This window comes from Berghia stephanieae, chromosome 3 (assembly GCF_034508935.2).
Source record: "Berghia stephanieae isolate SIO BIC M18660-M18661 chromosome 3, UCSD_Bste_1.3, whole genome shotgun sequence".
Lineage (NCBI taxonomy): Eukaryota > Metazoa > Mollusca > Gastropoda > Nudibranchia > Aeolidiidae > Berghia > Berghia stephanieae.
Genome location: NC_088362.1, coordinates 84174782 through 84294661, shown reverse-complemented (window position 1 = coordinate 84294661; position 119880 = coordinate 84174782). Strand labels below are relative to the sequence as shown.

Below are 119880 nucleotides of genomic sequence, written 5' to 3'. Positions count from 1 at the left end.
CCAAGAGCAAATTGTTTGTTTGTTTTTAAGGCTTTTACAGCGCTTGCAACATATTTAGGTCATATCAGCCCTAGTAAAATGAGGAATATGGGAAAGTAAAAGAATTCTAGACTTACAATTAAAGCACCCAAGAACAAGCATGACAAAGGGGAAATGGCTCAAATGGAGAACAGATGTGGGTTCAAAGAGAATACCATCAATGTACTTAATTTGAGATCATCTAAACGTCTCATCCAAACACCAACACAGGATCCCACTAAGTGAATCCACTCAAATGTTAACAAGATATGATCCAAAAAAAAAAAATGCGACTATCATCATATAACAGAGAGATGATTGACAAGCAAAAAACAAAATCTCCCAAAACTACCACCATACATTTGGCTGTTTCCCTCTCAACCAAGGACCAGCCAGGACCAGGACTAGCCAAGTAATCTCATTCCAAGACGAAGACAGAGGAACTCGGAAAATAGATAAAGGGGGATAGAAGACACAGCAAGTGACCCCCTGCCCAGCATGGGAGGTCAAAAGACCCCGACCAGCAAAAGCAAACTATAAATTTAAATGTGCTTTGTTAAGTATCATCCAGTGTCTCATCCAGACACAAGCTCAAGACCCCACTGAAAGGAATACAATCAGATGTAGAGAGATGATTTGCAAGGGAAAAAAATATCTCGCAAAACTTTATTATAACTACACATTTGACTGTTTCCCTTTCAGCAAAGGACTCCAGTCAGGGCCAGGACAAAACCAAGTAATCTTATTTCAAAACAAAGACATAAAGCAACCCTGAAAAAAGATATAGGGGGATAGAAGACAAAGCAAGTAACTTCCCTACCCACTATGGGAGGTAATCTCTCACCATTTGGAGAATTCGCTACCAATTTGTTCTTAGAGGTTTTACAGCATGTGTCTCACTGTGAGGTCATTTAAGCACTAGTAAAAAAGATGATGAAAGGGGGATGGTACCAGATCTGGTTTGTTTGTTTTTGTTTTTAAGGGTTTTACGGCGCTTGCAGCACATTTAGGTTATATCAGCGCCAGTAAAAAGGAAGAAAATGGGATAGTAAAAAGTTCTAGAATTACAATTAAAGCACCCAAGAAAAAGTAAGACAAAGGGGAACTAGGAACAAATAGGGATCAGATGTAGATTCCAAGAGCTTACCACCAATGTACTTAGTTTGAGATCACCTATAAGTCTCATCCAGACACAAGCACAAAACCCAACAAAGAGGAATACACTCAAATGCTTACATAATACATTCAAAATTACAAATATAATAATACATAACAGAGAGATGATTTACAAGGAAAAAAAATATCATCTCCCAAAACAATAACTATGCATTTGACTGTTTCCCTCCCAGCCAAGACTCCGGCCAGGGCCAGGACAAAACCAAGTAATCTCATTCAAAGACAAAGACAGAAAGCATGCTGGAAACAGATATAAGGGGAAAGAAGACACAGTAAGTACCTCCCTGCCCACTAGAGGTCAGGATCCCCACCGCTTTTTTTGTTTGTTTGTTGCTTTAGGTCTCTTCCAACACAATTGGGGTTATATGAGAGACCGCTGAAACAAAAAAACAAGCAATCTAACAAAAATAGTACAAATGTAAATCAAAATCATAACCTAAAGATATCATAAGCTAAATTATAAATAACCAAGAACAAACAGGCAGAAGTTTTACAGAAAAAAAAATATCCCCTGTCAAAAATACAATCACAAACCAAAGAAGCAGGATAGGCTAGTAAAGAGAAGAAGAAACGACATCACTATCGGATCGTACACCCATGCGAACATCATAGGTATATGATTCAAGGGTGATGCTCCCATCCAACCACCCGCAGATCCCCACCGAGATCTGGTTTAAAGCACCAAACGCAAAGTAAGACAAAAGGACTGGTCAATATGCCTATTTTGATTAAGTCCTACCCAGGCACAAGCAAAGAATCTCGCTGTGAAAGATACACCCAAACGCTTACAAAATACAATATATTCAAAACTTTAAACTATAAAAATACATAACACAGAGATGATTTACAAGGGGGAAAAATCGTTCAAAAAAAAATAACTATACATTTAACTGCCTCACTTTCAAATAAGGATCCCTGTTGGGACCAGGAAAAAACTCATACGAGAGCAACATGGAAAGAGAAAACAGACATGTGGGATAGAAGATGAAGCAGAGTGACCACCATGGGAGATCAAAATACCCCATCCAATTTCATCCACCAACCGTTAATAATTCTTAGCATGAGACTCGTAATATTTTAAAAGAAAGGCAAAGAAATTAATTTGCTAATGTCTTTATTGGGAATGTTGCCAAAACGTAATGATAAATGTAAGCTGATATTGATAAATACTGAAGGCTGCGAGAGCTGACTAGGATAAAAGATTAAATAAAAAAGCTTTTAAAAACGGAATACAAAGAAATAAAATTCTTAATACATAAATGGTAAAATAAGCCTGGCTTAGTGAGAAAAACCACAGAAACAAACATTTAAAAAATCAATATAACGTCAAACTGCAATACTTGTCATAATACTAATGATTTCAGTTACCATCAAATGAGTTACTTTGCCTTGTACTGGAAACTTTGCCTCTTTAATTCTGTACCAATCAAGAGTATATTTGACTTAGTGGAAATTATTTCCTTTATAAAGTCAATTCTTTCAACCGGGAAAATAATACTGTACATACTGCATTCTAGCAAAGCAGAATTGCGAGCTAGAATCCAAGCGTGCTGAAATCTGATGATCATGGGAGGTGACCAATAGATTTGGTCACCTAGCTCCTTCTTGTATTGCAGAGTATGCTAGAATCCAGCTAGTACTGTAACTGTAACTACAGCAAAGCTGAGATTATTCAAAATGCTCCAAATTCACAGAGGTAAAGTTTCCCCTTGAGACAAAATGACCCCTGTTAATCTGAGTGTACCTTTAATTACATTAACGGAAAACTGCAATGCATTAATTCCGTAAACTGTAGTGTAAAACTTGGGCGTTCTAGAATTAGGATTTTTTTTAAATGAAATGAGGACATGTTGGATTACAAAAATCCATTGACTCAAAACATTGAATAATTTACCTGAATGAATGAAACAAATGCATATGTTACCCATCTCCACAAAACGGTATTATGGACGGGTAATTTAGATATTGAAAATATGAAATTTGGGTAAGTCAATGGAAATAGATTCTTAGAGGGGACAAAACTAAAATATCACAATTTTTGGTCATTTTAAAATTAAAATCCAGTTTGTTTTTATTTTTAGCATCTTTTAGGTCATATAAGCTCAGAAAATTATGAAAGCTGATACCTAATATAAAAAAAAAACAAGTTCAGCGCCTGCAATTCTCTCGGGTTAAAGGCGACTAAGAAAAAAGGCAGCAATAATGTGCACTGCCTTAGAGTCACTCCACTCACATGGTGCAGACACAGGATGCCCATCAAAACATATTATGCACGAAGTGATACAATTCACGATAAATAAATTAGTCTGAAAGAAAAAAATAATATGCCAACAACGGACTGTCTCCCAAATGGAAAAGGATCCCAGCCAGAGCCTGGGAAAAAAACAAATTTCATTCCCGGACAAGAACATAAAGCCACTTAGAAAAGTTGGCAACAGATGTAAGAGGGCCAGGGATAAAAGATCCTGTCAGTGAATTATTCCATCAGCAGCCCAATAAATATTATGTATTTTGATATTTCAGTAAAATTATCTTATACATTGCAGCACAATTTTTTGAATATATGGGATAATTTTAGTACAGCTAACAGAGCAATAGCGCTCATGAATATGTATGAATTCTGCCAGGAAAATAAAACTTACATCAAATCACTATGTCTTCTTATGCTTGATAAAAAAAAAAAGCTTTCATAGTTAGCATTAGGCATACAGTGCACCCATTATATTAATATACTCTATGATATTATGTCACTAACAACTTGAATTAACAAAAAATACTGGAGGGGGGCTTATGTAGGACTAACACCGTTTTACAAAGACTGATACAACATTGATGGCATGCAACGAGTATTGGGTCATAGGAGGGTGAGTGTCGTTTGGTTAACCCATACAATTACAGAGCTGAATGTCGTAAATTTATTGATTCCTTATTCTTTGAAAACATTTTTGGTATTTGTAACCTTCAGTGAATCATGCCAAACCAGTAGTAGCCAAGTAGAATTGTGTGTCCCAGTGCAAGAAGTAAAAAGAAAGTCACTCGGATTTAAGACATTCAGTACCCTACTCTAACTGATGGGTTGGGTATGTGTCAAGGTTAACCAAACGTAACTTTGCCCATAAAGAATCGTTTTTACTATAAGCCCTTTGAGGTCTCATCATTAAATACATGAGAATATTTTTTTTCATGGTAAGATGATTCAAATTCAACAATTCTTTAGTCCAATAATGACAATGAACAATTTAAGTAATCTTACCAGCAGTGGCAATGCACATATTAGGCCAAAGCTTTCTTACACACTTTTTCTCTTTATATTCTCCTAACATAGATAAGGAGACTATGCAAACATACAATTTTTAAAACTTCAAATTGCCTAATACTGCAGCAATTGTAGTTTTTACACAGTAAAAAAAAAAAAATGGGATAGTCAAAAAATTACTGATTTACAATCAAAAGCACCCGAGAAAAAAAATGTTAAAGGGACTGGTTCAAATAGTGAACAGAAGTAGATTTAAAGAGCATAATAATCTCAATGTACTTGCATTGAGATCATCTTAAAGTCTCATCCAGACACAGGATCCATCTGAGGGGAATACACACTCAAAATGTTAACAAAATATATTCACAAAAAAAACTACATCAGTGTACTGATAGAGCTTTTGTAATTCTATTCCAAGAGAAGGAAAGAAAGCAACCTGGAAAAGGAAAACATATATAGGGGGATAAAAGACACAGCAATTGTGGCCTCTACGCCCACCATGGGAGGTCAAAAGACCCTAATCAAGTTTTGACACAATTCAAATGATCAAAGATGATTGGCATTGATATTGTATGTTTGTTTTTAAAGGTTTTACGATAGATGACACAGCAAAAGTGGAGAATTAAAGCATCCTCTAGACCAGCAGGTCGAAATTCCCCCGCCCTTAGGAGAGTTCCACCCACTTCATACATTGAAATTAAATATAAAGAGTTTGGGACAAATTAAATTGCGTGTATTACAAAAGAGCATAAAACAACAAAATATTGTAAAACAATAATATACAGATTGAGTATGAGCATGATTGATTTGATGATCAGTGTTGTGTAGAACATGAATTCAAATGACAGCAATAATCAAGATGATAAATAAATAAACCAACAAATCATCACCATAACTCAAATGTATCTGACAGTGTACGTGTCTTACAGAAATATCAAAGGATAATAGCTACAACTACAAGACTTTAAGCACCATTTTTATGTAACCCATTGGCAGAAACTGGTATCATGTTGAGCTAATCTGGATTCTGAACATGTGAATATTTTATTTGATCAAAAATATCAAAGTAAGGTCCAATTTATTTGTTTAAAAAAATGGAATACAATTGCTTAAAGTGAAAAAAAAATCTAAAATTTTATATCTCCGAATATTTGAATTTAAAACAATTTTCAGCAGCTGTTTATTCCAATATAAAACCAGATTGAGTTAATGGGCCAAAAAATGTCGATAATCATCAAAGATTCCATATCATTTATTATTATTTATTTTTTTGTTTAAGAGACAACATAAAACGTTTGCGAAAAATGGATGTCTACAAAATGACAAGACATTTGGGTAAAAATTAACTGTCTAAAAATTAAGGCAGAGGTGGCTAAAATATGGAATGTTGATGAGAAAGAATAGAATAAAGTTATAGTAGTGTTTGGCCAAATAACTGAGTTGAATCTGTGTGTACATATTAGCAGGTCTGATCACCTAAAGCTATAATGGGTTGATTTAACATTGCCGTAATAGACAATATCTTGCCTTGGTTTGGGAGTAGTACAACGAGCCCATAACAACTTGTATTATCAGAGATGCAATAAGTACACGTTCAGTTCAGTTAGTCTTTAACAAAAACAGGAAACAGATTCAAATATCTTATTATCCCAATTAAGTGCTCTGTGCATTTAGACAAATGAGTCAAGGCTGCTCTTACTTGATACAGACACATTATAGAATGAAATTTGAATTTAAACTATGACCTTGACCCAATAAAGTTTAAAACAAAGGAAGGGAACACTGCGTATCTGGCATGTCTGGTGTGCACCAAATGGCAATCGGTGATACATACGTATTTTATATTTATTGAAGGATCCTAAATGTAATACTCTACAGTAAACATTGACATCAAATAATACTAATGGTGATAACTCATGGGTGTCATGGTCATAGTGTGTAGTTGTAATAATAATATAATAATACTGAAATCTAATATAGCAATGTAACTCCAAAAATATCAGACTTCAGCTCTTTCATTGCATTGGCTATTATTTTATTATTGTTATTATTATTATTATTATTATTATTATTATTATTATTATTATTATTATTATTATTATTATTATTATTATTATTATTATTATCATTATTAAACAAAAGTTTTAGAAATGTACAAGCTTTAATCATTTATCTCAATCGTTGTCTGTGTGAATTTGGACAGTTCAGGAAGTGGGTTTATTATTTCAATTTGCTTTGTTTTTTGTTTTTTAAAAGATGTTTACACAACTGAGGTCTAGGGTTGGGGGGTGTGGGGGGGGGGGGGGGCCCATAATTGGGTGAATGCAATTAACAGGGATAATAATACAATTGAAGCTCAAAGAATTTTTCTTAAAAACACAATAATAAAATGGAATAGAAGATACAATTTAATTTAAGAAGACCTAATGTGGATGTTTCGGGTTTCCCCTTTGTCAACAAAACAAGATGAATGAGACATTAAAGACACTTTTTTTTGCCTTAACAATGCCATCCTCTCACCTTTAGTTCATTTTTAGTATCTCATTCATCGTTTTTTTGTTGACAAAGAGGATGCCCAAAATCGTTTAGATCATCAGGTCACCTTTAATGAAATTGAGGCTTTTATTCCATTTTATTATTATCACTTAATACAGGAGATTCTGTAATAGTCACATAAAAACAACACATTTTGGTGCTGCAAAAGCAAGGCTTATTAAAACATCAATACGGAAAGCTTTTGGGAAAAAAACAAAATATAGAAGAAAGGAGAAACCCCAAAAAACAGAGAACACGAGCTACTCCTAAATAATTGGGGATGAGAGAAATGGATAATTTTTAAGTATAAAATATGAAAGTAAATATTTTGGGTGCAAGCACTGGTGAAAGATAAAAACCCCAAAAGGTGTTTATGATACATAGCCAGACAAAGCAGAAAGACAAATACAAGAAAAAATAATTTCAAAAATATTAACTGTAATTGAAACAAGCTGATGTTTTTTGGGTTGATTATTTCTTGTATTTTTCTTTCTGCTTTGTCTGGCACTGTTTCAATCACACATTTCTGAATTTGATCTGACCAGACTATACTTTGGTAAACATAAAAGCAGCATCAGACTTGATAACGTGTAATTTCTGGTAGATGAGTTAAAACATTTCAGTAGGTCAAGGATATGAATGAAAGGAAATGATTACCCTTATGGTTGAGTTAAATGATGAAAATGCATGATGGAGATCGTCTAACTTTGAAAAAGAAATATTAAAATATCATTTTGTTGGAAATAGTTCAATGATTCATTGTCAATGTGGAAAGTTGGCACTATGAAAGAATGAAATGTGACAAGCTGTCAAAAAATTACTCATAATATCTCTAAGAAGCATCAACAGCAACTTTTAGTTTTGACTGAGTCAGTTTAATAGTTGTAAAATAAGATGATACAATGATTTGAAGTGGCTGTTGGATTCTGGGTAAATAGGTAAGGTCAGCGAGTGGGTTTTGTTGTTTTGGTTTTTTTAATTGTATGTTTTGTTTTGTTTTGTTTTGTTTTTTGCGTTGAGTATGGAAAATAAACTATGTCAATTTTTAGAGTCTTTGCAGTTGTAAGCTTTGGATTAATCATTGCCTTGAATTAAAGTGTGAGGAAAGGTTTGCCAAAGCAAATATTAAAAGTATTATTGTCATTCGAAGCAGATTAGAGATGATAAATATAAAATTAGATTCCATATAGATGTGTTTTAATTGAAGTACTATAATCAGGGACTCTGAAGGATACTTATATGATTTTTAAAAGTGTAATAATATAATTGGCTTTTTGGCAATTATAGCTAAGTGACACGAAAGAAATGTGCTTTAACACAGAATTAATGTTAAGGGGAAGGGGGTAAAAGTTGTTTAAACAATTGCATGGTTTGGTTCGTGTGAATTCTTACTTGGCTTTAGGACAAAATGGAATATAGAAAAACAAAGTGCTCAATATTCATAGCCCATATGAGGTGTAATGACTGAAAGGTCATTTGTAACTTCTCGACACAAAAAGACTTCAATATCAAGTCATTGAAAGAATTATTGGAATTAAATAACCACAGGTAACCAAAATACGTAAAGGCTGGCACAGAAAAAATAACAGAAATGGCTTCTCAAAAGATATGAATAGAAGCATACCATGTCAACTTTGTCCACACTATTTCGACACTTTGAGAAACTTATTCTGTTTTGGGTTTTTTCCGGAGGGGAGATAGACATTCAAATTTTGGATTATATTTCATTCTTAAACCCAGAGAAAATGAGGAAAACTGAATCCTTCAAAACAATTTGATATTATTGTCAGTCTTTTTTGTGTCAAAGCATTACGAAATCCACCTTACGGTACAACCCAGTCATGTGTATGAACGTTTTCACATAAATAAATATACCAGTCAAGATGGAGGAATGTTTAATGTTACTGGCACAGAAAGGAAGAACCCGACATGAAAATGGAATGAAAAATCTTTGGAATGATCCAGTGACCTTTCACCTCAATATTATATGGTGGAATAAACCAAATGCAGAAATTCAGTCGTCTAAATGATGAAATTTAAGGCCAAAACATTACGCTTTAATGATGTTTGGATGGATGCAATTTCTCAAACTGTGAATAATTCTAATCACTTTGACTTTAAAATAAATTTTCTTTGTCTAGCTTACTCCGAAATAATGTCAGATACACATTGAGATTAAAGATCAAACACAATGAGATTAAAGGTCAGATGAACATTACGGCTAATGGTTAGACAAACATTGAGGCTACAGGTCAGACACACACTTAAGTTAAAGGTCACATTTCATTATTTAACTAACTTGACATGGAATGTTGGTGAAAAGAAGTGGAAGGACACAAAACAAATTAATAACAACAGGAACTTGATATCAATGCCATTCTAAAATGTTCAATGGTGACATGAATTAAAAACATTGAAAATTGTAACAATCAAGTTGCGATGCATTTCCTATTCAAGGGAGATAGGAGAATGGAAAAAGGCAAGAAAGTATTCATGTAACTAAAAGCATTCACAGCAAGGAATGTATAAAGGCTTGCTAAGGCATTACTAGAGTGACAACTAAGCTGCTAGACGCTGTGGACTGTTTTTAAAAAATTTAACAAAGATGAATATAGTAGTAGCTTCAAAAAGGAATGAAATAGGTACATAAAACAGAACAATTCGAGCTCAAAACTCTTCTTCAGCCATCAACAAAAACAATTAAAATGATCATACTTTACATAAAATCCACACAGATGGGAATTATCTGTTTATCCAAAGAGGAAATACAAGGAACTAGTCTCCTATCTGGTCGGGATTTTACATTAGTTATTACCTTTTTGACTGTTTTTGTTGTTGACTGAAGAAGGGTTTTGAGCCTGAGGCATTCATTGTCAAACATTTTGCTCATCTCTGAAGCTGTTTTATTCATTTTTGTTCATTACTCTCTGGGGAATTATTCTACTATACTTCCTGCATGGTGGAATATTGCCTTATTTATCATCTCAGCTGTCTTCTGCAAAATTTCATTTATCGATTTACAGATCTTGTCTAATTATAACATTTCAATTTTTGAAAAAAAATTATTTTTTGGCTACCCAATGAATGAAATCAAATGAAATGCATGAAAATATAAATAAAGCATAATTTATATAAATGAGTATAAATAAATATTGTGACTAGCTGAGCAAAAAGCAACAAGAGATATCAACATTGTTATGGATTAACATATTGTGGAAAGAAAAGAAAAAATTTAAAATTTAAGACTTGTGCAGTGGATTTGTTTGTTTATTTGTTTTTAAAGGTTTTACAGAAACTGAAACACATTTAGGACATTTCAGCGCTAGTAAAAAGAAAGAAGATGGGATAATAAAAAATAATTCTAGATTTTTCAATAAAAGAGCCCAGGAAAAAGTAAAACAAAGGAGGCTAGTTCAAATAGGGAACAGTGGTATATTCCAAGAGCCAACTATCAGTGGGAAATAAAATGTTCCCGTTGGCTGAGGTTATGATAGGCTTTAATTCTCTAAAAGGAGAAAGTTATTTTATTTTGTGCTGGCCCAATGTTCTAAAAAATCAAAATCAAATGTGATTGTTATACAATCAATTGTAAAACAACAAGGTTTTTAAATCCACAGACACAACAAAGACTTTTCTTTAAATCAGTTTTGAAGCTCATCTCCAAAGTACAATAAATCCATTCAAAGAAAAGAGACAGAAGGATTTTACAACACAAGAGTTAGCTGCTCTAGAAATGTGAAAAGAACAATAAGACATTGAAAGCAACTTGAAGTGAATGATAAGTTGTTAAAGGCTATGGACTGTGAAAAGTATTGAGTAATTGAAAATAACAGCTTCAAAAAAGAACAAAATTCTTCACACAGAACATTTCAAGTTCAAAACCCTTTTTTTTTTTTTTGTCAACTGCAAAAACACTTAAATTTAACTGTTTTAGTTTCTGGGTGAAGAAGGCTGTTAAATCCAAAACACTTTTCTTTGTTTTCTTGAAGTTTTGTTTGACTCTAAGAAACTTGAACTTATTTGTTATGTGGATTGATCAAGCTATTCAAACAATTTTTACATGTAAAACAATAATTGCAAATGGTTGCAATTGTGTTTGTGGTAGTCAATGGTGGTAACAACAAAGCAATTGAATATCATTAGATTAATATAGGATGGTGAGACATTACATATAACATTTTTTACAATGTCGATATGTCAATTCAAATCACCCGAGTTACATTCTGCTGTGCAGTTGGATTATTTTTGGCAGGGAGGCAGCATGGAGCAGTGCATGGTTTTTTTCATTGTACCCAGAAAGTACAGAGCTCGACTCTCAGCCAGGCTTTATGGCCTTGAGCAAGTCACCTCATCCTAGCTCACTTTATAGTCCTGCACTGATGCATGGGTTATTCCAGTCTTCCCTTGGAATAGACCCTAAAGACAAATGCTTCCTTGGGGATGAATAATGGGAATTTATTTCATTTACTTTATATCGAAATCTTATAATAAAAGGATTTTCAAGTAAATCCATTCAAGAATTTTTAAAGACACCTCAAAAACAGCATTATGTCTGGGGTCACATAATGGAAGGGATTGTGGGAAATCTATTGGATCCTATAATTCAAATTTGAATTGTTATAGCTCTGAGAACTGTTAGTCACTTAATTTGTAGGAATTTGTATGCTTCAACAATTATTCTGAGACAAATTCCATATTGTTTGGAATATTATTTTAGAAATAATAATAAAATTAGTGATGGTAATAGTCAAAGACAAAAGCAAAACCAAGCATTTTCAAAATAACTCAATAGTGATGTACTTTTGTGTCGCAGAAATTATCTTCTTCGCATAGCATTGCATCTCGGTTCATGGCCTTTTTTCCAATAAGAATCTTTAACTTGCCTGAATTTGGATTTACCTATAATAATAATAATAATAATAATAATAATAATAATAATAATAATAATAATAATAATAATAATAATAATAATAATGTACATTTATATTGTGCAGCTTATCTCTTTAGGAAGGAGTTCTGGACATGTTTGGGATAATCGGAGAGGGTACTCCCCAAGGCCGATTTCAGACAAAAATTTTGCAGAGAGTGCAAAAATCACGACTTAAAGAGGGACATAAACAGCAGTTCTCACTATGCGATCCTCCCAAGTCCTTTTTCGAAAACACAAAATATGATATTCGAGGATAAGAAAAGGAAGAGGAAGAATCCCACCACTGAATGTGTGTCTTAAAGTTTCTTTTAAGATGCTTATAGATGCTGAATTTTTAAGGCTGGATGGTAAACAGTTCCAGAGTATGATTAAATTTGCTTTGTTGTTTAGACAGAGAGTAAATAGAACACAAATTAAGCACCAGCAGTAGAATGGAATGATGTTACAGTTAGGCATACCAAAGTAAATAAAAACTTTAAAACACGAGACACAAGCAACAAGCTAAGGGACCACTACAGACCACTAATTTTTTTGTGAGTATTTTGGAAAAAAACAACAAATGATCAAATCATCAATATTTCATATACAAGTGAGTCGTGTGGCTGGGTAAATTATTTAAGCATATATATGTATTACCCAATTGGAAATGAGTTACAAGGTAACTGTGGTTATAATAAACTTGATAAATTATTTGACACAAATGATGGAATGATTAATACAATTGTGAGCAAAGCATATTAAATCAACAATTTAAAAAGTTGATATGAGTGTATAAATTATTGCACCAAAATGAATTTTCAGGGACATATTTATGAGGTACAGAATAATCAATTAGACAAAACAAGAGGAACCAGTATTGAACACTAAGCTGTTAGACGTTGAGGACTGTAGAAAGCATTAGACAAAAATGAATACAACAGCTTCAAAAAATAATTTAAAAAAAAAAAAAAGACAACACTGAATGTTTCAGGTCCAAACCCCGTCTACAGCCAAGGATAAAACGAATCAAAGCGGTAAAGCTTTACATGAATTCCATATAAACAGGATAAAAGGTCTCTGTACGTCCAGTCAGTGTCAGGATAAACAATGGTGGGCCCGAAACATTCTGTGTTGAGTATTTTGGGGTTTATTTTTTTGTTTTAAGCTGTAAAATTTATTTTAATTTAACACTTCTGAAACATTGCAATGAAGCTGAATTTGCAGAGTTGACAGGATTTTTTAGTTTGTATATCATATTGACTTATTTGAAAAAGCAGATATAAATAAATGAAAAGAATAATGCAAAGAGATTCCAATAGTTGTATGGTCCATATATAATTGATAAGACCCGATTCCATTTTCCTTCACGTCATTTTATCCAGACCTGCCAACCTTTTCAAATTGAAACCTCTATTCAAAACCTCGCCTCAATGATGACAAGTTATTTGGAATGTGTTAGAATACACTATAATAAAATTAATATTGGTGGCTGTGTACCAAAAAATGTTTTTAATTACAAAAAAAACAAAAAATCAACTTGAGCATTTGTATAACGCAATATCCACTTATCGTGCTGAAAGCGTTTTATTAGTTAAGTAATCAGTAAAGCTATTTCAACTATTCATCAACTCAATGCCCAAATACCATTTTTATGCTTTGACAATGTGTGGATTTCACATCCTAGTTAACCATCGACAAGAAAGCTATACAAGACTTTTGGGATGAAATGAGAGCAAATCTTGATGAAATAAAAGAGACAAAATAAAAATCGTCTCATTGCGGAATCTATGATTTTGTAATCAGCCATTGCATTTTAAATTTCTTCTCTTCTTTTAATTTTTAAAAACCTTTTACATTAGAGAAATGATCCCTCGATTAAGTGGAAATGAGGGACCAAAATATAAAACCCCAAGTTTAAATACGACTTTTACATCCCCAGTTTAAATACAACTTTTATAACATGCAAAATCTCCAAATAAAACTTTCTTCTCTAACAGTTATTTCTAATTCTTGTCATTACTGAGGCATCATCAATTAATTTCAAAATATGAATTGAATTGAAGTTATCATTGAGCAATACAGAATCAGCTGACATTTATATAATACAGCTGATTTTTCACCCCAACAAACAGATGAGATCTTTGAATAACTAAAGCACAAATGCTGAAAAACAACAAAGGAGTGTCAATTGTCAATGACAATTTCAAACAGACACCAAACATCATAAAAGTTATTTATGAACATTTTAAATGCACTGAGAGGGGGGGTGTGAGAGTGAGAGAGAATTTGGGCAGCTCATCTTTACTAGTTGAAAAGAAAACAGATGATAATATCATCATCATAAAATAACAATACAACAATCTCAAGAAATTGATAGCAACAACAAGAAGAAGAAATAGAAGCACCAGAACACGTACATTTTTGCTGACATGACAAGCATATCTTGATTGTTACAACAAAATTGAAATACGTTCATTATTAATGTCTGTAAATGCATTATTTGTTACGATTAAGACAATTGGATACAAAAAAACAAAACAAATGATTATAAAACAATGGAAGTATTTTCATAATCATAATCATACAAATGTACTTGAAGCAACAATAAAGAAATAGCTGTTTACATCAATGTATTTGAAAAGATTTCCTACAGAGCTGTTTGCGTTAATAAAATGAAATCTAATACTTTTTCGCTAAAATAAAAGGCCTGTCAAGAAACTTTTAAAAGAGATAATTGTGTTTGAATGGAAACAGCAATGAGTCAAATGTCTCTCAAAACTAAATCATCTCTTCCACTTTCAATATCGTGAGACTTTCCTCCTGTACAATACTGCATCATGACAATATCAAACAATTTGTATATTTTTGGCACACTCAGCAACTGTAAAATTTATGGAGCAGCAAGCTTAGCAACAAGTCATTCTGTAAAATGATGTCGACAGTCATTTTCTTTTCAGCCTACTTCCAACAACATTCATCTGACAACAGAAATACAGAAAGTATGTTTTAACTCTCTTGCATGCTAATTAGATCTTTTATTAAGTTTCTGGACTAACAATTCATTATCTATTTTATTACAAATATACTGTACTTTTGTGAGAATTTTTTTATTTCAAATATTTTCACACAGATCTTCGGAGTGTAAGAGAGGATGATGAGTTACTCCTCTTGAGCTCCTTCCTCTTGGTCCAGTGAGGCAGGGAGGCTTGAGACAATGTTTGTCCACTACGCTGATTGGTGCATTCAATGACTGGTATGACTGGAATTTTGAAATCTTCCATGGGTTCCATCTCCTCCAACTGCCACTGCCTGGCACTAAATCGACGTAGATGAGACACCTGGTGGGTGGAATCAACAACATCTTTATACATGTGAAATGTAACTGGATAGAGCACAGTTTGGGTAAAAGAGATGTATATGAGGAGGTCACTTTCAATATCCACAAAGGCACACCCAAATTAAAAACGAGTTAATACTCTCAAGGAATTTAGTGCATTCCATAGATTCACCGGGAAAAATCTTGTTTGATGAAAATACTCAAGGGCTTTTTTGTACGACACAAACAAGGCAGAATTGTTTGCAAGGTTTGCAGAGTTGCTATTAAGTAACTAAACAAATGACAAAGAATTGCATTTTTTTTTCTGATGATGAGGAGTCGACCCCTTCCTATAGCCTTGTAGAAATGCCATAAAACTGCGGAAGATGATCAAGCCATTATAGACTGGTGATTGCTCAGGATGAAGATTAAACTGTGAGAAGCTGTGGACTTTTTAAAAAAGAAAAAAGAAAAATATTTAACACAAAATGTTTCAGGATCAAAACCTTTCTTCAGATGACAAAAACAATTAAAATTGAAATTGTTTTCATAAAATCTGGACAGAAGGGAGAAAATGTCTCTCACATCCAGTCTTGATAAATGATTAAAGAGCAAGAGGCATCACCTTTATTTCAGACTGGTCGTGCAAAGATAAATTCTCACATCTCTCTAGCCTGAAACATTTTGAGTTGAATATTTATTTTGTTCTTTTTAAATAATTGTTTAACTCATTTTTGTTCAACACTTTTTACAGCTCACATTAGCAGTCATAAAAAATTTTGTGTGTCCCTTATGTAAATATAGCTTAAACATAATTTCTGATCCAAGAAAATTAAAGCAAGTGAGATCAAAGATGCTTTATTCAAATTTGATCTTATCATGAAAAAAAATATAAATAAAAAAGTGGAACGAAGAGAAAAACAGCCATTACCCCTCCCTGCTCCATATCATCGACACACTGTTTGGCTTTCTTAATCAACAAGAACAAATGGTCGAAAGAGACATCTCCACTGGGACCGTAGGCTGGTGGTAGTTCATTCTCTGGACTACTCAAGTCTTGGATGTTTTCACTATCACCATGGAGACGGTCCACCAACTCCTGCATTAGTCTACATGCTTCTCTCAGTTCCTGAAAATGACAGGTATAAAAATAAAAAATTTAAAAAATGAACAAAAATAGAAAGATGTTGACAATCTTAACCAAATCTTTTCTCACAGATTTTTTGCATTGTTAACAAAACAACCTTTTAATCTCCAGCTATGAAATACTTTTCAAATTTAGTGCATACGGCTTACAATTTTATTATTTTTCTCCTTTGGATATATAACAGAACAATACTTACTGAGTGAGTCACTAAAAGGCTGTTCCACAGAGGTGCCTATTTTGACATTACCTAAAAGTTCAAACAGGGCACAAGCAAAGTGTCCCTCTATGGAACACTCAAATTTTTACGAAGAACAATTTATTTAAAACTAATGACTATAATAGTACATATCAGAGAGATGATTTGCTAAGAAAAAAATATAATCTTTCAAAAAAAAGGTAATATACTTTTGACTGCCTCCCTCCAATAGAAGGATCCCCACAAAGACAAGGAGAAAAAAAAACCCCAACAATCTTAACCCAGAACAAAGACAGTAACATGAACATGAAAAGGGAAGACATATACATGTTATGGGGATAGAAGACACAGCAAGTGACCTCTCTGCCCACAGTGTGAGGCCAGAAGACCCCACCCAGGGTTTATTTGTAGAAAGTTAACAGACAGGAATTATTACAAAATCTTTATATTCTCAAGACAAAACCAGAAAGGTGTTTATTAAACATAGCCAAACAAAACCAGTAAGAAAAACACAAGAAAAAAAATCAACCTACCCCAACTGGGGAGCGAGCAAACTTCAGACCTCCTGATTACTGTTGAGTACACCAAAGTAGCATGTCTGACCAGTAATAATCAGAAGGGCAGAGGTTCAATCACAAGTCAAGGCTGATGTTTTTTTGTGAATGTTTTTTTCTGCTTTGTTTGGCACTGTTTCATATACACCTGTTTATATCTTATACAGATGCCAGCTCCCTAATTTGACACTTTGATATAAAGTTACCTGTTTATCTGTGACTTCAACGTCCATCCTTCCACTCCATGAATCAACTCTATGATATTCCAGAGACCGTCTTGTGATGACGTCTGATGGATCCGTCTTTCCAGAGAATGAATTCAACATGATTCCTTCAAGAATTGAAGAAAAAAAATCAATACATAAATAAATAAAATATGAAAATATATATTTCACATTTCCAGGGATGCTTCATGCTCAGTACGCTTTACAATGTTCCATTTATTTCCCCAGCATATCATTATTATTATGGAACCATATTTCCATTTCATACAGTACCAGTCACCTTGTTCTGTCACTGCCTATAGCCAAGTACTCATTCATGCCTGACTCAAGTGGGGTAATGTATGTAAAGCACCTTACCCAAGGACACAATGTCAGGACCAAAGATTTTCACGATTTGGTCGCCCATCCTCCAGCTGCTGACCACACTTAGCATTCCTTAACTTTTGGGACAAGACGAGACACCCACCTATACTTGTGAGACAGTGAGGCAATAGACTTTTTAATCATATCATAACAATATCTTTTCGATTTGTGAAAAAAAAAGAAATAATTTTTTATAAAACTAAAATGCAGTGACAAACTAGTGGTCCTATAAGGGCCATATAGCCAGAGTTAATTTCAGTTTCTTAATTGTTAAACAGACAAAAGCAAATGCCTGCTGACCTTTGAGCGATATCTAACCTATAACAAAGTACTTTCCACCATATCTAACAGACCCAGCTACCCAATCACTACTGAGTGGACAAAGGGGTCAGGAAAAGATCTAGTCTTCATCAGGGTTTGATCCCAGTCCCTTTGCCTGTGAACAAATGCTCTACCAACTGAGCTATCAGGACCCTCTAGACAAACTAGAGTCTAATAATATAGACTGTCCACAAGTATTAAAAACAGTGGTTTATATTGTCTTATGAGACAAGAACGAATTATCCATCAGTAAATTAAAATTGTTGAGTACAAAATAATAATAATAATAATAATAATAATAATAATAAATAATAATAATAATAATAATAATAATAATAATAATAATAATAATAATAATAATAATAATAACAATAATAATAACCCATATGAGAATTGTATAAATGTGATACTTTTATAAAATGGCACTTACATAATAAAAGATGAGATGATTTAAATCTTACACGCTCCTAAGATCAAAATAGTAATTTGGTAGCTAAAAAAATATAAAAATAATTTTGCAATCCAATCCATTGAAATGATTAAAATATGATATCAGTAAAATGTGACCTGCTGTCTCAAAATAGTATTGCCTTGAGATGACCTAGATGCCCAAAAAAAATTGAATTCATAGTTAAAAAATGAAACTTACACTAAGTTTATATATTTTATTATGGACTATCAAATATAGTTGCTTAACTCTTAACTCTCTCCTTTCCTTTTCAGGATTTTCCCCAAAACTTCACATACAACCAACACAAAAATTTTTTTTTTACATTCAAGCACAGAAGTAGCAAGTTCTTGCTACACATATTTTTCTTTAGCAAAACAAGCTCTACAACATAGTGTTAATTTTGTATAATTTAAACAAAAATTTTCTTCGAATATTGTGATGTACAAAAGAAATCAGAATGAGAAAAATGTTGGCTGTATCATGACAAATATGACGATTTTCCTGTGGTTGGTAAGAGGGTTAAGCAATAAAAACTAAAATGTCATATTTCTGGATATTGTAACTTTAAATCATTATTGGGCATCTGGTTCACCCAACATAATACCAGTTTGAGACAGAGGGTCAGAAATAAGATGACAACCCTACCGACACCAGAGTCTCCGATGGAAAGAGTTGAGCCAGCCACGTTGCCTATCAGGAAATCATCGTCATCGCATTCAAAGTCATCCCCATCTAGCATATCGGCTGACACTGATGTTAACAATGGCCATTCACACGTGTAACTCTGGATTGGTTAATGATAATTCAATTAAAGTACATTTCTGGAACAATAAAAAGCACATCATGTAAAAACACTGGAACTCAATCAATTTAAAAGATACATTAATGAAATTGAAAAGCAAATTCTGACTATGACAAAAGCCAAACTGGTTGGGTAAGAGAATGGTGGGAGAAAAATGAAAGCTATACATTTCAATAAAATTAATGAATGTGCATTAAAATTGGAATTTGTAATGTGGAAGTGAAAGGGTGCACAAGTTTCCAGCAAAATAAAAAGGAAATGATAGGTCTTGTTATTGCTCATCATGTCGGTAGTAATAAAGATACAAAAATCAAACTTGCACTGCAACTATGAACAGAAAGAAGACTGTGTACCCTCAAATTTCAATGACGTGGTGCAAAAATAAAGAGAACTATTGGAAAGTTTCACGATTCACTTTTTTTTTAGTGTGTGCCCGATAAAATAATTTTTTAAGTCATGTTAGCTACAACCAATCACAATGACAATAATAATAATAATAATAATAATAATAATAATAATAATAATAATAATAATAATAATAATAATAATAATTATAATGATGATGATGATAATAATAATAAGAATGGATGGCTTTTGTATAAAGCATTCTCAAAATCATATAATACTCAATGTGCTTTACATTGGTTTTAAAAAAGGCAATTCTTAAAGTCATTTAGCAACAACCAATAATAATAATAATAATAATAATAATAATAATAATAATAATAATAATAATAATAATAATAGTTAAGATTAGTTAATAAATTTAATTTGATTTTGACATTTTAAAAAACAACATAATTTCAGAGGAATAATGATTGTATTCATACCTTCTTTAATTTAATGATAGGCAAATTTCAAATCATATATATCCATTGCTTTATTTTAACGGTTTGTCAGAGATTTTAACGGTTTGTCAGAGATTTTAACAGAGGAGGAATAATTTTTTTAAAAAGGTAAAAGCTTACATTCTCGTCTTCTGAATGCCTGATCCCAGGACTATAACCATCGTGACCATCTGAATGGCTACCACTGTACAAGTCTGGATGTCCCAGTAAACAGGTGGATGGCACTTCAGTTTCCTGGTTGTGTTTCATTTCAGACGACAGTTCATCAAAAAGAGATTTCTCTGATGAATTGGAATTCTGACGGTCCAGATCTGTGAGTTTCAACGATAATTCTTCAAAGAGAGAAGCTCCCCGTGTCACTGGAGCATGGTGTCCCCTCTCTGATGAATCATTCGATTTGTGGGAGGTCTTTACAAGGTTATCAATGACGTCAATATCATCATCGTCATCCTCTGAGGGAGTGAGAGGATCTGATGACGGCAGGGAATGAGATGGTAACAAATCTAAGTGTGAGGAATCAACGTGTTCTGGTGGAGGAGTCAAGACGTTAGATCTACCTATGTCTGTGTTGTCTTCAAAATCCATTGAAGAGTTTAGTTGTGATGGATCTTGTTTGGAAGATAGCACACGACCGCCATTGCAGTCCTTCAACTCAGAGTAGAGAGTTTGTTTACATACAGAACCTTTGGAACTTTTATCACTGCTTTCTGCTTCATCATCACTTTCACCAGCAATCCTTTCATGGTGTCGTTTTCGTGACCCTTCTGAAAGCGACACAACACTGCAGTCACTTTTATTCCTGCGATGCCGGATGGTTGTGGAGAACTCAGAGAGTAGCAACGATTCGGGTAGGTGACTTTGTTGGAGATTCTCATTGCTGCCAAAGTCATCCTTAAACATCGATGGTGGAGACAACTCAGCAGTGCCCACCATGCCATGGTCTGTGATCAAAGAAGACAAAGGTGCAAGATGTGAAGAGCTGGAAATAGTCTCACTGTAACAATGAGGTTGCTCCAAATACTGGTGCCTACTACTGTTATTACTTCGACCTTTAGACCTGGTATTGTGGTGTAATGCTGCAGCAGAGGAATGACTCTTTAGACTTTGTTGTTTTATACTTTGGGATGCATTTTTCTTGGTCTTTGTTTGGATCTGAGTTTCCAGCTGTTTTATAAGACTTTCTTTGCTTTTGATCTGTGGATTGAAAATGACAACTGATATAATCATCACCAATGAAAGGGCTAAAAACTGTGGAAGATTTCCATTATTTATATTTAAGAGAAATATCAATCAGACCTGGAAACGGAATAGTTTTAACTTTTTTCAAAAGTAGACATAATCTTCATCAAAAAACCTATTTTAAAAAGTGCTTTTTCGTTATATGGATCACCATTTCATAGAAATGCATCATCTCAAGATTTTAATGAAAATATTAACTTTTTCCAATAATACTATATGAAGTATAATAGCTGTTTTTAAATAGTTTTTGCATTCCATTTAACTAAATTGCTTGATTTAACAATCAAATTTACTCTGCAACACACTTTTAGAGGTAATTATAAAGACTTTACAAATATGCACACATTTGAAATATAAATTAAATTAAAAAATCTGCTTTTTTGAGCCTATAAGGGTCCAAATGATCTTCATCTTGATTCATGAGTGCCAGCAGGAAGAAGTGCTGAAACCTGAAACTAAAATCTCGACACTTTGTCAAACCTGAAAATGTTCCTACTGAAAATGCGGCCTAAACTTTACTCTTATTTCATCACTGTTTTTATACCATTATTAAATGATTACACAGCAAATTCAAAACACTGAAACCGGAGGTATTTGACTTCCAGATATCGCAAAACCGGAAATCCGGCATGGACCGGAAAACTGGCACCCATGTCTTGATTAAACTCTAAATTAAAAGAAGAGTGTTGTCACTTCAATAGAGGGGTGATTGAAAAGAGTTGATCCACAAAACGAACCAAAACGTGATCCATATAACAGGCAATATTTGTGATTTTTCCTGTGTATGAAATGAGACAGTCAAATCATTTAAGTTTATGACGACTTGCACAAGTCAGCTATCATATAATTCAATTTCATTGTGTTCAGTTCAGAGAATTTCAGAAAATGAACTCCTTTGTTAAAAATCACTTGACAAACTGGTGTTCCACATAATACAATACAAACTTTGGCCCGTTATACCATTTTTCGAATGTACATCATTATTCTAAGATTTTGCCTCAATCATGTCGAACCATTTCTTCTTTAAATAAAACAAAATGTTGCTGCTTGAAGCTTGAAGAAAGAAATAATAACAAAAGAGAACAGAAGCTTCAAGCTAATTTACGAAAACAGATGATGTAGACGTTTCAGGTTTCAACTTTGTCAACAAACACAATGCATGGGACACTAAAGATGAAAGAGAGATGAGAGGATGGTGTTGTTAAGATGATTCATCTGTCTTCATAAGTTAAATTGAAGCTTCTGTTTCCTTCCATTATTGTTATCCAAAATCAGGGAATCATAATAATAATAGTATTAATAATAATAATAATAAGAAGAAGAAGAAGAAGAAGAAGAAGAAGAAGAAGAAGAAGAAGAAGAAGAAGAAGAAGAAGAAGAAGAAGAAGAAGAAGAAGAAGAAGAAGAAGAAGAAGAAGAAGAATTGCTTGAGGTTTTGGGGGGTTGGGAGGGGGATGGGAGTTTAAAGTTTAAACTGAAAAGGATTATCCTAGCTCACACAAGAATTATCTTCCTTGAAACACCTTCTTACCCTTTCATCTTGTGACTCCACTGTCTCTTCCAACGTTTTTAATTTTTCCACATTCTTTTCATTCATGGCAAGAAGTCTGTCCCTTTCATCTTGAACTGCCATCAAAACTTGATTCACCTCTTTCAGCTTTTCACTCAAGTATTCAACCTATAAAATATTTTGGAACATATTATTATAAAGCATATAGTGAGATCCTCAATAACTGAATATCTCGAAACTAACAGTATTTTTTGTGATGAACAGCATGGATTTAGGAAGCACTGCTCATGTCAAACTCAACTTATATCATTAACACATGATCTGTCAGCTGCTATTGATAAAGAAGGTCAAATTGATCTAGTACTACTGGACTTTGCCAAGGCCTTCGACAAGGTTCCTCACCATCGGTTAATCCAGAAATTGTATGACGTTGGTATCAGGAACAAAACCTTACAATGGATAGCAGCTTTTCTGAACAATCGCACCCAACAAGATCTTGTCGACGTCAGACTTCCACTATCGGGATAGTGACATCGGGCGTACCTCAGGGCTCAGTCCTTGGGCCCGTCCAATTTTTAGTGTACATAAAGAATCTTCCAAGAGGTATAAGGTCAAAAGTACGCCTCTTTGCTGATGACACAGCATTATATAATCAGATATGAACAACAGGCGACTGCAAAACACTAAATGACGATCTAGCTAAATTACAAGAATGGGAAACAATAAATCAAATGGAATTCAACATATCAAAGTGCAATGTTCTAACCATCACAAATAAGAAAACACCGATTACATTTGAATACCAACTTCATGGTCAAAACCTGGAACATGTAAAGAAACTAAATACCTTGGCATTGAGTTTGCTAAAAACCTCAAATGGAACGACCACATATGTCACTTGACTTCAAAGGCAAATCAAACAAGCGCTTACATCATCCGCAATTTTAAAAGATGCCCAATCTCAACTGAGTATCTCAACCCTTTCTTTTAATACTATTGTTAGACCAATGTTGGAGAATGGCAGCTCAATTTGGGACCCATATACAAAGAAAAACATTGACACCTTAGAACACATCCAAAGAAAAACAGCAAGACGCATCACAAACACATTCGATCCTTTCTCAAATGCGTCTGAAATAACACAACGGATTGGCCTTGAACCTCTGGAAAAGAGAAGAAAGATAGACAAACTTAAATTGTTCTACAAGATCTACTACAAAAATTTGTGCCTTAAACTTCCAAATGACATCAAAGATATCGGCACAAGAACTACAAGGGGACACACATCAAGAGTAACCATCCCAACATCAAAAGCAGACACCCACTTGTATTCGTTTTTCCCTTCCACTGCCCGACTATGGAATAGCCTCCCAGCTAAAGTGGCTGATAACGGTTGCCAACATGCCTTCCATGGAGGCAGAGTTTGGGACATCCAAAAAGTATTGAGGAAACATGTCTTGACATTTTACATATGTTGAGGGAAATAACTTTGTATTGCAAAAAAAATGTCATCAATTCCCATCTTCCTCGCTATTACTTTGGCTCATAAACGAATAATGAGTGCGGATAACGGTAAATTCAATGCATTCAATGTGTAAATCACAAAAACACCACCATAACTTATCCATTAGAAGTGGCTTCTTGGAAAGACTCTTTACTCACATTCCTGACTGTTAGCAGCGTTGTCTATGTAAAAAAAAAAAAATTGTAATTGCCTTACAGACATTGTGTCTTGTTCTACATGTTAAGTGTTGTTATTGGCTCGGAATCCTTTATAAAGCACTTTGAGCATGTTCAGTGGATATTGCACTATATAAATACTCAAATTTTTAAAAATATATATACAAGCATAGCTGTCCATTCACTGAATGGTGCCAGTTCTATGAACATGATAAGTCAATCAACTCAAAATTTATGATACACGTGTTGAATAAAATTTGAATTAAATTTCTATTGTCTTAATAGACAAAACATTTTTCGACTTCTGTTTATTTGGGGAAGGAGATATGTGGTGTATTGCAGATTGATAATGATAATTTGGTAAGTAGAAAACGTCGACAATAGTCAGCCATTTTGGAATCGAAGTGATTCTTTTTATTCTTGAAATAACGTAATCGAATACTGATATTTGGGTACTCAGGTATCCCACAATCTCCCCCTTAAAAAAAATTAGATGATGTAAAAAAAAAAATGAGCTATTATACTTTCGCTCGTTTTGGTTTACATAATGGTTCATTCATTCTTACATTTGTTTTATACAGCTTAAATGATTAATTAAGAGTAAATGAGAAAAAAAAAAAAATTATGTCATATATCAATGATGAGTAAGAAAAAGTGTTTCTTCTGTGTAGTACTAAACTAGTTGAAGTGGTCAACAGTTCATAATGATAAAAGAAAACACAGTAATGGACTCTAATAGTCTTAACTAGTGTCTACTTCATGCGGCTGTGTAGATGCAAAGTGTTTTTGTGTTTGTGGTCGTAACGTCACGAATATTTCTTCCAATATTATAGTCAAGCTTAAGGCTTATAAATGGCCATGCCTACAGTGTGAATTTGTTTGGTTTTCTCACGTTGCGACCACTTCTCGTAGTGTAAGGTGCACTTGTAGTGTTGTGATTGTTTTGAGATTGCGTTCTCTGTGACATGTTGTCAGAGAGAGTTAGAGAATTTGGGAATTCTCTATGTGGTGAGGGCGGGACCTCGACCTGTGACCGCGTAGAATTTGGATCTCGGTCATTCGCTGGGGTTGTTTGAACCATGGTTGGTATCTCTGTCATTCTGAAGTTTGGGACGATGTCCAATAGTGGTGCCGGTGCTGGTTTGCTTGTGATTGCAGGGGTGTTTGTGTGAACAATTTGGTCGGAGTGTCGTCTCCATATGGCTCCGGGAGCTGTTTTGACTTGAAAGGTGCGTGTTCCCGTTTGGGCATGAATTACGCCGTGTTGCCATCGTTGGTGTCCTCGGTAGTCTCGGACCAGGACGTTGTCTCCGTTGTCGAAGTTCCTGGTGTTGGCAGAAGAGTACGAAGCTGACGGTCTTGACATGAAGATACTCTTGTATGAATGCTTGGTCGAATGATGTCAAGGTGAGTTCGCAGATGTCTGCCAAACATAAGTGATGCTGGGCTCTCGTTTGTTGTGGTGTGTGGTGCATTCCTATAAGCAAACAGGAATCTTGCCAGTTTGGTATGGATGGTACCCTTCTCATCTTTTGAAGCTTTCATTGCTTGTTTGAAAGTTTGGACCATTCGCTCAGCCAGCCCGTTGGTTGCTGGGTGGTAGGGTGTGCTAAGGGTGTGCTTGATTCCATTGACCTTTGTGAAGGATTTGAATTCATTGGATGTGAACTGCACACCGTTGTCAGATACGAGCTGTTCAGGTAAACCAAATCTTGCAAAAAGATTGCTCAATATATTGATTGTTGAAATGGATGTGGCGTTGGATGTCGGTATTATTTCGGCCCATTTGGAATGGGCGTCGACGACCACTAGAAACATTAATCCCATGAATGGTCCCGCGAAGTCTATTTGAATTCTTTGCCATGGCTTATCGGGCCAGTGCCATGGGTGAAGAGGAGCTTTCGGTGGATTAGGTTGAACTGAAGCACAACCGGGGCACCCTTTTGTAGTTGCCTCGATTTGTTTGTCAATAGCAGGCCACCAGAAGTATCCCTAGCCAAGTTTTTCATTTTGACTATACCAATGTGTCCTTCATGAAGAACACTTAAGATTTTTGCATGCAGTTTTTGTGGAGGGATGAGTCTATATCCCCAAAAGAGACAGTTTTGTTGCACTGACAGTTCGTTTTGTTTGTTGAAGTAAGGTTTCAGTTCTTCGTTGACTGTGTTTGGCCATCTGTCAGTTTGGACGTAATGTATGACTTGTGACAGTGTTTTGTCGTGGCGTGATTCTTTGGCAACGTTTGCTGCGTTGACTGGTAAGGACTCTATTACTTCTGTATAGAATGGTTCATCTGCTGAATCGGCCTCTTGACTTGAGTTTGTGGTGGGTAAAGGCAATCGTGAAAATCCATCTGCATTAGCGTTTGAATTGGAGTTCCTGTATTCGATTGAGTAGTCGAAGGCTGAAAGGAAAATTGCATATCTCTGTTGTCTGGCTGCAGACATTGCAGGGACTGGTTTTGTGGGCGAGAAGATGTATTTGAGTGGCTGATAGTCTGTGATTAGTGTAAAGTGCCTGCCACATACATAATTGAAGAACTTTTTAACACCCCATGTGATATCTAGAGCTTCTCTGTCTAGTTGGGAGTAATTCTGTTCTGCCTTATTGAGGGTTCTTGAGGCGTATGCAATAGGTCTTTCGTCGCCTTCTGGTGTGATGTGCGAGAGAACGCAGCCGATGCCGTATGGTGAAGCGTCACAGGCGAGTCGCAATGGTCGATTGGGGTCGTAGCGCATGAGGACTTTGTCCGAAGCGATCATTGTTTTTATTTGAATGAAAGCATGATCAGCTTCAGTTGACCATTCAAATTTTGTGTTATCCTGTAGAAGATTGTACAGTGGCTTCGCAATTTGAGCTACATTTTCCAGCCACTTGTGGTAATAATTTACAAGCCCGAGGAATGATCTGAGTTGTGTTTTGTTTGTTGGCTGTGGTGCGTCGATGATGGCCTTGACCTTGTTTTCGGTTTTGTGCAAGCCATTTTTGGTTATTTTGACACCGCAAAAGATAACTTCGTTTTGGAAGAATTGGCATTTTTCAAGATTGACCTTCAGTCCATACTCTTGAAGTCTAGCTAGGACTAGTAGCAGATTTTGCCAGTGTTCATCGTTTGTTTTCCCTGTGACTATCATGTCATCTTGGTTGCATTGAACTCCGGGTGTTCCCTGGAGGATTGTGACTATTGTCTTCTGCCAAATTGCTGGTGACGAAGAAATACCAAACGCTGAACGGTTGAAGGAATACAGTCCTTTTGACGTGTTGATTGTTGTTACTTTTTGTGACGCACTGTCTAAAGGGAGCTGAAGGTATGCTTGTCTCAGATCAATTTTAGAGAATGTTTGACCTTGTTCCAAAGTAGCTAACATGTCTTCCATTTTTGGCATTGTGTATTGCTCTGTGTTAAGTGCTGGGTTGACTGTTACCTTGAAGTCACCACATATTCTCACTGTTCCATTGCTTTTCAATACGGGTACGATGGGTGTGGCCCAATCCGAGGTTGCAATTTTTGTGATTATCCCTTGTTCTTCTAAGTTGTCTAGTTCTTTCTCAACTTTTTGTTTTAAGGCGTACGGCACTGGTCTGGCTTTGTGGAATTTGGGAACGGCTCCCTCTTTTAGATGAAGTGTTGCCTCTATTCCTTTTATTTTTCCAATTCCATCTGAAAATATATCTTGAAACTGAGCTTTCAATTTTTCTGTATTGAATCTATCTTTAGGTGTCGTCATCTGATGTATACTCTGCCAGTTCAGTTTTATAGCGGCCAACCAGTCTCTTCCCAAAATAGGATTGCTGCCTTTGTCAAGTATAAGGAGTGGAAGTATTTTCTTCTGATTGTTGAGTTCTACATGAACTGAAATTTTTCCCAGTGGAATAATGGTTTCACCTGTGTATGTTTTCAGACGAACAGCTGTCTTTTCCAAATTTGGGAAGGTTTTGAATGTTTTTATGAAGTCTCTCTTCGTCATCACTGAAACAGCAGATCCTGTGTCAACTTCCATTTTTGTAGGAATATTATTGATTTGCAAGTCTACCTTTATTTTTGGAGTGCTTCCTTCCATGTGAAACATTTCCAGTGTAAAATTATCTTCGGAAACATTGTCTTCATCTAGCTCGTGAACTTGTCGGGATTGTGAGGTTCTGTCTCCTCCTCTCCTCTGTTGTTGGCTGCCCTTCCTGGCCTGACACACTCTCTGAATGTGTCCTTGTTTGTTGCATGACTTACACACTGCATCACGGAGGTAGCAGTCGGCTCTCCTGTGGTTATTTTTCCCACAAGATTGGCACGGTGGGTATGTTTGTGAGTTATGTCTTCTGTTAGTAGGTAAAGGCTGATTTGTTTTTATAATGTTGAGATCAGCTGTTGATTTGCCGGATGTTGTTGTGTGGATTTCCGCTGCATCTCGCTGGGCAGTTTCCATTGCAAGTGCCAAAGCTGTTGCAGATTCTAAAGTGAGATTTGGCTCTTGCAAGAGTCTCTTTTGTATGGTTTCATTGCGTATTCCGCAAACAAATCTGTCACGCAGAGACATTTTTAAATTGTCTCCGAATTTTTCAGTGTTCAGCCAACCGTTTTATGGATGCTAAAAAATCAGGAAGCGATTCGTCCATCGCTTGACTGCGTTTATGAAACTTGAATCTTTCAACTATCTCAAGTGGAGGGGGGCAGTAATGGTTGGACAGCTGTTTGCAAAGTTCTTCATAACTTTTACTAGAGGGAAGGTCGGGTGACGTCAAACATCGTATTGTGTTGTATGTTTTAGCCCTGATGGATGATAGCAGAGTTGCTGTTTGTTTCTGTTCGGCAATGTCGTTTGCAACAAAAAACGCATCCAGTCTTTCTTTATAGTTTGTGAAGGACTCTAGTCCTTCGTTGAAGGTGTCGGGTCTTGGCATGTTGGTATACGTACAAGACTGGAGAATGCAAGCTCAATAGTTGGTAGTAGTCTGTCAATAGATTATAGTTTTATGGCTTGGTAGAATGAAAATACGTGTAGATATGTTTTAAAAAGAAGACGTTATTGCACTTATCTGGGTTCTAGATGCTCGTCGCCATTTGTGGTGTATTGCAGATTGATAATGATAATTTGGTAAGTAGAAAACATCAACAATAGTCAGCCATTTTGGAATCGAAGTGATTCTTTTTATTCTTGAAATAACGTAATCGAATACTGATATTTGGGTACTCAGGTATCCCACAAGATATATTTTCTGCATTTAATATCTTGTATATTTCACTCACATATCTTAGAATTCTTTCTCAATATTAAGAACAGAAGATGGTTCACATAAATTTCAAGATATTAATGGTATTCAAAATAATGAGAGGAACCACTATCTTTTATCAATTCAGTGCAAGTACTCTCACCAACATTGTCATACTCGCTATGTTGACACACAACCAACATGGTAAAAATGATGGCATCTGTTTTCAATAGGATTTGATGAAACATTTATTGATTTTCTGATAAAATTATCACTATGTGTAATCAATCTCATAATACACATAAACCATCTTCATGTCAATTGTAAACACCATGCACTGATTGGTCAAGTGGTTTCAGAGCCTTAGTCTTACAATATATCCAATTTGCAAAATATATAATAAGATACAAGAGAAATCAAGAGTTATTCAAACACTTACCTGTTCCCTGAGCATGTTGATGTGTTCCAAGTGGTCTTCAATGACACACATATTTGTTTCATTCTTTGCCTTTTCATCTTCTAGAGCCTGTTTTAACTCCTCTTCAAGCTTGCTGGCCTGGTTTTGATGAGAGACATTTCAATACAAGTGTAATAAATATGGTTGAAAGAATAAGGTTGTGATAAAATCTACAGATCTTTATATCCAATCAGAATCAATATTAATATTGAAATGAGTAATGTTAATACAGTGCACTCTAGATATGGTGTTGTTGCCGAAGTCTATTTTCACCACATTCATTCTTTTTTTCTTGGTCTCTCCCCCTTCTTTCTTTATAAACCTAGTAAAAAATATATTTAATTTTTTAAAATGAATTTAAAAAGCACTCCACCTAAGTCCATGTCATTTAAGTCGAAGCTATTACAACTCATGATCCCATTAAAATCACATATAATAAGTATTTTCATTGAATAAAAAAGTGATTTTTTTTTCTCATAAGAATACATTCAAATTTTGGCTTGCACTGAAGCAATGAATAGACAACCATCACCACCTCTAGATCATCAAGGCCAGTAGAAGATTTCAGCCTTTCTCAAAATCAAGTGAAAGGCAAAGGGAAATGCCTTAGTTTACTTTACCAGCCTTTTTCAAGGCCATACTTCAGTGCTGATGGTGGCAAAAGGTGAAGAGGGAGGAAAATTTTGAATGTTTTTCTTAAACTTAAAGTCTCATTTTAAACGGCTTTAACCCCATTTTTACTCAATAGAGATGATCAACTATCATTGACAGTCACACAGTCCAGAGATCTCCATATTTCGTTTATACTGAAATGAAATAGCAGAAAATTGTGGAACGGATGAAAAGGAGAAAATTCCTCCTGTCTCCAATACCGCGGATTCGTGGAAAACTATCAGTATCAGCACTGATACTTATTCCTGATTGGCTTGCCTTGTTTACTTGCATTCCAACTTGTTTTTGTAGACTTTTAGTTTATACTTGGCTAATTTTTTGGCTATATTCTATTTATTATTCCATTACTACTGGTGCATTCAGTTAACAATTCTGGTATTATATTGGTATTAATAGTATTACCACTATTCCTTTTTTTTATGTATATATATATATGGGGGTGAAGTGGCCGAGTGGTTAAGGCATTGCACTGTAACCTGGATGACCCGGGTTCAAGCCCCGCTTCAGGCACTTTCGTTTTTTTCCTTGAGCAAGATTATTAACCCCCAATTTGCTCACTTGGACTAACATGGGTGATTCCTGTTGACATCAGACATCTTGTTTGATGAGTTATCTATATTCCTTTGTGGAATGCCTAGGCGACGATATCTTATGATATCGCGGTGCAAAAGGCATAATTTTTAATTTTTATTTGTATATATATATATATATATATATATATATATATATATATATATATATATATATATATATATATATATATATATATATATATATATATAGTGATCTGATCTAGTGGTCTCTGTCATAGGTCATTGTCCTTGTATTCTTTTACCCCTTACTACATCAAGGAGGCTAGTTATCAACTTCAAGAATATACATATTCATTTAGGTTCTCTCCGCTTGAGTTGATTTTTGAATAAGTAGATCTTTTTAACTTATCCCTTGGACACAAGCTTATCCAGAGCTCACATTTTATTTTTATATTTATAACATATATCATGAATACCAACAAATCAGCAATCGATCACATTAAAACAATAAAGTTAGTAATTTATAGAAAGTCCAATTTTACCTGTTGCATTTGTTCAGCCAGATAATCAGCCTTTTGCTTGGTCTCGTGCAAGGTTCGTGATGCCTCAGCTTCATTGTCATGTTGGTGTTGATTAGACGATTGTAGCTGCTGACGTAGAGTGGAAATATCATCCTGAAGATCCTTTAACTTGTTTTGATGTTCTGTATCAATTTTCTCTAATTCAAGTTGAAGATTATATTTTTCTTGTTGTAAACTCTGATATAGGGAAAAAATAAAATAAGACACAACATGTAAAAAAAAATAATATCATTTTTAGGGAATGACAATAATTAATTCCAATATCAATAAGCAATAATAACCTTTAATCAGTAGGAATAGATTAGTGTCACCACAGTACAACAATGGGTAGGGCATAATGATCAGAACACCCCTTAAAAGGACAATAAATATACGAAACTATGACATTTTATGTTATGATTTTGTTTGACTGATGGACCGATCCATTTTCCTCCATTTTGACAAATTCCCATTATCATCACTGATAATTAATATTATTGACATTTTAATTTGATTGCTCCTCAGAGCTTTCTAGAGCATTCATTTCTCATCATTCAATGATGATCAAATTGCTTATATAACTACTTCTAGTGTACATCTATTCTTAATAGAAGAGATCAGATATAACTTACTTTATTTGAATGTTTAATTAATTGTCCTTTCCTTCAAACGATTTTTACAAAAATACATTCTATTCAAGAGATTTAAAACTAACTATTGGTCAAAAGGCCCGAACGTATTTGTTTTCACTTGTTTTATCGCTGTTACTGTAGCCCAGTGGTTACAGATCTTACAAATAAGACTCAAGCATCTTTAATAAATTAAAATTGTAAAACAATGTAATAACAAAGGTAAAAAAAATAAACTAGGTTGAGCACCCCTTATAATTGTAACAGATTAATAGCATATCTCTATAACCAGACAAAATTTGTAAAGTAAACATGAAGATTGATAAAAGAAGAACAGGTAGAGAGACGCATGATAAGGGAAAGATAGAAAGAGAGAGAGATGGGGACAAACAAAGAGTGAAAGAGAGGGAGAGTGAAAAAGAAAGAGGAAGAGGAAAAGAGAGAGAGAGAGAGAGAGAGAGAGAGAGAGAGAGAGAGAGAGAGAGCGAGAGAGAGAGAGCGAGAGAGAGAGAGAGAGAAAGAGAGAGAGAGAGAGAGAGAGAGAGAGAGAGAGAGAGAGAGAGAGAGAGAGAGAGAGAGAGAGAGGGAGAAAGTAGTTTAATTGATGGGGCTTGTTTTTCTAATTAGGGGGAAGTTATAATAATTTTCTTTCTAAACGGACCAATAACTGTACTACCACTCTTGACCTACTTACAAATCAAACCTAGACCCATTTACCCCCTCCCGCACCCCCTTCCTTGTTGACCATCAATTGCCTTGTCTCACTCTTAACATCTGGCGCCAGTTTGTCTAGACCGACGCCATAAAAATGGGAGTGTCACCTAAATTCATACAATTGAGCACAGGTGTCAAAGTATGACACGAGACATGATGGTGATTTTTTCACGGATAGGAAAATGTTTGATACAGCAAAATCAGTGGAAAATTTCTGAGAAAATCCCAAAATCACAGAATTCTGCAGAAGATAATCATCACAATCACACTGAATTATGGAAGTCATTATATTTGGTGCTGTATACTATATGCGCAATACCAAATGATGCCTGCCCAATATTATTACCCACCTCCACTTTCACAGTGTATTCCTCATACATGACATCATAACGACGCTGCAATTCTTGGTTTGATTCCAGTAAAGCTTTTCCAAGTTCGGCAGCCAAGACAAGATCTCTTTCCTTTTGAGCCAACTGTCCATACAACTCTTCATAACTATCACCTGAAGGATTTTCTTGTTCTCCAGATCCACCTGCCACTTCATCCAACTGTTCTTCGCCATCATAGTTAGACTGCTCCATTGCCCAATATTTTGATTAATCTCATATGGTGGTAAGTGAAATTTATTGTGTAGCGTCAGATTCCACTTCTATCTTCGTTTTTTTTTTGTTTTGTTTTTTTTGTTTTTTGTTGTTTTTTTTTTTTGGGGGGGGGGTTTTGGTTTGTTGTTGTTTTTACTTGCTTGCTTGTATGCAATTCAATTGACTAAATTATAATTTTTTGCTAAAATTAAAATTGAATAATGTCGTTGAGTAGAATTACTTCCCTTTCTTTTACTTCAGCAATAATTGTCATTATGATAAGAAGACGGGACTTTGTTACACATGCTCAAAGACATTTCATTTGTAACTTGAATTTGAATGTAGAACAGAACTGATGAATTCTCAAGTCAATTCAAAGCCGAATATTGATGGTTTCCAATGACTGTTAATTAAACATTTGAATTTGAATATATGAACAGCTCTGTCCGGTAAATAATGAGAGGAAAGTTGAGAATGTCCAGTTCTAACAGAAGTTGAATGCCCATTCATTTATTTAACAAAAACAAAGTAAACACGATTCAAGCTAAAGATGGACTTCTCTTCAACTTCAACACCTCAACAACAACAATGAAAAAAATTAAATAATTCCAAGTCCATTGTCAGGGCGAAAAGAACAAAACACAACAATGTTATAATATCTCGATGTGTCAAAATGCATTTCCAGCTCGCTTAGTCACATTTTACATCATCCTCATTTCACTTCTATTCGACGTAAAGGGAGACCAAGAAAGAACAACGATCGATAATGTGATGAAGTGTGTTTGTTATGATGATGTCACAACACACTTCACTGATTTATAACTCTCATCGACATCTGGTGGAAAAACTCGGGTCATGCAATGAGATTAAAAGCTACACTTTCAAATGGCGTAATGCAAATTGATCCGATTAAGAATGTTTTATCAAAAATATAATATTTTATTAATGGCGACGATTCTTGTTCATTTATTAGGGGCACCATTGTCCTATTTTCATATGTAAACTAACATAAACATCACCCGGAAGTGAGTCTTTTTTTGGTCAGCAGAGGGCATAAAGATCTTCCATGTATGTTTACAGTCTTCATCATAAAGATGTTTACATATACCAACTATCTATCTATCTACATATCTATATTAATATCTATCTATCTATCTATTTCTCCATCTATCTTTCCACACACACACACACACACACACACACACATATATATATATATATATATATATATATATATATATATATATGGCTAAAACATATAAGAGGTGAGAACATTAAGATAATATATTATCTATCTATATTTATCAATTGATCTATCTATCCATCCACTCATGTATCTATCTAACCTCTCTCTCTCTCTCTCTCTCTCTCTCTCTCTCTCCTCTCTCTCTCTTTCATACACACACACAAACACACACACACACTCTCTCTCTCTCTCTCACACACACACACACAGGTACAGTGCGAACGATAGAGAGAGATTGGGGTGGGGGGGGGGGGGGGGGTGAGAGATAGATAGAGAGAGAGAGCGAGAGAGAGAGTGAGAGAGAGAGCGAGAGAGAGAGTGTGAGAGAGAGAGAGAGCGAGAGAGAGAGAGAGAGAGAGAGAGAGAGAGAGAGAGAGAGAGAGAGAGAGAGATTCATTTATAATACAATTTAATTATTTTTGTTATATTGTTTTTCAATATAAGTGATGTCAGATGTGACCTGTCAGAGTGGTAAGGCGTATTGTGGTGTACTGTATTTATTATGAATATTGAACCGAAAATGAAGACAGCCTTTTTTTTTTAAAAAAAAAAAAAGGGGGGGGGGAATTATGAACAACAGCAACAACAAAACTCTCAACCAGGAACGTTCCAGGCTCAAAACCCTTCTTCGGTCAGCAACAAAAGCAATGAAAATGATAATACTTTACGTAAAATCCAGTCTTAGTGCTGACCCTCCCCTCCCACCCCTTTAAGACACATGGGCCCCTCGCACATAATTCCGTTTTGAGGCGATAGGTCACAAAATATAACATATATCAACAGCTTCCAAAAAAAAAAAATTAACGCTCACGATTTGGTTTTTAAAATAAGAGGGGGGGGGGGAGGGGGACAAAAAAAAAACAATCAATTATTTACATCAATGTAGACGGTTTAATTTGTTATCGGAAAAATCTGTTGAGAGATATTGAGTGTAAGATTATTTATAAAACATCATCAAAGTGCTTTCCAAATGGTCCCAAATCAAAAGCAAAACTGAACGTGTTGAACGAGACTTGACGTCTGTAAGGCGCTATTAAAATTAACCAGCAGATTTTTGACCAATCAAAATATGGAATTCGTGACACACAATAACATGAATGTTCTGAACCTCTCGCTGTTCATTGTTATTGGTTTTTATACCTCCAAATGGGTGAATAATTATCACACAATTTTCTAGATTATACTATTATGAACGTTTAAGTTTACATCAAATAGTTTAACAGTGGTTATTTTACTTTTACACATATCATCGATAATAGAACCTGTGTACTTTGCTATGTTTCCAATCACTGTCATTGTTTACTTTATAACGACTGTCCGAGAGGCGTGGCTATTTAGGTATCTATTCTTTTCGACAGAGATAAAGCTGTTACCCTTGGTATGGTGAGAAAATAAAGATCCAATTTTGCGCCGCTCTCAGCGAGACTCGAACCATCAACTAACAAGTCACACAACACCAGTGTCATAACACCAAACCCCAAAGACACCCCTAATATTGAACGAGTTATATTCTATTCATTGAAAATGACATAGGCTAATCAAAATATCATATCTTTATTACAACAGTAATTCCGAATTTTTAATTAATCTTTTACATTATGAGTTTAATGTTTACCTTAATTGGAAATCTTTTCACGAGGGTCACGATTAACATAAAATTACAGGTATCCATGTTCAGGCTAGTGCAATCGAGACCCCCCCCCCCCCCCCCCCCCCCACACACACACACACACACATACACTTTCGCCCAGTAAATCGGGTATGTAAGTCTGTAAGATCTGGCGGAAAGTTCATTGCGATAACCACCATACCGTCTTATCGAAATGGTAAAAAGTAATAACTGCTGCTGTCCTTCTAACACTACAAAAATCGGGATAAATTCCAACCACATTGGTCTAAAGGTCGGCACTCTTTATCAGAAATTCGTGACCAGCCGGGACCAACTTTTTATTTCTTTTAGTGCAAGACGAGCCACCGATGTCATAACCGATGTTGGACGTTGTTGCTGGTGGAAAGCTCTAAGTTATGACAATAATCTCACGATAATATCACAATGCGATAATCATCATTGGGTTTGTTACACGATCTGTTTTCTCGTCTCGTTCAAAACATGTATTGTACTTTTGACATTTTGCGAGTTAAATTTTGACGAAGAATGAAAACGTACGTTTATAGAATGAATATTTCAAACTAAGCGCAGCTCTGATTATGTTTTTAATTAGTCCTTTCTTTAGTGGTTCACCCATTTAGCAGTATATTATACAGAGTTCCGTAACGTAAAACTAATAATATAATTAATTACTCTCTGAAGTGTGCTACTGGTTGCATGTTGAAAGACTACCACTACCGGGACCAGGCTCAAACACTCGTTTTGAGTAGTTGAAGTGATTGGGAAACTTAACAGATTTATATAAAAAGATGTTCAACAAATGGCTTTTTGTGTGTTGAACCAAGAATAATGAAATGAAATCCTCTTTAAGTCAAGATCGACGTGTACTTACTTTCAGGTCTGATAACCCAATTAATTCATCATGAGCTCATTGTTATGGAAATCTCCACACATAAAAAAATGACGCAAAATATTGTCCATTATAACTAAGTTAAACTAGGCCCATAATTGCGTTTAGACGTTAGACCTGCATATGTATACGTCGGTCAAGATAGTTATACTGGTGGTAACCGCGTGTCACTGCAATATCATTTCCTCTATCTTTTCTTATAACGACCGCGTTCTTACGAGCAGGATGTGTCATAATATGCACCGTTCAATAACAAAGCATAATGTTCAATGTTCAGCACGTACTTTTATATTATCCACCCACAGTGTATTAGGGTAAATAAATGATCAGTTTGGTCTGGTAGAAATCTGGACTTATAGATAGCCTCCTTGCCTCTGGTTCTTGGCGACAGACGAAAGTCCTATTCAAATGCGGAACAAACAATTTTGATAATGTCTGTTTGATTCACTATCCTCCTCCTCCTCCTCCTCCTCGTCCTCCTCCTCCTCCTCCTCCTTCCTCCTCCTCCTCCTCCTCCTTCCTCCTCCTCCTCCTCCTCCTCCTCCTCCTCTTCTTCTTCTTCTTCTTCTTCTTCTTCTTCTTCTTCTTCTTCTTCTTCTTCTTCTTCTTCTTCTTCTTCTTCTTCTTCTTCTTCTTCTTCTTCTTCTTCCTCCTCCTCCTCCTCCTCCTCCTCCTCCTCCTCATCATCATCATCATCATCATCATCATCATCATCATCATCATCATCATCATCATCATCATCATCATCATCATCATCGTCTTCATCATAACTTTTGTTAAAATATTATTATTATTTGATGTTTCTTCTCTCTTTAACATCATTTCTTGCTTTGTATTAATCAGAATATTGTGAATCACCAGTTTATGACGTAAATGCATGCAATTAGAAGTCCATTACGATAGACACTTAGATAACCACGCCCCTCGGACAGTCGTCATAATGTAAACAATGAACAATGGCAGTGATGTGTAAACGTAGCGAACTACACAGGTTATCCTACTGTCGATGGCATGTGTCGAAATAAAACACCCACTGCTCTATCACTTGATCAATGGAGCTGACACTGAAAACTAGAGTAAATTTAAACATTTATAATATGATCGAGAAAACCGTCAACCATTTGGCGGTATAAAAACAATAACAATGATCAGAGAGAGGTCGATAATAATATCATTCACGTTATTGTTTATAAACAGCCAACTATGTTTGTCCGAGCAAGTGTAAAGGTGTGTCACAAATTCCATGTTTTGATTGGTCAAAACTCTACTGGAGGAGGGGGAGGAGGAGGAGGAGGAGGAGGAGGAGGAGGAGGAGGAGGAGGAGGAGGAGGAGGAGGAGTATGAGGGTAAGGAGAATGTGGGAAACAGTAACGGATATTTTAAGATTGAACAACACATTGTACAAATGTACGGTATGTTGAAAATATGTTTCAGTGCTAACTTCCTTCGCGACAAGGGGAGCAGGTTAGCGGAGTAATATAAAATTTCCCTGTATTTTGCAGAAAATTCTATTGTAAATTATTTTTTTCAAATAAAAAATAAATTAATAAAATAATAAGGTATATATTTACAAAATTTAATCATTTTTAAAAATCATATAAATAATTGTTTAAGAACTATTTGTTGCTAGACTCTGAACCTCTTGTGTATATACATCGTTGTTGGGTCAAAACAACATGGCGAAACCCTGATTAGTTATTATTTTTTTTATTGAAGGACGTAAATTTACATGTTAAACTATTGAGATTGAAGAGAAGTATCTTTCAAACTGTGTGACATAAGAATTTATAGTATTTAAAAGACAAAATGGCCACACGGACCATAACCGAAACAATCGGCAGTGTTCCAGCCGAGCCCACTTTACACATGCGACTTGGGAATGGCAATCAGCCGATCAAAGGAAAGAACAATAACAATGGATTAAAAGCGAAGAATTTGCGACTAGATCCTACCAGGGCTTTAGAGCCTGCAAGGAAAAAGCTCACGACAATCGAATCTCAAAGAATCATGGCCGTTTTTGAGGAATCTATCAAAAGAGCCGAAATAGTAACTGCGCTTCCTTTCATCATGGGGAACCTTGAAAGATTTAGAGTTTCTCTTGGTTCAGAGTTGTACGAGGCAATAAAACAGCATCATACAATTCAAGAAAGCTACAAGGACATTCGGGAATCCCTTGATGAACTTTTGGAGAAGCGTGCAAAAGTATTAGCACTAAGACAATCAACTAAAGTGCAATCCGTTGTTTTAGAGGAAGACGAGCAAGATGATATTTTGAATGAAGATTCTGAATACGATTTATCTGATGATGAAGGTGAAGATGTCGATGAAGACGAAGTTGATAGGTCTGCTGTAAATGGAGATAATGGCGAGGCTGAAGACAATGGTAAAGAGGGGGATCGAAATTCTTCCGCCAAGCGAACTGCTGAAAATGTGGATAAAATGATGAGTGGCACTACACTGGAGGAAGATTTAGAACCTCGTATTGAAGAAACAATGAGAAATCTTGGATTAGTTGCTCAGCAGGTTCGGAATTCTTATTTACTCAACATAAATATACGTTTCTGAAAAATTCGTCATTTATGTGTTTTGTCCTCCTCCTCCTCCTCCTCCTCCTCCTCCTCCTCCTCCTCCTCCTCCTCCTCCTCCTCCTCCTTCTTCTTCTCTTCTTCTTCTTTTCTTCTTCTTCTTCTTTTCTTCTTCTTTCTTCTTCTTCTTCTTCTTCTTCTTCTTCTTCTTCTTCTTCTTCTCTTCTTCTTCATCATCTTCTTTATTTATTTATTATTATTATTATTTATATTATTATTATTATTATTATTATTATTATTATTATTATTATTATTATTATTGTTGTTGTTTTTGTTGTTGTTGTTGTTGTTGTTGTTGCTTTTGTTGTTATTGATGATGCTAATTTATATATATATAATTGGGCAAATTTTCAGATTTATCATAGTCCACATAGTAATCAGGGAGATTTGTTTGACGTCTAATTTGGGTTACTTCAGTTGCCACTTGACTGCTAATTTGATCTAACGATGAGATACAAATATAAATGCACAAAACAATTATAACTCACTACAGTTGCATAAGTAAGCAATGGATTAAGAATGCACTGTCTACCCATTTGTTTCATTGAACAAACCATCTGGGGGTGACAGCCTTGAACAAACAAAGCTATCAATCATTACCCACCACTGCATTGGTCAGTTTGACCCATGATCATATGGGTAACGGTGGCATTTGATGACACGGCCAAGGGATTCAAGTAAATTCTACTGCTCACATCTCTGTGATGACTATGACACATGGTTGACCACACACTTGATTGGCTGTCGTGATAGACACTAACAGGGGTAAAGTCTGTTGTTCACACCTCGGTGGCTGACCATCCTGTTAGACTTCTTTGCATTTTATGAACCATTGTTTAGATTGGAGACAACGAAAAAAACTCTTTTATGGGAACAGTCATTGTCAAATTTGGTCCCAATTAAGGGGCTGGGAATTGGAAAAAGTATGACTTTTTGTATAGAAAAAATTCTGCTCCCAAGGAATCATCCCAATTAAGCGGCTGTCCCAAAAAAAGTGGTGTCCCCAATACCGACTTGGACTGTGTATATATATATATATATATATTTATATATATATATATATATATATATATATATATATATATATATATATATATATATATATATATTATATATATATATATATATATATATATATATATATATATATATATTATATGTATTAATTTACTTAAAATTACAAAGTCTTATTTGCAAGAGAGTGGGTGTCAAGAACGGAGGGAACAGAGGTGGTCAAGAAAAATTCTAACTTTTGGTAGACAATGATGATAAATGATTTTTGACCGATATTGGGAATTACATTGACCAGAGAGCTGAAAAACCAAATCTATGAGGTCTTTCCTCGAGGTCCATAAGTTACCAATTTAGGATAAAAATCTTCTTTCTTCATTTCTAACAAAATTTAAGGATACAAAATGGTATAATTGAATGGAATATAACACTGTAAATTAGTTGTTTGCACACCACACCATTAATATCTGACCTATATTGCAATACGAGCAAAGTGGAATGGAGGTGTTATAATAATCTAATAAGATGCTTTTTGCCCACATTTAGAGTGAAAGATTTTTGTTATCATTCAATGTATATCATTTACACAAAAAGAAAAATGTTGCTATTAAGATATGCTAAACTAACTGATTCCTATTTCCTACAAAAACTGTAACATTATAAGTAATTTTTAACTGAGAAATTAATTAGCCATACTTCACAGGTGATCTCTAACTCTCGATAATTCCAATTGAATTATTTCAGGTCAGTCATTCTTGTAAGAACATTCTGCGACTTTTTACAATAAACCCATCAGCCATGAAACTTTTGAGTAATGATGAAAAATTGCGATCAGAAGGAGGACAGAATATTGTGAAAAGCTTGAATGAATTGCGTGATATTTTGATGCATAAATTGTTGACTACACCACATGAGGAATTGGAACGTCTCTCCTACCTTGATGACATCTCTAAACGTGAACGTCACAATGCTGCTATCATTCAGAAGCAAGAAGCCGAGTTGAAAGATGCAATTGAAGACAAAGAAGAGGAAGTGAGTGATTTATATTTATTGTATGGAAAAAGTGTAACTGAACTTTTGTGTGCATAGTTTAAATGGTGCTTTTAGGATTTGGTATTGCTTATTCCATTTCCATTTCATTTTCTTCCTATGCAATTAAAAAAAATACTGTCTTCCCAGACTAGATTAGTATTGGGATAATTTTTCTTTTACTGTTCTCAAAGTGCAGTGTTTTATCTTTTAGTATTGAAATGATAGATTCGATTTAGACATTTTCTATCAACTATTTATTTCCTAACCATGCAAAGTTTCAAGAAATGATTCAATTGGTGTTGTGTGGTATTACAAATAAAGGCTACATATTCTCTAAACTCTTGTTAAAAACACTTTTTTTGTTGACCACTAATAATTCACTTCATTTCATTTTCAAATTTCGTTCATGAGAAAATGACATGACATTATTTTATATCATTTTCATCATAGGTCAGATCAGAGTAAAATAAATTTCAATTATGATTTTTTTTTTTTTTTGATGCAGCCAATTATTAGTAGTCAACCAAGAGGTGTTTTAACAAGCGGTTATAACATGAAATTTGTTTATAGGGTCTAATGCACGTGAAGACTGGAATAACCAGATGTTAGCCTCAGTCCAGCACCACAAAGTCATCTGGCCATGCTGTCACCTAGTTATTGGTGATGTCATATTCCCTTGTAAAATACCTTTTAATCTTAAAAACAAAACATTTTCTGATTACATGATATTAAAAAAAAAACACCTGTATATAATTTGTATTTTATTATCTTTAATAAGGGACTGAACTCAATCAAGTGTCTCTAATGTCAGCGAACAAAATTCGTACAATCATACAACTCAGTAGGTAATATTGAATCAACCCCCTCCACACACACACACACAGACACACACACACACACACACACACACACACACACACACTCGTATCACATTAACTAACCCCTAATGCCACATGGAGAGCAATAGTAGTAGTAGCATATGGCTACACCTCCAAATTCATTTCGTCAACCCAGCTTCAGAAGTCTTCCTCCACCTTAAGAACTGTTTCATATCCACCTGCAAGTTTAGTAACTGGACAGTGGAGGATAATATGATCGCTGGTCTCTGGAGCTACTTGACATGTCTGGCAGGCATCACTGTTCCCAAGTTTCCAATGGAGAGCAATGGCATCATTTGTGTCTGTTCAATTCAATTATTTGGCCAAAGAATTTTATCAACAAAAAAAAAGCAAGTGAATGTCCAGTTTGTCTGAGATTTTTCTGTTGGCCTCGATAGGGTTTAAGATTTTCGTGATGCCAATACTATGAAAATAGTTGAATTAAAAAGGGGAATTGAGAAGTTTTCCAAATTTTCATGATTTTGAGATTTGCATGTTCCAGATTGTTGTGCTAGACTGTATTTACTATTATATCTCTACTTTTCAACCATTCTGCTTACAGATTCGTAAGAAAAATGACATCATAAAAAGACTACAAACAGATCTTCATCAGATAGAAAAGTTTTCAGATGAAAACATTCGACGTCTGCGTGCCGAGGCTGAGAAACAAGAAATTGCTGATTCAAAGAGCAGTGACCAAAAGACACAGAAATTACAAGTGGAGATAAACCAGCTGCAGACACAGTTAAATAATTCCATTGCTGAACATCGAGATCTTGAGGCTGATCTCCGTGCTGTGAGTCCATTTTTTATTCAAATAAGTTTTGTTGTGACATAGAGGTGTGCCCTAAAAAAAAGAAAATGAACCCCAGGTCAAATCCATATAAAATTTCAATTGTTAGAAAAAATTAGAAGTCTTTATTTAAATTTTGAATGGATTTATTGCTGAAAATATTTGTCCTGTTTTAGAAATGACAAAGTGAAAAATATTATGATGCAGACTTTATCTGAGATGATCAGTTTGTTGCTTTTCAGAGGAATTGTCTTTTTGAGACATTCCTCTCGACAGTAGATTCTGGTCAGTGTTTAAAAGACAGAAAGATAATAAGAAATTCCAGGAATGAGAGAGTTATAACCGATTTTTGTTCTGACATCATATCTTACTATTTTTAGAAAGAAATTAGAGGAGTACTAACTGGAAAAAAAAACGTGGACATGGCACTTCTTTCTATAATGATGAGAAATGAGGCAGATGGCTTTGTGCTTGTGTGATTGCTAACCGCTCTCTTTCTCTCTCAGTCAGAAAGTGTGTCCTGAACCAGTTGGGTCCAGTATTCAGCTCCCAATTTATTTTCTCTGTTTTCATCTGTTACTTTTCTATTTCCTTTATTTCTCACCAGTGGTAGCAATCACAAAGAATACTCTGGCTTTCTAATTGCAATGTAACCCTGTGATTTTATCAATTTGTAAAGTTCTTCTCTACGTTGTACAATAATTATTAAAAATTTCTCACAGTTCATGGACCTAAGAATAAATTTTCTTAAGAAATGATTAGGAAGCTGAAAAAAAATTGGTTTTTAATTTTTAAGAAACGAATTGGGAATATGCAAATATTGCTTTTTCTTCTCAAATGAAATAAAACGTTCTCTAGTCACATGGAAACGTTCTCACATGATTGGTTTTAAGGACGTGCAGGTTAAACCGTATAATAAAAAGGTTTTGAACAGATATTTGAACACCCATTAAGAAGCATAAGACCTCTTTTATTTAAAGTTCATTTTTTAATAAGTGAAAGAGTTGGCATAAAACGTTGACATTGTGTATGGAAAAAACATAGCTTTGGTATTTGTTTCTTTTAATGGGAGAATATGAAAATGTTTTGGAAAGTTTTGGGACGGCCCTCTTGAGTTTAAAATCATCCATAATGATTAAAATCCTTCAAACATAGACCCCTCTTTACTATCATGTTGCTCTCTGTTATAAATTATATGCAGAATAAGTAGAAGGAAGAGAAGATATTGTTTGATATTATTCACAATGGAAACAGAGACAAATTATCCACAGACATTTAGACATTACATGATTTTAACTTCTTTCTTTGTTTTTAAAAAAAATAATTATCTAACTGCTAATAACAGATAAACTGTTAAGTTACTATCTCGTTCTTATAAGAATTATTTGGTCTTTTACTTAACCCATAATGAATTAATACATTTATTATCACACACTGATATCACATGATTATTTTCTAAATTTTATTCTAGAAAAAATACAAAGTAGAGAATGAAGTCGACAACTGGATTCAGAAGTATGACCAGGACTTGGGAGAGAGACAGGTAAGGTTCACTGGTCAAAAGCTATAGCTGCTATAACATGTTGACTGTAAAAAGTAATGCACAAAAATGAATACAACAACTTAAAAAAAAAAAAAGAACAAATTACCAAACACAGACGTTTTTATCTCAAAGCCTTAGGCAATAACAAATACAGTTTAAACTTTGATATATCACTTTAAATCCAGAGAGATGGCAGAAAAGCATACTGTTTTGAACGCTTCTGCATTTGGACTTTATTTAATTGGGCCATTATTTAAATGCTATGGTCACAAGATCCACTGGAACTCAATCACAATCCAACTGTGAGGGATTTCTACTTTTACTATGAAATTAACTCCCCCAAAATTGCAGAAGTGTTTTACAAATACAGAATTATCTCTATTAAGTGCACCAATCCTAATAAGTGCACTCACCCCCCCCCCCCCCACCACCACCGCACACACACACACTTGGTAACACAGAATTAATGTTGTCTGTCAATACCCAGAAGTCTATAACGTGTTGGAGCCAACAATAAATTATTTTTGCATCACTTTTTGCCGTTTGTTGCACAGCAGAGGTGCCAAATGAGTAGTGTTCCATTTCTTTTGTTTTTAACTTTTATTCTCTCGAGTCCACCTCCCTGACAGGTCATAGGCTAGTTTTAATTCTTAAAATACATATATTCACTGTTTCTGACTCAATTTTCTAAGAGGCAGTATGCTTAATAAGGATAATACAGCTCTTCTACACCTCTTAAAGATAATGTTTAAAAAATTTGTCCCTGATTACAAGACAATTTTTTTTCTTTAATTTCCATAGGACGAATACGAGGAGATAGACCTGGTTTACACTGAAGAGAAGAAACAACTGATTGAACTGGAGGAGAGATTTGCCACATTGAAGGAGGAGTACGATAACATAATGGAGGAAAGACGCGTTTCCCGAGACAAGAGAGAGAGAGCGCAGAGAGAACTGGCCCTGCTTGTCAAGTCTGCAACAACCATCCAAGCCTTCTGGCGTTCCTACAAAGTACGGAAAGCACTCAAAGCCAAGAACAAGAAGAAGGGAAAAGGCAAAGGGAAGAAATAGATGGCAGATCCAAATTTTTAAATTTCCTCCCTTTAATTGCATTATCAGTTGCATTCCAGTTTTAAGAAAATTCACTTATTTCCATTCAAATTGAATATAAAATATGGTCTTGTAGAATGAAATAAGTAAATTAATAATTACATGAATGAATAAATATATAAATCAAGTGATTGATAAATAAATAAATAAAATAAGAATTAAAATACTGGCGCTTGATGTGAAATGGGATCACAATTTATGGTTGTATCGAGTTATGGCCTCCAAAATTTTGTTTTTCTTTTATTATATGTATATTCTTGGGAGTATACTTGACATTGACAGTGGATTTGCTGCTGATGAAAGTGACAATTAAAACAGGATTACACTATGAATCCTTGAATTGGTTCAAAGATAGCGCGCCAATCATTGTCGATTCTACTTATTAATTTGTTTACAAGCACTATTTAGTAATTTGCATTATTTAGTAACTTGTTTTATGATTTTTTAAAGTTCATTTTCACACAGAACAAGTGGAAGTGAAAAAGGATAATCAAATGAATACTAGATAGATATAATTGCAAATGATTTTATTTTTGTCCTAAGATATTCAGAGCCATACATTTAATAGTTTTAACATCTGTTGTAATTTGCTGTAATTTCACAATAATATTTTCCATAACTGCAAGTGTAGGGCCTACTTTTTTGTGGACAGTTTACATGATCATACATATTGGCTTTCTTCAAAGAACAATTGATGAGACGCATTTACTTTAATCGAGAAATAAAAACAAAAGAAAATTGATTTCATTACCACAGTAATAACAGTGATTTAACTCTAATTTTTTTTATTCTAAAGTTGAATTGCCGTATTCTTTCTGTCAACTTTTTAAATTGTTGCAATAATATTTAATAAAGACAAGCTTCAGTCCATTAAATAATGTTTATATGGTTCATACTTGCAACATTGAGAAGAATAAGCGATATTTTGACCAATGTGTATGTGTGAAAGGACTCTATTGTCTTTATTATGTGAATATTATGCACTATTTCTGGACATTCCAAAGTCTGTGATAATATATTTTATTTTACCCATGATAATTGTCTTTGAGACTAGAATGGGGACGATCTATATTATTTTTCCATGTGCTCGAGTCATTGGTCACATTGCAAAATGTTCTCAAAATGACTACATAAGAAAGTGTTCAATTTTCGAAATATTCAACATATTCAGCTGGACCCCATGGGTATATTTCCAACTTTCTCAAACAAAGCAACTCATTTGCATCTATTAAGAAATATCCAATCATTGGACAGCATTGTGTGACGATAACATGGTCATACTAGATCGTTCCTATTCTAAATGTTATAAATATTCAAGTTGTCAACAACAAAAAAATGCGTCAAGACTCTTTAAATGTATTATAATTGGAGTTGCCTTACTTGACTTATAATATAACAACTTTGTAAGATTTTACTGTAAATAATTTATTTATGACTTCTCTTATACAAGGTTGGGTCGGTGTGTCTGAATATAAATATCTGCTGTGATTGATTTGTAAATATGGTGCATCACTTTTTCCTGCTGGGATAACGGAAATTTAGGAAAAGATTCCATGAAATAAGATTTCGTCTGAAATCGTAAATGTGTGTCAACACCAATGATCAGACCATTGAGTTCCCTGAGGAGTGGGAGAGAGGAAAGGTGGACGGAAGGTTGATGGATAGAGGGGTTTACATACTGTGGAAGATGCCCAATGGCTCAGTAGGTAAATTACTTGTGTCACAAACAAAAGCAACAGGTATCTGCTCTGTTTACCTAAAAGTGGTCGGGTACACTGGACATGGCAAAAAGTACATTACGCTAGCCAGATTAAAATAGTTTCCTGTGGGTAGCAAGCATTTCTTACAATTTAATATGTATATTGCAGGAATCCAACTCTTTGGGCCTTTCAAGCTCGGACGTTTTCTTTTTTTTTCTTTGTATAAGAAGTGTCAATGATTCAGTTGGTTGAGTGTTTAACTAACAAGCAGGGAGACTACTTTCAATAATTTGAGCCTTATAGGTCAGATAGATAACTTATGCTTTCATTATCTTCATTTATTTTACATAGATCTATAAGAAAATGAAGGTTGAGAAATTGATGGTTGGTTTGAGCAATGCAAGGACAGGGAATATGTGTTGCACTGTATTTATACTGCTGTTTACAATGAACAAGCTTCATAAAGCCTACGTGCAAGTATATTGCCAACAAAATTGTTGTTTATAGTACTGAAGTATACATAAGGAAGGAAAAAAATGAATAAAGATTACACTGAAACTGAAATATGCCTGTGTATTATTGTCATCAGCGCCTGCATGAAATCCATCTGTAGGCCTGATGATATACCTGTCGATTTGAATAATTAGCTACTAGAAGTAGAAGCACTGGAAAATTAAATGTACATAAAAGAATACAATAGTTTTTAAAAAGAACAAAGTATCAAGCATGTAATGTTTTGAGTTCAAAACTCTTCTTCAGTCAATAACAAAAAATTAAACTTAAATACATCATTTTAAATCCAGACAGATACCAGTAAAGTTCTTGGCACGTCTATTTGGCAAATGTTTACCTTTTGACATCATGTTTGTTGACTAGACATGCCAAGAACATTTTTGCCGTCTGTCTGGATTCAGAGATGTTTTGTCATTGAACTGTTTTTGTTATTGGCTTAAGAAGGGTTTTGAGTCGGAAATATTCCATGCTTGTTAGTAACTTGCTCTTTTTTTAAGCTGTTCTATTCATTTTTGCACATAATGTTGATACACTTTATTGCACATTCCTCTGGATGGTTTCTTTTTGCATTCCCCTGAAGTAGATTAAAGCTGGATTCCAATGCTGGTAATGAATTACAAGGTCCTCTGAAGTTCTTCGGTATTGCCATAGTTTTTTTGTGACATCTGTTTGTTGAATCCAGCCTCTGTTTATCCATCATCCATAGCATAAAGTGAGCACGCCTGAAGCACATGAGGTACAATTTCATTGTCATTTTGGCAAGAGCACATGCTAGTATCACCACAGCCAATTTTTAAATACATTATGGTGTTTTAATCTACAGTGCCCTGTCTGAAGCCTAAAAATGAGAACTTATTCTCTTCAGTCAATTACTCTCACAGCATCATTTTACAGTGCAACCCCTGGATAATGACATCGCTCAGGACCAGAATATGTCGTTATCCAGGGGTGTCATTAATCCAGGGTTTTCAAGATGGCAGAATAAGGGGTGTGGTGAGACCCATGAATATATATAACGATGTGATGTGCGGACCAGTGTTTGTAATGAAACGTCCCCATCATGTTAGAATTTTTCCATTCACAGACGAAATAACATCAACTGAAGCAGACACCACAGGCTATTTTTTAGACAATGTAGTGACGCTGTTTGAATCTTTTAAGTCAACCTTTGCTCGTTTGAAAATCTGCCACTCCAGGCTTGTCCACAATGATTTTTTGTCCGCAATGTTCTTAGTCTGTGATCACCTAAGAGTCTCTTTAAGACATAGACACAGGATCCAGCCAAGAGGAATACACTCAAAAGATTAAACACTACCTAACAGAAAGACGATTTAAAAAAAAAAAATCTCAAAATTAATAATATACATCTGGCTGTTTCCCTCTGAGACAAGGACAAGGACCCTGGTCAGGGCCAGGACAAAACGAATCCCATTCCAAGACAAAGACATAAAGTAACCTGGGAAAGGAAATATAGGCAGGCCAAAACGAATCCCATTCCAAGACAAAGACATAAAGTAACCTGGGAAAGGAAATATAGGGTGATAGATGTCGACACAGCAACAGTGACCTCCCTTCCCACTCAATAGACCCGACCCAGTCACAACAGAAAGTATATTGTGCAGCTTTGTGGTCTTGTGGTATGACAGTCGCCTCGAAGTCACACTCTGAGCTTTGAATAGTTGAGTTTTTGAAAAAAGCGCTTTACTCTTACTCTCTCTCACCATACTTTGGTGAAAAATGAGTAACTGGCATTAATAATGGAAGAAAAATATTGTTATATCACCTAAAAGTTGAGTGTTGATGTCGGCATGGGACTCCTTCTAAAATACTTTGAGCATGTTTGGTAAATATCACACTATAGTAATGCTCAGTTTATTGGAGGTTTTTATTGGGTGTATGTGTGTGTGTAAGGGGGGGGGGGGGGAATTCCGGTTTCTTTTTTGGGTTTTCTTTTTGCTTATTTTAAATATAATATCAGATCTTATGATAGATGATAAGACAACTTACCAGGGTCAATATGACAGAAATACGGTTTAAACAAACACTCAAGGCAATCACAAAGTTGTGATATTTTAAAAGCAAAACCTGGTGGAATTTATCAATATAAATTTTTTTAAAAAGAAATAAAAGAATCAAAAATTGAAATGAAGTCATTTGATTTTCAATTAAAAAAAAAAAGCTTTATTCTTGTTTAGGTCTAAATGCCATAGGTTTATAAAACAAATGACTGTTAAAGGAAACATTTGACAAATCGTGAATGATCTAGGATTGATTTTTTTGTTTGTTGCTTTAGGTCTCTTTCAACACAATTGAGGTTATATGAGAGACCGCTGAAACAAAAAAACAAGCAATCTAACAAAAATAGTACAAATGTAAATCAAAATCATAACCTAAAGATATCATAAATTATAAATAACCAAGAACAAACAGGCAGAAGATTTACATAAAAAAAATATCCCCTGTCAAAAATACAATCACAAACCAAAGAAGCAGGATAGGCTAGTAAAGAGAAGAAACGACATCACTATCGGATCGTACACCCATGCGAACATCATAGGTATATGATTCAAGGGTGATGCTCCCATCCAACCACCCGCGATCTAGGATTGAAATCCTACTATCACCATCATAGTCTCTGGGAGAAGACACCGAGTTCAGGTAGGTATTTGTATGGCTTGGATCTGGATCTGCCTCTGTCAATGAAAATAATACAGAAATAAATGGAATAATTGTCACATTAAAATTTATAATCATCATCAGAATTGTACTTAGTTGCTTTAAGGACTTGTGGTATGACAGTCGACAGTTAGTCCCTGGTTCAAGTCTTACTCTTGGCAGCTCAAAATTGAGTCCAAGGAAAGGACTTTTTACTCACTCTCTATTGAGTCCTAGGAAAAGACTCTACACACTCACCGTACTCAGGTGTAAAATGAGTACCTGGATGTTAACAGTATTGTCTCTGATGGAAAATAAAAGATTGTAATTTTGCCTTACAGGTGTCATGTCTCATCCTACAAATCAAGTGTTGCTGTTAGCTTGGATATAGCAGGATATCATTACTGAGCTCAAGAGAAAGTCGATTGAGAAGAGCAAAGAAAAATCTAGACTCTGACACAAAGGAATCAATTTCCATCACGAACTGAGTCTAAATTTTTCAGATCCTTTTGTCTACCAAACAGATTGGGTAACTAGGTCTGTAACATTTGGGGATAAATACTTTGCGACAGATTAGCATCTAATCTTTAGGATAACAATTATCATTGTCCATTTAACGATTTAGAAAAAAAGAATAATTGCTTGGATCTCTATGGTTCTGAGAGACTGCATTACTATTATTTACAAAAAGATCAATGAGTGTGAAATAAAACCAAAAATCCTCATAATCAAAAAACCATGACAATAGGAGATTCCAGTCGCCATCCAACAAGGATGAACAGTATATAGTTACTTTGTGATTTAGACTAGAATCCTTTTTGAAAGGTAGCTAGCAATGACTACCGTTTCATGTTAAAGAAACTGGTATAAAGTCTAAATTATGGGGACCAAGCTCAATACATCTACTGTCATAACATGGAATTGAATGGGTAACTCTTTGAATATAGTACTTACTTAATTTGCCTGGACAAGAAAATAAATACAGCAGAAATAGTGAAGTCATCCCTTTCAAAACAATTATGATCACATTTAACACTTATAAAACATCGATGTATTTATCAGAAGAAGAGTTATCCAAAATGATTATTCTTATCACAAGACAAAAAGGCTCATCAATAAAAAAGATTCTTTTTGCCGTTTTTTTTTTTTTGGCTTTTTGGGGGGGGGGGGGGGGGGGGGGGGGGCAGCCAAAGAGGTGATTAGTTTTCACAACATTCTATCAAACTTATTATCAGCGATTACAAAAGCTTGTGAGCTGACTACAAATATTTCAGAGTGAATACTAAGCTGCTAGAGGTTGGGAACGGTAAAAAAGTGTTGAACAAAAATGAATATAATAACTTTCTTAAACTTATAAAAAACAAAAGACTTAACACCGAATGTTACATGCTCTTCTTCAGCCAACTATATTAAGTATTTCGTTCCATTTTGAAGTTGCTATACTTATGCTTTTGTTCAATACTTTTTACAAACATTTGTTATTGTTTTGCCAGCAAGAATTGGACAACATTCGGTAAATCCTTTTTAATCCATGGCTTTACCTTGATGTATGAGGCATCACCTTCTCTGCATGAAACTCGACAGGCATAATGGAGGATGAGTTCCCTTCCGTCTCCAAATACACATCAAAACACATGAGTAGGCGGAAGAGCTGAGCGGCTAGCAGGTAATCACGGCTTGATTTAGTTGGAACCAGCTCGCTGTGGTGGAGATTTAATTCCTCCTCCATCTCCTGAAAAATGGAAGTGAGGAGTGAGGGGGAATGGTGGTTGGTTAAGGCTTGGTTTCCAAGTTACAGCTGCGACACTTTTGGGGGTCCCGAGATAGCTCTGTTAAAATTGAAAAGTGCTTTGAGCATCCTATCAAAAGGGTTGCAAGTAATTGCTATTGTTTGTTTAACACTACAGAAGCCGCGATAAACTATGATTATTTGCCTTATGACTCCGAATAACTACCTTTATGTCCCATTATTAAGTTTGAGACAAAGAAAAAGGAAGACAACACAAACACAGGACAGTCATAAAACCTGCATCTCTTTACCACATAAAGGTTTTCCCAAACAGCCTCATCATTTCTTTGGAGTAAGGGAAATAATTATGACAGAGCTAATTATGCTATACGAATCCAATAATTTTTATTTATTTATCTTTTATTTTATTTTTTTTTGCAAATCTTTCTTCTTTTTTTTTTTTGGCTTTGAGGAGTTTTACAGCTCTTTGTGACCCTTGAAAATAAAATAAAAATGAGCTGAAAGAAAAGGGGATAACATTTTAACAAATATAGCAATACAAACCATGATGTGAATATCGTTGACAGCTGATCGGTTCATTTGCCAGGCGATATCCAGAACAAAGTATGGAGCCACAAAAGGACAATCAGGTGTGATGACCACAAAGGCTGTTAATTTGGCTGTTGTGAAAAATAAAAATAGCAGCAATATCAATAATAATAATAATAATAATAATAATAATAATACAACATGTGGCCTTGTGGTATGACACTTGCCTTTGGACCAATAGGTTCAGAGTTCTTGACTCACTTTGTGCGGCACATAGTCAAGTCCTTGGAAAAGGCTCTTCATTTACATTATTTCATCATACTCAGGTGTAAAATGAGTACCTTGCCGAAAACAACATAGTCCTATGATATTGCACTGCATAAATGCTCAAATTTAATCGAAGTAATAACCTCAAAAACAATCATAATATACAAACATGAGATTTCTTAAAGTTCAATAACCACTAAATGATCACTAAGCTGCTAGAAGCTGTGGACTGTGAAATGTAATGTACAAAAACGAACATAACAGCTTCAGAATTTAACAAAATACGAAACAAGGAATGTTTCAGGCCCAAAACCCTTCTTCAGCCAATAACAAAAACAGTGAAAACGTTTATATACCAAATTAAATCCAGATAGATGGGAGAAAGAAGTTCTTGGTACATGCTTTGGTATTGTTTTTGAACATTAATATGCACTCAACACCACCTGGAGAACTATTATTAGTGTCTCTTGCCAGTCCTAAGCTTGGATAAAGGAGGAAGGTTGTGTGTGGGGCTAGCAACCCCGCCATGTTAAAAAAGCCTGCATGCTACAGAAATGTCAACTGAAAACCAAAATATCTTACTCAACCTGGAAGAAGAAAGGACTCTTATTAAGAGATCCATGACACATGACAGTGAAAGCCAAACGAAGGCTGTTATGCCGATTTGCCTTCTTTCTAGCAGGAAGGCAATTCGAATTGTCACTTGGAATGTTCGGACCATGTTCGAAACTGGAAAGACACACCAAGTATCACAAGAGATGAAAACAAACAGGATTTCAATACTTGGTGTCTGTGAAACAAGATGGCTACAGATAGGATTCATGAAGTTAAGAACAGGGCACTCAGTCATATATTCTGGCCATATGGAGGATGGTGCCCCACACTCAGGAGCAGACTTGCCAACCAACCTCAACCATTTGAAATGATCTATCATATTTTTTCTAAAATCTGTGGTCATTTTCTGATAACCCCCCCCCCCCCCCCCTTCCACCTCAAAGTGTGGATAGAGAAGTGCTGTGGAAATTACTGAAACACTATGGTTTACCAGACAAACTAACCACTATCATCAAAAACTCCTGCAACAACACATCATTTCAATTTGCCCACGCAGGAAACCTGTCAGAAAATTTTACAGTCAGAATGGGAGCACGTCAAGAATGCCTCTTATCACCTTAATTATTCACCTTGGTCATTGATTGGATCTTGAAAACTACTACAACAAACAAGAACAATGGACTACAATGAACGCTACTAAAACAACTGGATGATTTAGATTTTTCTGATGATTTGGCACTGCTCTCTCATAACTACAAACCTAGAAGCTATCTCTGCAAAAGTGGGACTGAAGTTAAACCTTAAGAAAATTGAAATGATGAAAATCAACACAACATACATCTCTGGTCTGTTCTTGTTGAATTACCAGAGAGTTCCTTATTAAACCCATACTGGTTTCAAGGACACCACTAAAAAATGCTGGAAAATGCATAAACTCAATTATACACGGGACTTAAAAAGATCTGATAGCTCAGTTGGTAGAGCACAAACTCCAAAAGCAAAAGAGCCAGTATCAGTCCCAGGTGTAGCCAAGGTTTAATTGTTTTATATCTCTGTCCATCCAAGGTTGATTGTGTCCGTTAGATCTGGCAAACAGTACTTTGTGATACTGTCCAATCCAGAGTTTGCAAGCAATTCTGTCTGCTCAATGCTCAAGAGACCAGGAAAAACTGCCTAATCCATGAGCCTTACAGGTCTAGTAAATATTACCTCAATATTTCCTGAACCACAGTTTTTTAACAAAAGACCAGTTTCATAATCCCCCCAAAAGAGTTCTCCATTCTAATCATTTTAAATCTACAGTAATTCCAAATTTTAAAAAAGTAAATTTATAGTACAAGGCATTAGTCAATCTCCTTGTCATGCGCATAATTTTTTCCCATAGCAATTCGAGCCTGGGATAAGTTGTCTCAGTGCAGTAGGACAGCATGATGTAAAATATTTCAAAGAACTAATAAAATGAAATTGGATGAATGAGTGTGAACTGTGTTGAGCGATTATTGATAAACCCTTATTGTTATTGGGGGGGGGGGGGGGGGGGGGGTGAAGTGGAAGGTCCCAGATTCGAGTCCCGCTTCAGGTACTTTCGTATTTTTCCTTGAGCAAGATTATTAATCCCAAATTTGCTCACTTGGACAACATGGGTGATTCCTGTAGACATCAGACATCTTGTTTGATAGATTATCGATATTCCTTCATGGAATGCCCAGACGACGGTATCTTATGATGCCGTGGCGGAAAGGCGGAATTTTTAAAAATTTTATCATGGGTGCAAGCAACTGGACCTCAAAAAGCCTGCAAGTCTACTTATGACAAGACATATAATCTGAAAAAGCCTGCAAGATTCACAGACTTACTAAAAAAATCAATCAAATCCAAATCGCAAAAAGCCGGCGACGTTTTTTTCGGTAATTCAATCAGCCGGCACTCTTGCACCCATGTTTTATTGCAGTTTGAAGGAAAAAGAAGAAGAAGAACCTGAGCCTCTTTCCACCAGTGCGGTGTAGATGTAATCTGACTGCCGAATCACGCCTGCTTTGATGGCCCTGTCAGCCTGTCTGAGCATGCACAAGTCTTCATATGTACTCCTTTTCCATGATGTTAGTTTAGCATTGATTTTGGCAGGGAACAGGCGGATCACCTCTGGACACACTGGAATTATGCCCCTCTCTGAAAAAAGAGAGAGAGAAAAAAGAGAAAGAAAAACATTACAATGAGAGAAAAAACAGCAAAAAGGGTCGCATGAAAAATTATTGTGAATACTGACTGCTGTGGACTTAAAACAGAATTGAAAAAGAACAAAATGCTTAACACAGAATTATTTTAAGTGTTTATTTTTGTTCTTGAATAAAGAAGGGTTTTGAGCCCAAGATATTCTGTGTTAAGTACATTGTTCTTTTTGGAAGCTGTTATATTAATTCTTGTTCAATACCTTAAACAAATAAAACACTCACGTTCATAATAAATGAATGTTAACTAAATTTGTGCTCATTTATATAAAAATGACGTAGTTAAATAAAATATTGCTAAATAAACAAATTGGGAATGAAAGAATAAAGAAAAATAAAGAAAATTCCCCTAATTCATCTCCAATGAGGAATTTATCTTTTGGGTCTATTCCAAGGGAAGACTGAAATAACTCAGACATCATCCATAGTGTACCACAGAAAAATTAGCTAGCCCAACGTGATGTCCTTGCCTTTGTTTTATGTTTTAAGGGGATATACAGTGCTTGCAACACTTTTAGATCATTTCAACGCAGATGAAAAGGAAGAAAATGAGATTTTAACAATTCTAAATTTACGATCAAAAGCACAATTTAAAAAAGTAAGATAAAGGTGACTGATTGAAATAGGGAACAGAAGTAGATATCAAGAGCACTTTATCAATAAACTTAGTTTGAGATCATCCAAAAGTTAAGTCCAGACACAAGCAGATGAGGAGGAATACACTCAAATGCATACAAAATATTCTATCTAAATAACAAACTAACACAGTAACAGAGAGATGATTTACAAGGGGAAAAAATCTCTCTCAAAATAATATTACACATTTGACTGTTTCCGGCCAGGGCCATTATAAAACCGAATAATCTTTTTTCATGACAAAGACTGAAACAAATTGGAAAAGGAAAATATACAAAGGGAGACATAGAGCACATCAAGAGTGACCTCCCAGTCAACGATGGGAGGTCAAAAGACCCCACTCAGGGAATCTAACTCCACACTTTCTGGGAATGAAGCACAGACTATGTAATTGTGCCATACCTCCACAAATGAAGGACACAAAGTTCCCATCATACAATACTCTCCAGTTATCTGAATATTTAAAGATACTTTTTCTTTTGATATCACCTTTTATTTATAATCATATGCACTAAAAGGCAAGAATCATCCATATTCTCACCAATCTGTGAAATATGCGACAGAAGAGTTATCCTGGCAGAAAGTCTTTTCTTGAGTCGTCGAATGGTTTCCTCCATGTGACTAGCACTGACACTGTGCTTGGCTTGAACTATTTCATTTACGCCATCTTTTCCATCATCACCAGTTCCTTTCACACCTGCTTCCTCTCTTTCACCATTTTCCTGAGCTGCAGCCATTTTGTTCTCCATCTCCATGACATCCTTTGTCAAGAACTGTAAGCCTGCCAGCCACTGGCACCATAGGTAAGGACGACCAACGGTTGTGATGTAGCTGGTTAAGTTTTGTAGCCTGAGTGGAGAATGAGGATAGAAATGAGAAATGAAAAGGAAACATTTTTCATAAACAGAACCTGCCTCATGCAACAAACAAAAAATCTGTAAATCTTATGTTAAAAAATATTAAAAAAAAAAAAACAATCTGTGTTGACCCTAATACATTATTACTTAAAAATACTTTAGAATTGGTGCAGTGTTTCCATGTCTACTTATTTTTATAGGCTCACAACAATGAAATACTCTCAAACCAATGCAAAATATTGTCCATTACAACAATGATAGATCAAACCCATAATTGCATTTAATTATTGGGCCTGCAAACAATGTGCAAGTCTGAGTGTAGTCGAAATTGGCTGCATATTCATTTCTGAATAAAATAGCAATAAAAATAAATAAGAATATTGATATAATACATTTCCATGTGATTCACCATGCTCAATGCACTTCACAATGTTTCATTTTCCCCCTGCAGGCCACTGGAAACCATATTTCCATTTTATACAGTGCCAATTGCCCGTTAGATGTCTTTTTGTATGAACACTCTTATAATATCCATCACTGTATACAGCCAGGTACTCATTCACACCTGATTCGAGTGGGGTAATGTGTGTGTGAAGTGCCTTACCTAAGGACACAACATTGAGACCAGAATTCTCCACAATCACTGTCATCCATCAAGGAATCATGCTTAAAATTGCTTGACTTTAGTGGCAAGACGAGACACTGGCAACTTATCTATTTCTGAATTGAATAGTAGTAGTAGTATCGTTCGGCTACACTTCTATGTTCAAGGTATCAATCCAGGTTCGGAAGTCATCATCACATTTGTTGATGGTTTCAAATCCCCCTTCTAGTTTGGTCTCTGGGCAATCTAGTACGAGGTGGTTTGCATCTTGTGGTGCTTGGTTGCACTTTGGGCATGATGGTGATTCTTGGAGCCCCCATTTGTACATGTTGGCAGCTGTTCTTGTATGTTATGACCGTAGTCTATTTGCAGCTACCCAGTATTTTCTTGGTTGATCCTGTAGACCTGGGAGACTTTTACAGGGATCTTCAATTAGTTCCCCTCCTGTTGGCTTATTCCTTTTCCATTCCACGCACCAGGCTTCTTGCGTGTTGTAGTTTTCTTTCTTTGATAGGTAAAAATGTGAACGAGATTTTAGTCTTGATGTTGGGGGCACAGTTTTGTATGTGGTTTGTAGAGGAGTTCCACTATCTTCTTCAGCTCTGGATATCCATTTCTGTGTTATATCCTCTCTCCTCAAGTGAGGTGGTGCTATAGTGCTCATGACTGGGCAGCCATTGTGTTGGGGTTAATTTCAGGCATCCAGTTACTATTCGCATCAAGTCTCTTAGTTTCACATCAACAAGGTTTGTATGGGCACTTCTTGTCCAAACAGGAGCGCAATATTTTTTGCCACACTGTAGCAAAGGGCCAGGGTTGATGTTCTGAGAAGAGTTTGCGATACTCCCCATGTTGTTCCTGCCAGTTTTCTGAGTAGACAATTTCATTTCCCTATCTTTCTTGCTGTACCCTCTAGATGGGTTCTATAGGTCACTTGTCTATCCAGTGTCACGCGGAGGTATTTTGGATTTTGATCAGTTGAATTGAATAATAACATTTTAATCACTTTCCCTCTAAAATTTTGGTTTAAAAAGCGGAATCTCGAGAAGAAAAAATGTAATTTGACCAAATTTGTCACCCAAAAATCTGTCTGTAAGGTAGGTTTGCATAAAGGAATGGGGGGGGGGGGGGTCATAAAATGTTGGTAACTTATAGCTCTTCCTGTCTTAAAACTCTCTGTTTATTCAATAAAATTCCCAATCAACAATGAAGATCTGAAAAAGTGTGTATGAAACAGTACTAGACAAAGCAGAGAGAAAAATACAAGAAAAAAATCATCCGCCTCAACTGGGGATCAAACCTCAGACCTCCAGATTAATCAACGTACGACGTAAATACAGAGCGCAAATTAAATAGAATTGATTGAAATGAAACAAGACAAAATTAAATCACATCATATAAGGGTTACATTTTGACTAAGATGGAAATTAATGAAGCATTGTTACTCCGGTTCAGTATGGTAAACCAGTGGAAATTTGTTATATAAATATTCGTATCAAATACATTTTATTAGTGATAGAATAGTGTGTTGGTGTGTTTGCATGTGAGTAAGTGTTTTGTGTTTGTGTGTATGTGGATACCTATGCATGCAAGCACAAACATTTTTATATGAGAGCAATAAAACTAATTAAGTACCACAAACTTAGAGATCCCTAAGAAAGTGCCACAAATGAAAGCAAAATGCAGTTCTCATCACTTTAAATATCATAAAAAATCTGCTGGTTCTAATACTAAGTCATGTTAACGTGTCAAATCAAACAATACATTTATATTTTATTACTACTAAGTGGACATATTAGACAGCAGGCAGTGGTGTAAGATTAAAATTTGAAAAGGGGTGTATGAAACATTGCCAGACAATGAAGAAATAAATTAATTCAAAAATAAATGCAATTCCTTTATTCATCCTACAGGTCCTATTCCAAGGGAAGACTGGAATGACCCAGATGTCAGCTGAAGTGCAGTGCTAGGGTGAGGTGACAGTTAGTCAAACTCTGTATCTTTTAATTATGAAGTAAAGACCATACCGCTGAGCCGTGCAATCCCTAGAGGGATTGGACAGCCTGGTTTTGTGAGAATTTTTTTTTTCTGTACTGTGTCTGGCACTGTTTAATACATACCTTTTCAGATTTTTATATAATTAAGTTTAAAGACACAGTCTAAAAGAGTTTTTTGAAAACATACTTACCCATATTTGCTGAGTTCGTAGTGGTTTGCGACATTAGGTGAGTCATTGCCGTGATCCCCTGGATACAACTCATCTAAAAGTAAGTCTGGTGACAACAGGTCCCTGTCACGGGGAACAATATCAATACATTTCTTATTTGTAACCCACTGCATTCATCTGGTATTATGTCAGAATGAACTTGATGGTTCAAATCAAATTTTTAAAAAATAAACATAAGCGTTTCTAAGATCAGATAAGATAAGATAAGATGAACTTTATTTATCCACTTCTGGAAATTTTCAGTGTGTATTGCCATTTACTAGTGAATTTCTGAAATAAATCAAGCAAATAAATAATAAAAAGGAAATATTATAATGACACAGATGTAAACCAACAAAAAAATTAACAAAACTAAATGTATAAAAAAAAATCTCTCATATTTCCCAAATTCTCTCTCTCTGTTTCTCTCACTCACTCCTTCACACACACATAAACAAATGTTCTTCTTCTCTCGTGTCACTCTAATTTCATATCTTTATTCTCTATTATTACATATAATAAACTCACATCCACATACATACATATACATTTATATATAAGTATATATATATATATCTATATCTACCTATATATATATATATATATATATATATATATATATATATATATATATATATATATATATATATATATATATATTATATATATATATATGGCGCATTTCAACAAATTTACCATGCTCAATGTGCTTTGCAATGTTTCATTTATTCTCCTAGCATGCAATATGAAACCAAATTTATATGTTATACAATACCAGTCACATGTTAGGCACTCTTTTTGTACTAACACTCTTACAATATCTATCATTGCCTATAGCCAGGAACTCATTCACACCTGAGTTGAGTGAGGTAATATATGTAAAGTGCCTTAACAGGACACAATGCCAGGATCATAATTTTTCCCGATCACGGTCACCCATCTGTCACTGACCACACTTAACATTGCCCAAGGTTAAACAGACAGTGAAAATTGCTCACTAGACCCTGAATAAGACACTATCTTATGGACAACGCTACCCAAACAACCACAGGGTGATGGAGATTTCTTTGAAAAATCCAACACCAACTGAATCCAGGACTGGTGCTGGTCCCTTTATGCAGCTTAGTAGTCTTGAGGTACACTTGCTTTCGAATCTGCAGACAGACCTCTGGTTCAAATCCCACTCTGGGTGTCACATAGTTGGGTCTTTGGAAAAGGCTCTAAACTCATATTCTCTCATTGTACTCTGGTGCAAAATGAGTATTTGGCTGGTAAAGGCGTTATCTTACTCACAATTAAAAAATTGAAATCTCGCCTTACAGGCATCATGTCTTATCCTACATGTTAAGTATTGCCATTGCTTGGGACACCTTAATGTAAAGCGATTTGAGCACATTTAGTAGGTATTGCCCTTGTATAAATAATTTTTTTTTAAACTTGCGAGTAGAGTGCTCTACCAAGCAACGACGACTTATTAGTAAAGTGAATGGAAAAAGCACTTATCTTCATAATAACAAGAAATGAAAAGAGTACAGAAGTGCCAGAAGACTAATAGAAAAAAAACCCCAACTTTTGTAGTGATGAGAATTGAACCAGAGACCTGACTGGTACAGCACCCTCCAGCTGGCCATGAGAGAGATGCTCTCCAATCAACGCCATGGATCCAAGCACTATTTTAAAAGAAAACCGATGACTATGGTTAATAACCAATGGTTATTTCCGCCTTGGTCAAAATGAACCAGGTAAATTTCTCAGAAAAATTATTAATTTAAAAACTTTTTTTTTAAAACTCACCCTCCACTGATAGAACTGGTTGTGTCGTTGGACCTAAGTGTGACCTTGACATTGACAGTGATAATCTTCAAAGCTGACAGGCTGTTAAAGGTCAGGTGGAGTTTTGATTCTTTTTGAGAGAGAGAGAGACACACAGATCATAATATCCTTTCAGAAGTCAAATTTATAAATTGAATGAATACCAGAAAGTTAAGATAAAAAACGACATCTATCAACACCTGGTTAACCCTTCATCGCCCTCATTTGAAACTTTTTCATCCCCCCCTCATATTGTATTCATTTTTGAATGTCCAGTTGGTGAATGAATGAATTCCTCAGCTCTGTATTTGGCTTATATAGTTTGCAGCAGACTTGTGGTTCCAGGCTAAAAATCATCTCTTGAGACAAACTTCATTTTTTCACAAAGTGCTGGAGATTTTAAATTACAGTTTTTAATTTATATAAGTTTTTTTAATTTTAAGCACAATATAACATTGTTTTACCGCAAGCAAGTTGCAATTAATGAGGATATTATCGTAGCACTATGAGATAGATTGAGGGTACTGTCAGCAACCTTAATGTAACCAACCCTTTGTCATAGGCAAATGAGTTATATCTGACCTGCCAATCAAGGATATTGGAACAGGGAAGTTGGTAGGTCTGGCTTATATGTGGCCTTCACCACCAATTGCCTACCAATCACCTCAATCTGCTAACATGTCTTGTTGATCCAGACAGAAGTTTAAGTAAACTGCTCTGCATTATGAAATTTTAGTCTCTTTTTTATTCAATTTTCTTAAATTCTTTTGTATTTTTTAACATTGTCATTTTAAATTAAGAAATGCATTGAACCCAATAAAAACAAAATAATTAAATGTCAATTTCATAATTCAGGCATTAAATAAATAGTTTTAATGCCACTCCACCCTGAGATTTTCGCTTAAGTTTCTCAACCTTATAGCCAACTATCTTGATACCACATACCTTAATAGTTTTGGTAATTATAAATAGTCCTAAAGAAAGGTGAAGCATTTTTCTTAATAGACAGACTATACTTTCTCTGTTTGGTCCAAAGGTAGTTGAATGAAATCTAATTTCATTAGACTCGTTGTGTAGGAAATAGTATAACGACACATATAGAAATTGGCTGTGGTTACTATTACCTTAGCATTCTTTACAATTTTCCATGAACAATTACATACACATTAACCGAGCTACCATCCTTAATTTTTACACAATAGCGATAATTGAGTAAAACTATGTCCAAGAAAATTTTTTATTTAAATTGAACAACTGAGAATTAAAAAAAAAAATATCTCTAGGGAGAGTGGATTACTCAGAGGTCAAGGGCAAGGTTGAGCGATAAAGCAGTGGGTAATGACTGTCGTGTGACCTTCCCTAGGAAATTCAACAGCTGCTCTCACCATTGATGGTAATCTCCAGTATGACAGTCAGCGGGTGTTTCTGTAAGATATGATTTTTCATGTCAGTCCGGCGAGCTTCGATAGTTTTCCTCCGTCTTTTCTGAAAAGGAAAACGAAAGGCTTAGAGAACTAAGAAAAAAAAAAAAAAAACCCAATGATTTGATAGCGTCGCAATCAACACAAACACAGTGTCTTTATCTTCATTACTAGTGTGACTCAGCGGTATGGCCTTTGTTACATACTTTAAAAGGTATTGAGGTCGACTACTCTTATTGATTTGTGGCCTTGAACAAGTGTGCTCACCCTAGCTCATTTCACATTACTGCACTGTCAGGGGTATTCCAGTCTCCCCTTGAAATGAGACAAATATTCACTTGAAGACGTACAAAAGATATACAGCGCAGTGTGTAGCTCCTTTTCAAACTTCAATGCTGTCTCCTTTTCATCAATCTCAGACACAATGGAGACCAGGCATCAGGTCTCATCTTCAAATGTTTAAAGTTTGAAAAGGTGTGTATGAAAAAGTGCCAAAGCAGAGAGAAAAATACAAGGAAAAATCATCCCAAAAATCGGCCTGTCTTGAATGGGGATCGAACCTCAGATCTGATTACCGGCAAGAAATGCTACCATTACACCACAGAGGTTACCCACAGTTAACCAGTACCTCCTGTCTAATTTGCTGTTTTGATATCTTCAAATTTGAAGTTTTGCTGTTGGCTTTGGACGCTGTGTAAAGCATGTTGATTGCTCTATATAAAACCACAGGATTGGTGTTTCTTTGGGGTTTTTTTTTCCCTAAAACTCATATTGTAATTTTCAACTCACAGATTGGGATCCATCCAGTTCATCGTTGTCGCTGTCGGAGTCATCGTCCAACTCAAGCGTCTGACCCCCCATTGACTTGGCAGCCTCCACATCTCCCTCGATGCTCACTTTTAGTTGATTATCTGAAACAAAAGTGTTTACAATGGGTTTCATACTGGGAATGAAGAATGGACTATTAATCTAATTCTCAACAAGCAAAACCTATTTATGAAAAGGGACCAGTATTGCAGACTGGTTTGAATCCAACAATAAATTATTTTAGATATTGATTATTTCTTATTTTTGTTTCCACCTAAGCAAAGTTTCGGTTTTAGCTCCAATACTCTAAAACAAGGACACCAAACCAATTAAAGCATCATTTTTTGGACAAAAATTAAGGAAAAAGTAGAAGAAGAAGAAGAAGAAAAGAGTTTTTATATTGTGCAATATTCAATAAACATGCTCAAAATGCTTTACAAAAAGTCCCTGGCAAACAGTAACACTTAACATGTAAGATGACACATCACGCTTGTAAGGCACTATGACAATTTTTTTCGACAGAGACAATACCGTTACCAATCAGGTACCCAATTTACACCTGAATAATGTGAGAAAATGTCAGTAAAGAGGTTTTAACTTTGAGCTGCCCAGAAGAGGAAGAGAAAAAAAAGGAAGAGGAAGGGGAGGAAGACGAGTTGGAATGAGGAAGGGGAGAATGGGGAAGAAGGAGGAATAGGAGGAGGAGAGGTAATCATTTTTATTTTTTAATAATTTTATTTACATGTATCAATCCAGAACTTTCCTGACACACATTCAACAATGAATACAAAAACATAAATTCAAGGAGGACCAAAAAAAAAGAAGACTAGTAATAAATAATGAAAATAATATAATTTTGTAAAGCAACTAACCACAAGCATCTTTGTAAGCAGATAACTGCATGTAGAGGACGTAGAGAGGTGGTGACAAATGTTTAGCCTTCCCGTGTTCTTCTCTGATTGTATCATAAGGTATATCCAGATAATCTTGCACAGGTCTAGTTGCCTAAGGAAAATAAAAAGTTCTTTAGAACCATGTTGCCAATGCAACTGGAGTTTATTCCAGTTTTTCTAGTGTCAAACGGTTTGTAGCAATTCCCTGCTACCTTTTGGACAGGAGGCTGGTCTATAACTGACTGCTTTCTGTCATAACTAAATACCTTGCTACCAATTACTGTCGGGTGGACGTTGGGGGCAGATAAAAACATACACGACTGCACAAAAGATTGCCCAGTCCTTTTTTTGTGTGAGCTGAGTGGTCTCAAACTGAACTATCAGGTACCCCCAAATCTGATTAGATTAGGGTCATAATAAACATGTAAACCACATTAGCAGTTTTGTATTCTTGTGTATGGTACTGGCCTTGAAGCAGATAGCACAAAAGTTGAGTCCTTGGAATAGGCTCTTTACCTACATGCTCTAGCAACTGAGCCATCAGGACCCCAAAGGTCTGACTTATTTTATATCTCTGCTAAAACAAATGATAAAGAATATTCTTCCATCCAGACAAGGAAATGAAGGGAAGAGAGAAATGGTGGTGATGGGTGAGAAATGGTAGGGGTGGAGATTCAAACGGGTAAAATGTACAAACATGAATATAACATTGTTTAAAAAGAATTTAAAAAACAAATCAAGGAACAATACTGAAAAAACAATACAGTAATATATCAAGTTAAATCCACATTTTAGCCATCATCTGGATTTTATGTCATGTATTAATGTTTTAGTTGTTAATTGCTGGAGAAGGGTTTTGAGCCTGAAATGCTTCGTGTTAGAATTTTGTTCTTTTTTTAAACTGTTATATTCATTTTTATACATTACATTTTATAGTCCTCATCTTTCAGCAACTTAGTGTTCAAATTGGGTAACAATGATTTAATAATACCTCTAAGATTGCAGATAGTTTTGGTTGCAAAGTCTCCAGATACTCTTTCTTTGATTTAATCTCCTGAGTTATCTTGTCCTTATTGGTCTCCATCTGCTTCAGCTTTACGGCAAGCCTGACAAAGAATGCAAGGGAGAAGCATGACAGTAAAGCATTTCAACAACAAAACTGGTTCATGTTACTCTGACAAATTAGGGAGCAGGCATTGGTGTAAATTAAAAATCTGAAAAGGTGTTTATGAAAGAGTACCATACATAGAGAAAAAAAAAAAAAGAAAGAAAAGAAAATCCTCCCAAAAATCAGTCTGATTTGACTGGAGATCGAAGCTCAGACATCCTAATTACTAGTCAGATGTCTTATTATTACCCATTAATGTAATCCTATACAATAGTTGTAATCGTAGCTTGTCTGACCAGCAATCGGGAAGTCAAAGGTTCAATCCGTAGTCAAGGCAGGCTGATTTTTTAAGAGATATCTTTTTTTTTTGGTATTGTTCTCTCTGCTTTGTCTGGCACTGTTTCAAATACACTTTTTCAGATTTTTATTTCACTCAACAGAATGAATAAGATTGACATCACTCAACTCTTTGGCATTGTTTTAAGGGAACTTGTGGTGTCAATTTATCAGTTTTGGCACCATTAACCAAAATTGAAATATTTAAATGTTAAGACGTTTCAAATATCAAACTTTCAATTTATACCATTTATAACGTGCAAAAATGGTTAGAATTATTTTCACATCATATTCAAAATTAACTCCTAGTTTTAATTTATAATCTTGCAGTTTACAGAGATTATAGAAAAAGCATTTATCTATTTATTTTTGCTACTTTATATCTCCTTAGGCCCAGAGAGGTGATCAATACTCATTAAATTATTTCTGATATAAACTAAAAATGTTAAAGGCTACAGTTTTATAAGTTAGTTACGGTGGTTTTGGTAGGTAGGCAGAACTGGTGACTATTTTACCCAGTATCATTAATAATCAAGCTTCTTTCAATTGGAAAAGTGCAGGGATATTCTCTTATATCATAAAATAAAAAAAGAATTCTTAACCTGAGTGTATATATATAGCCAATATCCACTACGCAAGGGGTCCCAGCAGCAACACTTAACATGTAGGACAAGACAATATGCCAGTGAGTCAACATTACATTTTTTCAGACAGCGACAATGCTGTCAATGACCAAGTACTCATTTTACACCTGAATACGGTGAGAGAATGTGAGTAAAGAGCCTTTTCCAAGGACTAAACTTTGTGCAGCACAATCAGAACTCAAACCTGGTATGAAGTTGAGTGCTATACCACTAGAACACAAAGCTACACTTACTCTTTCCTTTGCTGTAGTTCCCATTCAAGTCTTGCCAGCGTTTGCTGATGAAGGTCTTTTTTCGTCACATCCTACAAAAAAGTTTTTTTCAAAAGGGAGAAAAGAGAAACAAATATACAAGAAAAAATAATGCTAGTTACTGTATTTGTCATTTGAAGTGAAAAATCATAGATCTAAAATTAAAGTGGTAGGGAAAATGATGAAAGAAATTGACGATTGAGTAATCAATTATTATTCTTATCCAAATTCCATGTCAAAATGTTACATCTTTAGAAAGACAAGAAAGCATACAAATTTAATTGTGACTTAAATTCATCTTTATCCTCCATTATGTATATTATCCAAAATTAACAGTAACTAATAAAGAAAAATATATAGAGAATAAAATCAAGTAACCATGGTGATATCAACATTTTCAAATAAAGCTTAACATTTGAGGGTAGGAGTGGAGTTACATTATAAGAAAAGCTGAAAATGTTTAATATGATGCAGGTGAAGTTTCACAGGGAAACGTTGTGAAGAAAATAGATATTAAATAATCCCAACTATTGGGTAACCTATGTGATGTAATGTTAAAACATCTTATCAAAAATAACAAAGAGATCTGAAAAGGCAGGCTGATTTTTTGGGATGGCTTTTCTTATTTGGCACTGTTTGATACACACCTTTTCCAATTTTTATCTTACATATTTCAACAATTTATGACATTAAAATAGAATACCTACTGGATTTGAAAATGACTCTGGAGCATTTGAATAAAAGTCGTCGACTGACACTAGTTCTATCTCCTCATCTTTGGATCTGTCACAAGGACGAAGAAATACCAAAAAAAAAAAAATCACCATAGGACACCAATGATATCAAATAAATGAAATCCTGCCTAAGGCTGTGGACTGAGAGACTGTAGATTGGATAAAAATGAACAGAACCGCTTTGAAAATGATACTTAGTGTCCCAAACCAACAACAACACTTAACATGTAGGACGACACATGCCTTTAAGGAGATATTACAATTTTATTCTGACAAAGACAAAGCTGTTACCAGCAAGGTACTCTTTTATTATCTGAACATGATTAGAGAATGTTAGTGAAGAGCCTTTTCCAAGGACCCAACTCAGCACTGCCAACACAAGCCTAAGACAAGAGACTCAAGTCTATTTTGACATTAGCTCATACTACAATATATTCAAAACTAAAAACAATTATGATGATTCACACGGGGAAAAAAATCAAATCTCAAAAAAAGTAACTATAAATTTAATTAAACTATGGCCTACCAGGACCAGGAAAAAACTGAGAAATATATCAATCTAGAACAAAGTTGAGAGCAACATGCAAAGGGATAACAGATATGTGCGGCAATGTGGTCTAGAGGTATGACACCCGCCTTCAGATCGGAAGGTCCTGGTTTCGAGTCTCTCGCTGAGTGGTGCATAGTTGAGTCCTTGGAAAAGGCTCTTTACTCATATTCTCTCACCGTTCTCAGGTGTTAATCGAGTAACTGACCGTTAACAGCATTGTCTCTTTCCTAAGATATTGTAATATTTCATCATAGGCATCATGTCTCGTCCTACATGTTGTGTTGCTGTTGGCTAGGGACTCAGTAGAGCATTTTGAGCACGTTTAGTATTTATTGCACTCCATAAAAAGCTCAAGCTCAAGATATACATATAGGGGGATAGAGGACAGTAATTGTGACCCCCCCCCCCCTATCCCCCACCAAGGGAAGCCAAAAAATTAGCTAAAGAGGCTAAACTTCATGGGCAAGGAACAAACAAAATGCCGAATGTTTGTGCAATGCCTTATTTACTCAGCAATTTTGCTCCCCAGAAAAATAAATCCCCTCGACCCAGGTGTGAATGAGTTTCTGGCAATAGGCAGTGCTGGATACTGTAAAAGTGTTAGTACAAAAATTATGCCTGACAGAAAAATGATACTGTATGAAATGGAAAAATGGTTTCATATGGCCTGCTGGGGGAATAATTGAAATATTGTGAAGCCCATTGAACATAGTAAATCTATGAAAATGCGCTATATAGGGTAGAGTCGGGTTACTTCACCACGACCCTCCACCCCCAAGAAACCATTTATCCTTTCATCCCTCACGTTTTCCATATTCAAAAGACAAGACATGAATGAATGTATTGCTTCAGTTTGCAGGAAAACAAGGAAAAATCTTTAAAAGTTAGAGCATGTCAAAATTACATGTTGAAATCAAGATGTTGTGACATCATTGACTTTTCAACAGTAACGGCAATCCTACACCAAAGTTCCCCTGGTTTGTGCATGTGGATGTGAAGGCCCCGGTCACAAAATCAATGCGGTATTCACTTTATCACCATCCATATCCATTTTATTTTCATTTTAAGAGTATATTATCATCAGAAAAATATCTAAGACATTATTTTAAAAGTATATACTCGGATAAATTGGTCAGTACTTCCGGGTAAATTCTCCGCACACCACTGTCATTGTACAATAATAATAATTATAAGCACTGAAATCTAAGTAAGTTAACAAAAGAAAATATGAATGTATATGTGGGTATAATAACCAAAAATCAGTTGACTCAAGTATGGATGGGAAACAGGCTATGATCTCGTAACTCTGGCATTGAAATGTGTCCCCAGGAAGGCACTTTACATACATCATCACACTCAATTCAAGAGCGAATAAATATATGGCAATAGGCAGTATCGGTTAATGTAGAGAGATTTGAGGACAAAAAGTGTTTAAGAAATGGAAATTGTTCCTCATATTGTCTTGTAAGGAGTAAAATCTGGTATATAATCTCGTGACAAAGTTACCCACTTGTGGCGACAAATTTACCAGAGAACAGTGGCAGTAAAAAAGACTCTTGTGAATAAAATATAATATAAATCTACGTCAACACTTCATAAAAATACAATTAATTGATCTAGCTGGGGGAATTAGGGACACAAAACCCCCGAATTGTGCAAATTAGTGATGAAAGCATGATTTTTTAATGAAAAAAAGTTCGTGCTCTAAGGTTTAAATTGTGATATAGAACCACTTTCTCATCACTCCAAGAGCTGAGATATCAGCAATTTAAATCGTGTAAAAATTCACGGTGGTGATGAAACTTGCCGCCTTCACAACGACATTTTGCTTTGGTGTCAAAAGGTCACAGACTACGTCATCGGTACCGAGTACACATGTACACTTAAATCGAAATCGGAAATATAACTTATCATTTATTCATAACATACAACTTATCAAATTCATTCATTTAAGAAGAGAGTAACATAATTTTCAAAAGTATTTTTTAAAATCCAAAAGTATACCAATTTTGTTATTTCAAATTTTACCGGCATCGGAACGCGGAACATGAGATTGTGAAATCAAAGAAATCAAAGTTGTGGTGGTCGAATACGAATACGAAAAAAAAAAAAGATTTTTCCCCCTCTCATATCTTTTGTATATTCCGATAGCTTTCAATGAGTATAATTTGTATTTTCTTAATGTCTTTTTAAATTAGAATTATTTGAAAATAATAGACTTCCGCTCATGTGAAGATATCTATAAACAATGCATCGCATTCTGCGGTTGCTAGTTGTGTCGTCTGCATTCGGGTCGGCGAGGTCACGAAACGGTGTCTACTTGAACTCTGTCGCCTTTTACCCACCTCATAATAATAATAATAATAATAATAATAATAATAATAATAATGATAATAATGATAATAATAATAATAATAATAATAATAATAATAATAATAATAATAATAATAATAATAATAATAATAATAATATAAATAAAATAATAATAATATGATAATAATAATAATAATAATAATAATAATAATAATAATAATAATAATAATAATAATAATAATAATATAATAATAATCATCATCATCATCATCATCATCATCATCATAGTCATCATCATTAGCAGCATACCGAACACCTAGATATCGTTTAAGCATCAATGTTTATGTGTCACACTAATTCAACACAGTTATGTCATTATTGTGGTTTGCGTAATAGTATGGTACAAATCAAATTTCAGGTTGAAAATGTCCGTATCATCATCTTTAACATCACGGTCATGAACATCGCCTCATCCCCATCACCAACAATCCCGTGATCAAGTCACTTAACCCATTAAATCATGGCATTGACAATGTACTAAATCTTGTACTAATTACTAACAATTATATAAAGGCAAAATGCAGTATTGAGGTGGATTGGTCAAAATGATTCATTTGTCGAGATAAAAAAAATTAAAAATTAGAATGTCCAGCTCTGTCAAAGCGCACATATTGTGGTCAATGGTTCGTGACTTTTGTAGCGTAGCGTTCTACCAGCTATGGTGTTAAGACTTTTAACGGATTAGAAAATGATAGTGACAAGCTCGATTTGTCTGTTGAAGACCGCTCTCAGGATACACTGGAGGTCCTGAAGCAAAATGATACCAACTGGCACAAATTATGTCGCTTTGATATACGGCCACAAAAAAATCAGAAGGCTTGCTGTGAAAAATGAGAAATCACAAGAAAACTTGTCAAATTATCCCGATGTAGACATTCTCTCATCATCCCACTGTCCAAGGAGGCAGAATATGCGTTTTCCCTCAGATGACGTTATCACAAGAAATAGGACACATTGTACGCTTTGCAACAATAAGATGAAGCTTCCCTCCATTCAATAATGAGAAAAGACATGAACGAAAATATCCGCGTGGCTGCAGAAATTATAAACGATGACCAGATTCTCTCCATGTTCTCAAATGGTGATTTGATTGCGCAGGAAGTTCATTATCAGGAGAAGATTTGTCATGTCCGTTTTATGAACATAAAAAATGCTGAATATTACAAAAACAAACAAAGTTCTAATTTTGCTGTTGCTGAAATTGTTTCTTCTTCTTCTTCTTCTTCTTCTTCTTCTTCCTCTTCAAGCTGAAACTTCCTCGTGGAAGGCTCAGCAGCAGCATTCCCAATTGTTTTTCTGGGAGTTATCCAAATTGTTCCTAGGTCTTATAGTTGAGGGCAGAAACGAGTGAAGATGGTAGTCCACTCTAGATTGTGGCAACATAAATTTGCCAGGTTTCCTCTTGCTCTGTTGGAGGCCGTGTACTGACACCTGACTTTGTTTTTCTGACCTTTGTAAAATACATTTAGTTTATTCTTCTCTCTCCTTTCCTTCAATGGTTCCAAATGGGGTGTCATATATATGGCTTTGATTCGTTTGAGGATTTTGTTGAACGAATTTTATGGCTTTTTTTGGATTGATTCTATTTACCTAATTTTGGAGGTGTGATCGGGATCCCATACCTTACCGCTTTACTCGAGTGTTAGTCTAACATAAACTTTATAGCATTTCTCTTTTATTGTTACTTTGTAGCCGAAGAGGTTTCTTCTCAAGAATCCCAGGGTGGAGTTTGCCTTCCTGCATATGTTTGCAATGTGGTATTTCCAGGTCAGGCGATTGTTTATCGTTACTCCGAGATATTTTGCTTCAGTGACTTCTTATAGTGAGTTGTGGTGTATTGTGTATTATCTTCCTTTTGTTGGTAATTTTCTGGAATCAAGGTCCCGATGAAGAATTTCTGAGTCTTTCTTATGCCTTATTGCTCTGTACAAAAGGCTGTCATCCGCAAATAGTCTCAGTTGAGTTCCGAGCGACAATCTTTCAGGCAAATCATTGATGTAGATAAGGAACAAGAGGGGACCCAGTACGTTACCTAGGGGAACACCTGTAGTACTGGAGCTGACTCTGACATTGCTCTTTCAGTTGTTTACGATTATTGAGAAAATCCATTATCCAGTCGTGTGTGTTACTCATGATTCCATATCTCCGTAGTTTAATAGCCAGAGTATGGTAATTGACTTTATCAAATGATTTACTGAAGTCTAATAATATAACATCTGTTTAGAGTTGTATATTCATGTTTTCTGTTACGTTGTTGCAAGTTGTTATTCGTTGTGTTTCACAAAAGCTCTCCTTTCTGGAGCCATGCTATATATAAAACATTCAAGTATAGAACAGATCAAGAGAGAGAGAGAGAGAGAGAGAGAGGAGAGAGAGAGAGAGAGAGAGAGAGAGAGAGAGAGAGAGAGAGAGGAGAGAGAGAATGCTGTGAAAGAGTTTGCACCCAGTCGTATGTTCACCCAATCAGGTTCAGAGACAGACTACCAGGCCTCGACAGCTAACCTCAGGAAAGGAAACATTTTTAGCCTTCAATAAGACAACATATGTTTTTCTTGAACACACTCACATGGAAAAAGCTGACAACGAGATATTGGCTTTATCTTGCCCGTTAAATAATTCAAAGAGATCAGGATAAACTAGAAAAGGCTATGTTGAATTCTCTCAAGTCTCCCAAGAAAAATGTATTCCACAGTCATTTGTCTAATAAATATGATTTTTGTTGGATCCTAATCATCTAAAAATGTTAATATACGTCACCAAGAAAGTTTTTCATTTTCGAAATTAATAGTTACCAACATCACCATAATCACTACCACTATCACCACCACCACCATCATCATTATCCATAATTCATAATAATAAAATAATAATAATAATAATAATAATAATAATAATAATAATAATATAATAATGTATAATAATCATCATCATCATCATCATCTCATCTTCATCGCTACCACGATCACCACCACCTCATCATCATCCCCATCACCGTTATCAATACTACTATCTCCATAATCACCTCATCATCATCATCATTATCATCATCATCATCATCATCATCATCATCACTACCATTACCACCACCACCATCATCACAACACCACTGATCATCACTGATCATCATCTTCATCGTCGTCTTCATCATCATCATCATCATCATCATCATCATCATCATCATCATCACCATCATCATCATCATCATCATCACTACCAAGATCAGCACCACCACCACCTGATCAACAGCATCATCATCATCATCATCATCATCATCATCATCATCATCATCATCATCACTACTATTATCACAACAATCACCTCATCATCATCATCATCATCATCATTATCACCAACATCACCTCCACCATCATCTTCACAACGATGACGACCAACACAAGTAAAACTGACACCAGCACCATCTCATCCTCTCCCACCACCCCCCTTCCAGTCCTCATAATAAAGCTATACTACCGTCCTATACGGTTCCTATATCACATAAAGTCACATTTTTAACAATTATAATTATTTAAACAAAAAAATCAACCGCTTACACGGGCTAAAAATAATATATTTTTAAAGCACCGAATTGTCAACAAATATTTCATGGATTACGCCCCTTTGTTTTAATATAGCTCATTTAGGCGGATTTTCATCTCCCTATTTTACAGTGTTAGAGGAATTTCTCAATGTGGTTCTATATCAACATCGATTAATAGTGGTCTCAAGTTACTTTGTACCAAATTTGGTGCTTTCATCACTAATTTGCACAATTTTACCCTAATTCCCCTAGCTAATCAGGGAAACCGATTGTCAGTGTTTGGGTTGCCCAATTGGCTCACAACAGGCCAGAAGTAAGACATTGAAAAAACAGCGAAATTACCCGATTTCAAAAAGAAAATAAGAGTAAAATTTCTTTGAGATGTAATAATGTAAAGACAATACATTACTTGAATTCCATGCATTTAGTGATCTCCTTTTGAAGATGCATGACCTCATATAGTAGATTCTGTAGTGTTAGGTGGCACTGGTCAATCTTGTGTTTTGCCTTGAACAAAACAAGGAAAGAAGAATATTTCAATATGAAAACAAAAAGTAGTTTGTTTCCTTTTTAGCAAAGTTCAAAATTAAAATCAGGTTTGTATGCATAGTTGTGTATATCACATCTTGTTTGTCTTACTTACAATTAATTCACTTGAACATTTTGATTTGCCAATTTTCCAGAGAAAAGTCGTTAGCGAAAATTCTTGGGGACTTTGGAATTTGCATGAAAATGTAATAATAATGATAATGGTGGTGATAATATGTCAAAGATGATACAGTCCACTCCGGTTAATCACAACGTGGTTAATTGCAACTTTCAGTTAATCGCAACATTTCTCAAGAAACGGAATTATTTCTATATAAAAGTCACTGGTTAATCGCAACAAACTTCGGTTAATCGCAACAAATTGTATCCCTCAAAAAGAGGCAAATTCAAGTAATCGATCAAACAAAATCTCATGATTTGATTTCATCATGGGTGAAATCATGACATGTTGAAGAATCGAGAGTGGACAGGGTTTAATGCAAAAAAGACAAAAGGGGGCAGGGCTTTACAGTTCGGGTTTGTGCGGTCATCTGTGACCATTTGATATGAGACAAGTGGGCTGGGCATGGTTTAGACAACAGTTAGACGATGACAGTTGTGAGGAGAGACTGAGCGATGGTATCCTTTGTCTTGTGATTGACAACGGTGCATTGTGACCAACGGGTTTGGTGAGAGCTTATTGTCTCTCATCATGGCTAATCTCTTGGACTCTTACAAATGTTGAGAACAAAAATTGAAAGTGCATCAAGTTTAAGATATCGGCTTGCCTCAAAGCTGTTTTTGCTTGTCAAAATCTATACAGGGCTGCCATATATTTTTATTCCAATCAAATTGCTCAGTCTGTGGTGGACTCAGAACAATTTTTACAACAACTGGTTTGAGTTTACCATAAATGTATAAAATGTTGCATTAGTGGACAGGAAACTCAACTTCGGTTAATCGCAACATTTTCGCTGATCCAAGGTGTTGCGATTATCCGGAGTGGACAATAATACAAATGATAATGATGATGAAATGTAAGAAAAATCAGAAAAATTACTGAAAATGAAAGCAAATCAAAAACACCAAGATAAATTTTGTATGTCTGCGGTGACAAACAGTTGTTGAATATAATTTCTTCCCTCAAATTTTGTCTTCTGTTTAATGGACACCTGTCCAAACACAAACACACACTTAAAGACAGATAAGGACATATAAATACATTGAAAAATAGTTGATTCTCTTATTTCTAAAGGCAATTTATTCCAAATTCTGGGGCAAGACCATTCATTTGCTGTTACCTATCGTTTTACCAAGAAATCGTTCATTTCGAAAACTGGTACAATTTAATCTGTATTTTGAAGTATATTGAACGAGTCTCCTTTCAGGGACCTATATATCACAGTAAAAAAAACAAATAGAAAAAAAAAAAACATAAAAAAATATACATACATCGTTTGTAGCTTCTCTGCCTTTCCTACATCGAAAATGAGCTAATCTGTTGAGCTTCTTCATTTGAATGAATTGAACAACAACATCCGTGTGGACAGCCTGGATTTCTTGAGAATTCTAGGAAAACAATACAGATAATCAGAAAGAAAGAAAGATTGAAGACAATTTTTTTTTGTGACGATTTTTAGTCCATCTATATGGTACTGACAAAAAACATTTTTATAATTTTGACCAGAAAATTTTTACTCCAAATATTGATAGATTAAAATGAACCTTAAATTGTCCAAAGGTAACAAGAAAAAAAAAGGTGTGAACCTGAACTTTAATGCATTTGCTGTTATAAGCTATTAAGATATACAACAGTATTTACGATTTATCACACCAATAGTATTAATAGCTGTAATGCTTATTTTAAAATGAATTTAAAAAAAAAATAGAAAAAAAAAAGGGAACAAAAGAAAACGATATAATTGATCATGACAAGGGTATTACATCTTTATCTGCTTTCTTTAATTCTTTTATTTTAGCTATGCATGACTTGATAAATTCACAACTTGAGTGGAATTTTCCAAGATCTGCCACAGGGTCTCGTTTCAATGCCTCATCCTCTTCCGACCCTCCAGCTTTTCCATCATTCTGTGACAGAGAAAAAAAGATGAAAATCTAAACTAAGGTATTCAAAATATTAAACTAATTCAAAACCAATACATAGAAACTAATCACATATTACTTGAAAAGCAGAAAATGGGAAAAGTTTGTTCTTCTCTTATACATTGTTTTATTATAAGAATTTGAATCTGAACAGAAGTTCAAAGAGGATAGAGGATATTCTAACTTCTGTATTATATTTGTGTTTATTTACAGGTACCATATTAAGCCTGTTTCTGTATTGTTGATCAATAAAGAATATTAGATTGCAACAAATACTTCATAGAGTTATTTATACAGAAACAAAATGACTGACATCAGATGTCCCGCACCACAGTGTGATTTTACATGGGCCGCAACTACACCACCCGAAGTCCTACTGAAACTCCAGGACATGCACGAGAGGATCACCCACCCATCCGCCACTCATGCCCCTATGTCCATGGCTATGGGGATCAAAGCGGAGAAGGTGAAATGCCCAGTATTCTCTGATCCGGGACAAGCGAAGAATGGACATACTTTGCCCAGCGCTGGGCAGAGTATAAGCGGGCCACACGCCTCATTAGTGACGACACCATCTTTCAACTACTGGAGTGCTGCGACGAGACCCTCCGCAAGGACCTCACCAGGAGTTTCAACAACATCACATCATATGACGAGTCCACTCTCCTTGAGCACATAAAATCCCTCGCTGTCCGCCAACAGAATGTCATGGTGGCTAGACTACAACTTCACAACAAATTCGACAGGACAGGGATGAACCTGCAAAAACATCTCCGCCCGCCTGAAAGGTCAAGCGAGTGTGTGTCAATTCAACATCTTGTGCAAGGGCGGAGAGCATCCATCATACAGTGATCAAATGATCAGGGTCACCCTCATCATTGGCCTCGCAGACGATGATGTAAGCCTTGGCGTCCTTGGCCAGTCCAACCAAGAGATGTCCCTCGATGAGACCATCCGCTTTATTGAGGCCAAGGAAAGCGGAATACGTTCTGCCGGATGCATAAACCCAATTCCCACCAACCCAATAGCGCCTGGAGCAATGGATGCAGTGAGCAGTACATACAGACAGACAGAGAGAAGACATCTTCAGGGGCGGGCTGCAGACAAAAGAGCAGGTTTCCAAACACATCCTTGTGGTCACTGCAGCAAGGCCGGGATTGCGGTGGAACTCAACAACGTGTGAATCACTGCCCTGCCTTCAATCAAACCTGTACAAACTGCAACATCCCCCACAACTTCGAAAATGTGTGCCAGACAGAGGCCCCATACCAGTCAACGGAACTCTGCAACAGCTGTGTTCGACAGCCTCTGCTCTGCTATAATTGACAATAAACAGATGGTCAGCGCTGTGACACTAGACCATCATGTTTTCGTTTCCTGCGGGAGATATGGGAAAAACGCGAATCTGCACCCAACCGGTCATCAACGTAAAGATTCAGGCCCTCCTAGCAGATGCCACAGACTTAGGAATTGAACCTACCCTATGTAACCCTACAAGAGCTACCACCGTACTGGCAGTTGCAGACACTGGTTGCCAGTCATGTCTCGCTGGTACATCCGTCCTTCATCAGCTAGGTATGAACAAGTCCCAACTCATCCACAATGAAAATGAAGGCTGCAAACAAGAATCCAATTGGAATCATGGGTGCTCTAATCCTAGGCATCACCAGCCCAACACAAACTATGCAGAAAAAAAACGACTCGCCAGACTCTGATTCGACGGACAAAATGTTCCTATCTATGGAGGTCTGTCAAGCCCTGGGCAGCTATGTATGAACAAGTCCCAACTCATCCCCACCACAATGAAAATGAAGGCCGCAAACAAGAATCCAATCGGAATCGTGGGCGCTCTAATCCTACACGTCACCAGCCCAACACAAACTATGCAGAAAAAAAATGACATGCCAGATTGTGTACTTCTCAGATTCGACCAACAAAATGTTCCTATCTATGGAGGCCTGTCAAGCCCAGGACATTGTACCCTACACATGCCTTCCATTGTTTCAGCCACTGACAGCGGGCTCGAGGAAGATGGCTGTAATTGCTCTCCCCATCAAACTCCACCGCCCCTGCCCGCATCCCTCCCCTTCTCAGCCATAGAGGAAAACCGAGAGAAACTAGAAAAATGGCTCTTGGAGTACTACAGAAGCAGCACATTGTACACTACACTCGGCGTAATAGAACCAGTCCCAATTGGAACCCCAGTCTCCTTGTGTCACAGAATGGTTGTATGTGCTAAGAAATCTGGCAAACCCAGGTAAACAGTCGACTTTCAAGCGCTGAATCGCCATGCCACGAGGGAGACACACCACACCCAATCCCCGTTCCATCAAGCCCGCACGGTCCCCGCAAATTTCCCGGAAGACCATAATCGATGCCTGGAACGGCTATCACAGCATCGCGCTGGACCCCAGAGACAGAGACCTGTCTACACTTATAACAACCTGGAGTCGGTATAGGTATTGTGTCTGCCCTCAGGGATACACTGCGTCAGGCGATGCCTACACCAGGCGGCTTGACGAGATCGTCAATCACATCGCCAACAAAACAAAAGTCATTGATGACACAATTATGTGGTCCCCAACCATCGAGGAAAGCTTCTTTCAGGCAGCAGAATGGCTGGACACATGTGGCCGGAATGGTATAATCCTCAATCCATCAAAATTTTCATTTGCAAAACACACTGTCAACTTTGCAGGCTTCGAAATCTCCCCTACGGCCGTTCGTCCACACCCACAGGTTCTAGAGGCGATTAAGGGGTTTCCCAAACCTCGCAACACAGATGTGAGAAGCTGGTTTGGACTGGTGAACAAAGTGGCATATGGTTTTGCATCAGCAGACAGAATGCAACACTCCCGCAACCTGCTGAAACCAAGCACACCCTTTAAATGGACTCAACAAATGGACAGCCTCTTTGAAAAAAAAAAGGCCATCATACTTCAGGACATACTGCAATCTGCATCATAGGAAAATGGATAAAATGGTCCAAATGAAATTTTTGAAGATCTTTCTCAGATAACTGGCTTTCTGGTCAAGTGCAGATGAGGAAGAGATTGACTGCCAATATTATTGACCAGTTTGCCGTGATGGGCATGGCCTATTGACAATTCCTAAGCTTGAGGAATCAAGATGAAATACAGAATAAAAATTAAGCGTCAAAAATAAGTACCAAAAGAATGTTAAACCTTCCCCAGTCTTAAAGTCCTTTCTTATCTACATTTTTTTTTGTGGATAATTTCATTTCATAGTTGAAATAAAGTTCCTGTTTGACTTTGACAGAATAGATTTCAACTCTACGAATCATTATTTCATTATTTAATTTTTTTTAAAGCAAAGTTGGGATTGAGGTAATATGATGTCACCCATCGAGTTACTCATCATGCCCAATGTAGCTTGACATCCATATAAGGAAGAGTATTGGTGTGATCAATGACACTGGGTATTCAGTGTTGCTCATAATGACATAAAGTGTTCTTTGCTCTGGATTTTATGTAGTAACCGTTATTCAGAGTAATAAAATTCAGAGGTGTCAGTCCGTTACCATCCATTTGTCTTTGTCAGTCCGTTACCGACACTTTTTCAAAGACTGCAGATTCAAATTTTGGACAATCTTTTAAATATTGCTAGTGGGTTGTAGAACAACATCTCGTGGTTACTATAAAAGAACTTATTTGTTACTGGAAGGTTTAACTTCAGAAAGTTTGATCCATCTTAAAATTGAAAAAGATGGATTTTCTGATGTCAGTAATGTCAATCCGTTGCCTTTACCAACATTATGTTGAACATATAATGTCAAAAAAATTCAAGTTGATAAAGATTCATCATACAATAAATACAATGCATTTCAGGGCACAAAATGCATGGGTCTAAAAAAAATAAAGTATGCATTTTTACTCTGATGTGCCAGTCCGTTACTTTACGCCGTTGTTAACCCGTGGAATTTCCCAGAAGTAAGAAGTAAGAAGTAGAATAGAGTCTGAGCCAGGCAGCCATATCAATAACTCTGGAACCGTTTGTCGAAGAGAAACAAATAAGGTATCAAATTAAATGTAATTTCATGTGCCATCCACCTGAATGGGTCGAATTAAGATTAATAAGATGTTTTGAGTTTGAATAAAAAATGTTATCAACAAAGTTCCGTCCTAGGCCTAGAGCCTAGAGTTTCAGGGCTGAATAGAAAGCTTTCTACAAACCTTCGATGAATTATCTGGTTTCATTGCTATCCTTTGAAATCCAAGTAAAGAATATCTTTTTAAAAATATTATGCTTAGGCTTTATCAATATTCGCTGGCTGACAACAGTTAGGTATGATGAGAGTATCAGACTTGATTCTGAAATCAAAGCATCATCATAGAAAAAGAAAATTGGATTCGGAGTTAAGGTTCTTGGGCTCCTATCTAAATCGTTCTCGTCTTGAAATTTTCTATTCGAGTTTTTATTTCCTTTTTTTTTTTTCTTCTTTTTTTTTTGGCGACCATAATAATTATCGATTTCTTATACTTATACCTACCGGTGGGGGAGGCCTTCCGAAAGCTCATGCATCCCAGTATTCTTGTTTTTTAAAATAATTTTCTAGTAGGGGGTTTAGGGAGGGGGGGGGGGGGGGGGGGGTTAAAGTCTCCCCCTCCCAAACCCCCAACTAGAGTATATTATTATAAAAAAAAAGTTTCCCCTCTCCCAAACCCCCTACTAGAACAAGAATAATGTGGATGTAGGAGCTTTCGGAAGGCCTCCTACCGGCGGAGTTATATTGGTCTCCCTTGTCAAATTCTAAGCACATTGCTGCATTATTCATTATATTACCAGATTTTAAAAAACCATTCCTACTTAGAAATGTTACTCCGAAATCTCATACCCACTAATTAAAAGTATAGATCTAGTTCTTTTCAGCAAGGGAAATAATTCCAAAAATTAAATAGTAAATAGACATGGCTAGCACTATTCAGTATCTGATACTGAATAGTGGTTTTGCACTATTCAGTATCTGATACTGAATAGTGGTTTTGCACTATTCAGTATCTGATACTGAATAGTGGTTTTGCACTATTCAGTATCAGATACTGAATAGCGGTTTTGCACTATTCAGTATCTGACCTGAATAGTGGTTTTGCACTATAATACGGTGTTTTTTTTTTCCGAAACCTGACAAAGTTATGGGAAGAGTGAAGCTGTGGGAGTGAATATGGGACTCAGAGAAGTGTACACCAGTGGGGTGTGAACCTGGGACTGGGTTTCGGCGGGTTTCGTAATAAAAAGCAATTACTTTTTTACGAAACCCGACGACACCTGGCAATATCCGTCAAAGTTATGGGAGGTAGGCAGCAGCGTGTGTGTGTGTGTGCCTGTGTGTGTAGGGGGGGGGGGGGGGAGGAGGGGATGAACCTGAGATTCAGGGAAGTGTACACCAGTGGGGAGTGAACCTGGGACTCTGGGTTTTGTAAAAAAGCAATAACAAAATAGGGGGGGGGGAGATTACTTTTTTTACGAAACCCGACAATATGCGGCAAAATTGTGGAAAGTAGGCAAAGCGTGGGGAGTGAACCTGAGACTCAGTGAAGTGTACACCAGTGGGGAGTGAACCTGAGACTATGGTTTTCGGCGGGATTCAGCGAGTTTCATATAAAAGCAATTGCTTTTTTACGAAACCCGGCAATATCCGACAAAGTTGTTGGAAGTAGACAACAGTGGGGAGTGAACCTGAGATTCATGGAAGTGTACACCAGTGGGGAGTGAACCTGAGACTCTGGTTTTCGGTGGATTTCAGCGAGTTTCACATAAAAGCAATTACTTTTTTACGAAACCCGACAAAAACCTGGCAATATCCGAGAAAGTTATGGGAAGTAGGCAACATGGGGAGTGAACCTGAGACTCAGGGAAGTGTACACCAGTGGGGACTGAACCTGAGACTCTGGTTTTCGGCGGGTTTCAGCGTGTTTCATATAAAAGCAATTGCTTTTTTACGAAAACCGACGAAAACCTGGCAATATCCGACAAAGTTATGGGAAGTAGGCAACAGTGGGGAGTGAACCTGAGACTCAGTGAAGTGTACACAAGTGGGGAGTGAACCTGAGACTATGGTTTTCGGCGGGATTCAGCTAGTTTCATAAAGAAGCAATTACTTTTTTACGAAACCCGACAAAACCTGGCAATATCCGAGAAAGTTATGGTTAGTAGGCAACAGTGGGGAGTGAACCTGAGATTCGGGGAAGTGTACACCAGTGGGGAGTGAACCTGTGACTGGGTGTCGGCGGGTTTTGAAAAAAAAAAAGCAATTACTTTTTGTTTACGAAATGCGCCATCTCCCAACAAAATCGGGCAAAGTTATGGAAAGTAGGCAAATAATGGGGAGTGAACCTGAGACTAAGGGAAGTGTACACCAGTCGGGAGTGAACCTGAGACTATGGTTTTCGACGGATTTCAGCGAGTTTCACATAAAAGCAATTATTTTTTACGAAACCCGGCAATATCCGACAGATTTTGAAAGTAGGCAACAATAGGGAGTGAACCTGAGATTCATGGAAGTGTACACCACTGGGCAGTGAACCTGAGACTCTTGTTTTCTGCGGATTTCAGCGAGTTTCACATAAAAGCAATTACTTTTTTACGAAACCCGACGAAACCTGGCAATATCTGACAAAGTTATTGAAGTAGGCAACAGTGGGGGGTGAACCTGAGATTCATGGAAATATACACCAGTGCGGAGTGAACCTGAGACTCTGGTTTTCGTCGGGATTCAGCGAGTTTCATATAAAAGCAATTGCTTTTTTACGAAACCCGGCAATATCCGACAAAGTTGTTGGAAGTAGACAACAGTGGGGAGTGAACCTGAGATTCATGGAAGTGTACACCAGTGGGGAGTGAACCTGAGACTCTGGTTTTCGGTGGATTTCAGCGAGTTTCATATAAAAGTAATTACTTTTTTACGAAACCCGACGAAAACCTGGCAATATCCGAGAAAGTTATGGGAAGTAGGCAACAGTGGGGAGTGAACCTGAGACTCAGGGAAGTGTACACCAGTGGGGAGTGAACCTGAGACTCTGGTTTTCGGCGGGTTTCAGCGAGTTTCACATAAAAGCAATTACTTTTTTACGAAACCCGACTAAACCTTGCAATATCCGACAAAGTTATTGAAGTAGGCAACAGTGGGAGTGATCCTGAGAATCAGGGAAGTGTACACTTGTGGGAATTGAACCTGGGACTCTGGATTTTGTAAAAAAAGCAATACCAAGGGGAGGGGAATTACTTTTTTACAAAACCCGCCAAAAGCCGACAAAGTTATGGGAAGCAGGCAGCAGTGGGGAGTGAATCTGGGATTTGGACACCGATGAGGATTGAACCCGGGACTGCGAGAGGCTGATACCAGTGGACAGTGAGCTCAGAATGTACTTTTATTTCGAAACCTACCGAAATTGTCAAAAGTTATGGGAAGTGGGCACCATTGGGCAATGAACCGGGACTCAGGGAAGTGCACACCGGTTGGGAGTGAACCTGGGACTGTGAAAAGAGGAAATCAGTGGAAATGAACCTGGGACTATGGAAGATGGATACCAGTGGGAAATGAAGCCGAACTATGGGAGTTGGGTACCAGACGAGAATGAAGCAATTACTTTTTTACGAAACCTGCCAAAACCCGCCGAAAAACCATAGTCTCGGGTTCACTCCCCACTGTTACTTTCTTCCATAACTTTGTCAGATATTGGCGGGTTTCGTAAAAAAGTAATTGCTTTTTTTTAAAAACGAAACCCAGTCCCAGGTTCACTCCCCAATGGTGTACACTTCCCTGAGTCCCAGGTTCACTCCCCACTGCTGCCTACTTCCCATAACTTTGTCGGGTTTCGGCAGGTTTCGTAAAAAAAGAAACATCCATAAAAATACCACGTGTATTCAGTAAATAGATGTCAATTGTAGTCTAATATTCAGTATCTAAATTATTATTATTATTATCATTATTATTATCATCATCATCATCATCATCATCATCATCATCATCATCATCATCATCATCATCATCATCATCATCATCATCATCATCATTATTATTATTATTATTATTATTATTATTATTATTATTATTATTATTATTATTATTATTTTTATTATTATTATTATTGTCATGTAAATTTCAATATAATACGGCAAGTAATTCTCGGAAGTACATCGCTCAATTAAAAATGAATTTATAATGAATCGGGTTTGTCTTAGATGACAAAACAAACAAACAAACATCAACAACAAGGAGAACAACAACAACAACAGAAAAAAGCAAGATTTTAAAAAGTAATAAACAATAGAAGAGCACAATAATGAAAAACAACAACGCGATGATAACACATAAAAGATATTCGTAATAAATCGATAACTGATTAAATTACTCCAACTACTTGATTAAAAAAAAATCATAACCATAATCATAATAATGACGATGATGACGATTACAACAACAACGATAATAATAATAGTAAGTAATAATAATAATAATAATAATAATAATAATAATAATAATAATAATAATAATAATAATAATAATAATAATAATAATAATAATAATAATAATAATAATAATAATAATAAAAGAACAATAGTATATTATCAACATTAAAGTATATTTCAAGCAAATAAAATTATTAAAACAAAAGTTTTAAAAATATAAATAGACAGAAGGAATTTTTAAAAAATATGGGGAAAAAAAAAAAAAAAAGTTACCCTTACAGGGATTTGAACTCTCGAACCTTAAGCTCAGAGTCAAACAGCTTATATCCACCATGCCATGATGTCACTGAACTTTTAGAGACATTTAATCATGTCTATTCAGACATTAAAAAATGTATTTGACTGCCTCTCTTATTTTGATATTTTGAACTATGTTAATTGCACGATAGCTGAAATTTAAAAATTTCGATCAAAATATTTTTACAACTTTGAATCGGGCTGTCAGTTACTGCACGTGTTCAATCTGGAAGTAGGTCAGCAGTTCAACCGAGATTGTCGTACTTTTCACTCTCTCTATAAAAAAGAGTTCCTTATGGATACTGAATAGTGGCAAAGCACTATTCAGTATCTGATACTGAATAACCACTTCCAATAGACATTAGGCATGAAACAGTCAACATTGTTGGACCAGGCACTGAAGAACTGTGTAGAGTGTAGTGTAGTGGACTGAACATCACAAGAACAAGAAAAACAGCATTGGTGTGTCGTGGAGGGTAACAAATTAAAAACTTAAGGCATGGCTAACGAAACAGATTCTGAATCCAAAAGTGCATCTATTCCAAGAGGAAAACCAAAGTCGGGCAGAACATGGAAAACGGTCAGAACGGAAAGGTGAAAATATATTTTTAAATATAAAAAGAGACAGGTACAGATATATAGCCAAGGTGCTTCCGTAAAAACAATAGGCACAAGGTAGGAAATAGATACCCAAAAAAATATAATAATTAATAGCGAAGTGTTTATTCGCAGGGGAGGCCTTCCGAAAGATCGTTTGTATTTTCACCATGGACCTTTTACTATTACTAGGAGTTTAATAGAAATTCTAAATGTACCTCACACACTTGAAACCAATGTCATATGAAAGAGCTGGCAACACAGATTACAAAACAGTTTGAATTTTGTTTCTATCTTGATTAGAAATGTAGTTACGGCAGTTCAATTTCTGAAATTTCAGACCGATTTTTACCCCAAAATTACCATTGCAAAGTTGTGACCGAAATCGCGTAATGTTAATAAAAAATGGTTAAAACAGTCAATATGGAGTTCTTGTCATGTATTGTATACCAAAATGTTCGTCTTATCGAGGACATTGCATTTACATTAATAAAGAGGAAGATAAATATTTCAAATTAACACATTATTACATAATATGACGCAAATGTTACATAATCAAAAACTCGGCTAGCCGTAAGAAACAATTTGCTTTATCACTTTTGGAATTATCCCCAATATCTCACTGAAACAATTGCAAATAATTCCCCTCTTTGAATTAATACATAGAGAATAAAAAAGGGTTTGAGAGTATTTAAATGAAAAGATATAAACATGTTGTGTAATGACATAATGAGTTTATTTTTACCTATGGCAACTTAATTGCATATAAATAAAATGGTAGATTGAAAAAGTTCAAATAAATTGAAACAGATTCCCTATTATAGTTAGAAGGAACGTTCTGGCTTTTAATACTTTAAAAAATTCTGCTGAACCACTTTGGGTTTATTGCTATTACATCATTTGAACTGACAATCAATATAATTTCATCCCCCCCCCCCCCTTCTCTCTCAATGTATGGGGGTGTCAAAATGTATAACTAAAAGAACTTCTTACCATAATAATTATTAAGGCTAAGGCCTTTAGAATATGGATACAAATGATAAACATATGGGAAAGAAACTTGATGACTTGATGGCAAAGTAAAATAAAATTCAATTAAAGCAATTGGTATAAATCGATAAAATATCGATATTATTAATATCGAATTTCACAAAGAGAAGAAATATATGAACTTTTAAAACAAAAACTATAAAAAGCCCATAAATAAAGTTGGAAAGTATGTATTCAGAATAAAAACATAGCAAATAATAGTACTGAAAATATTATGGACTAAAATTAAAATAATACATAACTAAATTTAAAATATCAATATGAATATCGATATCGTCCGGCAGCCATGATGAGAAGATAATGTAAACATGGCATTTCGGCGCAGAGTTAAAAGGTGTCTGCGCATCGATATAGAGTCCTGAAATTTGGCATGAATAGAGTTTAGATGTTATTCTAAAAACAAGAGTTTAAATTTTAAAAACACACGCGGTAAATAAAAAAATAAATACATTTGAAAATTGTCAAATTTTAACTTCATATAACTTCTGGAATTATTAATGGATTTTTCCTTAATTGGCACCATTTAAAAGGAAATTGAAAGACGAAAATAATGATACCAAAATATCTGCGATATTCCTCTTTATAACGAAGTTATGCATCTTTAATTGAACCCCCCAAAACGCAAACGGCAATTTCCAGTCACAACTTTCCTATGGGCGAGTTGGGTCAAAATTTGACTGCCACTGCTGCTGCTCACTAAACTGCCTACTTTTACTTTTGTCAGGCGTTTATTTATTAAATTTGTCATCATATAGAGAGCTGCGCCGGGGTTACCAATACTTAGCTTCCTTATTACCAGGACCAATCATTCGTTTGGGGGAGGCCTTCCGAAAGCTCATGCATCCCAGTATTCTTGTTTTTTAAATAATTTTCTAGTAGGGGGTTTAGGAGGGGGGGGGGTTAGAGTTAAAGTCTCCCCCTCCCAAACCCCCCGCTTACCGTCAAAAGCAGTTTAGATTTGAAGAGGCATTTGTTTTCTATCAAAAAACATTCGGTACTGGACAATCCTTGATGAATTTCAGAAGTTGTGTTTGAAAGTATATCCTAATTTTTTTCATGATTCATTCCTCGCGAAATCGTGTGAGTTTATGTCTGTTACGTCAGGTGCCGTGCAAAAATAACAAAGGTTTTTTAAAAAGTTTATTGAGAAAAAGATACGGAAAAAAGTGTCCCCAGATAGGTATGCAATTTGATGCATAAGTGCAGTAAAAATTGGTGCGCAAAATTAGTTCGTAGAGGATGCGAGACAGTGTGTGAGTATGTGTGTGTGTGTGTGTCTCTTTCTTTTTTTTCTTTTTTTTTTTTTTGGAGTGCCTACGTACACGGTAACAGGGCATCTAGCCTCAGGATCTACGTACACTTAAACTGGTTTACCGTTGCAACATTCTGTCAGTGATGGTCCTCGCTGTCTTGACCGCACGCTTGTGTGTGTGAGTTATTTTTAAAAAAATCAAAACAGTTTTATCCATTAATGGCGAGATTCCATCTTACATTCCCCAAACTCCAGATCTTAGTCTTAATGTTATCATTAAAAGACAAGCTTTGCGATTTATAGTTTAATTGAAGCCCGAGTCGAAATATACTCTTACTACTGCTCTCTTGGTGGAAACGATTTATTCTGCATAAGCAATCTGGAGAAAAAAATCAGTGTCACTGTAAAAGTAAAAGGTTAAAATTTCACGAAGTACTCACCGTGAACACCGCTGTAACAATCCTTTGATCTACGTCATCAGGCAACCCATTGTTTCTTTCATCTTTTCCCATTCCCCCTTACTATCCCCCCGCCCACCTCTCTCTCTCTCTCTCTCTCTCTCTCTCTCTCTCTCTCTCTCTCTCTCTCTCTCTCTCTCCTCTCTCTCTCCCTCTCTCTTTCTCTCTCTCTCTCTCTTTTTCATAGTGTTATCCCTTCCCCTTCCCATCTCATTGTAAAATGAAAACGTTCTGCTGTTTGCAGATACATGTATGTTTGTTTTGTTTTTTCTCTCTCACCAGGCTAGGATTAAAAACCAAGACATCGGGTAATGGGTGTCTAATGCCAAAGTATAGATTATCTCTTTGGCCAATTTAGTCACGCATGTGGCAGCCCAGCTATTTATTATGTTCTGCCTATAACACACAATAAGTGGGATTTTGGGGGCGGGTACGAAAGAAATCAAGTAACCGTGCACAAGAGCTGTATCGAGAATTGGTTTCTGGGGGTCTTGCAAATACCAAATATTTCGAACTCCAAGACGTCTGGTTTGTTTTGCTATCTTGGAACAAACGAAACAGAGATGTCTTGATGTGTGACCAAGTTGTCTGATTTTGTGACCTAGATGTATCCTTTTGTGTGTGCAAGCCATGCAGGTAAGTACAGCGATAGCTTGCCAGTTGAGGAAAAGAAAAGGCAGAAGAAGCGTATCCGCATTTGAAAAACAAAACAAAAAAACCTGAAAAAACAAAACAACTTAACCTTTTAAAGGCGAATATCAATCTTACTTGGACCAAAAATAAAATCTTACTGTTTTTATCAAAAGACAAATAACAAATTACAATTTAATAATTTGAGCTTTTATATAGGGCAATATCCACCCAACGTGCTCAAAGCGCTTTTTATCAATATTCTTGCTGCTCTTATGGTGGAAACGTTTTTTTTTCTGCGTTAAAAAATAATATAAATGAAGACTATTATTTGAAAACAAAAAAATCAATGTCACTGGCAAAGGGTTAATTGCAGTACTCCTGCATCCTGTGAGACATCTACGGCACTTGCTAATCATAAAAAATGAAATAGCAATCAACAATACTAAGTTGAAAAAAAAAAGGAGGGTGGGGGGGAAGAGAGCAAACCCAGTAGCAATGCAACCTTTAGCGGTGAAATTCGATCTTTGACCTAACACCAAATCTTCTTTCTTCAAAAGACAAGTAACGGCAAAACGATTATAGACAATTGAAGTCCAAGTTGCGATAGTCTGACTGCTCTCTTGGTGGAAACTTTGTATTCTCCGTTAACAATAATAAAGATAAAAGTAAAAGCAAACTATTATCTGAAAGCAAAAAATTAGCTTCGCTGTTAAGGGGTTAAGAACACCTGCCAGCATCGTTGACATGCTCTACGTCACCAAGGTCACCAAGCGACACATCTCCCTTTCGTCTAAATGCAACCCCACCCCACCCCACCCCCACCCTCCACTCTCACGGTGGTGGTGGCGGTGGATAAAAAAGGCCTTTTTTCTTTCATTCAATCAACTTGACTGCTGTTGGACCCTAGTCCTCTCTACAAGTACAAGAAATCATACTCACTTTTTTTCTGCTCCAATGAAAATATCTACCCCCCCCCCCCTCCACTGGTCTAATTATTTGTAGCAGATGACAAATTTCTCAAAACGGTCACGTGACACTGTAAAAACAACACAGGAAGTTCATGAAAGCTTATTTACGGCATTTCCTTTGAACCGTGTAAACAACAAAATTTCGTTTTCATTCGACTCAACGGGTCAGATTGGCCGGTATTTTTTAACGAACTAAAGTTCTGAAAAATCAAAATGTTTCTTAGAAAGTTGAAAGATGCTAGTTTTTGAAACAGAGGTAGGTTTTTAAAAAAAATATTTATATTTTACGTGAATGCATGCTCAAGGCGAGTTGGACGTTCAGCAGAGGTTGGTAGGCCAAAGGCCCATCTCTCTAGAAGCATTTTAAAAACTCCAGAACAAACCTTCATAGATTAGTGAAAGTTTAGTTTCCTAATTTGACCATTGTTTTGATTCTCGGCCGCCATTTTGATTTGTGAAGTGTTGTGAAAGGTAGTGCCAGTGCAAAGCAGTCCTATGTTGTTGTTTTTTCTATTAGTATTAGTATTAGGGTTAGCTCGAGGTCGAAGGACTTTTTTTTTCTAATAGGGTTAGTTATAAGTCTTAGTAAAGGTGATAGGGTGTTTGTTTTTCCTGTTAGGGTTAGTTAAAGGTGCTAGGTTGTATTTTTCTAGGATTAGTATGAGTTCAGGGAATATTTGGGTTATTTCCCTGCACAAGAAGCTTTCAGAAGGCCTCCCATTCGCAGTAGTACTGCGAATAAGGATATCACTGTGGAATCACTATTTGCAGTAGTAGAAGTAGAAGCACTCTCCTGTCTCTGAAACTTAGTCTTTTTCCCCTCACTGAACACAACACAGTATTTTCTGTTCATAATGGCGTGTTGTCAAATGGCTTGAAGTTGAATGAGAGTGTGTTACTTTGAGAAGGAATGAAAAGGAGGGATGATTGAATAGGCAGTTTAGTGAGCAGCAGCAGTGGGAGTCAGATTGTGACCCAACTCGCTCATAAGTATAAGAATAAGAAAGTTGTGACTGGAAATTGCCATTCTCGTTTAGGGGGGTTCGGTTAAAGAATGCATAACTTTCTTATAGAGAGGAATATCACAGATATTTTGGTATCATTATTTTCATCTTTCAATTTCCTTTTATGGTGCCAAGTAACGAAAAATCCATTAAAAATTTCAGGAGTTATATGGAAGTTAAAATTTGGCAATTTTCAAATGCGTTTATTTTTTTAATATACAGCATGTGTTTTTAAATCATGCCAAATTTCAGGGCTCTTAATCTATGAGCAGACACTTTTTAACTCTGCGCCGAAAAGCCATGTTTTCATTATCTTCTCATCATGGCTGCCCGACGATATCAATATTAAAAAGTAGTGCGTCTTTGTACACCTCCAACGGAGGTGCATAAAAATGCCACATTATTATTATTTTTTTAAAATATTATTATCATTTACCTTTTTAATTTTTTATTTTTATTATTACTATTATTATTTTGCATTTCGTTGACAATGACAATGTGTCTGTTGTTGTGTAGTGATGGTGGTGGTTGTGGTTGTAGTGATGGTATTGATGATGTAGTAGTGGTAGTGATGATTACTATAAGGATAATGACAATGATGATGATGTAAAGGTGGTGGTGGTTGCTATAGTTTTGATAACGATGTGGAGGTTACTGAGGTAGTAGTATGATGATGTGGTGGCTGTAGCAGTAGAGGTATTATTGATGGTTACTTCTATTATTTGCAGGAGCACTGAGATACGAGTCATGAACAATGGCGTGAGTGTGTGTGTGTGTGAGAGAGAGATTCCTGGAACTTTATAAAATATATTTAATTAACTGTAAATAATACAAATGTACAGAAGAATTGTAATGTCTGTATACTTGGGTGGTAGTGGTAGAAGTATGAATGGTAAGGGCAGGTCGGCTTATGGGGAGACAGGAAATTTCTAGAAATCAATCGAAAATAAAAGAGATAATAGAAGTGTAGAAGTAGTTGAAGTAGTAATAGTAGTTGTAGTTTTAGAAGTTGTAATGAAGAAAATGTGGGGTAAGGAGTCCCTGGGGAGTGAAGAGGGGAAAAGCCCTCTATTAATGAGAGTGGAAAGTTGAGTAAATTGATAAAAATAGATAGATAGATGGAGGGAGAGAGAATAATAGTTTAATAGCTAGATTAAGATATAAATGGGTAGATGAGTACACAAGTAGAAACAAAAACAGATGAAAATGATAGGGTAGAGTCGGGTAGCTTCGACAATGGGTAAATTCGCGTGACCCTCCACCCCAAAGAAATAATGCTTGGTAAATATTTATGCTTTCACCCCTCATATAAATCTAAGGGTAGTATTTAAATTTTGTGTAGTCTTGTGTTAAGTCACAACTTCGTGCTTCAAAGATAATCGTGTCTCTGATATATTGATGGAAATCAATGGCTTTTTTGAGGGATTAAAGTGGCATGAAGTGACTGCCTTGTAGTTGTGTTAAAAGTCATCATCATCATCATCAGTCCCTGTCATCTCTGTAGTTTATTGTTTATTTGCCTTAGAGTAATAATAATAAAAAAAAACAATCACAAAAATAACCATGGTAAACAAATAGTGATGATAATGATCATGACAAATTAAATTACTCAAAGAAAAAAGTAATAACAATAATAAACAAATAAACTTTAAAAATTCAATTTTAAAAATGATTAGTTTTAAGAAAAATTTAAGTTGCCATAAAAAACTTGGATGTCACTTTCAGTATGTGTTTTAATCATTTTTATTTCCATCTTTATTTTAATTCAGACACTCTTCAATAAAAAAAGAAAAGTCTTTGAGAACGACTTGGGATCAAAAGATGGCGAGGAAACAAGAGAAGGCACAATTTAAAGAAATGCTTCAGAGCTTGAAGGATGCAAGTGCCCAGGAAAAACAGGTTTGGTCTTTTGTTTTTACTTCTAATTTTTGTTTTTTTTTTCAAATATTAATGCTTTGTAGGCATCATGTCTTGTCCTACATGCTAAGTTGGTTTTGATAGGGATTCCTCGTAAAGCACATTTGTTGGATATCGCGCTTTATAAAAGCTGAGGTTTTGCTTTGTGGGGGGTTTTTCATAGCATAGTAATATATGAACCCAGGTGGGATTGTTAGCATGATTATTAACTTTCCAAAGTTGAGACTGAATTTGCTTTGTGTCATATGTACAAGAGTGAGTCAAAAAGTAATGGAACTCTGCTTATTACTTTAAAACAAATCAATACCATGCGTTATACCTCAAATTTAAGTTTGTCAGCCGAGTAGAATGCTACTTCTCAGCATAGATTCTGTCTCTCAGATGCCACAGTCCACCTTTTTGTAAGGTCATGTATCCCATCCTCGTAAAACTGAGTTGGCTGAACTTTGAGCCAATTTTTCACTGCTGTTTTAGCTTCTTCATCATCTTCAAAGCGATGTCCCTTCATTGGACCAAAAATATGAAAGTTCGAAAAAATCAAGTCTCGTGAATTAATAAGGAAAGTAAGATAGTGTTGTCCATCATTTGATTAGCTCCAGTTTCTTGGCACTTGTGTGTGGAAGGGCATTTTCATGAAGAGACAATAATCGTCCCATCTAACTCAACAAATTCTTGCTTTCAGTTGCTTCAAGGTCTATTTGTACCGTTCAGACAGTAGCTCCCTGTAGTTGGAAATCAAAGAGGATTACACCTCTAATGTCCCAAAACACTGTTGGCATAATTTTCCCAGCTGATTTCTCATCTTTGAAGTTTTTGGTCTTTGAGGAAGAGGGGTGTCATCATTCCATTGATTATCTCTTCTACTCAGGTTCAACCCAGCTAAAACATTACGGTTATAAAATACCTGAGTTTTATAGACTTTACCAATGCATTTAAAAATGTTACTCGAGGTTTCTTCTTTAAAAACAAGAAATTCAATTACAGCTTTCTGTCGTTGATGGCTGTGGACAGCCAGTTTGAACTGTCATAACTTTGTCAAAATTTGACAGAATTAAAACTTTAACTTTTGATTTAAAGAGTATGTGTGTCAGTTTAATTGCGCCAAATATGACGTCACATGAATAATAAATTAACTTTTTGTCTCACCCTCGTAATTATAGTTTTACATTACTCATGGATGCCCTTGTTCCAGCTAAATCGGGAAAATCTTTTTTTAAAGATGAACACTTAAAATAATGATAATGATAATAAAAATAATGATATGATGACACTTATATTTTCAAAATGATATAATGCTCAATGCACTTTACATTGGTTAAAAGTAATAAAAGATGTTTAAAAATGAATTTCTTGTGCCTGCTAGATGAATATTTATCTTTTTAATTTTTTATGGGTAATATGCAATTTACTGAAGAAAGCTTTGCTTAAAATATTATCATATTGTCTCTGTGCAAATATTTTTAGGCCTTTTTGTTTTTGGCAAAGGGCATCCCTGATTACTAATCTGTTTATAATCATGGATGTATTCACCTAAAGAGCAGTAAGAGTGATGAGTCATCTGTGAAGCGACACAGCTCTCTGAGTGAAATTCTGATGTCAAGTTAGAGTTAGTGTAAACTCAAACCCTGTCTATTAAAAGATTCAGATGTCGTTTATTACACAGGGCAGGTTTGTGTAGCTATGTGGTCCTGTGGCTTGACACTCGCCTTCGGGTCAGAAGCTCCCAGGTTCAAGCCTTATTCATCACATAGATGAGTCCTTGGAAAAGGATCTTTACTCACATTCTCTCAACATGCTTAGGTGTAAATTGAGCACCTGACTGTTAGAAGCATTGTCTCTGTCTGGAAAAATTGTAATATTGCCTAACAGGCGTCATGTCTCTTTCTACATGTTACATCTTGCTGTTGGTCATGAACCCTTTGTAAAGTGCCTTGAGCAGGTTTAGTGGATATTGTGTGATGTAAAAGCTCACGTTTTTAAAAAGTTTTTTAAGACAAGTGCATATTCGTAGCCTCTCAAAATGACCCTCAGCTTCTGACTTACTCGTCCATTCTTTGGGTCTCTCTTTAGGCAACCTTATACACAGCATGCTTCATCCTACATGCTCATTGTTGCAATTGGTTTAGAACAAGTTTAGTGCATATTGCTCTATACAATTTGTTCATTATAGGAGCATTTATACTGCTCAATAGGCACTAAATTTAGGATCTAGCAAGTCATATTAAGTTATTTTTATATTTGGATATTGACAAATGGCAAACCACTGAGAAAGACTTGCATCTAAAGAGTTGATTGTCAACTAAGTGTAGATGGTTAATGTTAAATGAATCCCTCATTTTATTCAACTTTAACACTTCTATTTTGTTTTTGTTTTTCAATTTAAACAGAGGCAGAGGAAACTGATGGAGGAGAACAGAAAGAAGAAATTGGAGAACCAAAGAAAATCGGAAGTTGTCCAAGAGGTAGGTTTTGTAATATAATTCTTTACTATACTTCTGTGTCTAGGTTCAGAGCATATTTTTAAAATGGATATTGTTACCAACTACATACAGTAAGAAATTTTCACAAATAGCCCATTTAGTGGATATTGCGCTATATGAAAGCTCAAGTTTTTTGGGAGTTTTTAGTTGTTTTTAAAAAAAATTATTTCTTTTAGAAAATCACACTTTTAATCACACTTCAAATTGATCGGCCAAATTGTCTCAGTTTGTGACTTTTTAACAAATTGTGAGTCTTCTTAACCTGAAGTCATTTTTTCTGGTCAAAATTAAAAACATACAGTATACAGTGCACTCTAGATACATCGACCTTGCTTAAGTCGATTTTTACCCAAGTCGATTTTTTTTTCTTGGTCCCTCCCCCTTCTTCCTATATAACATTAGTAAAATAAAAAAAATTTAAAAAATCCACATAAGTTGATGTTCTTATCACTCATGACCACAATATAATCACAAATAAACAAGTATTTCCATTGGTTAAAAATGCTACCAGTAAGAATTTTCATTGGTTAAGAATATCCGCGAATGATTGGTGGACACCGATGTGATGTAGGTGCTTTTGCCTGATGTCCTTGTTAGGTCTAAGGCAAAGCCAAGCAATATAATTTCAAGATAAATCCATAAAGCAGCATGGGAATGAAAACAGGCTTAGGGGAAGTAAAAACACAATTACTTAGGATGATACGAGTATCTTTGATGGTTGTTGTATTATCTTATGCTGCTAATTTGAACATTGTGTTTATCATTCATGATTTCAAGTCGAATTTTGACTCTAACAAAATTTAAAGAAGCTTTTCAAACTCGGCAGATTTGGTTTTCTTAAGGTTTGTGTAATTTTCGTCTTTCTGCATTATTTTACAAGATATTTAATCCTTTATGCATTTTCTCGCAATTATAATAGCTATTTTTCTGCCACAAAAAAAAAAAGAGAGAGAGAAATCAAAGAGTCAAATAAATTTGATGGAATAAAACACTTAATTTTTCCTGTTTTATATTTCCTCCAGATAAAGGATACAACCAAGATCAAGAGAATGAGAAAGAAACACTTGAAATCAATTGAAACAAGATAATTTTTATTTTCAATTTTTCTTCCTCCTATCCATCACTCGACACATGAAATTACAGTCTGCATAGTTGGAGGTCAATAATGGCCACATAAGGAGTCCTCCTATTTAATCATAACACCTACTTTTATCAACATTTTTTATATATGTGTATAGTTTACATATATATATTATATATATATATATATATATATATATAATATATATATATAATTAAAGTGGAAATTGAGCTTTGCTTTGATTGTGAATTGCCATAAGATCTCAAATGGCAGCCATGCTATGCAACCTTACTGTTCTTGTCATTTTGTAAATAAATCCATTCTCATTGAAAGCTCGTTGTGAGTTGCCTTATTATTTTTTTCTTTCTTTTAAAGCATGTCAAAAATGAAACCGGTGTCCATATTTTTGCTAGAAAATATCTAAGTCTATGAAACAGTGCCACAAAGCAGGAAGAAAAAAATCCCAAATAAATCAACTGCAGTCTAATTAGTCTGGGGGTTTGTTTTTTTTTTTTTTGTTTTTTTTTTTTGGGGGGGGGGGGGGAAATTCTTTTTTTTTTTTTTTTTTTTTTGGGGGGGGGGGGGGGGAATTCTTTCTTTCAGCATCTTTTTGGCACTGTTTCATATTTTTATCGAGACTCCAGTACAGTTTCCTCGAACTAATTCAAATATCCCAAAATTTTTCCTTATTTTTTGTTGTCATGACATTCCTTCCTCAAATGTTTTCCTCGAAATAATTTCACCCAGCCAACATTTTTAAAAACCTCCAAATAATTAAAGGGTTTTTAAAAATTCTCGACTATTGGTGACATTGACAGTTACTTATGTGTGTATCTATCTACACTGCATGTGTGTATGCGGTATAATACAAACGCAGACATCCACAGTCACTTACACACTCCAACGCCGTTCACATAAATGATACCATCTGCTTTTTCTTATCACTTCGCCATTAAACTCTCTCTCTCATTAAAACTAACCAGTGGTTATTCTTATCTCTTCGCCATCAGTGCTCATGGTTGGCTACAGTGGTAATTGGATGTTGTGATACATTCCAACACAAACCCTTGTAACATACCAATAACATAAATAATATTAAAGTTCCCTATATTCAGCATGCAGAAATTTGTATTAGGATTTACTCATAGGGAAGACTGGAATAACCCCGGTGTCAGACGTAGCACAATGCCGCAAATTGAGCTAGGAAGAGGTGGCTTGCTGACTGCCGCATAACACGGTGGATATTCGAACTAGGTATCTTTCAGGTACGAAGCACAGATCATACTGCTGACCTATATAATGCCCTCCGGTCTCTCATATAACCTCAATTGTGTTGGAAGAGACCTAAAGCAACAAACAAAAAAAAAAAAATATAATGCCCTCCCCATCAAACGTCATGGCAATGCACGATTTCTGGAGTGTATTTCTCTAATGTGCAGTCCAATTTCTTTATTACTTTTTATCCTTGTGGAGTGAAGTGACTTGGTTTTGCCCTGGCTGGAATCCTCTGTGAGGGAGATAGATACGAAGTATGTTTAAAATTATGTTTGCCAGTCTTGCTGTACTCGAATAATATTATGAATTACCTTTTATTTGGTATCAAATGAAGCTTTTTAAAATTACCTATTCAACATAAAAAACCAAGTTTCACACACGTCTGCATCTGGTGTATCCAAGATGGTCACCAGTGGCTGTTTGTCCAAGGCCAGATACCTTCTTGAATCTGGTCTTCAACAAACCGTTGACCTTCAAGCATTTCTTTCACCTTAGGGAAGAGATGGAAGTCGATTGAGGCAAGATCAGGTTTTCCAACAGCAATTCCCATGAGTTGCCCACGAAAGGCTTGTTCAAAACTCATTGTGAACAGGTGCATTGTCATGATGCAGAATGACATCTCGTTCAAGCAAACTGGGTCTTTTTTTCGTATTGCTGGTCTTATTTGTCTTTCAGAACAAACCTGTAATAGTTTCCATTAACAGTTTGACCAGGTGGAACAGACCAGTTCAGTATAATGCCTTGTGTGTCGAAAAAAACCAATGTGCATCACTTTCTTCTCTCCTTGGTTTCTGCGAGTCTTCTGTCTGTCAAATCTCCCATCTTCAACTTCCCTGACCCACCTTCTGTCAGTTTGAATTGAAGGAGCAGTATGCTCCAAAACTTTACAAAGGTCTCCATGTATTTCGACAGCAGACTTGCCGAGAAGAGTTGAAAATTTGATAACTTGAATATCGAATATCGTAGCAGAAGTTTGCATCAATGTTTTGTTCTGCCATTTTCTTTTGATTACGCTTGGACAAGGAGCAAAAGTACAACATATTTGCCACTTCACAGGTCTATCTATGACTATGACATGACAACCAATATACTTGAAATTTCTTAGATATGACGTCATGTTGTAACAAATTTTGGTAGTTCCAGTTGCTTATGTAAAAAGTTATAGAAGAGGAAAATTTTATTCTGAAACACACCTCATATCACTGATATGAGTGAGTATCTGTTATGTGAGAGACTTTTCCTCCCTTGTAATCATCACCCTGAGGGACTGTATCAGTATAGAATAAATAACAAAGTGTCTCTTTTATGATGGTAATCCCATGCCATCTGAGGCTTGGGCCCCACCTTCCATATATGAAGAAACATCATTTCAACGAATGTGATTACAAAGATTATGACAGCTGTCTCACATAGAACTAAACAGAAACAGCGCTTATGTGGCAGGAAAAGTGCATGGTGGTGTGCTGACGAAAAGTCAATGTATTCACTTTTCATAAAATGTTTCTTTCATGAAACTTTTTCTCTGGGTTAGGTGTGTACTTTACCTTACAAGAATCTGTGTTGAACACATAACATTATTGAAAATATTCTTTCTCCTTGCCTGTCACTCAATCTATTGTTACTCTTGTGAATTGTTGACTTTAATAAAAAAAAATAATTAAAGAGCTTGTGACGTGAGAGCCCGACTTATTCTTTAGGCCCTGACAAACACAGACTACAAAAACACGCCCAGAGAAAGCTCCATGATTTAGCAGAAAGTCCAGTAAAATTCTCTTGTTGTGTCCCCGAAGAGAAAATGTTTACGATACCAGACACTGCATTGACCTTTTCTTTCTTCTTTTTTTCTCGAATAAGAATAATGCAATTGATGTATCTTCATCTGAAGAATCCATGTTGTCAACAGGAAAGGTTATGTGGAGGAACCTCGGTATAACAGGTCCCCGTTTTTTTTCTCCCTATTTGCCTTTAGTAAAATTTACCGGATATAATAATAGGGGCGCTGAAACCCACTTAATGTCTTCAGATACAATGAATTAGCCCACGTTACGCTCAGGTATGCCTAAAGCTAAAGGCAACACCCTAGTTCATGAATACTTTGTGTACATCATTTTCAGTACGTATAACATTGGACTTGCTGCAGAAAGACAATGTTTATCACTAAACATACACACAACGGTCAGTTTGAAAGTGAGAGATTACAAATGAGAAAAATGCTGATTTAGGCCATTTGGGTTGTTTTACTTGACATTCGGCTATAGCAGGACTCGGTTATAACAGATTTTAGGCTGGGTGGGGTTTTCTGACCTCCTATTATAGGCAGGAAGGCACTTACTGTGTCTTCTATCCCACTCAACATGCTTTCTACCTTTGTTTTGGAATGAGATTACTTGGTTTTGTCCTGGCCCTGGCTGGGAGGAAAACTGTCAAATGTATAGTTACAGTTTGGGAGATATTTTTTGTCTTGTAAATAATGTCTCTTGTTTGTCTGTTTTTAAGGATTTTACGGCACTTGCAACACATTTAGGTTATATAAGCACCAGTAAAAAGGAAGAAAATGGGATAGTAACAAGTTCTAGAATTACAATTAAAGCACCCAAGAGAAAGTAAGACAATAGGGATCAGATGTAGATTCCAAGAGCATACCACCAACGTACTTAGTTTGAGATCACCTATAAATGTGATGATGACTTCCAAACCTGGATTGATACTTGAACATAGAAGTGTAGCCGAACGATACTACTACTACTACCTTTAAGTCTCATCCGGACACAAGCACAAAATCCAACAAAGAGGAATGCACTCAAATGCTTACTTTATACATTGACAATAACAAATATAATAATACATAACAGAGAGATGATTTACAAGGAAGAAAATATCATCTCCCAAAACAATAACTATGCATTTGACTGTTTCCCTCCCAGCTAGGACCAGGACAAAACCAAGTAATCTCATTCCAAGACAAAGACAGAAAGCAAGTTGGAAAACAGATATAGGGGGAAAGAAGACACGATAAGTACCTGCATTCCCACTATGGGAGGTCAGGAACCCCACCCAGTAAATGTCTCTGCTGTACTATCTTTTGTTTTAGATATATGATTTGTAAACATTTGAGTGTGTTCCACTCTTAGTGGGGACCTGTGCCTGTGTCGGGATGAGACATTTAGTTGTTTTAAGGGTTTAATGCGCTTGCAACACATTAAGGTCATATCAGCGCCAGTGAAAAGGAAGAAAATGGTAGAGTAAAAAGTTCAAGAATTACAATTAAAGCACAACAAAGGGGAATTGGTTCGAATAGTTAGTTTGAGATCACCTAGTCTCATCCATACAGAAGCACAGGTCCCCACTATAAGGAATACAATCAAATGGTTACAAATCATATATAATATGTAAACAAAACATAATACAGTGCATAAAAGAGAGATGATTAACAAGACAAAAATTATCATCTCCCAAAACTCTCTATACATTTGACTGTTTCGCTCCCAGCTAGGGTATCCCGCCAGGACCAGGACAAAACCAAGTAATCGCATCCCAAGACAAAGACAGAAAGCATGTTGGAAAACATAGAGGGGGATAGAAGACACTGTAAGTGCCCCCCTACCCCTTAATTACGTTAGTAAACCTGTCTGCTGGAATACTTTATAAAGAGGGGTAAGTCAGGCGAATGTTTTTTGTATTGTTTGGGTTATTTTTTTCATGTTTGTTTTTGTTTTTAAGAGTTTTACGGCACTTGCAACACATTAAGGTCATATCAGCGCCAGTAAAAAGGAAGAAAATGGGATAGTAAAAAGTTCTAGAATTACAATTAAAGCACCCCAGAAAAAGTAAGACATAGGGGAACTGGGGAAAATAGGGATCAGATGTAGATTCCAAGAGCACACCAACAATGCATTTGACTGTTTCCCTCCCAGTCAAGGACTCTGGCCAGGGTCGGGACAAAACCGAGCAATCTCACACCAAGACAAAGACAGAAAGCAAGTTGGAAAACAGATATAAGGGGATAGAAGACACGGTAAGTACCTCCCTGCCCACTGTGGAGGTAGGGAACCCCACCCAGATTTTTTTTTTTTTTTTTTTTTTCATGAAATCATTTCCAAAAAGGTTGCTTCATTTTGATTTACAATATAGTACTGAGAGGGATATTCTGAGCATGTCCTTTTGGTGAACATTCTCTATCTCTCTCTGTGTGTGGCTTTCAAGTTTTACTTTCTGTTCCTGTTTGTTTTTATGTTGAGTTTTAGGTCACTTCACCGCCAGTACTGAAAGGGAGATGATAGAGGAAAAGTTATGGATCTGAAGTTAAAAGCACCCAAAAAAAATATAGTAAGACAAAGGGGACTGGTTCAAACGGGGAACAGAAGATTCCATGACAAATCCATCAATGTCCCAAATTTTACATTACCTTAAAGTCCCATCCAGGCTCAAGCAAAGGATACACTCAAATGCTCACAAAGTACGATAATATATTCAAAACTAGATATGTAAATACTAGTACAAGTGCATAAAAAAAAACAATTTCTGGAAAAATATCATCTCTCAAAAAAAACCAAAAAAACTACTATACATTTGACTGCTTCCCTCACAGCTAAGGATTCCTTCCAGGTCCTGAAAAAAAAAAGCACTCTCAATACAGGACAAAGGCAGAGCAACTTGAACAGGGAAAACAGAATATAGGGGGATAGAAAACACCGTCAACTTGGGTAACTTTGCCTCTTGAATCTTGGACCAATAGCGTGGCTCAGCGGTACAGTCTTTGCTTTGTACCCAAAAGGTACCGGGTTCGATCACCCGTCGATGCACTGTGTGGCCTTGAGCAAGTCACTGCATCCTAGCTCAATTTGCAGCACTGCATTGCGGCTGATGCCTGGATTATTCCAGTCATCCCTTGGAATAGACCCTAGAGAAAAATTTCCCCATGGGAAAAGATTGTTTAGTCTTGTGGCAATTATTTCCTTTGATAAATATTCAAGCATTTTAACGGGTCAATAACTACAAAAAGGCTAAGATTATTCAAAATGATCCCAATTCACAGAGGCTGATCCCAATTCACAGAGGCAAAGTTACCCCAGTTGACGGTATCGCAAAACAGATGTCTCCCCCACCATGGGAGATCAGAATCAGAAAACCCTTTCTGATGGTCTCACATTAGGTGGGGTTTAATAAGTGTCCTGAGTGGATAAGGAATTTCAGTTCCACCCGGGAGACCTGAGCTCGAGCACCATGTCAGCATCAATTTTTTCCTTGAGAAAGAAAATTAAACATCTGTCTATTCTCTGTGCAGCTACGTGGTCATAAATTATATGACATAACACTCACTCTTCAGACTGACGGGTCCAGCAGAGCAGTCGTTGGATCGTTGGAAAAGGCTCTTTACTCACATTCTCTCACCATACTCTCAGATGTAAAATGTGTACCTGGCTCTACTGTCTCTGGTAAAAATTGTCATATCGCCTTACAATTTACTGTACAGGTGTCATATTTCTCATCCTACACGTTAAGTGTTGCTGTTGGCTAGGGACCTCTAGTAAAACACTGTGAGTAGGTTAAGTGGAATCTGCGCTATTGAAATGCCTGTTTTTTGAGGAGATTGTTATTCTCGAGATAGAAGTAGGAAAGAAAAATTTCCACTGAGGATGAATAAAAGGAATATTATTTTCCCTGTTTATGGGTTAGTCTTCAACTATTGTGTGGGGTCATCGAATGGTGAGAAGAGTTTGTCCATTTGCTTTGTCTTTAAGGGTTTTACGGCACTGCCACACATTTAGGTCATTTCAGCGCCAGTAAAAAGGAATAAAACAGGATAGTAAAAAAGATTTACAATTAAAATCACATGAGAAAAGTGAGACAAAGGGAAATGGTACAAATAGGGAATAGATGTAAATTCCAAGAGCACACCGGTGTGCTTAATTTGAGGTTACCTTGAAGTCCCATCCAGCCACAAGCACAGGATCCGATAATGGGGGGACCACACTCAAATGTTTACATTTTACATTAAAAACTACAAATATTACAATACATAACAAAGAAAGGATTTAGAACAGAAAAAATATCATCTCCCAAAACTATAACTATACATTTGACCATTTCCCTGCCAAGGACCCCGTCCAGAGAAAGGACAAAATCAAGTATACTATCTCATTCCAAGACAAAGACAGACAATAAGTTGGAAACCAGATATAGGGGGTACAGAAAACACATTAAAGGGACCTTCCAGCTCACTATGGCAGGTCAATAACCCCACCCAGGTGGTAAGCAGGGGAGGCCAATCTAAGTTGCACTGAGACCAGACAGCAACAGCCAAAGTTATGTGAAGGACTTTTTGAAATGCGAACCGTTAGTTGAAAAATAAAAGAGATTAGAAAGAGAGACAAAAACATTATTTCAAAAATTTATTTCATCACAACAAAATAACAAATTGTGACTGTGACCTAATGAAGAAAAGGTGTTTTTCCATGGCCACATTTTATTTTGTCCTAATTCTCTATTTCAACAAGTGGATTCGAAAATCGTGGGGGGAAAACATATAGATTTGCTTTAATTTTTTATTTATTTTTTTTTTTTTCTTCTTCGCCAAAGACTAAAAAAAATAATGAAAAATGCAAACAAGTATTAGGATCAAGTATATCTCCATTTTTTTCAAAAATAAATTCGAATCAACAATAGGAGAAATATTTTGTTGACATCTATTGACACTTTTGAACTAAAAAAAATTTAATAATTTTACTTTCGCCATTATTCTTGTAATATAATAAATATAGAAAATGACTGCTATAATAAGTGAAATTTGAAGGCCTGAACAAAAGTAAATCTCGTGATTTAACTACTGGTAAGCTGAAGAAATAATCCCATGCATTCTGAATTAAACATACAGTTACACAAAACGGAATACATATTAGATCAACATTATGAGAATAGACAAAGTTTAGGATCCAAATATTCTGATTGACACTAGAAAGGACATCACTTTTGAAAAAAAGACAGTAATGTAAACCTATTCAATTCAAACAAACCCTTTGATTTATATAAACCTATCATCAACTACATAAATTATTTAGTTCTTTAAGGCATCTAATGAAGTTTCATTCAATTTCTAAAAAATTAAGAAATTGAAGAAAACAACATTAATTCGGGAATAATTTTGAGTTTTACATTCTTTTCATTGTTACTAGTTTGTAGGCCAGGATATATATATATATATATATATATATATATATATTATATAATTATATATAATATATTATATATATATATATATATATAATTATATATATACATGTACTTGTATTATATAATCTGGCTGCACCAAAAGGTTGTTTTCATAACATGCACCCCAAAAAATACCCCAATACTAAGTTTTTTGGGAAAATGTTTGTTTTTGAGTATTTTACAGAGCTTGCAACACTATTAGCTCATTTCAGTGAAAGTAAAAAGGAAAATGAGATTGTAGATCTGAAGTTAAAAGCACAGAAGAAAAAGCAAGACAAAAGCAATTGGTTAGCACTGAGGAATTTTTGCGGCAAATCCTAAGAAAATGACCTTTTGGCGAAGCAGAGCAAACCATGAAGTTTGAATACTCTATAGATGTGATAACCATTAGTAACATAAAACTGAAAAATTTAAAAATAAACTGAAACTAAAATGATAGCAACTCAATGCTCGCCTTTGCTCAGGTTCAAGCAATATTTTTAATTGTACCAAAATACTGTTGTTATTGTAAGGAGACTCCACACTGATGAGAATTAGTCAACAATAGGATAAGCCCGAGGCGTCATAGAGACTACACAGCAATTAAACATAGCAATCAAAATTTCATTAGACGTCAATCCTAAAACCCACGTCTTGACACAAAATACAATGATGAATTTATATCTATACAAGACAACCAAAAGCAAATTGTTCAGAATAATACGGAAAAATAAAAAAATAACATGGGTAAAAATTGTCAATAAATAATAAGTTGTATCAACGAAATGTCAACATCTCTCCATCCAAAAAGTATCGTTAAATATTTAAACAGACCAAAGTTTTGCAATCTGAAGTTTTACTTTGTCGTAAAACAAAAGAAGTAAAAAATGATGGCATGAGAAAGCAAAAATCATAATGAACAGAAGAGATTACAAGCGAGCATCCTTCAATAAAAGATCCATGTTAAATTTACCATCTTAAACAACATCTAACTCTTAGATAGAGGATTTCTACTGAGAACAAATGTCATGATGACATTTGCTATTTCTAATAAAGTTTTGAAAGAAAAGAAAATATACAATGCAACCTCTCTGTAATCACATCATCAGGGCCAGAAAATATTATAATGGAGCTGCCGTTATAGCAGTACAACCAATAATGGCCAATGGCAGAGGGGGGGGGGGGGGGGGGGTACCTATAGCTGTATCAACCGAAGCAAAAAAAATGCCATGTTGCTTTTTGTTTGTTTGTTTTTAAGGATTTTACAGTGCTTGCAACACATTATCAGCGCCAGTAAAAAGGAAGAAAATTGGAGAGTAAAGACATTCTAGATGTACAATTAAAGGACTTGAGGAAAAAGTAAGACAAAGGGAAATGTCCCAAACTGGGAAAAGGTGTAGATTCCAAGGGCACACTATCAAGCAGTGTACTTATTGAGATCACCTAAAAGTCTCACCCAGACACCAGCACAAGATCCCACTTGTTAGGAAAACAAGCATTTTCATTGGACTAGAAATTTGGCCCTGACTGTTAATTTAAAGTTGCCGATTACCACCATATCGATCTTTTTATACAGGTTTTTAAAAATTGAAATGTATGTCATCATGGTGTTTTATTACTTATGATAGATTGGGGGGGGGGGGGGGGGGGGGGAATCAGGACTTGGACATCATGTTGCTGTAGAGAGTATATCGTTATAACATGTCATTACAAGTGGGCTGCACTGTACAATTGTTCCTGATAAAATCAATGACCATCATACTTGTATGCAAGAAACAAAATCTAGTTTATACATTCGACAAAATTTATTTTAAAATTTCTAAATCGTGATTTGGCTATTTTTCGTCATTTTATCAAAATACAGTGATTGCAATACTACCACTACCATCTACACAAAACCATCAATAAAGAATCTATAAATGAATTACTTTTACAAATGAGCATTGTCAGAGCCAATAATAGATAAGACAGCAAATGTTGAATGTCAACATTTTGCAAACAATTCAATTAAAATATATATATAAAACATTTCAAGTATACTTATTTTGAAACAATATGGTAGAAGTTGATCATAATTATACTTGAAATGCTTTATAAATAGCTCCTTTTATCAAAAAGTTGAGCACTATTATTTCATGATTTTTGTTTTTATAATTCATATATATATATATATATATATATATATATATATATATATATATATATATATATATATATATATATATATATATATATATATATGTGAATGTCATAAATTTGCCTAGTTCCATTGTTGTCATGACGTTATGTTTGTTCTATTAATTCTATCAAGTTCAAACATTTTAATTTGTGAAACATAAACAATTATAAAATGGAATAGAAGCTTTCATTTAATTTACAAAGACAGGAGATGTAGACATTTTGGGTTTCCCCTGTGCCAACAAATTTGTTTATAGGGATTTTACAGTGCTTGAGACACAATATTAGTATTAGGTCATTTCAGTGTCAGTAAAAAGGAAGATGATAGAAGAAAGTTGTAAATATTAAGTTAAAACACCAAAGAAAAGAGAAGACAATGGTGACTGGGTCAAATAGAGAATAGAAGATTCCACAAGCAATCCATCGATGTGCAAATTTTGACGTTCCATCCAGGTACAAGCAAAGGATCCCTCTAAGGAGAAGATACTCAAATATTTACAAAGTACAATACCTAATAAACAGAGAGCAACAAAATGAAAAGGGAAAACAGATATGGGGGATAGAAGACATGGCAAAAGACCTATTGCCCACCATAGGAGGTCATAAGACCTCACCCAGTTTGTCAACAAAACAAGGTGAATGAGACACTAAAGACTAATGAGAGATGAGAGGATGGCATTAACGCGATTCGGTTCTCATCTCTCTTTCATCTTTAGTTTCTCATTCATCATGTTTTGATGACAAAGAAGAATCCCAAAACATCCAGATAATATCTCTTTGTATATTTAATAGAAGCTCATTACATTTTATTATTGTCACTTTTTTCAAACTTCACTCATTTGCAATAGAACTGAATTATAACTTTATAAAGATGATATTTTATGTGAACATTGTCCAAATTTTTTTTTTTTTTTCTTCAGAAATTTCTCACTCATATCGTTTCTCAAAAATTTTCCTCAATTTTGGACATCTATTACCATTTTATTCTACCTAATAAGGAACATCACAACTAAATTCTAGCCTACAGAACTATATTCATATCTTTATAGTTTTACCTTCTTACTCCATAGATGAAAATCAGCGTAGAGTAGAACACAGAAAATAATAGAAAACAAATCACTGTAAAAACTATCTCCAGATGACCAACAACTCACACCATAAGAAAAAAGCCAAAAGTTTGTGATATCATCTCAAAGCATGTTTTGAAAATGATGGCCACAATCCGAAAGAGAATCAAATTCTTGAGCTCAAACTTTTTGACTTTTTTTCAAACTCCCTCTCACTCTTTGATTTCCATTTGGCAAATCACGGAATGGTCTTATCGTGTATTAAATTATGTGAGCAACTCTAGGGTAATGGTCCAATGTCTCTTGAATCTCCTTTTGAGATATGGCTATTGAAAGGCATTTTGTGACTTCCCAACGATAATTACAATTTCTCTATAATTCTACATACTTTCACAAATTTTTAAAATAAAATGTACCTTAAATATTGAAATGACACTCAGTAAGCTTTAAAGTCTTTTTTCTCAACACCGCTATTCTACAGATTGTCTACTTCAAATAGCTCAGTCCATGTTTATTTCTTTAGCATGAAATAAAGAGCAAAATGTAGAAAATTGTCTACTTGTTCACACCACACCAATAACTCAAGTTCCATAAATAAAATGAGAAATGTGAACCATTTCCCTAGAGCACTTCACATATACATTCAAATAATTGTAAAGATTACAACAGCTTTTAAGTTTAAAAAAAAAAATGAATCTAATAGCACACAACAATGTATAGTCCTCTGGTTCATTCAATATTTTAATGCTTATATATGTAAAAAGTGTTTACCAATATTTATAGCAATGTATTAATGAAAGGATTTAACACATACACATAAATTGTCATCATAACATATGACATACAGATTTATACACACACTCATTTATTCACAATCATATTGTTATGGTAAAATATTGCTGAAATTAATTGGCTAGACACATAATGCAGACTCATATCGTTTAAAATTATTTTTAAAGCATTTTAGCACAATTATTATGATAGGTTTATTCTAGAATTCACCACCAAAACAAAACTATGCAACCTAATATTCCAATTCAATAAAAAAAAAAACGCAGACAGTATTTGCTGCATAAATAAAAATCTATTAAATGTTTGCATTATATTCCAAAGTCATATTAAGAAATAGCAGCAAGGAAAAGTCATATCTGCACCTCCCACCCCCTTCCAAATCAAGTAAAAAAAAATAATTTCAAACCATCATAGTATGATTATTATAGTGATTTATTCCCAACATGTGTCCATCTATCTAGCCAAACATCTTAACAGGCAAAGCTAGCATACTGTGCACTATCTCAATCAGCAGGGCGCTTTTCACCATGTTTCCTTGTGAACTCCTCTGCGTTTTTCAAAAATCTTTTATTGTCCTTGGAGTATTCCTCTGCTAAATCAGCTCTTAAAGGATGGTCTGGTTCCGGTTCGTTGATCAAAGTTAGCAAGGCATAGAGCACTGGGGATGATATTGGAAATGGTTCTAAATCATTAAATGTTCTCTAGTAAATCCTTGAAACATAACTTCAGTAAAAGTGGATTACCAAGCAACGTGCAAAGACGCTAATCTCAAGAATCACAAACTTGTTGGTCACAATGCACAGTTGTCAACCCCCAAACAAAGGAAATCGCTCAGCCTTTAATTACAACTGTAATTGTCTATCTGCTGTCAAGACTATGCCCACCCCCCCCCCCCTCCCCCACCTCCTATTTAATGGACATCACGAACCCATACTGCAAAGCCTCACTCTCTGTAGCATTAAATCCCGCTCACTATCAATTCTTCAACCTGTCACGATTTCATCCATGATGAAATTTAATCATATTTTGTTTGATTGATTTCCTAAATTTGCCACTTTTTGAGGGCGAAAATTTGTTACAGTTAACCAAAGTTTGTTGCAATTAACCAGTGACTTTTATATGGAATTAATTCCGTTTCTTGGGAAATGCTGCGATTATCTAGAGTGGACTGTACCTACCTTGATTTGTTTTTGTAGCAGGTTTCCAGTTTTCCGTATTAATTATTGGCAGACAGACTTGCCCCTTCTCATCTACATTCGGGTGGTAGATTTTTGTTTTGAATAACACTTTGGGTGGCTTAAAAGGGTATTCTGCTGGAAATGTTATCTCAATCTTGAAGGCTCCTTTGTTGTAGGGTGCACATTCCTGTTAAAGCAATATTTGACCATAATTTAAGATCATGAAAAATAAATTTACCATGCTCAATGCATTTCACAATGTTTCATTTATTCCCCAAGTAGGCAATATGGAACCTTAAGATAATACAATTTCAGGAAAAATGGAAAAATGAATACATTGTCTGTTCATAAGAATACAACACATACTAAAATAGTAAAAGATATGAAATTGTAAAATATCCATGGGAAAACAGATAATAATTTTTTTTTTTAATTCCAAGTGGTATTATATTTTGATGAACCATGTGACAGAAATCTAATTTATAGCCACAAATATGAATCTATTCATTAAGATGGAGATAAAATGCAAAATGATTTGATATATTGTAGAAAACTCAAAGTTTGTGTTTCTCTTCATTTTGATTCAAATTCAAATCTAGGAATCCGATTCATCCCAACACAATACTGTTTTGAGATGGTGGGTCACATATGATTATTTTTTTTTATGTTTCTAGAGTCTTATGGCATTTACAAAACTTTTTCGCCATCGGTGACAATGACAATAAGAGAATATTACAAAGATTCAGATTATCTTATTAGATATAAAGCACCTAAAAAATAGTACAATGGTGACAAGTTACACAACGATTAGACATAGATGCAGAGTGATCAAACATTGGGGTCTCCATCAAATGGATACAATCCAAATCAAATGTTTATAAAATGAAAATAATACTAAAACCTTAATATAAGATATTAGGGGGTCCCAATAGCTCAGTTGGTAGAGCACTCGATTCACATGCAAAGGAACCGAGATCGATCCGGGTGCAGCCAAGATTTTTTCTGACCCCCCTCTTCACCCAGCAGGGATTAGGTAGCTGGGTCTGTTAGAACTGGCAAAAAGTACTTTGCGATAGACTAGCATCATATCCAAAGGATAGCAACCAATTGCTATTATCACGTATCACGCTATAGAAACCGGGATAAACTCCGGCTCTATGGGCCTCATAGCTCCGAAGGACTTTAATAAGATATTACTCCACCCTTAATGTTGAAAAAAACTGCAAATTTACAAAATATTTCCACTCATTTTATTGGCTTGAATAAAGGGGTTGAAAAGACACTTGATTGGCCATTTGAAATAATCTTTTGGTGCTGAATACAAATCCAAAGCAAAAATTGGGAATTCCAAGTGATATATTTTGATGATGAAGCAAACATTTTCTAACATGATCACTTTAGGCAACTTGAATTAATTACAAAATAAAGACTTTTGCAACTCACTGATTACAAATCTTACAGTGAGAGATGGAATAAAGGTTTCCTCTCATGATTGATTTATTAAATTCAATGTTTTTAGTATGTATTAAAACACATTTGCAAGCTTGTGGTGTTAAGATGTCTGCTAAAAATAACTCAATAGACCCAAAGAAAGAATCTTTTAATATACAATGGAGAGGTGGTTCCAATAGTGGAAAAAATAATATCTTTCACAAAAATACAAATCTGTCTATATCCCTCCAAACAAAAGACTCCAGGCAAGGACAATGTAAAACTGACCAGCCTTGGACTGTCAATATTACCCCGCTATGAAAATAAGTTGAGGTGGCCAGAATTCATTGGATACTTACTGGTACAACTAAGCATTGCCATTGTAGTAAATTATTCTCATCTACCGAGATGTCTCTGATGGATTTCTTGTTTTCTGCTCTGAGCTCCTGTAGTTCCTGGAAAATAATAAAATATAATAATGTGAATTAATTCCCACATGAAAAAGTAAATTGAATCTTCTTTGGTGCGAAAAGTGTAATAGTTCCAGCAAATATCAAATCTCAATTAAATACTAAATTTACAGGAGCTAAATGGATGGACATTAATGCTGAGTGGTACCAAGACTTGAGTACTGGTAATAATAAAATAGCGGTACTGACCTTGACTGTAATTTCTTGAGAGAAAGTTTTCTTATGGGGATACTTAAAAGACAAAGATTATGCTACAAAACCCGCTACAATCACTGAATTGAAAAGAGCCATTTAACATCAACGTGCTCAAAAACCAAGGGCATTGTTTCAAAATGTGTGTGATTCCATTGCTTGGCATTGTCAGTAATGTCTAGATCAAAATGGGCACCAGTTTGAGAACAGAAGGTAAAAAAGCCATAAAATTTATTTTAAAAAAAAATTGAATTAAAATTGAATCCCATGTTTACAAATATGTGTAATGCAGAGCTGCCAACCCCATCTGATGAGAATGTGTACAATGGGATCTCAAAATGGGGGAGATTTCATAAAAATGGGTACAATCCTGAAATCGACGGAAACTAACCATTGTGAAAGTAAGAGAAAGGTATACTTACATAAAGTCACACCACACAAGCTCAATTTCCCAAGACTATAATCCAATCCTTTCAGAATTCTACCTCCCAGCATGAAGATCATAATTGGTAAAAAAAATATATGAATATCCACTTGGTCACCGAGGTTTCTCAATAGGCTAGTAATAATATGAATTACAACTAAAGAAAACTGAAGTGACTCTGTTCACTGAAAATGGGTACAATCTTGGGGAAAATGCGTACAAACGTACAATCGCTGAAAATGCGTACAATTCCACATTTTTTGCAGTAGGTTGGCAGCTCTGGTAATGTACATTTTGCGCGTGGGGGGGGGGGAGAGAAAAGAGGTATCAGTGTCATTACCGACTATCAGTCTTGGAACTGACCAAGACTATGGGATTGACCAGACAGCTTGTGGTAATAAGAAGATAGTCTCATGTAGTGGGGTGATTGTGCAGAGTGTTTCTCATTAGCATGGTAGTTGAAAGCTAAGTAATATCAGGAAATCCCAGTACCATAGTACTTCCAATGGTGATCTTGAGCTTGTATTATGAGAGAAATAGAGAGTGAGGAGAGAGGAGAGAAAAGAGGTATCAGTGTCATTACCGACACTCAGTCTTGGAACTGACCAAGACTATGGGATTGGCCAAGCAGCTTGTGATAATAATAAGATAGTCTGTGGGGTGATTGTGGAGAGCGTCTCTCATTAGCATGGTAGTTGAAAGCCAAGTAATATCAGGAAATCCCAGTACCATAGTACTGTAATGGTGATCTTGAGCTTTCATTAACGGCAATTTCTTAGAATAGAGAAAGCATCTATTCGGAATTTGAAGCCATACTTAATACTGCTCAGGTAAATCATTAATTAATCTGTAATGTTTATTAGTGATCATTTCTCTCTCTGAAAACTACAAATTTTAAAAGATCAAGATTGCAGGCCTGCTCTACAAACCTCTTCCCATTAGCTACTGGCAAAACTTTACAACATCCACACCTTTGGCCAACTCCTATCACGATCATCAAATCATGGCGTTATCTCACCTCAATGATTCTATGCTAAAGCTGGTCTTAACAGAAAAAATATCTGAAAAGGTGTGCATGCAGGCTGATTTTTGGGGGTGTTATTTTATTTTTGTTGTATTTTTCTTTCTGCTTTGTCTTGCACTATTTCATACATATACCTTTCAGATATTTATCTTACACCAGTGCCTGCTCCCTAATTTGTCACTGATATATAATCTTAGAAATAATTATTAGTGTCATCCTCAGCATCGTAGTGAACAGATTTGCATTGCAAATTACAGTTAGTCTTTTTGGAATCCAGCTCTTCTGTGTTTTTATGCATATGTATTATTTCTTCATAAAAACTAACTCAGTAAGATTTGAGTATTTCTGTTGACCTGCATATCCAAAAGATAAACAGAAAAAATAAGACACTTTCCTGCGGCACATCTTTGAAGGACTCAATATTGCTCTCAGAAGTTTGATACCAGCAGGAAAGTTGTTCCATAACCAGAGTGTATTAGTGTTTTTGAAAAAAATATAAGATGGTCAACAGTGTATGGAAAAGTATCAAAAGTCAAAAGTTTGACATCCCAACAGCTTAGTTTGCATTTTATTTCCCTTGAAAAATCACAGAATCTCCCTCCCCGACCACACATGATTTTTCACTTGTGGTGCTGTCTTCTTCCATTTCCATATAAAGGGTTGTACCACCTGTCTACTATGACATGACTCCACAAACAGTCATCCATCGTTTGGCCATTCATCATTCCCTCTTGTCAATTTTGATCTTTCATCTTGACTTAACACTGGATAATTTCTAATTTAGTTTCATTTTCAAAAATGAAAATTCATTCTCTAGAGATTCCAAGTTAGAGTAGCGTAGCTAGAGAGACCGTTGCTTTAGTCTTTAACTCAGGCTTACTCACATGGTTTTCTTTACTTTATCCACGATTGCTCCCAGTTCAGGGATATGGTTATATTGTCAACTGAATGGCCCCAAAATAGTAAAATCAATTAATAGTAAACAAAAATGTAATGAAAAATAGAAGTGAGAGTGAGAATCAAGAATGAAATTGAAATGACGGATTTCTAAAAATAGCCAGACCGAGGCGGTGACAAGACAAGGTACACACCTAGAAGTTTGTCAAATTCGATAAATTTGGGCAATAAAAACCACAAAAACTATAAGGGATTCTGTAAAATAATGTAGGTGATTATAATGGGAATTATGTATACAACCTTCTGGAGTCGTCTGGTCGCCGCCATTGTTATCTTTATTGAAATATTTCCTTTTTCGGCGAAGTGGGAACAACAGTGGGTGAACTGTAGCTTAGAGGCCAGCAGAAGTTGTTACCGGAAATCATTATTTCAAGGCAAGGGACACAACTGTGAAATTTAAATAATCTAAATGTGCAAAGAGGCCAATTATTATTATTATTATTATTATTATTATTATTATTATTATTATTATTATTATTATTATTATTATTATTATTATTATTATTATAATCGTCATCATCATCATCATCATCATCATCATCATCATCATCATCATCTTCATCATCATCATCATCATTATTATTATTATTATTATTATTATTATTATTATTATTATTATTATTATTATTATTATTATTATTATTATTATTATTATTATTATTATTATTTATTATTATTATTATTATTATTATTATTATTGTTGTTGTTGTTGATATTACTATTATTATTATTATATTATTATTATTATTATTATTATTATTATTTTATTATTATCATGTTCTGTATTATCATTATCTTTATTATTATTATTATTATTATTATTATTTATTATTATTATTATTATTATTATTATATTATTATTATTATTATTATAGTAGTAGTAGTAGTAGTAGTAGTAGTAGTAGTAGTAGTAGTAGTAGTAGTAGTACCAACGTGAACTAACAGATGTAGGAACTTGATGATAAGTACACATCTGGGCCAACGTTTTATACAATAATATTTACTGATAATATTACAAGCGAATTGAAGCGTCCCATGAAGATACATACAGTCATCTTATTATAATATAATATTATTATATTTGGCAAATTTTAATTTTAGCAATACTAAGGCCCCGAAACCACTGAAACAATCGTAACCAAAATGTACCGGTATTTACAATTGACATAAAGATTGTTTGTGTGCATTCATTATACAATTGATTAGAAATCGTGATGATTTTGTCGAAAAATCAAATATGTTTCGTCAAATCCCGTCGAAAAAAGACGCCATCATTTTTAGCATGAGGTTTGTGTGTCAGCTTTCCGCTTAACGAGTATGACAATGAGGTTGGAGTACTTGCATTGAATCGATACCAGTTTGTGGTTCATCTCATTATTTTGAATCCATTCAATTTCTTAAAATTTATATAAACGGTTGCGCTTTAACATTGGGAAAGAATTCTACGATAAGTGAACGAAATAATATATAAGATATTAAATTAAAAAAAAATATATCTCCGTCTCCAAAATAACAAGCTCCGTGGAATTAAGCAGTAGATTTTTGACAAATCAAAACATGGAATTTGTGACACACCTTCACACGTGGTCGGACAAACATAGTTGGTTGTTTATAAACAATAACTTGAATGAAACCAACCTCTGTCCGATCATCGTTATTGTTTTTATACCGCTAAATGGGTGGCTAGTTATCACACAATTTTCTCGATCATATTATAAAGTTTAAGTTTAAACATAATTTTATGTGTTGGTTCTCTTGATCAAACAGGAGAACAGTGGGTATTTTATTTAGACACATACTACCGATAGTATAACCTGTGTAGTTTGTTATGTTTACCAATCACCGCCATTGTTTGCATGGTTATCTAGGTGTCTTTTTAACCAGTAGATTTGTGACCAATCTAAATATGGAATTAGTGACCACCCCTTCCCCCCCCCCCCACCCCTGTTAAAGCAGCAGTGATTTGGTAGTTGGATATATTCGATCTGGTGAAGAGGACTTTGCGATAGCTAGCGTCCTATCCACAAGCTAGCAATCAATTGCTATTGTCCGTTTCATGCTATAGAAACCGAGGTAAACATCAGCTCCATGTTCTTAATGGCTCTAATGGTTTTAAAAAAAAACAAAAAAAAAAACAAAACAAAAAAAAACAAACAAACAAAAAACCAACAACATTCTATCATGACATAGCTGTCTGGCAGGATCATGAATAGAACAAATGTTTACAGGTTGGGTATATCGTCATAATATTATTATAATATAACTATTAAAAGATGCGGCTATCTGATAACCGTGCATTAAATAGCATCCCTTTTGCATGCTCTAATAGAAAGTAGCCAATCACACTAAAAATATATTAAAGATCGCTGACCTTCACCTTCAATATGACGTACAATTGTAGGTGAAGGTAGGTTGTCATTTAATAGAAATATTAATGACCGCTGACCGTTACCCTTGAAAATAACGTTCCGCGCTCTGCATCCAGCTTAACTGTTATTGAACTGGGTCACCATAACATTTACGGTCATAATTTAACAATACTAACACAGCGGGGTAATAAACAACAATGTGATGAAGTCAGATCGAGTAATTAGGTAGCCTTCTCCTTGATTTCTCCAAAGCTTTTGATGAGGTCGACCATCAAGGCCTCGAATGATATCAAATAAATTGGAGTTTCGGGAAAACTACACAAATGGACCGAATTTGGCAGCCCAAACCTTTTATTTATTTATTATTTTTTTTTTTGGAGATGTAATGGAATCAGACTAACTGCACCTATCATATTACATTTTAAAAAATTAAAGGTCAAGACGATTGCAAAGTTCTCCAAAATATTTTTATTTCAGTCTATTGGACTCCTTACAACAAACAAAAAACAAAAACAAAAACAGAACAAAACAAAAAAAAACAAACGCATCCAATAAAATAAAAGAAGCTGCAATAAACCATAATACTATGTTCTGGGGAATAATAATTGACTGCAAACTGCAAACTTAAACGGAGAGAAAAACCGAATGCTATGCAGAAAAGCATGCATGACTTTACTCAACGAAATATGTTGAGCTGTTCATGTGCCTCATACGAGCCGCCACTGACCACAACAACCATCGTTATCATGACAATCAATAACAAAATCATAACAACTACAACAAAAAGAATGGTAAGGGATTTAAAATAAAAATCAGAAGTCATTCCAAATATAGCGTTCATATAAGTTCTACAGGTATAACTGGTCAGAAAACAGATGGTGACTCATGCCGGTAGCAGAGAGTGGCGTTTTCTTCTTCGAAACAATATGTATTGTATAGATAGTTCGAAGATGACGTC

At 35.4% G+C, this 119880-nt stretch overlaps 5 protein-coding genes across 5 annotated transcripts; 2 read left to right on the top strand and 3 right to left on the bottom strand.

Moving 5' to 3' along the window:
• Positions 1-2291: 2291 nt before the first annotated feature.
• LOC144968656 (uncharacterized) lies at positions 2292-34929 on the bottom strand. Its single transcript, XM_078907207.1, has 9 exons — positions 33666-34929; positions 31955-32170; positions 30190-30306; positions 22887-23033; positions 20237-21310; positions 19112-19250; positions 17314-17438; positions 16142-16339; positions 2292-15232 (listed from the first exon to the last, which is right to left on the bottom strand). The coding sequence occupies exons 1-9, from the start codon at positions 33894-33896 to the stop codon at positions 15017-15019; spliced, it is 2463 nt and encodes an 820-aa protein (XP_078763333.1). The 5' UTR covers positions 33897-34929; the 3' UTR covers positions 2292-15016.
• Positions 34930-39280: 4351 nt separating this feature from the next.
• LOC144968654 (dynein regulatory complex protein 10-like) lies at positions 39281-48877 on the top strand. Its single transcript, XM_078907206.1, has 5 exons — positions 39281-40184; positions 42002-42289; positions 43730-43963; positions 45432-45503; positions 46305-48877. The coding sequence occupies exons 1-5, from the start codon at positions 39468-39470 to the stop codon at positions 46572-46574; spliced, it is 1581 nt and encodes a 526-aa protein (XP_078763332.1). The 5' UTR covers positions 39281-39467; the 3' UTR covers positions 46575-48877.
• Positions 48878-50984: 2107 nt separating this feature from the next.
• LOC144968653 (THO complex subunit 5 homolog) lies at positions 50985-82582 on the bottom strand. The gene is made up of 18 exons (XM_078907205.1): positions 82404-82582; positions 78052-78195; positions 77560-77676; positions 75989-76086; positions 69092-69167; positions 68367-68437; positions 67037-67151; positions 66025-66157; positions 65135-65256; positions 64310-64409; positions 62907-63015; positions 61095-61196; positions 57987-58294; positions 56559-56750; positions 53775-53890; positions 53023-53213; positions 51437-51519; positions 50985-51098 (listed from the first exon to the last, which is right to left on the bottom strand). The coding sequence occupies exons 1-17, from the start codon at positions 82425-82427 to the stop codon at positions 51453-51455; spliced, it is 2085 nt and encodes a 694-aa protein (XP_078763331.1). The 5' UTR covers positions 82428-82582; the 3' UTR covers positions 50985-51098; positions 51437-51452.
• Positions 82583-87283: 4701 nt separating this feature from the next.
• LOC144968652 (coiled-coil domain-containing protein 86-like) lies at positions 87284-98538 on the top strand. The gene is made up of 4 exons (XM_078907204.1): positions 87284-87531; positions 94669-94798; positions 97204-97278; positions 98319-98538. Exons 1-4 carry the CDS (start codon positions 87437-87439, stop codon positions 98382-98384), a joined length of 366 nt encoding a protein of 121 aa, XP_078763330.1. The 5' UTR covers positions 87284-87436; the 3' UTR covers positions 98385-98538.
• Positions 98539-109123: 10585 nt separating this feature from the next.
• LOC144968651 (ubiquitin-conjugating enzyme E2 L3-like) lies at positions 109124-116924 on the bottom strand. Its single transcript, XM_078907203.1, has 4 exons — positions 116794-116924; positions 113846-113941; positions 112056-112242; positions 109124-111535 (listed from the first exon to the last, which is right to left on the bottom strand). The coding sequence occupies exons 1-4, from the start codon at positions 116818-116820 to the stop codon at positions 111381-111383; spliced, it is 465 nt and encodes a 154-aa protein (XP_078763329.1). The 5' UTR covers positions 116821-116924; the 3' UTR covers positions 109124-111380.
• Positions 116925-119880: the final 2956 nt, after the last annotated feature.

What these genes read in the sequence shown, in the direction of transcription:
- LOC144968653 (XM_078907205.1), bottom strand. Translation starts at nt 82,427, where the DNA reads ATGAAACCAGATAATTCATCGAAG. An exon ending in AACCAGATAATTCATCGAAG is followed by an intron (nt 78,196 to 82,403) that starts GTTTGTAGAAAG and finishes TCTCTGTCACAG; the next exon opens with AATGATGGAAAAGCTGGAGG. An exon ending in GTCGCATATTTCACAGATTG is followed by an intron (nt 56,751 to 57,986) that starts GTGAGAATATGG and finishes CTCTTTTTTCAG; the next exon opens with AGAGGGGCATAATTCCAGTG.
- LOC144968651 (XM_078907203.1), bottom strand. Translation starts at nt 116,820, where the DNA reads ATGGCGGCGACCAGACGACTCCAGAAG. An exon ending in CGACCAGACGACTCCAGAAG is followed by an intron (nt 113,942 to 116,793) that starts GTTGTATACATA and finishes ATTATTTTCCAG; the next exon opens with GAACTACAGGAGCTCAGAGC. An exon ending in GGCAATGCTTAGTTGTACCA is followed by an intron (nt 112,243 to 113,845) that starts GTAAGTATCCAA and finishes TTGCTTTAACAG; the next exon opens with GAATGTGCACCCTACAACAA.
- LOC144968654 (XM_078907206.1), top strand. Translation starts at nt 39,468, where the DNA reads ATGGCCACACGGACCATAACCGAAACAATCGGCAGTGTTCCAGCCGAG. An exon ending in TTGGATTAGTTGCTCAGCAG is followed by an intron (nt 40,185 to 42,001) that starts GTTCGGAATTCT and finishes GAATTATTTCAG; the next exon opens with GTCAGTCATTCTTGTAAGAA. An exon ending in TTGAGGCTGATCTCCGTGCT is followed by an intron (nt 43,964 to 45,431) that starts GTGAGTCCATTT and finishes ATTTTATTCTAG; the next exon opens with AAAAAATACAAAGTAGAGAA.
- LOC144968656 (XM_078907207.1), bottom strand. Translation starts at nt 33,896, where the DNA reads ATGGAGCAGTCTAACTATGATGGCGAAGAACAGTTGGATGAAGTGGCA. An exon ending in TGGCTGAACAAATGCAACAG is followed by an intron (nt 30,307 to 31,954) that starts GTAAAATTGGAC and finishes CATCAAAACCAG; the next exon opens with GCCAGCAAGCTTGAAGAGGA. An exon ending in ATGATATGGAGCAGGGAGGG is followed by an intron (nt 15,233 to 16,141) that starts GTAATGGCTGTT and finishes TCCACCCACCAG; the next exon opens with GTGTCTCATCTACGTCGATT.
- LOC144968652 (XM_078907204.1), top strand. Translation starts at nt 87,437, where the DNA reads ATGGCTAACGAAACAGATTCTGAATCCAAAAGTGCATCTATTCCAAGA. An exon ending in CAAGTGCCCAGGAAAAACAG is followed by an intron (nt 94,799 to 97,203) that starts GTTTGGTCTTTT and finishes CAATTTAAACAG; the next exon opens with AGGCAGAGGAAACTGATGGA. An exon ending in AATCGGAAGTTGTCCAAGAG is followed by an intron (nt 97,279 to 98,318) that starts GTAGGTTTTGTA and finishes TATTTCCTCCAG; the next exon opens with ATAAAGGATACAACCAAGAT.